Source organism: Macaca fascicularis, chromosome 6, assembly GCF_037993035.2.
Source record: "Macaca fascicularis isolate 582-1 chromosome 6, T2T-MFA8v1.1".
Classification (NCBI taxonomy): Eukaryota; Metazoa; Chordata; class Mammalia; order Primates; family Cercopithecidae; genus Macaca; species Macaca fascicularis.
In genome coordinates this window covers 57,314,747-57,458,925 of record NC_088380.1, presented here as the reverse complement: position 1 = coordinate 57,458,925, position 144,179 = coordinate 57,314,747, and the positions used below count along the sequence as shown (strand labels likewise).

General features: G+C 35.2%; 1 long non-coding RNA gene across 1 annotated transcript; it reads right to left on the bottom strand.

The window, feature by feature from the left end:
• Positions 1 to 68,841: 68,841 nt before the first annotated feature.
• LOC123573883 (uncharacterized) lies at positions 68,842 to 103,596 on the bottom strand. The gene is made up of 4 exons (XR_006698593.2): positions 103,559 to 103,596; positions 101,471 to 101,505; positions 99,698 to 99,729; positions 68,842 to 69,133 (listed from the first exon to the last, which is right to left on the bottom strand). It is a non-coding gene; the product is annotated as an uncharacterized lncRNA (long non-coding RNA).
• Positions 103,597 to 144,179: the final 40,583 nt, after the last annotated feature.

Below are 144,179 nucleotides of genomic sequence, written 5' to 3'. Positions count from 1 at the left end.
TATGGCTGCATAGTATTCAATTGTGTATATGTGCCACATATTCTTAATTCAGTATGTCACTGATGGACATTTGGGTTGATTCCAAGTCTTTGCTATTGTGAATAGTGCCACAATAAACATACGTGTGCATGTGTCTTTATAGCAGCATGGTTTATAATCCTTTGGGTATATACCCAGTAATGGGATGGCTGGGTCAAATGGTATTTCTAGTTCTAGATCCTTGAGGAATCACCATAATGTTTTCCACAATGGTTGAACTAGTTTACAATCCCACCACCAGTGTAAAAGTGTTCCTATTTCTCAACATCCTCTCCAGCACCTGTTGTTTTCTGACCTTTTAATGATTGCCATTCTAACTGGTGTGAGATGTTATCTCATTGCGGTTTTGATTTGCATTTCTCTGATGGCCAGTGATGACGAGCATTTTTTTCATGTGTCTGTTGGCTGTATGAATGTCTTCTTTTGAGAAATGTCTGTTCATATCTTTGCCCGCTTTTTGATGGGGTCGTTTGTTTTTTTCTTGTAAATTTGTTTGAGTTCCGTGTAGGTTCTGTATATTAGTCCTTTGTCAGATGAGTAGATTGCAAAAATTTTCTCCCATTCTGTAGGTTACCTATTCACTCTGATGGTAGTTTATTTTGCTGTGCAGCAGCTCTTTAGTTTAATGAGATCCCATTTGTCAATTTTGGCTTTTGTTGCCATTGCTTTGATATTTTAGACATGAAGTCCTTGCTCATGCCTATGACCTGAATGGTATTACCTAGGTTTTCTTCTAGGATTTTTATGGTTTTAGGTATAACATTTAAGTCTCTAATCCATCTTGAATTAATTTTCATATAAGGAGTAAGGAGAGGATCCAGTTTCAGCTTTCTACTTATGGCTAGCCAATTTTCCCAGCACCACTTATTAAATAGAGAATCCTTTCCCCATTTCTTGTTTTTGTCAGGTTTGTCAAAGATCAGATGTCTGTAGATGTGTGGTATTATTTCTGAGAGCTCTGTTCTGTTCCATTGGTCTATATCTGTTTTGGTACCAGTACCATGCTGTTTTGGTTACTGCAGCCTTGTAGTATAGTTTGAAGTCAGGTAGCGTGATGTCTCCAGCTTTGTTCTTTTGACTGAGGATTGACTTGGCAATGCGAGCTCTTTTGTGTTTCCATATGAAATTTAAGCAGTTTTTTCCAATTCTGTGAAGAAAGTCATTGGTAGCTTGATGGGAATGGCATTGAATCTATAAATTACCTTGCGCAGTATGGCCATTTTCACGATATTGATTCTTCCTATCCATGAGCATGGTATGATCTTCCATTTGTTTGTGTCCTCTTTTATTTCACTGAGCAGTGGTTTGTAGTTCTACTTGAAGAGGTCCTTCACAACCCTTATAAGTTGGATTCCTAGGTATTTTATTCTCTTTGAAGCAATTGTGAATGGAAGTTCATTCATGATTTGGCTCTCTGTTTGTCTGTTACTGGTGTATAAGAATGCTTGTGATTTTATCACATTAATTTTGTATACTGAGATTTGGTGAAGTTGTTTATCAGCTTAAGTAGATTTTGGACTGAGATGATGGGGTTTTCTAAATATAAAATCATGTCATCTGCTTACAAGGACAATTTGACTTCTTCTTTTCCTAACTGAATACCCTTGATTTCTTTCTCTTGCCTGATTGCCCTAGCCAGAACTTCCAACACTATGTTGAATAGGAGTGGTGAGAGAGGGCATACCTGTCTTGTGCCAGTTTTCAAAGGCAATGCTTCCAGTTTTTGCCCATTCAGTATGATATTGGCTGTGGGTTTCTCATAAATAACTCTTAGTATTTTGAGATACGATTCATCAATACCAAATTTATTGAGAGTTTTTAGCATGAAGGGCTGTTAAATTCTGTCAAAGGCATTTTCTGCATCTATTGAGATAATCATGTGGTTTTATCTTTGGTTCTGTTTATATGCTGGATTATGTTTATTGATTTCCATATGTTGAACCAGACTTGTATCCCAGGGACGAAGCCCACTTGATCATGGTGGATAAGCTTTTTGATGTGCTACTGGATTAGGTTTGTCAGTATTTTATTGAGGATTTTTGCATCGATGTTCATCAAGGATATTGGTCTAAAATTCTCTTTTTTTCTTGTGTCTCTGCCAGGCTTTGGTATCAGGATGATGTTGGCCTCATAAAATGAGTTAGGGAGGACTCCTCTTTTTCTATTGATTGGAATAGTTTCAGAAGGAGTGATGCCAGTTCCTCCTTGTACCTCTGATGGAATTTGACTGTGAATCCATCTGGTCCTGGACTTTTTTTGGTTGGTAGGCTGTTAAGTATTGCCTGAATTTCAGAGCCTGCTATTGGTCTATTGAGGGATTCAACTTCTTTCTCATTTAGTCTTGGGAGAATGTAAGTGTCCAGGAAATTATCCATTTCTTCTAGGTTTTCTAGTTTATTTACATAGAGGTATTTATAATATTCTCTGATGGTAGTTTGTATTTCTGTGGGGACAGTGATGATATCCCCTTTACCATTTTTTATTGCATCTATTTGATTATTCTCTCTTTTCTTCTATATTAGTCTTGTTAGCGGTCTATCAATTTTGTTGATCTTTAGAAAAAAATTAGCTCCTGGATTTATTGATATTTTGGAGGATTTTTTCTGTCTCTGTCTCCTTCAGTTCTGCTCTGATCTTAGTTATTTCTTGCCTACTGCTAGCTTTTAAATGTGTTTCCTCTTGCTTCTCTAGTTCTTTTAATTGTGTTGTTAGGGTGTCAATTTCAGATCTTTCCAGCTTTCTCTTGTGGGTATTTAGTGCTATATATTTCCCTCTACACATTGCTTTAAATGTGTCCCAGAGATTCTGGTATGTTGTATCTTTGTTGCCATTGGTTTCAAAGAACATCTTTATTTCTGCCTTCATTTCGTTATGTACCCAGTAGTCATTCAGGAGCAGGTTGTTCAGTTTCCATGTAGTTGAGCAGTTTTGATTGAGTTTCTTAGTCCTGAGTTCTAGTTTGATTGCACTGTGGTCTGAAAGACCATTTGTTTTAATTTCTGTTGTTTTACATTTGCTGAGGAGTGCTTTACTTCCCACTATGTGGTCAATTTTGGAATAAGTGCAATGTGATCCTGAGAAGATTGTATATTCTTTTGATTTGAGGTGGACAGTGCTGTAGATGTCTATTAGGTCCACTTGGTGCAGAGCTGAGTTCAATTCCTGGATATCCTTGCTAATTTTCTGTCTTGATGCTCTAGTGTTGACAGTGAGGTGTTAAAGTCTCCTGTTATTAGCGTATGGGAGTCTAATTCTCTTTGTAAGTCTCTAAGGACTTGCTTTATGAATCTGGGTGCTCCTATATTGGGTGCATATATATTTAGGATCATTAGCTCTTCCTGATGAATTGATCCCTTTACTGTTATCCAATGGCCTTCTTTGTCTCTTTTGATCTTTGATAGTTTAAAATCTGTTTTATCAGAGATTAGGATTGCAACCCCTGCTTTTTTTTGTTCTTCATTTGCTTGGTAAATCTTCCTCCAACTCTTTATTTTGAGCCTATGTGTGTCTCTGCATGTGAGATGGGTCTCCTGAATACAGCAAACTCATGGGTCTTGACTCTTTATCCAATTTGCCAGTCTGTGTCTTTTAATTGGACCATTTAGTCCATTTATGATTAAGGTTAATATTGTTATGTGTGAACTTTATCCTATCATTGTGATATTAGTTGGTTATTTTGCTCGTTAGTTGACGCAGTTTCCTCCTAGCATCGATGGTCTTTACATTTTGACATGTTTTTGTGATGTCTGGTACCTGTTGTTCCTTTCTATGATTAGTGCTTCCTTCAGGGTCTCTTGTAGGGCAGGCCTGGTGATGACCAAATCTCTATGCATTTGCTTGTCTGTAAAGGATTTTTTTTTTCTCCTTCACTGATGAAGCTTAGTTTGACTGGATATGAAATTCTGGGTTGAAAATGCTTTTCTTTAAGAACATTGAATATTGGCCCCCACTCTCTTTTGGCTTGGAGAGTTTCTGCTGAGAGAGCTGCTGTTAGTCTGATGGGCTTCCCTTTGTGGGTAACCCGACCTTTCTCTCTGGCTGCCCTTAACATTTTTCCCTTCATTTCAACTTTGGTGAATCTGACAATTATGTATCTTGGTGTTGCTCTTTTCGAGGAGTATATTTGTGGCATTCTCTGTATTTCCTAGATTTGAATGTTGGCTTGCCTTACTAGGTTGTGGAAGGTCTCCTGGTGATATCCTGCAGAGTGTTTTCCAACTTGGTTCCATTTTCCCCATCACTTTCAGGCACACCAATCAGACTTAGATTTGGTCTTTTCACATAATCCCATATTTCTTGGAGGCTTTGTTCATTTCTTTTTCCTCTTCTGTCTCTAGACTTCTCGCCTCATTTCATTCATTTGATCTTCAATCATTGATACTCTTTCTTCCAGTTGATCAAGTCAGTTACTGAAGCTTGTGCATTTGTCACATATTTCTCGTGTCATGGTTTTTATCTTGTCAGTTCCTTTATGGCCTTCTCTGCATTGATTATTCTAGTTATACGTTCTTCCATTCTTTTTTCAATATTTTTAGTTTCTTTCCACTGGTTACATAATTCCTCCTTTAGCTCTGAGAAGTTTGATGGACTGAAACCTTCTTCTCTCAATTCGTCAAAGTCATTCCCCATCCAGTTTTGATCCCTTGCTGGCGATGAGCTGTGTTCCTTTGGAGGGGGAGATGTGCTCTGATTTTTTGAATTTCCAGCTTTTCTGCCCTGCTTTTTTCCCATCTTTGTGGTTTTATCTGGCTTTGGTCTTTGATGATGGTGACAAACTGATGGGGTTTTGGTGTGGGTGTTCTTTCTGTTTGTTAGTTTTCCTTCTAACAGTCAGGACCCTCAGCTGTAGGTCTGCTGGATTTTGCTTGAGGTCCACTCCACAATCTGTTTGCCTGGATATCAGCAGCGGAGGCTGCAGAAGATACAATATTGCTGAACAACAAGTGTTGCTCTCTGATTCTTGCTCTGGAAGCTTTGTCTCAGGGGTGTACCTGAGTATAAATCTAACAAAAATATGCACAAGATCTACACAAGGAAAGTTACAAAATTTGAGTACAAAAAATCAAAGAACTAACCATATGAAGAGATATTGCATGTTCATGGATTGGAAGACTCAATATTGTCAAGATGCAGTTCTCCTCAACATGATCTACAGATTCAATGCAATCACAATCAAAATGTCCCCCGAAAGTATTTGTAAGTATAAATTGATGTGAAGCTTAAATATAGAGATGAAAGACCCAGAATAGCCAATACATTATTGAAGGAAAGGAACAAAGTAAGAGGACTGATTCTACCAGACTCCAAGAATTACAATAAAGCTTAATAATCAAGACACTGTGCTATTGATAAAGGAATAGACAAATAGATAAATGGAATAGAATAGAAATCCCAGAAATAGGCCCACACAAATATAGTCAACTGGTCTTTGACAAAGGAATAAAGTCAATAAAATATAGAGAAGATAGCCTTCAACAAATGGTGCTGGAAAAACTGAATATCCTTATTTCAAAACAAAATCAATCTGAAAAGATACCTTACACCGTTCACAAAATTAATTCTGAATGGATCATAGACATAAATGGAAAACTCAAAACTATAACATTTCTAGAATATAACAGGAGGAAACCTAGATGATCCTGGGCGTGGAGATGACTTTCAGACATGACGCAAAAGCACAATGCGCGAAAGAACAAATTGACAAGCTGGACGTTGTTAAAATTAAAAATCTGTGCTCTGCAAAAGACACTCTTAAGAGAATAAAAAGACAAGACACAGACTGGGAGAAAATAGTTGCAGACATATCTGATAGAGAACTGCTATCCAAAATAAACAGAGAACACTGAAATCTCAATAGTCAGAAAATGAACAACCTGATTTAAAAATAGGCAAAAGACCTGAACAGATACTTTATCAAAGAATATATAGAGATGACAAATAAACATAAGAAAAGATGTTCCACAATATATGTCCTCAGATAAATACAAATTAAAACAAGATATCAGTATTAAAATGGCCAAAATCCAGAACACTAGAAACAAAAAATGCCAGTCAGTATGCAGGAGCACTCATTTACTGCTGGTAGGATTGCAAAGTAGCACACTCGCTTCAGAAGATGCTATTGCACTTCCATACAAAAGTAAATATACTCTTACCATATGATCCAACAATCTCATTCCTTTATCCAAAGGAGCTGTAAACTATGTCCATATAAAAACCTGCACAACACAGGTGTTTACAGCAGCTTCATCAATAAGACAGAGAGAAACTAAATGCATATTACTAAGTGAAAAAACTCAAACTTAAATGGCTGCATACTGTATGATTCCAACTATATAACATTCTGGAAAAGCAAAACTATGGAGACAGTGAAAAGATGAGGGGTTCACAGGGGTTATGAGAGCAGAAAGAATAAATAGGCAGAGCACAGAGGATTTTTAGGGTACTGAAAAATAAATGATACTATAATGCTGAATACATGTCATTATGCATTTGTCCAACTCCATAGGATGTAGACCAGGCGTAAGCCCTTATGTAAAATGTGTACTCTGAGTGGTATTGATATGTCAATGTGAGTTAATCAACTGTAGTGAATATGCTACTTTGGTGGGGGATGTTGATAATGAGAGAGGCTGTGTGTGCATGGGGTCAAGGATTATGTGGAATATCTCTGTACCATCCTCTCAGTTTTGTTGTGAACCAGACACTGCTTTACAAAAAATACAGTCTAAAAGCAACATCAGCTCTCATTCTTATCATTGGGTTTATCTGTATAATATATATTTTTCCTGACCATTTCAGTGTTTTTTTTTTTCTGTGATTTTTCTAAGCTTCAATGAGATATGATTCACATATTATAAAACTAAATACATTTAAGTGTGCAATTATGTTGCTTTTATTATATTCACAGTGAGGCAATCAGTACGACTATCCAATTTTAGAATGGTTTTATCACTCCCCAAAAGAACCTCGTACCCATTAGCAGTCACTCCCATTTCACCCTAAGCCCACCAGTTAGAGTTAACCAGTAACCTACTTTCTACTTATATAGATTAGTCAGTTTCGGACATTTTACATGAAGTAAATCATAAAATGATATGATTTGTCTCTGTGTCCCCACCCAAGTATCATTTTGTAGCTCCTATAATTCCCACACAATACAATAGATTGGTACCAGTAGAGTGGGGTGCTGCTGAAAAGCTACCCAAAAATGTGTAAGCCACTTTGGAACTGGGTGACAGGCAGAGGTGGGAACAGTTTGAAGGGTTCAGAAGAAGACAGGAAAATGTGAGAAACTTTGACACTCTCTAGAGAATTGCTGAATGTCTTTGAGCAAAATGCTGATAATAATATGGACAATGAAATCTAGGATGAGGTGATCTCAGATGGAGATAAAGAACTTGTTGGGAACTGGAGCAAAACTGACTCTTGTTAATTTTTAGCATGGCTGGGGAGGCACCAGAAAACACAAACATGGCAGAAGGCAAAGAGAAGGTAAGGCACCTTCTTCACAAGGTGGTAGGAAGGAGAAGTGCCAAGCAAAGCTGAGGAAGAGCCCCTTTTAAAACCATCAGATCTCATAAGAAATCACTTACTATCAGAAGAACAGCATGGAGGAAACTGCCCCCATGACTCAATTACCTCTACCTGGTCCTGCCCTTAACACGTGGGGATTATGGGGATTACAATTAAAGATGAGATTTTTTGTGAGGACACAGGTAAACCATATCAGGGCATTTGAGTCTTTTCTCCTTTTTTTATTTTTGATAAGTCTAGGTAACGTTTTTTCAATTACATTGATCTTTCAAAGAGCCTGGGCTCAAGGGATCCACTCACCTCAACTTCCTGAAGTGCTGGGATTATAGGCATGAACTATTGTGCCAGACCTGAATTCTTTGTCTCTTCAGTCCTTTATTTTATTTCATGTATTTCGAAGCTCTATTGTTAGGCACATATATAATTGTTATAGCTTCCTAATGGATTGACCCTTTATCATACCAAAATGTTCATTTTAATCTCTAATAATATTTTTTTTTTTTACCATTTAAAGATGTTTTGTCTATAGAAACTCCAGCTCTCTTGACGTTTTATTTCAATCTTTTTTCTGTGATGTGCCTTAGTATAATTCTTTTTTTTAATTTATCTCACTTGAGACTCACTTAATTGATTGAATCTCTGAGTTACTATTTTTGAAGAAATCAGAAAAAATGGAGAAAATTTTCTTGACATTTTATTCTGCCCCATTCACTCTCTTCACCCCATTAGGAACTCTAATTAGAGGTTGTGTCATTATATTCAAATAATGATGTATTGTTTTCACTTTGCTTCAATTCACATTTCTTTTGGCATGTCTTCAATTTCACGTATCCTTTCTTCAGAGGTACCTAAAGATTTATTCTTTTAAATCAATTTGTAACATCTTCATACATGAATCTGTGAAAAACAATATAATAATGAGCCTTAAAACAAATTTTGCTGAGTCTTATCGATGTATTTCTATGAAATGTTATACTTTTCTTGTTATATATTAAATGTTCTTTATATTTTTTGGAACATCTTATATTTGTTACTGTTGGACATGACATATATATGTGTGTGTGTGTATAGTATAGACACATATTCCAATTATATTTCTAGTTGTTGATATTTTAAAGTCTTTTTAAAATTGATTTTATATACAAAAAAATTTTATACTTTCATTTTAGTTTTCACTGTTTGCATGTATATTCTTTCACAAAAATATTTTCTCCCCTCAATTTTCTGTTTTAGGGAAGATGTCAAGGACACAGCACAATAGAAGCTGTTAAGGTAGGCTTCCTTGATATTAAAGGCAAACCACAAATGATTTACAAGTAGGTATCACATTTTTTACAGCTTTTTAGTGGATACCGTATCAAATTATTGAAGTTTTTTTTTTTTAATCTCAGTTTCTTAGAGACAACAATTTCTATGCTTTTCCTGAATCTACCAAGATGGCTGTATATTTTTCTCCATTAATTTCTTAATGTAGTAAGTTAAGTAATTATTAAATTAGTAAGTATTAAAATATTGAAATATTAAAATATTTTCTGTCTTTGAATAACCTTTGCATATTGGGAGAAATTTAATTTGTTTATACTACATTAGTTTTCAAAGCCCTAATGGATTTTTAAAAATCTTAGGATTGTAAAAGCCACTTTTATAAGATATTGGCTTAAAAATGATTCAGTAATGTACATTTTTAAATTATTTTTGACATCATGATTATAATTAGTCTGAAAACTAAGTCAGCATGTGTACCAAAATGATTCTCTTTTCCAAAAAGAAGTTGTATAACATTGAAATTTAATTTGAAAATTTCATCAAAACCCACTTGTACTGCCATTTAATCATCATCACTTTTGTGAGCTTAGGTTTTTTTTTTTTTTTTTTTAATACTTTATGTTCTAGAGTACATGTGCACAACATGCAGGTTTGTTACATACGCATACATGTGCAATGTTGGTTTGCTACATCCATTAACTCATCATTTACACTAGGTATACCTACCATGCTGTTTTGGTTACTGTAGCCTTGTAGTATAGTTTGAAGTCAGGTAGCGTGATGTCTCCAGCTTTGTTCTTTTGGTTTAGGATTGTCTTGTCAATGCAGGCTCTTTTTTGGTTCCATCTGCTAAAAGGGACAATTTGACTTCCTATTTTCCTAATTGAATACCCTTTATTTCTTCCTCATGCCTGATTGCCCTGGTCAGAACTTGCAACACTATGTTGAATAGGAGTGGTGAGAGAGGGCATACCTGTCTTGTGCCAGCTTTCAGAGGGAATGTTTCCAGTTTTTGCCCATTCAGTATGATATTGGCTGTGGGTTTGTCGTAAGTAGCTCTTATTGTTTTGAGATACGTTCCATCAATACCGAATTTATTGAGAGTTTTTAGCATGAAGGGCTGTTGAATTTTGTCAAAGGCCTTTTCTGCATCTACTGAGATAATTATGTGACTTTTGTCTTTGGTTCTGTTTATATGCTAGATTATGTTTATTGATTTGCATATATGGAACTAGCCTTGCATCCCAGAGATGAAGCCCACTTGATCATGGTGGATAAGCTTTTTGATGTGCTGTTGGATTCAGTTTTTAAGTATTTTATTGAGGATTTTTGCATCGATGTTCATCAGGGATATTGGTCTAAAATTCTCTTTTTTTGTTGTGTCTCTTCCAGGCTTTGGTATCAGCATGATGTTGGCCTCTTAAATGAGTTAGGGAGGATTCCCTCTTTTTCTATCGATTGAAATAGTTTCAGAAGGAATGCTAGCAGCTCCTCCTTGTACCTCTGGTAGAATTCGGCTGTGAATCCATCTGGTCTTGGACTTTTTTTGGTTGGTAGGCTCTTAATTATTGCTGCAATTTTAGAGCCTATTACTGGTCTCTTCAGGGATTCAACTTCTTCCTGGTTTAGTCTTGGGAGAGTGTATGTGTCCCGGAATTTATCCATTTCCTCTAGGTTTCTAGTTTATTTGCGTAGAGGTGTTTATAGTACTCTCTGATGGTAGTTTGAATTTCTGTGAGTTCGATGGTGATATCCCCTTTATCATTTTTTATTGTGTCTATTTGATTCTTCTCTCTTTTCTTCTTTATTAGTCTTGTTAGCGGTCTATCAATTTTGTTGATCTTTTCATAAAACCAGCTCCTGGATTCATTGATTTTTTGGAGGGTTTTTTGTGTCTCTATCTCCTTCAGTTCTGCTCTGATCTTAGTTATTTCTTGCCTTCTCCTAGCTTTTGAATGCATTTGCTCTTGCTTCTCTAGTTCTTTTAATTGTGTTGTTAAGGTGTCAATTTTACATCTTTCCAGCTACTTTTGTGGGCATTTAGTGTTATAAATTTCCCTCTACACATTGCTTTAAATGTGTCCCAGAGATTCTGGTATGTTGTATCTTTGTTCTCATTGGTTTCCAAGAAAATCACTATTTTTGCCTTCATTTTGTTATGTATCCAGTAGTCATTCAGGTGCAGGCTGTTCAGTTTCCATGTAGTTGAGCAGTTTTGAGTGAGTTTCTTAATCCTGAGTTCTAGTTTGATTGCACTGTGATCTGAGAGACAGTTTGTTATAATTTCTGTTCTTGTACATTTGCTGAGGAGTGCTTTACTTCCAACTATGTGATCAATTTTTAATAAGTGTGATGTGGTGCTGAGAAGAATGTATATTCTTTTGATTTGGTGTGAAGAGTGCTGTAGATGTCTATTAGGTCTGCTTGGTGCAGAGTTGATTTCCATTCCTGGATATCCTTTGTCAACTTTCTGTCTCATTGATCTGTCCAATGTTGACAGTGGGGTGTTGAAGTCTCTCATTATTATTGTGTGGGAGTCTAATTCTCTTTGTAAGTCTCTAAGGACTTGTTTTATGAATCTGGATGCTCCTATATTGGGTGCATATATATTTATGTTAGTTAGCTCTTCTTGTTGAATTGATCCCTTTACCATTATGTAATGGCCTTCTTTGTCTCTTTTGATATTTGTTGGTCTAAAGTCTGTTTTATCAGAGACTAGGATTGCAACCCCTGCCCTTTTTTGTTTTCCATTTGCTTGGTAGATCTTCCTCCATCCCTTTATTTTGAGCCTATGTGTGTCTCTGCATGTGAGATGGGTCTCCTGAATACAGCACACTGATGGATCTTAACTCTTTATCTAACTTGGCAGTCTGTGTCTTTTAATTGGACCATTTAGCCCATCTACATTTAAGGTTAATACTGTTATGTGTGAACTTGATCCTGTCATTGCTATATTAGCTGGTTATTTTGCTCATTAGTTGATGCAGTTTCTTCCTATCATCGATGGTCTTCCCATTTTGGCATGTTTTTGCAATGGCTGCTACCAGTTGTTCCTTTCCATGTTTAGTGCTTCCTTCAGGGTCTCTTGTAGGGCAGGTCTGGTGGTGACAAAATCTCTAAGCATTTGCTTATCTGTAAAGGATTTTATTTCTCCTTCACTTATGAAACTTAGTTTGGCTGGTTATGAAATTCTGGGTTGAAAATTCTTTTCTTTAAGAATGTTGAATATTGGCCCCCACTCTCTTTTGGCTTGGAGAGTTTCTGCCGAGAGATCTGCTGTTAGTCTAATGGGCTTTCCTTTGTGGGTAACCCAACCTTTCTCTCTGACTGCCCTTAACACTTTTTCCTTCATTTCAACTTTGATGAAACTGACAATTATGTGTCTTGGAGTTGCTCTTCTCGAGGAGTATCTTTGTGGCATTCTCTGGATTTCCTGAATTTGAATGTTGGCCTGCCTTACTAGGTTGGGGAAGTTCTCCTGGATGATATCCTTCAGAGTGTTTTCCAACTTGGTTCCATTCTCCCCGTCATTTTCAGGAACACCAATCAGACATAGATTTGGTCTTTTCACATAATCCCATATTTCTTGGAGCATTTTTAAATTTCTTTTTACTCTTTTTTCTCCAAACTTGTCTTCTTACTTCATTTCATTCATTTGATCTTCAATCACTGATACCCTTTCTTTCAGTTGATCAAATCGGTTACTGAAGCTTGTGCATTTGTTACACAGTTCTCGTGTCATGGTTTTCAGCTCTATCAGGTCATTTAAGGACTTCTCTATGTTGGTTATTCTAGTTAGCATTTCATCAAATCTTTTTTCAAGGTTTTTAGCTTCTTTGAGATGGGTTCAAACTTCCTCCTTTAGCTCAGAGAAGTTTGATCATCTGAAGTCTTCTTCTCTCAACTTGTCAAAGTCATTCTCCGTCCAGCTTTGTTCCGTTGCTGGCAAGGAGCTGCGTTCCTTTGGAGAGGGAGAGGTGCTCTGAGTTTTAAAATTTTCAGCTTTTCTGCTCTGTTTTTTCCCCATCTTCGTGGTTTTATCTGCCTTTGGTCTTTGATGATGGTGATATACAGATGGGGTTTTGGTGTGGATGTCCTTTCTGTTTGTTAGTTTTCCTTCTGATAGTCAGGACCCTCAGCTGCAGGTCTGTTGGAATTTGATGGAGGTCCACTCCAGACCTTCTTTGCCTGGGTATCAGCAGTGTAGGCTTCAGAAGAGTGAATATTGCTCAACAGCAAACATTGCTGCCTGATCATTCTTCTGGAAGCTTCATCTCTGAGGGGTACCCAGTCGTGTGAAGTGTCAATCTGCCCCTACTCGGGGATGCCTCCCAGTTAGGCTACTCGGGGGTCAGGGACCCACTTGAGAAGACAGTCTGTCCATTCTCAGATCTCAAACTCCATGCTGGGAGAACCACTACTCTCTTCAAAGCTGTCAGACAGGATATTTAAATCTGCAGAGGTTTCTGCTGCCTTTGTTTTGGCGATTCCCTGTCCCCAGAGGCAGAGTCTAAAAGGCAGGTAGGCAGGCCTCCTTGAGCTGTGATGGGTTCCACCCAGTTTGAGCTTCCCAGTCACTTTGTTTACCTACTCAAGCCTCAGCAATGGTGAGCACCCCTCCGCCAGCCTCGCTGCCGTCTTGCACTTAGATCTCAGACTGCTGTGCTAGCAATGAGGGAGGCTCCATGGGCATGGGATCCTCCTAGCCAGGCACGAGATATAATCTCCTGGTGTGCCATTTGCTAAGACCCTTGGTAAAGCCAGTATTAGGGTGTGAGTGACCCAATTTTCCAGGTGTTGTGTGTCACAGTTTCCCTTGGCTAGGGAAGGGAATTCCCTTCTCTCCTTTCACTTCCTGGGTGAGGTGATGCCTCAGCCTGCTTCAGTTCTTGCTCAGTGGGGTGCACCCACTGTCCTGAACCCAACATCCAACACTCCCCAGTGAGATGAACCCGGTACCTCAGTTGGAAATGCAGAAATCACCCGTCTTCTCTGTTGCTCATGCTGGGAGCTGGAGGCTGGAGCTGTTCCTATTCGTCCATCTTGGACAGTCCCCAAGCTTAGGTTTTTTAAAACACAAATTCAGTTTCCCTAATGTTTATTTTTAATTCAAGTTTCTTATTACACTTTGAGAAATAATTGATGGATTTTCCTTTAACAACTTCAATTCCTTTTACTTTTCAAACGTGTTATTATATGGAATTCACAATAATGTATTTGAATTTGATTCTGTATAATATATATGTATTTCCCTCTCTACTTCTTATTATTGTGACTTACTATTGGACCATTACTCACTTTTTGTTTTTAGTCCAATGAATGTCTGTCTACCTTATTGCTCATAAAACAAACATTTGGTTTATTTTGATACTTATGTTTTTGTTTGGTTTGTTCCTATTACATTAATTTTGGTTACTATATTTTATTATTTCATTCAGTATGGAAACTAACATATTAAAGGAAGCCAGTAATTACCTTTTCAGTGAATAAATATCTGTAGTACTCAATGCAACCCAAGCCCAGGCTTGATAACAACAGTAATAAACCCAGCGATCTATGAAGGTTTTAGACTATTCTATACCATAACATAGCAAACTATATCAGCATCACTAAATGAGCATGAAAATATAATTTAGTTCCTATCAAAATATTAGTAAGAAATTTGATTGACTCATTCATATGTATTTCTATTATATTACATGTAAAAATACTATAGATTAATTTTATATAGTAAGAATAATTAGCAAGTTTTAGGAAAAATAAAGTGGCTTATGTTTTTCTTAATAGGTATTCAATATTTTTAAAAAATACTTTAAAAACAGTAATATTTATACCTGCATTGGCATAGGAAGGTAATGAAAGTTCAATGAAACAGAAAAGTTTATCCTAAAATGAATGTAGGCATATACAAGGATTTAATATGAGATAAAGTTGATGTTAATAATCAGTGGGATGAATTTTTTTAAATAAATTGTTGGGACAACTGACCCTTCATGTAGGGGTGTGTGTGTGTGTGTGTGTGTGTGTGTGTATACACACGCATATATACATACATACCTACCTACATGAAGGGTCGGTTGCCTCAACCTATATGTATGGCTGAATTTATCTCTCTTAAACCCAATTTGTAAGATTTGAATGAAAGAATATAAACATGAAAATAAAATTACAAAAGTACCAGAAAAAAATAAACGGAAATATTTTTACATTTTTTATAAATTATGTGATACAGTAAGAAATCAGAGAGCAAATTGCTAAAACATTTTACTATTATCAGAGCTACACTTTTAAAAGCTTGCATAAGAAAGCAATTTTAAACACATTTTAAGATGGGGATAAAAATTTAATATACATGGCTAGCAAATGATTATTATTCCTTGAAAATTTACAAATATTAATTCCCCATCCTGGTTTTATGTTTTAATAACACACATGTCTTAATAATTGATATATATATATATATATATATATATATATTTTACCATCTCTCTTCATTTGATAAAATGTGAGTCCTAAGAAGGCAATTATTTTTGTCTGTTTTATTTAATTATGTATTTTCAGTACCCAGAATATGGCTTGGCTCAATATAGATTTTAGTAAATGGCATCAATAAATGTGCACCTCCATAGTATAAAAATGACATAAGAAAAGATTGCCAAGGAAGAAACATAAAGTATCAATGATGTTGTGAAATATGTTCAATTTTGATATCTACAAGTTGAAGCATTTACATAATTTTCATGTAATACTGGCAAGCTTTTAATTGCTTAAACTTAGCAATTGTTTTTAAGAATATGAAGTATATAATGATATAATGTGCTGATAGTACTACACACTGAGGAGTAATATAACAATGAAAAGTATAGTTACATGGTGGTGGAGACATTTTATTTCTGGACACATTCTAAAAATACAATGAAACAACCATGCAAAAACTTTTGGTGATAAATGTGTGTGTGTGTGTATGTGTGTGTACTTTATATAAATTCTAGATACATGTTACCTATATATCAGGTAGCAATTTATATTTAAATTACACACACTTTACATATTCTTTCTGTAAAACATATTCTCATCCTTATCTCTACATACTTTTATAACTCTAAACGTATCTTGAGAAGATAGATATATGACTATAGATATAGAAGTCTGGTATAATGCTGATATGGTTTGACTGTGTCCCCAGTGAAATCTCAACTGGAATTCTGTCTTCCAGAATTCCCACCTGTTGTGGGAGGGACCTACAAGGAAGTAATTGAATCATGGGGGCCAGTCTTTCCCTTGTTATTCTCATGATAGTGAATAAGTCTCATGAGATCTGATGGGTTTATCAGGGGTTTCTGCTTTTGCTTCCTCCTCATTTTTCTCTTGCCACCACCATGTTAGAAGAGCCTTTTGCCTCCTGCCATGATTATGAGGCCTCCCAGTCATGTGGAACTGTAAGTCCAATTAAACCTCTTTTTATTCCCAGTCTTGGGTGTGTCTTTATCAGCAGCATGAAAATGGACTAATACAGTAAATTGGTATCAGTAGAGTGGGGAGTTGCTGAAAAGATACCTGAAAATGTGGAAATGACTTTGGAACAGGGTAATAGGCAGAGATTGAAACAGTTTGAAGGGCTCAGAAGAAGACAGGAAAATGTGGGAACATTTGGAACTTCCTAGAGACTTGTTGAATGGCTTTGCCCAAAATGCTGATAGCAATATGGACAATAAGTTTCAGGCTGAGGTGGTCTCGATGGAGATGAGGAACTTGTTGGGAACTTGAGTAAAGGTGACTTTTGTTGTATTTTAGCAGAGACTGGGGTCATTTTGTCCCTGCCCTAGAGGTTTGTGGAACTTTGAACTTGAGAAAAATTATTTAGGGTATCTGGCAGAAGAAATTTCTAAGTAGCAAATCATTCAAGAGGTGACTTGGGTTCTATTAAAGGCATTCAGTTTTACAAGGGAAGCTTGGCATAAAAGTTTAGAAAATATGCAGCCTGGCTATGCAATAGAAAAGAAAAACCCATTTTCTGGAAAGAAATTCAAGTTGGCTGTAGAAATTTGCATAAGTAGCAAGGAGCCTAATGTTAATCCCCAAGACCATGGGGAAAATGTCTCCAGGCCATGTCAGAGACCTTCATGGCAGCGCCTACCATCATAAGCCCAGGAGGTAAAAATGGTTTCATGAGCCGGGCCCAGGGTCCCTGTGTTGTGTACAGCCTAGGGACTTCAAGCCCTGTGTTCCAGACACTCCAGCGGTGGCTGAAAGGGGCCAAGGGTACAGCTCAGGCTGTGGCTTCAGAGGGTGGAAGCCCCACACCTTGGCAACTTCCACAATGTGTTGAGCCTGCAGGTGCACACAAGTCAAGAGAACTGAGGTTTGGAGACCTCTGCCCAGATTTCAGAGGACGTAGGGGCACACCTGGATATGTGGCGGCTGGGTCACGGCCCTCATGGAGAACCTCTGCTAGGGCAGTGCTGAAGGAAAATGTGGGGTCGGAGTCTCTACTGGGGCACTGCCTAGTGGAGCTGTGAGAAGAGGGCCACCATCCTCCAGAACCCTGAGATCCGCGATTTGAGATTGGCCAACAGCTTGCACTGTGCGCCTGGAAAAGCCGCAGACACTCAATGCCAACCCGTGAAAGCAGCTGGGAGGCAGGCTGTTCCCTGTAAAGCTGCAGGGGCGGAGCTGTCCAAGACCGTGGGAACCCAACTCTTGCATCAGCGTGACCTGGATGTGAGACCTGGAGTCCAAAGAGATCATTTTGGAGCTTTAAAGTTTGACTGTCCCACTGGATTTCTGATTTGCATGGGCCCTGTAACCCCTTTGTTTTGGCCAATTTCTCCCATTTAGAATGGCTGTATTTACCCAATACCTGTACCCCTATTGTATCTAGGAAGTAAAATGCTTGCTTTTGATTTTGCAGGCTCATAGATGGAAGTGACTTGCCTTTTGTAAGATGAAACTTTGGACTGTGGACTTTTGGGTTAATGCTGAAATGAGTTAAGATTTTGGGGGACTGCAGTGAAGGCATGATTGGCTTTGAAATATAAGGACAAGAGATTTGAGATTTTGAGGGTCCAGGGGCAGAATGATATAGTTTGGCTGTGTCCCCACCCAAATCTCAACTTGAATTATGTCTTCCAGAATTCCCATGTGTTGTTGGAGTGACCCAGGGGGAGGTAATTGAATGAATCGTGGGGGCCGGTCTTTCTCGTGCTATTCTTGTGATAGTGAATAAGTTTCATGAGATCTTATGGGTTTATCAGGGGTTTCCACTTTTGCCTCCTCCTCATTTTTCTCTTGTCATCGCGTGTAAGAAGTGCCTTTTGCTTCCCATCATGTTTCTGAGGCCTCTGCAGACATGTGGAACTGTAAGTCCAATTAAACCTGTCTTTCTTCCCAGTCTTGGGTTTGTGTTTATCAGCAGTGTGAAAACGGACTAATATAAATACTCATGCAAACTCACAGTGTTAATATTTAGAACTACTTTCTTCTTATTTTTAGCTATTTTGTTTTAAACATTTACATTGTCCAAGTTTCAAACTTCCATACTTTAAAGACAAAAGAATCAATGGCATTTTTAAGAGAACCATGAAAACTTCTGGTAAAAATATCATGCTTTATTTTTGTAAGGGAGGAGCTATGTCCTATTTACTATTGTGCTCCTGTCAGTAAGTGGAGTGCTTGGCAACTAGTAAGCAGTCAATACTGATGTACAAACGAATGAATAAATAGGAAGAGGATGCTTCTTATTTCCCATCCCTACCCTCCTTTATTATCTTCAAGGAGAAATGAACGAAGGCTCAATCTGTTATTAATGGTAAAAATTAATATTTGCTTTTTCTAACAGATTTTTAATGTATTTTTTTCTTTACTGTTGAACACAGTCTTAAGATTTTGATTCTCTATACTTGGAATACTCTCTGAGTAGTCCAAAAATTCCCTGTTGCTAATTGGAAGGTAGAAGAAACTAGGGCCAGCCAACAGTCTGTCTGAAAATAGAGACACCATCCACCTGGGGTCAGTGAGCCAGTCTATTTCATGAAGCCATCTCATTTCCACACTGAAGTGCTCTGGATCAGTGAAAATGGCAACACTGATTGGTTCAGGTAACCAAGGTCACAGAAGGGGTTCACTTTTCAATTAGATTCTCTCAGAGAAGTCTGTAAAGTATCCTGCTGAGGAGAATTAAGGCTCCAACTTGCTCATGTTCTGTCTGAGTGAACTGATTGGTAACCTATGCTGTAGCATCCTGCCTCTCTGCCTCCAGAATAGCTCAACCTATCAGAACCAAATATTCACAGATAATGTTTTTAAATGCAGAGCATAAAATAAGATGGAATCAGAATCAATTGCCTAGTTTTTTTTTTTTTTAATTTAAACATCTGGATAATAGAGGAGTCGTTTCTAAAGGAAAATTTTTGAACCTCCAAATAATAAACCTAATTTTGATTAATTTGATTAATTCAGGTTAAATATTAGTGTGAAGGTTTATTCAAACCTGTTTCTAAATATTCACTCATTTTTGATGTAGTCACATTTAACATTGACCACAGGAGACTCAACTACACACATACACATCACCTACATGCCTCACATACCTGCAAAGAAACGTCTGCAGGTATTTAATTTACTGAAAAGTAGTAGAAAGCTTGACAATGTCCACAGACTTTTAAAAGGTACATTCTGATACCAGAGAGCTGAGCTAAAACAGAATTCCCAAACTGGTTAATTTATTATCACTTCTGAAAAAAGCAATGAAACGTTTGGTTCCTTAACTTTGACACAGATTATTCTGTAAACAGCGTCACAGCCAAGAACAGAGATTCTCTGGGATAAAGCAGGAATGTAGTTAAGAAGAAAAGAGGAGGCAGAAAGAAAACAGCCTAAGCAGTGTGTATGAAACATGGTGGCAGTTTAGATGGAATTTGATAGTTACCTTTCCCAGGCTGGCACATGAAAGCATGTAACACATAGTGCATGGCTTCAACAATCACCCTCAGATCCCATCCCAAACACTCTCACCTACTTACAGGTTCCAATATCCCAATTTTAGAATTCCTATCTCCAGAGACCTTGCCTCAGTCTACTTCTAGATCATTCCCCTGACTTTTCCTTCGGGCTTCATACATGGCCTTGGACTTTTATTGTTTTATTGGAAGTACATTTTTTCTGCCTGCACTTCAGTTTCGTCATATGGTCTCTATAAGGTGAGGAGGCCTTAGGATGTAGCAAAAGAGGTTGGGTTTCAGATGGCAGATGTTTTTACGGAGACCTCCCTCTGTGAGCCTGGGTCCCTGAGAAAGTTTATTCAGCTTTTGACATTAAGCAAAATTTCGCCAACATTTTTTGAAGCATTTTTATGATGGTGAAATTGTATTCCTTTAAATTATAAAGTACACAAAACATAGTTCAAATAGACTGTGAACTCTTTACATCAAGCACCTTGTCTCAACATTTATCACAACGCTTAGTATACTAGAAGTCAATGAATACCAAATGAAAGAATTCAAGAATGAAAAGAAGCAAACAAAATGTATCTTATATATTTCTTAAATAAGTTTAAGAAATAAATTTAGGTAACATAAATTGATGAAATGTTTAGTCAGTTTTTATGCAACTTTAAAAATTTTATCTATTACCAAAGTCTTTTTCAGTAATTTTTCCCTTAGATTCAAGCAGCAGCAATGAATGGAAAATCCTATATCAAAATTGTTTCTAACATTTAAATTCAAGTTTCCAACATTCAAAAACTTTTAAAGTTATTTTAAAATTAAACTTAGTTTACTTTAATTTTTGTAAACTTGTATGAAAGTCACATTTTTATCACAGGTTTTACACTTTCTTATGACTTTTCCTTCTTTTAAGAAGTCCTTAGTACCAAAGATTTCCTGATCTATTTCAATCATTCTTGACTCTACCATATTACTGCAGATAGTTGACTTTCTTATATTTTTCTATGAAGGTATTTTTTATTTGACATTTTAGCAACAATAACCTTGAGTAAAACATAAAAATACTAAAATCTTTTCCTCTATTTTTAATATCATGGTAACCTCTCTTTATTGTGGCATTTGATTAATTGTATATGTTCAGGTAAATTAATTTTCTTTAAACTTTATCTTTCAGTTGCTTTCCAGTCTGACAATTGACAGGTAATAAAATGTTACAATTAGCACTTTTCTACAAACTTATACAAAGTTGAACTTGATGTCAAGCTCTCTCAGAATTATTTAATCACTATGATTGGAAGGGAAGATGGATTTTGATTAACACTAGCTGAACCAATCAATAAAGACCTTGAACTTACAAAAGTTACTACTGGCTATTTCAAATAACAGTGATAATCTAAAAGTAAACCTGTAAGCCATTAGCACAAAATGGCCAATGATAACTCAATAAAAGGGCCTTTTTATTTCAAGTTTTTATTCTGTGCCAGTATTCTAGAAATTCAAATTGTGCTATTCTTACTGTCACTACTGGTTTTGGTCTAGAATTTTTTCTCCAGCTTATCATTTAGATAACTTTATTCCCGAAGTTCCACTCGAAGTACTAATCAGAGAAATATCACAGAAAAAATAACCAACAGGGTACTTTTTCTGCCCACCTGTTTTGCAGATCCCAATTTTGATGTAGTAGTTGAAGTCAAAAGGTAGGTAAGGTCAAGGTGAAGGCGTGCCACTTCAAAATCCTCAAGATCCATTGGATATGAGACTTAAACAAACAAGAAATTACTTTCATTGATTAAATGCAGATTGAATTAGGAGGAAAAAATGACAGGCACTGCTAAGGTTATGTCCTCTACTCATTGTTTAACTCAGCATGACTGATTCAATCTGCTGAGCCCCAAGGAAGGCCAAAGATGTCACTCATGGACTCCACACAATGCAGAATCCTTAGAAGAGCAAAATCGAAAAGTTGCACTTTATCCACTCACAGCCTGGAGCCACTGTTCTCATTCCATCTTGTGTTAGCAGAACAATGAACTGCAGCAGGCACTGGGCTGCTCCGCATAATAATTATAGGTATCCCACAGGCAAAGCTGTTGTTGCTTTTAAGACTTGACAGAATGTGTCTTGTAGGCATGACCTAGCAGATGGGGACTTTTTCCTTTCATCTTTTCCCAAAAGCCACCTAGGTGAAATATATAAAGCGTCTTGATAAGGGATATATTTTCTCCTATAGGGGTAAGTTGATTACTATAAGCTGCTCTTCTTGTTCATTCACCTTAAAAATAATTACCACTCTGGTGGAAGAAGTCAAGTACAGCCACAGAGGCAGGGATAGACCTTTTGCTCCATCCTGCTAATTTGTGTCACCTACTGCACTGCCTTATGTATTGATGGTAGAAAAAAAAAAAAATGAAGCAGAAAATTAAGTCTGAAAGGATTTTTTGTCCTGCTGTCACTTTGTACAACATTTAGTTCAGTTGACATGACACTGTGCCTTTTGTTACATAAAACTGTCACATTGTCCCCTTCTAGTTAGCTGCAGTTGCTGGCCAAATCAATAATATCTGTCAAAACTGTCAAATAATGAAAGGATCCTATGATATGTTGGCTACAGAGAATATTTTTTTACCATCTTTTAAAAATGTTACCAAATTAGGTTCAAATGCATATTAGAAATAAAGAAAAGAGATAAGTTTTGTGAATGATATGACAAAATTGAAGATGAAGACCTCAGCTATGCACATTGCATATATGTTATTTGATATACTGCTTGTAGTTTTAATAACAATTTTTAAAGTCAATTTTAGATGGATCTTTTGTAGAATAAAAACTTTTAATGCATAAGCAAATGAATAACTTAAAAACTCTATTCATTTTTCCCTGTATGTAATGATAACATTTAGTTGGTTAGGCAGACAGAGAGAGAATTTATTCCACATTTAGTTATCTATGGAGGGACTACTAAGGTATGGTTAGATCGTGAGAGAGCGTTGTCATTTACTGTTATAGTTTTTCATCTGGGAGACTCAGATATTGCCCTGTAACATCATTTGCAAACAGGAAACGAAAACGCAGGCAGCTATCGCTAGAGCCAATGGTCTTAAATATTCCTTATCAGTCCCTGTAATTGAAAACTACTGGGGAAAGCACAACAGCTGTCTTTTTAGTTGTTTCAGGTGATTGTATATTTTAATTAAACTGACCTCAATATACCTTGTTCCACTTAGAGAAAACATCTATGTCTTTATGTTTTTAGCCTCTAGCCAAGCAAAGAGAACACATGCAAGATTATGCTACTAACAGCTACCTGAACCACCTGCTCCATGCTTTTTATTAATTTGCTTTTTTGCATTTGGTTTTGGCATGCTCTCAGCGTCCCTCTTCTTCTAACTCCTTTAATCATATTTTCCCATTCCTCAGGTTTCTCCAATTGTCAGAAATATTCAGAATGCATTTTTCTCTTTATACCTGATATGACTTAGGCTATTAGGGTTCATGATACCTAGTAGTTTAGTAGTTTCATGACACCTGATAGTTTACCTATATTCTCCAGTTCTATGGTCTATAGAAATCTAACCCTACGCCTCCATACAGAGTGCTGTGTACTTCCCCTAATGCTATCTCTACTCAGCAGTGAGTTGACTCAAATGTATGACTCAACACCTGTGAGTTCTCAAAAAAATGTACTTACATAAACATTAAGATACAGAATAGATTTTAACAAATATATTGTGGATTAAAGATGATGAGTTAACATACTGAACATCTTCCAATGAATATTTCACATATATTCTCTTTAACATTGAATTATAGCAATAAATTATTGCACATAAAGGTAATGTGAACACATTACAACATGTTATTACTTAGTTCCTAGTATTCCTAAGCTGTGCCATTTTTTAGGATTTTTAACAAAATTCTTTATAATTTTTTTTTGGTGGGGGAGGGGATGGAGTCTCTCTCTGTCACCTAGGCTGGAGTGCAGTGGTGCCATCTTGGCTCACTGCAAGCTCTGCCTCACAGGTTCATGCCATTCTTCTGCCTCAGTCTCCCGAGTAGCTAGGATTACAGGTGCCCACCACCACACCCGGCTAACTTTTTATATTTTTAGTAGACACGGGGTTTCGCCATGTTAGCCAGATCTCCTGACATTGTGATCTGCCCACTTCGGCCTCCCAAAGCGCTGGTACTACAGGTGTGAGCCACCCTGCCGGGCCAAATGTAAATCTGAAATAAAGCTGACTACTATCCTTCATATATGAATTTCAGTGATAGGTTTAAAGACAGAGAACATTTACCTCTCTCAGTAAAGCACTAAGTCACATGCCTATTCTGTACAATCCTATAAGCCCTTATAAATGCTAACCAGGAAAAAAAAAATGGTCTTAGGTACAAGAAAAAATAAATAGATAAATTTATTTAAAATAGGTTAATCCTGGAATAGGAAGAGCTCCAGCCTGCAGCTCCCAGTGTGAGCGACACAGAAGATGGGTGATTTCTGTATTTTAAACTGAGGTACCAGGTTCATCTCACTGGGGCGTGTTGGACAGTTGATGCTGGTCCGGAGGTGCAGCCCGACCAGAGAGAGCTAAAGCAGGGTGAGGCATCGCCTCACCTGGGAAGCACAAGGGGAAAGGGAATTCCTTCTGCTAGCCAAGGGAAATTGAGACATACAACACCTGGATAATCGGGTAACTCCCACCTTAATATTGCGCTTTACCAAGGGCCTTAGCAAATGGCACACCAGGAGATTATATCCCACACCTGGCCTGGAGGGTCCCATGACCACAGAGACTCCCTCGTTGCTAGCACAGCAGTATGAGATCTAACTGCAAAGTGGCAGCGAGGCTGGGGGAGGGGTGCCCACCATTGCTGAGGCTTAAGTAGATAAACAAAGCCACCAGGAAGCTCAAATTGGGTAGAGCCCACCACAGCTCAAGGAAGCCTGCCTACCTCTGTAGACTCCACCTCTGGGGACAGGACATAGCTAAACAAAAAGCAGCAGAAACCTCGGCAGATGTAAAAGTCCTTGTCTGACAGCTTTGAAGAGAGCAGTGGTTCTCCCAGCACAGAGGTTGAGATCTGGGAACGGACAGACTGCCTGCTCAAGTGGGTCCGTGACACCTGATAAGTCTAACTGGGTCATCCTCCACTAGGTGCAGACCGAGAAATCACACCTCACATGGCTGGGTACACCCTGAGACCATGCTTCCAGAGCAAGAATCATACAGGAACACTCACTGTTCACCAATATTCTATCTTCTACAGTCTCCGCTGCTGATACCCAGGCAAACAGGGTCTGGAGTGACCTCAAGCAAACTCCAACAGACCTGCAGCTGAGGGTCCTGACTGTTAGAAGGAAAACTAACAAACAGAAAGGACACTCACATCAAAACCCCGTCAGTACATCACCATCATCAAAGAACAAAGGCAGATAAAACCACAAAGATGAGGAAAAAGCAGGGCAGAAAAGCTGGAAATTCAAAAAATCAGAGCACATCTCCTCCTCCAAAGGAAAGCAGTTCATGGCCAGCAACGGAACAAAGCTGGATGGAGAATGACTTTGATGAGTTGAGAAAAGAAGGCTTCAGTCAATCAAACTTCTCAGAGCTAAAGGAGGAACTATGTAACCAGTGCAAAGAAATGAAAAACCTTAAAAAAAGAATGGATGAATGGATAACTAGAATAATCAATGCAGAGAATACCTTAAAAGGACTGACAGAGATGAAAATCAAGACACGAGAACTATGAGACAAACGCACAAGCTTCAGTAACCGACTCGATCAACTGAAAGAAAGAGTATCAGTGATTGAAGATCAAATTAGTGAAATGAAGCAAGAAGAGAAGTGTAGAGAAAAAAGAATAAAAGGAAATGAACAAAGCCTGCAAGAAATTTGGGATATGTGAAAAGACCAAATCTACGTCTGATTGGTGTGCCTGAAAGTGACAGGGAAAATGGAACCAAGTTGGAAAACACTCTGCAGGATATCATCCAGGAGAACTTCCCCAACCTAGTAAGGCAGGCCAACATTCAAATTCAGGAAACAGAGAATGCCACAAATATACTTCTCGAGAAGAGCAACACCAAGACACATAATTGTCAGATTCACCAAAGTTGAAATGAAGGGAAAAATGTTAAGGGCAGCCAGAGAGAAAGGTCGGGTTACCCACAAAGGGAAGCCCATCAGACCAACAGCAGATCTCTCGGCAGAAATTCTCCAAGCCAGAAGAGAGTGGGGGCCAATACTCAACATTCTTAAAAAAAAGAATTTTCAGCCCAGAATTTCATAACCAGCCAAACTTAGTTTCATAAGTGAAGGGAAATAAAATCCTTTACAGACAAGCAAATACTTAGAGATTTTGTCACCATCAGGCCTGCCCTACAAGAATTCTGAAGGAAGCACAAACACGGAATGGAACTACAGGTAACAGACATCACAAAAACATGTCAAAATGTAAAGACCATCAATGCTAGGAGAAAACTGCATCAACTAATGAGCAAAACAACCAGTTAATATCGTAATGACAGGATCAAGTTCACACATAACAATATTAACCTTAAATGTAGATGGACTAAATGGTTCAATCAAAAGACACAGACTGGCAAATTGGATAAAGAGTCAAGACCCATGAGTTTGCTGTATTCAGGAGACCCATCTCACATGCAGAGACACACATAGGCTCAAAATAAAGGGATAGAGGAAGATCTACCAAGCAAATGGAAAACAAAACAAAACAAAAACAGGGTTTGCAATCCTAGTCTCTGATAAAACAGACTTTAAACAATCAAAGATCAAAAGAGACAAAGAAGGCCATAGAATAATGGTAAAGGGATCAATTCATCAGGAAGAGCTAGCTATCCTAAATATATATGCACCCAATACAGGAGCACCCAGATTCATAAAGCAAGTCCTTAGAGACTTACAAAGAGAATTAGACTCCCATACGATAATAATGGGGGACTTTAACATCACACTGTCAACGTTAGACAGATCAACGAGACAGAAAATTAACAAAGATATCCAGGAATTGAACTCAACGCTGCACCAAGTGGACCTAATAGACATCTACAGCACTCTCCACACCAAATCAAAAGAATATACATTCTTCTCAGCATCACATCGCACTTATTCCAAAATTGACCACATAGTTGGAAGTAAAGCACTCCTCAACAAAAGTAAAAGAAGAGAAATTATAACAAACTGTCTCTCAGAACACAATGCAATCAAAGTAGAACTCAGGACTAAGAAACTCAATCAAAACTGCTCAACTACATGGAAACTGAACAACCTGCTCCTGAATGACTACTGGGTACATAACGAAATGAAGGCAGAAATAAAGATGTTCTTTGAAACCAATGAGAACAAAGATACAACATACTAGAATCTCTGGGACACATTTAAAGCAGTGTGTAGAGGGAAATTTATAGCACTAAATACCCACAAAAGGAAGCAGGAAAGATCTAACATTGACACCTTAAAATCACAATTAAAAGAACTAGAGAAGCAAGAGGAAACACATTCAAAAGCTAGCAGAAGGCAAGAAATAACTAAGATCAGAGCAGAACTGAAGGAGATAGAGACACAAAAAACTCTCCAAAAAATCAATGAATGCAAGAGTTGGTTTTATGAAAAGATCAACAAAATTGATATACTGCTAGCAAGACTAATAAAGAAGAAAAGAGAGAAGAGTCAAATACATGCAGTAAAAAATGATAAAGGGGATATCACCACTGACCTCACAGAAATGCAAATTACCATCAGAGAATGCTATAAACACCTCTGCACAAACAAATTAGAAAACCTAGAAGAAATGGATAATTTCCTGGACACTCACACCCTCCCAAGACTAAACCTGGGAGGTTGAAGAAGTTGAAGCCCTGAGTAGACCAATACCAGGCTCTGAAATTGAGGCAATATTTAACAGCCTACCAACAAAAAAAAGTCCAGGACCAGATGGATTCACAGCCGAATTCCAGCAGAGGTACAAGGAGGAGCTGGCACTACTCCTTCTGAAACTATTCCAATCAATAGAAAAAGAGGGAATCCTCCCTAACTCATTTTATGAGGCCAACATCATCCTGATACCAAAGCCTGGCAGAGACACAACAAAAAAAGAGAATTTTAGACCAATATCCCTGAGGAACATTGATGCAAAAATCCTCAATAAAATACTGACAAACCGAATCCAGTAGCACATCAAAAAGCTTATCCACCATGATCAAGTGGGCTTCTTCCCTGGGATGCAAGGCTAGTTCAACATATGTAAATCAATAAACATAATCCAGCAGATAAACAGAACCAAAGACAAAAACCGTACGATTATCTCAATAGATGCAGAAAAGGCCTTTGACAGAATTCAACAGCCCTTCATGCTAAAAGCTCTCAATAAATTTGGTATTGATGCAACGTATCTCAAAATAATAAGAGCTATATATGACAAACCCACAGCCAATATCATACTGAATGGGCAAAAAATGGAAGCATTGCCTTTGAAAACTGGGACAAGACAGGGATGCCCTCTCTCACCACTCCTATTCAACATAGTGTTGGAAGTTCTGGCTAGGGCAATCAGGCAAGAGAAAGAAATAAAGGGTATTCAGTTAGGAAAAGAAGAAGTCAAATTGTCCCTGTTTGCAGATGACATGATTGTATATTTAGAAAACCCCATTGTCTCAGCCCAAAATCTCCTTAAGCTGATAAGCAAACTCAGCAAAGTCTCAGGATACAAAATCAATGTGCAAAAATCACAAGCATTCTTATACACCAGTAACAGACAAACAGAGCCAAATCATGAATGAACTTCCATTCACAATAGCCTCAAAGAGAATAAAATACCTGGGAATCCAACTTACAAGGGATGTAAAGGACCTCTTCAAGGAGAACTACAAACCACTGCTCAGTGAAATAAAAGAGGACACAAACAAATGGAAGAACATACCATGCTCATGGATAGGAAGAATCAATATCGTGAAAATGGCCATACTGCCCAAGGTAATTTATAGATTCAATGCCATCCCCATTAAGCTACCAATGACTTTCTTCACAGAATTGGAAAAAACTGCATGAAAGTTCATATGGAACCAAAAAAGACCCTGCACTGCCAAGACAATCCTAAGCCAAAAGAACAAAGCTGGAGGCATCACACTACCTGACTTCAAACTATACTACAAGGCTACAGTAACCAAAACAGCATGGTACTGGCAATAAAAAAGAGATATAGACCAATGAAACAGAACAGTGTCCTCAGAAATAATACCACACATCTACAGCCATCTGATCTTCAACAAACCTGAGAAAAACAAGAAATGAGGAAAGGATTCCCTATTTAATAAATGGTGCTGGGAAAATTGGCTAGCCATAAGTAGAAAGCTGAAACTGGATCCTTTCCTTATTCCTTATAAGAAAATTATTTCAAGATGGATTAGAGACTTAAATGTTAGACCTAAAACCATAGAAACCGTAGAAGAAAACCTAGGTAATACCATTCACGACATAGGCATGGGCAAGGACTTCATGTCTAAAACACCAAAAGCAATGGTAACAAAAGCCAAAATTGACAAATGGGATCTAATTAAACTAAAGAGCTGCTACACAGCAAAAGAAACTACCATCAGAGTGAACAGGCAACCTACAGAATGGGAGAAAATTTTGCAATCTACTCATCTGACAACAGGCTAATATCCAGAACCTACAAAGAACTCAAACAAATTTACAAGAAAAAAACAAACGACCCCATCAAAACGTGGGCAAAGGATATGAACAAACACTTCTCAAAAGAAGACATTCATACAGCCAACAGACACATGAAAAAATGTTCATCATCACTCGCCATCAGATAAATGCAAATCAAAACCACAATGAGATACCATCTCACACCAATTAGAATGACAATCATTAAAAAATCAGAAAACAACAGGTGCTGGAGAGGATGTGGAGAAATAGGAACAGTTTTACACTGTTGGTGGGATTGTAAACTAGTTCAACCATTGTGGAAAACAGTGTGGCCATTCCTCAAGGATCTAGAAATAGAAATATCAGTTGACCCAGCCATCCCATTACAGGGGATATACTCAAAGGATTATTATTCATGCTGCTATAAAGACACATGCACAGGTATGTTTATTGTGTTACTATTCACAATAGTGAAGACTTGGAATCAACCCAAATGTCCATCAGTGACAGACTGCATTAAGATAATGTGGCATATATGCAACATGGAATACTATGCAGACATAAAAAGGGATGGCAATCATTAAAAAATCAGGAAACAACAGGTGCTGGAGAGGATATGGAGAAATAGGAACACTTTTACACTGTTGGTGGAACTGTAAACTAGTTCAACCATTGTGGAAAACAGTGTGGCGATTCCTCAAGGATCTAGAACTAGAAATACCATTTGACCCAGCCATCCCATTACTGGGTATATACCCAAAGGATTATAAATCGTGCTGCTATAAAGATACATGCACATGTATGTTTACTGCAGCACTATTCACGGTAGCAGAGACTTGGAATCAACCCAAATGTCCATCAGTGACAGACTGTATTAAGAAAATGTGGCACATATACACCATGGAATACTATGCAGGCATTAAAAAGATGAGTTTGTGTCCTTTATAGGGACATGGATGCAGATGGAAACCATCATTCTCAGCAAACTATCACAAGAACAGAAAACCAAACACCACATGTTCTCACTTATAGGTGGGAATTGAACAATGAGATCACTTGGACACGGGAATGGCAACATCACACACTGGGGCCCATTGTGGGGAGGGAACATGGGGGAGGGATGGCATTAGGAGATATACCTAATGTAAATGATGAGTTAATGGGTACAGCACACTAACATGGCACATGTATACATATGTAACAAACCTGCATGTTGTGCACATGTATCCTAGAACTTAAAGTATAATAATAAAAAAATAAATAAAATAAAATAAGTTAATCTTTATGATATCCATATAAGAGAATACGGTCACTTACATTGATAAATATGACAATATCTAATACAATTAAATAATTTACTTAATTTATTATAAAATAATTTTATCAACATTCTTATTTTTTAAATTCATGAGAGTCTAATTTCGTGATGTATCTAAATTTGCTGTCTTAAAAACACTCAGCAGTGGAAGTCTGAGTCTGAATCTAGAATTCGGGCATATGTAGGTCATTTTGAAGGATGCTGGATTATGTTCACTAAAACTCTATTTCATGATTAAGGACATTTCTGAGTAATGTTTATCATAAAAGTAAGGCTGAAATTGAGCCGAGGGACAATAAACCATTATCTAAAATTTTATATCATTTACAGGTTAAAACCATATCTGTTGCTGATTTCTCTCTGACTCAACTCTATAAAAATTGTGTCTAAACAGGAGCCTGTAATAAATTTGCAGGGGAAAACTAAGATTTAATCAGTACATGAGTAAGGCATTTGCAGCAGAGATGTCAGCAGCTGCAATGGTGTTTGAATAAAATGTCACCAAAAACAAAATTTTGGGGAGATAGTTTTTAATTAGGGATTAATACTGTTGTTTAAGGTTAATAAAATTAACAAATCTACAGCCGTACTGATCAAGGTGGGGAAACAAGCAAAGAATGCCATGCATTACCACTGCCACTATTTAACAAAGGGGCACCACCACAGATCCTAAAGATATTAAAATAAAAGAAACTGTTATGATTTACTTTATGTCAACATGTTTAACAATCTAGGTGAAATGGACTAATTCTTGAGAAACACAAGTTATCAAAACTGACTCTAGAATATTGAAAATCTGAACACTCCTACATCTGCTAAGCAAATTAACTTTGTAATTGAAAGCTTTCAACAAAGAAAAGTACAAGCCCACACAGTGTCACTAGTGATTCTATCAAACATTTAATACAGAAATAATACCAATAATATACAAATGCTTTGTAAAAAAAGAAGAAGTGGGAACATTTCTCAAAAATTTTTGAGCCAGAATTATTCTAACACCCAAACCAAAGATATAATAAAAAAAGAAATTACAGACCAGTGTCATTGTATGGATGTAAACAATACGATTATGTTAGCAAGTAGAAAAATATATAAAAGATGCTATTTCACATCCAAGTGGAATGTATTCCAGGAAAGCAAAACTGATATTCAAAAAGCATCAGCATAATTCAATGCATTTACAGAATAAATGAAAAAGCATATGGCCATATTCATAAAGGTAGCAAAAGAGTTCAGCATCCATTCATAATATAACTCTCAAAAATTAAAAATAGAAGAGAACCTGAAACTACATCTATAAAAACGTACAAAAACAGTGTATTTAATGGCAAAGCAAGGAATGCTTTGCTCTGAAGATTGAGAGCAAGGAAAATATTTTTATACTCCCCACTTCTGTTCAACTTTTAATCAACTTCATCTTAAACTTTTCTACCCAGTTTAATAAGGCAAGAAAAGAAAATGAAAGGCATACAAATTTGAAGGATAGAAGTAAAACTGCTTGTATTAATAGATAACATGACTGTGTATGTTGGAAATCCTAAACCATTTAATAAAATTATCTACTAGAAATAATAACTGAATTAAGCAAGTTTGATAATAACTTATATCTTCCTATTTTGAGAGAAAATTGATATGTTTTTGTTTATTTGTAAGGCAATTGGTTCATGTTTTATAGAAGCAGTAATTAATTTCTATGTTTTTCTCAATATTAAAGAAACAGAAGAAGGGTTTTGATATTAGCAGTCAAGGAATAGCCTTTAATAGATACCTGTCATTTCTATATGCTCCAACATTTTGGAACACTCCTTCAATGTTTGGAAAAATGTTTCTGCATTGCAATTCCTTCATAATTTACATAGAGTTAAGATAATTACCATATGTAATTATTTGCTGCACAGTATAGGTTTCACTTACCACATGAATCTGTATAAGAGTTTGATACAGCAATCTATTGGGTAATCAAGTTGGAAATGTGATATCCATCTTGTGGCACTGGCAACAATAGACATGTGTTTTGGTGGGAGGAGACAGAGTGGGAAGGGTAGGTTCCAGACACTGCCAAAGGCAGAATGGTTCTGATGCTGGAGGTAGTGCCACAGTCTTGGTCCTATCTAGTTCTACATGGTTTCATGATTGGGGGAAATGTCACATAAATTTACAGATGCAGTTTGAAGTATGATTCTGAAAATTATTCCTCAATCTTAATAAAACTCCTCCTTGACTTCAGCTTGCAAAAGAAGGTTCAGTGATGGGAATCTGCGAATTCTGATGGATGTAACAAGATTTATGAAATGACATATTTACATAGGCTTTTCTTATTTCCCCAGTTAAAGTGACTCTTCTCACATCTACGCTGACAGCATATTTTTTTCCTGAAATGTATTATTTGTTCTTAATGCTTGCTGTCGCCTGTACTTCTTGAATGTGATGCATGTAGGAATTACTCCCATTTCTTTCATTTGTGAAACTCCTCTAAGTCATATCAGAGTGTGCAATTAGTTTTTGTCCGGCGAATAGATCTAGACATATTTAAGTTATGTTGTGAAAAGCGTATTTACTTCAAGGTAAAAATGTACTCACAATAAAATAAAAGCTTTCTCTGCCATCAAACAAGGACTGATGTACTTTGCTAATTTGGAACCAAATTTTGGTACCTTCTTCCCTGCTTCAAACAATTGATCCTAAAGTCAGACCTGTTTTGAGATAACAATGGGAATCTGTAGAAATTAGGGACAAATCTAGGAAACAAGTGAACTTCTCAGTTATTGTCAGTGGCCTAGTCACATAAGGAAGAGAGGTGCTATGGTTTGAATGTTTGTGTCCCTCTAAAATTCATGTTGAAACTTAATCCTGAATGCAATAGTATCAAGAAGTGAGGCCTTTAGATAATTAGGAAGTGATACCACTGTGAAAATAAGCCCCCATCAGGCACCAAATCTACTGTAGCTGTGATTTTGCACTTTTTAGCATCCAGAAATGTGAGAAATAATTTTTTCTTCCTTGTAAATTACTTAGTGTAGTATTTTCATAGCAGCCCAAACAGACAAAGATAGGAGGGCTCAAAGGCAATAATCCTTGACTTGATTGCTTTTTCCAGAAAAGATATTTGGGATATAATTAATTTGCTAGTTTTACTGTACCTTGACTATGCTCACATTAATACATCAGTGTTTGCTATTACAATGGCCTCAGGAGGAGGATAAGAGAAACAGAGATGGGTAAGACAAACAAGGAACGTCCTCTGTATCCAGGTTCTGAGAACGCAGGATACAAATCAAGTATGTAACAACAGGCTTATAGATCCAGAATGCTGGTGAATCTGTGAATGAATTCCTACTGAGAGTGATGTGATGGGAATGATGACTGTTCACTAATTTCTGGCTTTTCCTTACTTTGGAAAATTTGGACCCCCATGACTTTTTAAAGTTAGGTATAAGAACGTGACTTGCTTTTGTCAATTAGTTATGATTGAAAGTGACATGTGTCACTTCCAGAAAGAAGTATTTAATGTCTGGCTCTTGACTCTCAATACCAGTTTGGATGAAACAGGGCAACTATTGAGGTGAACCCTACAAAGCCTGAATCTTTGAGTGATGGTGATGAACAGATTCCTCTGGCTGACTGATTAGTAGCTTTAGCAAGAAACAAGCCTTCATTCTTTGGATCCACTGAAATGGTATAAAGAGTAAGATATAGGGTGTTTCTTGCCAAAGCATGGTGCAGCATATTTTGACTGATGGGAGAAAAGGAAACAGTGGGAAAACGGCAGCAAAAAAAACCTCACTAAACCCAGCATGAAGTGATATCAATGACTAAGAATAACTCTGTGAAGTCATCTCAGAATCAACATATAGGGCAAAGAACAGGGAAGGACTTTTGTTCCAACATCTATTAAATAAAGCCTATTTATGGCTCCCAGTCACTGATTTATTTATACCTCTAAACCATGGAGTTTCCTGTGTAGACTTTAGCCTCATCCCACCTGCCCTATCTCTGTGGACCACAGAGGTAGGATCTGATTTCACGCTACAGACTAACATCAGGTTATGAAATGCAAAAGTTGAACCTTTTCTATTTCCCATGTGTTTTTGCTATATACCCCTGCCAAAAGAGACTAAATATACAATGTCTTGCTACTGCCCAACTCATGAACACAGGGTTCATGGAGACAAATTGGAAAAGAGAAAAATACAGTTTAAATTTCAAAATTTTATCCTGCCTATTTTCATATTTATACATTTGCTCAAATGTATGCAAATATTATACCCTTTTCTCAGCATTCATTAAATACAAATACTTTTTTTAAAAATAGCCCCCAAAACCATAAATAAATTAAAAAGAGATAAATTATACAGGGCATATTTTATGCCTACAAGATAAATAGTACAGAAATTAATTTTTCTAAACATCATTTGCTTAGTAATTTAAAAATATCAAATAACTTGTATCACAACCAAAAATAAACTGATTACAGACTCTTGAAAATCAGTAACAATGAGAACTTGAAGTTTCTATGTTGCAGGCAAAACCATATTCACTATAATAGAACATTTTCCCCATTTTGGTGGACATTCCAAGTCTCAGTTGGACATCAATTTTTCTTTTCAAGCTTTATGAAAAGCTTTCTTCTTTAAGGATATTATTCTTAATTTATATTTGTAGAAATTCTAATTCCACAAGTTTCCTGCTGTGTTCATAAAAGACCTAAATTAGAATATAATTTGGCTTTTCTGCACTACTCTTTCTGAGCTGGCCACGAACAAGCCCTGTCACTCTGCTGCTCCCAGCTGTAATTAGATTATATTGAAAGGTACATCTCCGTAATCCAGAATTTCCCTGAAGTAATCAAATTCTATATTTTTATCAGATGAACAGCCTTCCAATAGCTTCCTCATATCCTCAGACTTTCTCCTGGATAATGTTTGATCTATCTTTTATTAAAGCACAACCACAGAAGTGCTGGGAAATCATCTCTCCAGTGTTCAAAGGCAGCCCTCTAATGGGCTCTGTGAACGAATGACTATGTTCAAATGTGTATGTTTTCCAAACTCTTTTTCATCCCTTGATTATTTCTCATCCATCAGAAACTGAGCTACTTTTCAGTAAAATGATGCAGAGACTGAACTAATTTAATGGCAGACCACAGACTGTCCTTTCTGCAGATGATCAACCTATATCAACAGCCACCTTGAAGCTTTCCAGCTAGTCCTCCGTAATTCAATCAAAATTTATCAAAATGTGTTCTTGTCCTTTTCGACCTTATTATTATGGAGGTGTTATCGGTTCTGGGACCCAGGCTTGATAGCCTTTTCCTTCCTGCTACTATACGCTATAGAAACCAGTCTGGTTCTCAAATAATCATGAAAATATGTCTTCCTAATGATATCTGGCATTATAGGATAGGTAGCTTAAGGGGTCATGTAGCCAAATGGAAAGAGTAAACTTTTAGTTTTATGGGTTTTTCTCTTGAAAAAATATAAATTTTGCCTCTCTTACCTGTGTCTTAGAAACTAGTGGCCCACAAAGGGGTCATTATGAGAGATACCAGAAAAGTAAGATTGAAACCTTTTGCACTGGAGATGTTTCTCCTTGAAATCTATTTTCAATAAGATCTTCTGATGGACGCTTCAAATTTTGTGAAACAGTGCATGCACATGAATCCATCAAGACACTCTGGCCACCTTGGACATACATTGTACACTTCTTCAAGTTTTCTTCCACATCCAGTATCAGCAAGCATGACAAAAAACAAAACAAACAAACAAACAAAAAACTCTTACATAAATTCTGCATATCAAGAAAGAAAAAAATGCTCTATTAGTTCAAAGGATTAAATGAAAATAAATATTGATAATAATAATGTCTGGTGTAAACAGAAATACATAGTAGTAGAGAATTAAAAAATGAAAAAAGACAAATATATAGATTTGAATCAGAATTTACTTTTATATTAACATAATTTGAGAATATTATTACACCATTATTACTACATTAATAAAGTCTATTCATGTTACCTGCAGACCACCATTTTTATTATTTTTATTTATAATTGATACACAATAATTATACATATTTATGGGGTTCCATATAATATTTCAGTGTTTCAATGCATGTATACATTATTTAATGTCAAATCAGGGTAATTACCATATCCATCCCATTAAACATTTATCATTTCTTTTTGGTAATAGCATTGAAAGTTTTCTTTTCTAGGTATCTGGAAATATGCACTACAGTGTTATTAGCTATAGTCACCCTACTGAGTCTTAAGATACCAGAACTTGTACTTCCTGTTTAACTGTAACTTTGTGCCCATTGACCAACCTTTCCAGGTACTGCCCTCCCTTCTACTCTCCTCAACTTCTGGTAACCACTGTTCTACTCTCTTCCTCTATGAAATCAACTTTTTCAGATGCTACATGTGAGTGTGATCATTTAGTGCTTGCCTTTTTGTGCCTGCCTTATTCCACATAACATAATATCCTCCAGGTTCATCCATATTGCTGCAAATGACAGTATTTAATTGTTTTATGACTGAATGGTATTTCATTGTATATGTATACCACATTTGCAATATCCATTCATATGTAGATGAGCATTTAGGTCGATTCTATATACGGCTATTGTGAGTAGTGCTGCAGTAAACATGGGACTTTGGTATAGGTTTGCATAGACCTGCCCACCTCAAAACAATATCTCTTTGACATACTGGTTTCAAATCTTTGGATATATATTCATACATGAAATTGCTGGACTATGTGGTATTTTGAATTTTTGAGGAAACACCTTTTTCATAGTGGCTGTACTAATTTACATTCCCACAAACAATGCAGAAGAGTTTACCTTTCTCCACATTGTCACCAGCATTTGTTATTTTTTTTACAGTAGCCCTTCTTTTTGTTGTGAGGTGGTATCTTGTTGTGCTTTCAATTTGCATTTTCTTGATGATTAGTGATGTTGAATATTTTATATATGTTGTCAATTTATATGTCTTCTTTGAAGAAATGTCTATTCAAGTCTTTTGTCCACTTTTCAACAGGATTTTTTGGTTTCATGCTATTGAGTTGTTTGAATTCCTTAACATATTCTGGATATTGTCCTTTTGTCAGATGGATAGGAGACAAACAAATACCTTTTCCATCCTGTAAGTTATCACTCCACTCTATTAATTGTTTCCTTTGCTGTGAAGAAGCTGTTTAGTTTTATGCAATCCCATTTTGTCTGTTTTGCTTTTGTTTCCTGTGTTTTTGTGGTCTTATTCAAAAAATTATTGTCCAGGCAAATTTTATGAATCATTTTCTCTATGACTTTTTCTAGTGGTTTTATAGCTTTGGACCTTACATTTAAATTTTTAATTCATTTTGAGTTGATTTGTGTTTATAGTGAAAGAAAAGGGTCTAGTTTCATTCTTCGGAATGTGGATACTAAGTTTTGCCAGTATCATTTATTAAAGAGACTACCTTTTCCCGAACATGTGATCTTGGCATTTCATTAAAAATCATTTCACTGTAATATATGCTTTTATTTTTTAGTTCTCTCTTCTGTTCTATTAATCTATTTGTCTGTTTTTAGGCCAGTACTGTGCATTTTTGGTAACTATACGTTGGTAGTATATTTTTGAAATCAAGTAGCATGATACCTCCAGCTTTGTTCTTTTTTGCTCAAGATTGCTTTGGCTATCTGTGGTCTTTTGCATCTCATATGAATTTTAATTTTTTTATATTTCTGTGAAAAATGTCAACGGTATTATTACAGGAATTGCATTGACTCTGCAGATCACTTTGAGTAATAGGAACATTTTAATAATATTAATTCTTTCAATCCATAAACATGTGATGTTTTTCCATTTAATTGTGCTGTCTTCAATTTTTTTAATCAATGTTTCACTATTTTTAGGGTAGAGATCTTTTACCTTCATAGTTGACTGTATTGCCAGGTATTTTTTTTTTTTTTTTTTTGTAACTACCGTAAATGGAATTGCTTTCTTGATTTCTTTATCCAAGAGTACTGGAATATTAAAAACACTATAGATTATTGTATTTTGATGTTCTATCCTGCAACTTTACTGATTCTTTTTTTTTTTTTTTTTTTTTTTTTTTTTTTGGTGGAGTTTCAAGGGTTTCTCTCTCTATATATATGATCATATCATCAGAAAATATGGACAATCTGACTTGCTCCTTCTCAGTTTGAATGCCTTTAATTTCCTGCTCTTGGCTAACTGCTCTGGTTAGAACTTTCAGTACTATGTTGAATAAAAGTGGTGAAAGTGGGCATCCTTTTCGTGTTCCATATCTTAGAGGAAAAGGTCTCAATATTTCCTCATTTAGTATGGTGTTAGCTGTATATTTGTCATATATGGCCTTCATTGTGTTGAGATATGTTCCTAATAGACTCAATTTGTTAAGGATTTTTATCATAAAGATTACTGAATTTTATTAAATGATTTCTTAGCATGTATTAAAATGATCATATGGTTCTTGTTCTTGATTCTGTTAATGTGATGTATCACATGTATCGATTTGTGTATGCTGAACCATCCTTGCATTCCTGAAAGGAACTCACATGATCATGGTTAATGATACCTTTAATGTGTTGATGAATTCAATTTGCTGACATTTTGTTGGGGATTTTTGTATCTATGTTTATCAACATTTATTTTAAAAATTATAGAACATATTCCATTGTTTAGAAATCCTTCATTGCTAATAATTGTTTCTGTAGTCTATAACTTATACTCACCATCACGAATACTTTCTTGTTTTTTTGAAAATGGTGTTTATCTTTTTCATGTCTGATGCTTTTTGTGGGTTAAACACATAAGAGAATTGAATAGAAAATAATTTGTTTCATATTTAAGAAGCTAAAATCTCTTTTTGTAATTACAGATAGAAGCTGTCTATATGTATACTTACAACTTTCTTCTGCTGCCTACTTACAACTTCTTTTCTTAACACATTTACTTCCCCAATTATTGTTTTTTGCATACATTCTCCATGTAAATTAACACTTCTTGAGTCACATAATTTTGAAACCGTATCATACTTACCTGTTTTTGAATGTCATGCTGTGATTACTTCTGACTACCTAACTTTAACTTAACAAGTTATAATTTTCTGACTAGAAGTTCTTTTGATAATTCATTGTCACCTATTACTTTATTCACTACAAAATGTCAACTTTCTCATAACTAATTTGCTGACACTTTCAACAGATGCATTAATTTTTTGTTGACATATGTCAATCTATTTTGGTGAAAATTGTTTAAAATGTATACTTTGTGTGTTTGTCTAGTTATCTCAGTTTTATTAATTTTACTTTTTATATATTGTTAATTCTGTGGCTACATTCAGACAGATTGACTGATAGATGAATAGATAGATGATAGAGAAAATGAACTTCCCTATTATGAACATTAAAAAAGATAAGAAAGGGTACTATTACATTTAACTGTACTACTTCTAAAATCAGAACACTTGGATTGGAATCAAGACTTTACCATTTATTAGTTGTGTGATTGGGCATGCCCATTAAACCCTTGGGGGCCTCAGTTCCCATCTCTTTAAAATGGGATGAATGTAATAACAGTGTTTATCTCATAGTTTTGTTACATATATTGAAAGAGTTAATACTTAGAGCATTACCTGGGCTTACTAAGCTCTCAATAAATGGTGACAATATTATTATAGATTATTCTTCTTTGACACTTTTACAGCTTTGTACACACAATTCTATTTTTGATATAAGTACCACCAGTTTTCATCTTGTTAGCAATTGCATAGCCCATTTTTTTTTCATTTTCTTTATATTCGATATTCCATTTTGGCTTCAGGCAAGTCTCTTTTAGATAGCCCAGTTCAGAGTAATTTTGAAGTTACATCTATTTTCTAGTTCTATTATTTCTGTGGTTATCTATTGTTATCGTTGATACTTGAAATTATCTTTCTACTAGACTAAAATAAAGTTTTCTAATCTGGTAATAATCACCAGATAATTATTTGGTATTTTGGTTCTATGTTACCTTTATGTAATTAGATTATTGGGAAATAACAATGTTTTACTATGTTTCCCCTTTCCATTTCTCCTTGAGTCTGACTTCTTACTCTAATTATGTTTTGTCTGTATAATATATTCTCTGGTAAAATTTTTAGAAACAGTTCAGTAATTTTAAAGCATTCTGAGTTTTTGTTATGTCTAAAATGTTTACTTGGTTTTCATATATAACTGGGCATAGACACCTATATTCAAAATTATTTTTCTTCACAAATGTGCAAGCATTTCTCCTCTATCTTTTAGTATTTAATCCTGCTTTGAGAAGTTTGATGTTAAAAGTATCCTCATTCCTTTGCAAATAATCTAGTTTATTCCCTGGAGAAACTTTCAGTTTTCTAATTTTATTGCGATGCCCTGAAACCTCACTATAAAATGTTTCAGTGTATGAGTATTGAACACTTCTGCACCACTGTGGTAGGCTGGATTTTAAGATGGTTTCCATTGTGATCCTTTCATGGCAAGAGAGATTTTGCAGATGTAATTAAAGTTATAAATCAAGAGATTTTCAAATAGGGAAATAATCTAGGAGGATGGAAAGTCGTATATGTTAGCAGAACTAGAAGTTAGAGATTTAAAGCATGAAAGATATTTCACAATGGAGGCTCTTCATTGCTGTATTGGAAGTGACTATGTGGCAAGTCTCTGAGAGTGGATGCCAGGAGTTAAATCAACCCCCAACCAAGAGTGGGCTTCAATCCTACAAGGATAATGAGCTTAATTCTACCAAAAACTTGAATAATCTTAGAAGCAAATTCTTCCCCAGAAGCTGCAGATAAAAGCACAGCTTGATTTTGGCACCGTAAGATCCTAAGCAAAGAACCTGGTTAAGTCCATGTGTACTTCTTACCTATAGAACTATGATCTAATAAATAGGTGAGGTTTTAATTCACTGCATTTATAGTCATGTGTTATACAACAATAAGAAATAACAAATGCACAATGCAGCCTCTTGGTACATATATTGGCTATCTCTTATGCCCTATTCTCAGTCAATGCTTAGTCCTATTATTGTTGTGGCAATCAGATTTGCATAAGTATAACCTCACAGTTCCTTTTCTCAACTACTTGCCTTCCACTTTCAGAATCAGGCTACCTCTGAAAACGGTGTTGCATGCTTATGGGAATAGGCTTATTAGTCATTCATGTACAACCTGGGGGTAAAAAGGACTTATGAGGCACCCTTGATAATCGGGGGAGGAGGCAGAAGTAAAATGTTCTTCAACTTTTATTATCTAGTGATTAATCTATGACATACTACGTGGCTTATTAAAAGGTCTCTAGAGGATGGTCTCAGTTGCACAGATTTGTGACCACTCAACAATGTATCCTTTTGTTGATTCATTATCAGTTACCTAGTCCAGATCTCTGGAACCGTTGACCAAAATAAACAACCTTTAGGAACCCCCTACTTTCAGAGTCTAATTTTAGCAAATGCAGTGGGAAATGAGCAATGACTCCTTTCCATGCCTCCTTTAGCCACTGGTTTCTTTCTTTTGGGAATACAGAATAATCTCATTTTTATTATATTCATTGACATTTTGGAACTGCCATTATTTTATATATTTCAATCATAGTATTTGAGTATTTAGTATTAGAAGCTGCTAAATATTTGTCAGCTCAGATTTTTTGTACCCACATGATTTGAACAAAATAAATTACATTACAGACTTCCTGATAGCGTTTCATTTTTCTATTTTAGTATACTAAACATTCCTGAACACATAGCTTTATTTGAATAATTTTTTGCATCAGTGTGTATGCTTGTGAATATAGACAAATGCATGTTGCTAATTGTTCCCTGATCAGTCAAACTAAGTTTAGAAGTTTATATGCTATTTTTAAAAGCAGTCTTTTAGGTTCTGTGTTGATATATCTTTACATGATTATCTAAAGAGTAAAAAAAAAAAATACTATTTATATGTTCCATTGTAACTTCTCTATTTTTATCATCCTAATTGGCCAGTATCTTAGAAGCCTATAGGGTTTAACTTTATTTCAAACACCCCAATTTATGGCAGACACTGTTGGTTACCCACAAAACAGACATACCCCAGGGCCCCATCTGAGATCCAGAGGGAAAATTCTGCTTAGCCTAAATCAACAATGGAATTTTCTTTACCTTTGTGTATTAGTCTGTTCTCACGTTGCCATAAAGAGCTACCTGAGACTGGGTAATTTATGAAGAAAACTGGTTTAATTGACTCACAACTCTACAAGCTCAAAAGGAATCATGACTGATAGGCCTCAGGAGACTTATGATTATGGCAGAAGGCAAAGGGAACGTAAGCACATTTTTCCATGGTGAAGCAGGAGAGGCAGAGAGAATGGGGAGGTGCCACATACTTTTAAACTATCAGATCTCATAAGAACTCACTCAGTATCATGGGAACGACAAGGGGGAAATCTGCCCCTGTGATCCAATCAACTCCCACAAGGACTCTCCTCTGACACTTGAGGATTACGATTCAAGGTGAGATTTGAGTGGGGAAACAGAGCCAAACCATATTACCTTGCCAGGTATATAATTTGGTATTTGACACAAATTTTACCAATAGAAGATAAGAGCACATCAGCCAGGAAACTTCTAGGAAAATATCCTACTCTTGAGCTATGGACATCCCTTTTACTATTTCTTTGAGTAGGATTGTTTAAAATTTTTAATTAAGAGACTTTATTTTTTAGACTACTTTTAGATTTACACAAAAATTGAGCAGAGAGTATAGAGGATACCCATATACTCTTCTTTTCTCCTCTCCTGCATAGTTTACACTAAGGCTCACTCGTTGTGTTATACATTCTATGTGTTTTGACAAATGTATGACATATATCCACCATTATGGGATCACCCAGAATAATTTCAGGGACTGAAAAATCTCCTGTGTTCCACCTGTTTGTCACACCTTCACTCTCTTTTCCTGAGCCTCTTGCAACCACTGATGTTTCTGGTGTCTCCATAGTCTTGCCTTTCCCACCCAGAATGTCATATAATTGGAATTATATAGTACATTGCTTTTCAGGCTTAGTAATATGAATTTAAGGTTCCTTTATGTCTTTTGTGTGGCTTGATGACTCATTTCTTTTTATTACTGAATAACATTCCATTGCATAGATGTAACGCAGTTCATCCATTCACTTATTGATTGGCATCTTGGTTGCTTCCACTTTTGGCAGCTATGAATAAAACTGCTGTAAACATTGATATGAAGGTTTTTGTGTGAATATAAGTTTTCAGCTCATTTGGGTAAATCTCAAGGAACACAACTGCTACACTGTATGGTAAGTGTATGTTTCATTTTGTAAGAAACTTTCAAACTGTCTTACAATGTGATTGTACCATTTTGCATTCCCACCAGCAATGAATGAGAGTGCCTGTTGCATAACATCCTCGTCAGTGTTTTGGATTTTAGTAATTCAAATAGGAATGTCTTTTAACTTGCTCTTTCCTGGTGACATAAGATGAATATCTTTCCATATGTTTATTGTGTGTGTGTGTGTATATATATATATCATAGAAAATATATATGTATAAGGTGTCTTATATATATGGTGTCTGTTCTTATATTTAATAATATTTTAATTTGGTTGTTCATTTTCTTATTGTTGAATTTTAATAGTTCTTTGTGTATAAGTCCTTTAGCAGATGTATATTTTGCAAAAACTTTCTCTCAGTGTTCTTTTATGGAACAGGTTTTAATTTTAAAAAATTCTAACTCATAATTTTTTTTTCTTTCATGGATCATGTTTGTTATGAGAATAACTTAGAATTGTAATGTCCTCTCCTTGCCCAAAATGGGAAGGTGCTAAGAGATCAAAGAATGACTTGGACAAGTTTGGTGATGAGTAAATGAGTTTATTAGGATTTACATATAGGGCAGTCCTGGAAAATGGTAGGACAGCTCTAGACATCTATGCCACCTCCCTTCTCTAAACTGTTTTTGAGCTAATTTTCTGGCTCTTTGTTCACTGTGTTCGAACGATGAAACTGTTTTCCTTTGTAGGTTCACTCCAGGAAACTCACTTGCCTTTGTAGATACCCTCCAGGATGTTTAGGTTCTCAGAGACACCTGTCCACACCTGGGCACCATTGCCTTGGCTCACTGTATAGCCTTCAGGGTTCAGGCAGAAGACACACATCTGTAAGTAAGCTAGTCAGGGGCCCATCACACTACAGTGATTTTAGTGTTTTCTCTAAATACTCATTGCCAAACCCAAGGTCACTTAGATTTTCTCCTATGTTGTCTCCTAGGAGTCTTGAAATTAGGGAGTGCCAGTTCTCTAACTTTAATTTTCCCCTTCAACACCATGTTGCCTATTTTGGGTCTTCTGTTTTCCATATAGACTTTCAAATCAGTTTGTTGATATTCACAAAATAATTTGCTGGAATTTTAATTGGGATTGTGTTGAACCTATAGATGAAGTTTAGAAGAACTGACATTTTAACAATATTTAGCATTCTTCTATTTTTAAACATAAAATGTTGTCTATTTATTTATAATAAACCTCATTTGATTTTAAAGTAGGTTTTTAAAAATACTTTTGCAGCTCCTTACTTTGTGAGCTATGTATTATGCATGCTAAGTGCAGGAATCTGTCACCCTGGACATTCTAAATTTAGCCCAGGCTTCTGGTTCCATGACTAGGACATAGACTGAAATTTTAGTTTTATTTAATTCTTACATGTATCAGTGATATAATGGAGAGAGCTGATTGCACTAACACTTTCTACTATACTCTCTAGTCCCAAGAAATACTTCCTCTGAACGCTTCACTTGAGTGCATTCTGAGATTCATCAGGTCATTGACTGTGTTAAAATTCTTCACATTCATAGTTTTCTTGACAGTCTGATGGATTCACTTGTTCCTCACATTAGCGGTCTTTGCTATAGTGAATGAGAAAAGGAGGAAGCGATGAAGTGTGAAAGGGTAAGCTTGAGAGTGAAAGGTCTCTGGCACCTGCGTGTGGGTTGTTATTTACATTCTGAGTACACTTCTGCAAGCTTAGTAATATTCACCATTCTGCAGTGTGCCATCAAATTAACATTTTATGAGTATCCTCATTGAGATTCACAGACTTAGACCAAAAAACAAATAAACAGAACAAGAACAACAACAACAAACACTAGAGACCATCAGCAATATCCCTAATAAAATAAAATAAAAAGAGTATGTGAAGGTTGAGAATCATTCTACTCTTACACAGACATAAACTTTCTATTTCAAATAAGTAATAAATAACTTTTTAAAAAGGCAATGTTCATAATGTTTTTATGGGTTGGACTAGAATTCTATTTCATGTCAGTTCTGCTTATGAATGATGTCATTTATTGGTAAGCATTTCCAAGATATTATTACATTGACAAGGAAAACGGATCAGATATGAATTACTTTCCTTGATACTAGTAATCATGTTTGAAATATATTAAAAATTGTCTCAGTTTGAGGTTTAATTTAGGATTACTTTTCTTTCTGTGTATCAAATGGGATTATTAGTTTTCTGGAGAACAATAGATATATGTCCATATAACCAGGTGAATCTTCTGTGTTTGTTCCATGTACTACAGAAAAACAAGATCCTTGACAAACTGTGTAAAATGTTTAAACATGGACAATTTTGCCCAGTCTCAACTCCCTACTGGACCAATGAAATTATCCTGTTTGCCAACTCTATACAAGCCCTGTCTGGGCAGAATCTTCCTTAATAATCCTTGCCTGAAATTAAGTACCCCGTGGCCTAATCCTACACGACAAAACTTTCTAAAACCCAAGTATTCAAGTTACTTCAGAATTTCATGTGATTAAATTCATCTGATCGGTGGCAAGTTTCTTATGAATTCAATTTGATGTTTGATCCCTACAGATTTTCCATTGGTCTTTGAGGAGAATTTGGCATTAATTATAAATATGCCATTATATGATTTTTACACTACTTTATCTTGCAACTTCATAGTTTTAAGAGGCTTAGGAAAATTTTATTCACGGTATAAGGTTTTATGTTTTAAAATTTTACTGCTACTCGGCATTCCATAATACTACTAGTATAATTTACTGACCAATTTCCCTATGGGGTTTATCTATTCTCAGGCTAATGCCACTTTTTATAATATCTATACTTTATAAAATAGCTTGAGAACTGATAACTGTTCTACTTATTTAAAAAATTGTTTCTTCAATTTTTTCTTTTATTCTTCCGTGAAAAGCTTGTTAAATTTTAAGAAAATCTTGTCTTGATTTGGATTCAGATTGTACTGCATTATAGATAAATTTAGGAAAAAGAGTTTTTAATGTTGAATCTTCCCATCTAGTAACAAATTCATATTATCTTTATGCAATTCTACTTATGTATTTAGAGTGAGGCTTGAGAGAAAGTAAGTTATCAATACCATCAGTTTCAGTATTGAGTGAAAGATGTAGAAAATTTAAAAAATCCAGAAAATAAATAAAGATTACACAATGTATTAATTTTTAAATTAAAAACATATGTATTTACTAACAGTCTACTTGTTAAGTGTATTTTTGGATATATATAGAGAGAGATATGTGGATTTTACCAATATGTTCTTTATAGTTTATTTTTAGGTAGTGAAATTTTAGGTCATTTTAGTTTTCCTATTCATTGTTTAAATTTTTGAAATCATTGTAATTAGAATATTTTGTATAATACAGAATCATAAAACCATCTTATAATATTATACTCAATGTTAATAAATGAATAATTATTTTATATTATCAAAATGGCCACATTGCCCAAAGCACTTTACAGATCAATGCTGTTCCTATCAAACTACCCATGACATTTTTCACAGAATTAGAAAAAACTATTTTATAATTCATGGGGAACCAAAAAATAACTCGAATAGCCAAGGCAACCATAAGCAGAAAGAACAAAGCTGGAGGCATCATGTCACCCAACTTCAAACTATACTGCAAGGATACAGCAACCACAACAGCATGTTAGTGGTACAAACACACACACATAGAACAATAGAACAGAATAGAAAGCCCAGAAATAATGCCACATACCTACAACCATCTGATTTTTGACAAAGTTAACAAAAGCAATGGGGAAAGGACTCCCTATTCAATAGATGGTCCTGGGATAAGTGGCTAGCCATATGCAGAAGAGGGAAGCTGGACCCATTCCTTATACCATATATAAAAATCAATTCAACATGAGCTGATTAGACTTAAATCTAAAACCAAATACTATAAAAACCCTGGAAGATAACTTAGGAGATACCATTCTGGACATAGGACCCAGCAAAGACTTCATGACAAAGATGCCAAAAGCAATTTCAACAAAAAGCAAAAGTTCACAAATGAGACCTAGTTAAACTAAAGAACTTCTGCATAGTGAAAGAAATTATCAACAGAGTAAAGAGACAACCTACAGAATGAGAGAAAATATTTTTGAAGTATGCATCTCACAAAAGTATATTTTCCAGAATCTATGAAGAACTTAAATTTACAAGCAAAGAACAAACAACCCCATTGAAAAGTGGGCAAAGGACATGAACAGATCCTTTTCAAAAGAAGACATACACGAGGCCAACAAGCATATGCAAAAATGCTCATCATCACTAATCATTAGAGAAACGCAATTTAAAATGACAATGATGTACCATCTCACACCAGTCAGAATGGCTGTTATGAAAAAGTCAAAAAATAACAGATGCTGGAGAAGTTATGGAGAAAAGGTAATACTAATGCACTGCTGGTGGGAATGTAAACTAGTTTAGCCATTGTGGAAAGTAGTTTGGCAATTTCTCAAAGAACTTAAAACAGAACTACCATTCACCCCAGCAATCCCATTATTGGGTATATACTCAAAGGACTATAAATTATTCTACCATAAAGATGTAGGCATGCTTATATTTATCACAGCACTATTCACAATAGCAAAGGCAAGGAATCAACCTAAATTATCCATCAATGGTAGACTGAATAAAGAAAATATGATACATATACACCATACAATACTATGCAGCCATAAAATAGAATGAAATCATGAGTTTTGCAGCAAAATGGATGGAGCTGAAGGCCATTATCCTAAGCAAACTAATGCAGAAACAGAAAAACAAATACCACATGTTCTCACTTAGAAGAGGAAGCTAAATATTGAGTATATATGGACACAAAGAAGGGAACAACAGATACCAGGGCCTAGTTGAGGATGAAGGTTGGGAGCAGGGGCAGGATCGAAAAACTACCTAACAGGTACTATGCTTATTACCTAGGTGACAAAACAATTTGTACACCAAAATCCTGTGACATGCAATTTACCTATATAGAAAACCTGCACATGTACCCCTGAACCTAAAATAAAATAAAATTAAATAAAATTAAATAAAATTAAATAAAACCTAAAATAAAATAAAAATTATCCAAGTTTGTTTCATTCTGCTTGTTATTTTTTCTTCATTTATAATTTTAAATAAGGAATATTTCATTTTATTTCAATTGCATTTCAACATCAATTAAAATAATATTAAGTTGGGTGCAGTGGCTCATGCCTATAATCCCAGCACTTTGGAAGGTCAATGAGGGAGTTGATCCTGGAAGTTTCAGACCAGCCAGGGCAAAATAAGACCATGTCTCTACAAAAAAAAAAAAAAAAAAAAAAAAAAAAAAAGATAGCATGGTGTGGTGGTGCACACCTGTGGTCCCAGCTACTCTGGAGGCTGAGTTGGGAAGATTGCTTGAGCCCAAAATTTTGAGGCTCCAGTGAGGTATGATCCCACCACTGCACTCCAGCCTGGGTGACACAGCAAGACCTTGTCTCAAATAATAATAATAACAATAACAACAAATTTTATTTTATTCAAATTTTAATAACAGAAAACATTGATATATTTTTGAACATATAAGTATTCCTGTATTTCTGAGATAAAGTACCTTTGGTTATTATATTTATTATTAGTTATTAATATTTTACTTGCGTTAATATTCATAACTTGCATTACATTTCAAAATTTCATACTTACATTTTTGGATTGGTAAACAGTCAAAAAATATTTCCATCTTTTTCTTAGGATAGTAATATGGTCTGAATATTTGTGTCTTGCTAAAATTCACCTGTTGAAACTTAATTCTCAATGTGATCGTATTAAGAGATGTGGCCTTTAGGAGTGATTAAGTCTTGAGTGAGGAACCCTCATGAATGAAATTAGTATTCTCATAAAGGAAGTTTGAAGAGCCTCCTTTCTCCTTCTTATACCTCAGGATACAAAGAAGGTGCCATCTGGCAAGAATGAGTCCTCATCAGACACTATATCAGCTGGCACCTTAATCTTAAATTTTCCAGATTCTAGAACTGTGAGCAACAAATTTCTGTTGTTTATAAATTACACTGGTTGAGGCATTTTGTCTTAGCAGCCTGTGTAGACAAAGACAGATAGGTACTACTTCAATAACAAAGGAATTATCTCTTTCTTCAAAGTTTGCTAAAACTCACCTATAAAATATCCTTGTCCTGGCACCTTTTCAAGAGGCATATACTCGACTCTTCTTTCAATATCTTCAAAAAATTTAAGCCATTCACTTTTTTTTCAATTTTTTGAGGGATCTTTGATAATTTAATTTTTTGAAAAGTAGATGATTAATCCAGATTGATGGTTGTCAACTTGGGCCACCCACAAAGGATGTCTGAAAGTGTATGATGGTATTTTTGACTTTTACAATAACTAGGTAGACTCACTAGATACTAATAATGTATAGAAGGCCCAATAAACAGGATCCAATATATTGGACAGCCTTACACAAACAAACAAAATCCTCAAAATTGCACCTATGAGAAACATAAACCTAATAATGGAGATTCATTTGTGTAATGTTGTACATAATATTCTTTCATACATTGAAATAGGTATTATTTAAATGCCTTTATTATTCCTTTTCAATATCTTTTGTTTTTTTTTTGAGACGGAGTCTCGCTCTGTCACCCGGGCTGCAGTGCAGTGGCACCATCTCGGCTCACTGCAAGCTCCGCCTCCCGGGTTCACGCCATTCTCCTGCCTCAGCCTCCTGAGCAGCTGGGACTACAGGCACCCGCCGCCACCTCGCCCGGCTAGTGTTTTGTTTGTTTGTTTGTTTGTTTGTTTGTTTGTTTGTTTGTTTCAGTAGAGACGGGGTTTCACCGTGTTAGCCATGATGGTCTTACCTCCTGACCTCGTGATCCGCCCGTCTCGGCCTCCCAAACTGCTGGGATTACAGGCTTGAGCCACTGCGCCTGGCCCCTTTTCAACACCTTAATAAGACTTGCAAAGTTTTTTTTAGACCACCACTGCAGTCAAGATACAGAGCAGTTCCATCACAAGTACAGACTCCTCTATCACTCTACCACTGTTTAACCAATCATTTGACAGCCATTAAGCTGTTCTTTATCTGTATTATTTTCTCACTTCAAGATTTATATAAGTAAAACCATACAGTCCATACTTTTATATTGGCTTTATGTTTCATTCAGCATAATTCCTTTAAAATGCATTCAAATTGCTGTGTTCATTTTTTTACGTCGCCGAATACTACATTTTGTTTAATCATTCACAAGTTGAAGAGCATTAGTTGTGCATAGTTCTTGCTCTTATTAATGAAAACGCATGTAAAGATTATTGTGTTTTGTTATCTCCAGGATACCGCCATGAAAATGCATGTACAGATTATTGTGTTTTCTTATCTCTGGGATAAATGTTCAAGAGTGCAATTGCTGGATAGTATGATAAGGAAGTGTTTGGATTGTAAGAAGTCACATATTACTTTCCAGAGTGGCTGAATCATTTTACATTCCCACCAGAATTGTTTCAGTGATCTGTTTTTTTCTTCATTATTGCTAGCATTTGGCTGTGTCATTATTTTTAAAGTTATCTATATAGAAGCGCATTTATATCTCATTGTGGTTTTAATTTGCATTTATCTAATGACTAATGATGTTGAAGTCTTTTAACATATTTGTTTCTCATCTGTATATTCTCCTCAATGAAATTTCTGCTTGTATCATTTGACAAATTTTGTCATACAAATACAAATTTGTCTTTATTTTTTATACTCTAGGTACACGTCTTTTGTTGCAAATAGGTTTTTGTAAATATTTGCTCCCAGACTAAAACATGTCTTTTCAATCTATAAACAGATTATTTCACAAAGCAAAAGTTTTGAATTTGTCTGAAGTCCAGCTTACCAAGTTTTACTTTTATAAATTGTGCTTTCAGTGTTAAGCCTAAACACTACACCTAGCCCCAGATTATGAATATTGCCTTCTGTATTTCTTAAACATTTTATAATTATACACTAAGTCATTGATCCATAGGAATTAATTTTGTATAAGGTGTGAGGTTTAGATCAATGCTCATATTTTTGACCTAGGTATGCCAATCTGTCCCAGCACCGATTACTGGAAAGGCTCTTTTTTCCTCTGCTAAATTGTTTTTGTACCATTGTAAAAAAAAATTGAACATATTTTTGTGGTTCTATTTTTAAGATCTCTGTTATGTTCTATGGACCTATGTGTCTATCCCTTCACCAATACTACACTGTCTTAACTATTATATGTAGCAAATGTTAACATCAGGGAAAGCAACTTCTCCCATTCTGCTTTTAAAAATTATTTTATTTTATGCTGTATGGCTTTCCAAATTATTATAGAATAGATTTGTATAGTCCACAAAAAAACTGACATTTTGATAGACATTGCATTAAAACTAGAAAAAGAAATGAGTAATTATTATTTTTCTATGTTGAGTCTTCCAATCCATAAACGTGATATGTTTCTCCGTTTTTTTTTTAGATTTTTAAAAAATTTTCTTCAACATCATTTTGTGATTTTCAGAATGCACATTTACATGTTTTGTTAAATATTCACCTATCATTTCATATTCTGTGGAGACACTGTAAATGGCATTCAAGTTTTTATTTGATTTTCACATGTTTGTTAATATACAGAAGTATGATTGATTTTTTTGCATTGGTCCTGCATCCTGTGACCTTGATAGAGTCACTTTTTAGCTCTAGATGTATATTTAGCAGATTCCTTTGAATTTCCTATGTAGATAATCATGACATCTGTAAATATGACTGTTTTATTTCTTTTTATTATCTTTCTGCTTTTTCTTTTCCTTGCCTTTTTGCACTGGCTGAAACATCCAGTACTATGTTAAATAATAATGGTGAAATTGGACATCATTTCTTTGTTCATGCTTAGAAGGAAAGCATTTGGTCTTTCATCACTAGATATCAGGTAAGCTGTAGGTTTTTGTAGGTGCCTTTCATCAAATTGAGGAAATTATATTCTATTCTTAGTTTTTAAGAGATGTTATTGTATATGGGCAATGACAGTTAACATTTTTTGTCTCCTTTTTAACATGATTGTGTTGTATTTTTCTCTTTTTTAATCAATATGGTAAATTTTGTTGATTCTTTTTCTATGTTAAATGAATATTCATTCCTGCAACAAACCCCAGGTGGTCATGATGTAAATTATTGTCTTATTTTGCTGGACTTATGGATGTTGGTACATATTTTCATAAGACATATATCTGCTGTTTCCTGATTTTTATAGTGCTTTTATTTGGTATGGTATGAGGGTAATGCAATTTTATGACATTATTTAAGAAGTCTTCAATACCTTTCATTTTCTGAAAGAGTTCAGGTTGGACTAATTTCATTTCTTGCTAAACAGTGTGATAAAATCCACTGCTGAATATAGTCCAACATCTGGAACAAAAGTTTATTTTGTTGGAAGATTTTAGTCACAGGAATTATAATGATATTCTTTACCTCTGAACATTGATAATGTGATTTTTTTTCTTGATCAGTCTGGCTAATGTTTGATTATTGTATTGATTATTTCAAATAAACAGCTTTTGGTTTACTGTGCATTCTATAATGTTTGCTCATTTTCTATTTTATTAATGCTATGATTTTAATATGTACCCCCAGAATCGTGTGTTGGAAACTTAATTCCCAATGCAAAAGTGTTAGAAGATGTTTAGGTCATGAGCAATCCACCCTCATGAATGGATTTATGCCATTATAAAAAGGGGGCTGTGGAAGTGGGTTGGTTATCTCTTGACCTCCCTCCATGTGAAACACAGCAAAAACAAATGAACAGACAAACAAAATCCCTCATCAGATCTTGGACTTCACAGCCTTCAGAACTGTGGGAAAATAAATTTTTGCTTTGTGTAAATTATCCAGTTCCAGGTATTCTGTTGTAGGAGCACGAAATAAACTAAAACAATTTATAATCTTATTTTCAGTATTTTTTCTATTGAATTTAGGATTTTTCTCTTATATTTCTGGTGTCATCACATAGACTTAGATTTTGATTTTAGTCTATTTAATTCCAAGTGCTAGGTTAGCTACATCTCACAAAATTTATTATTTTGTGTGGTAAATTTTGTTTTAGTAGAAATATTTTCAAATTTTGATTATAATTTTATCATTCACTGTTAAGTATTTAGGGGAATATTATTTAGACTCCAAATATTTGGATATTTTTCTGGAAATTATTTGATTTTCAATGACTAATATAATTTCATTTTAGTTATTTTGCTAAGACAAGGTCCTTTGTATGAATTTTAACCTAGTAAATATATCAAAACTTGTTTTATGTACCAAAATCTTGTCCTTTTTGGTGAATACTCCTGTGCACTTTGAACGAATGTCTACTCTGCTATTTTAGGGTATAGTGTTTTAAAAATGTCAACCTGTTTAAGATGGTTAACTATGTTGTTCAAGTCCTCTAAGCACCTACTGATTTTATGTCTATTGATTCCATCAATTACTGAGATAAGAGAGTTGAAACATAAATTTCAACTCATATTTCAATTTTAAACATATTTGCTGACTGATATATTTCTCTTATTAATTTAGTCCATTTTTGCTTCAGGTATTTTGAATATCTGTTACTAAGTTCATACATATTAAGGAACACCATATCTTGTTGATGACTTTACTCTTTATTTTTTAATATTTGTTTTTTTGAGACAGAATCTTGCTCTGTTGCTCAAGCTGGAGTGCAATGGTATGAACACAGCTCACTGTATTTTCAACCTCCTGAACTCAAGTGATCCTCCTGCCTTAGCCTCCCATGCAGCTGGGACCACATATATATGATATTTCAAAGATCATATATATATGGAATATAACTGAGGAAAAAGAAAAACATATATAAATAAGGAAAATCATATATATATCACTCTGTATGTGTGTGTGTGTGTGTGTATATATATACACACACACACACACACACACACACACACATATACAGATTGATATCACTTTACAAATGAGAGTTTGGGTCATCTTACCAAGGAAAAATCCACAACCAATGGAGGTGCATGCTGAGTACAAAGGGAATACAACAAGGACAGTAGAAGATGATGATTAACAAATATCAGCTATGACAACATGACCAGCTCCAAAAATGAGGACTCTAATTGTCACCAGTTTTTCTTCCAATTTTGCTATGAACACGTTTGTGTATGTGCGTACAAGAAAATTTTTGTTTTCTCTTATTATCTTTCCATGTAACATAAGATTAATTAACTTTACATCATAGTTATTAAATTATAGGATAACAAAGGAAAGAAAGAGTGAACATCACTCAAAGATTTCACATCCTCACTTGGCTGGATTATGGTGCCTAGTTGTTTAGTCAAACATAAGTCTGGTGTTAATGTGAAGGTATTTTTCAAATGAGATTAACCTTTAAATAGCAGACTTTAAGTAAAGCAGCTTACCCTCCATAATCTGATGAATCTTTCAATCAGCAGAAGGCCTTTAGGACAAAGCCTGAGGTATCCCAAAGTAAAAAGAATTTGCCTCCAGATTGTCTTCAAACTCAAGACTACAACATCAACTCCTAGTGGAATTTCTAGCCTGCTAATTTGCTCTGTGGATTTCAGACTTGTCAGCCTTCAGGATTGCATCTGCCAGAATCATATATACAGTCATGTAATGTGCCTCATAACAACGTTTCAGTCAGTGGTGGACTACATATACAACCGTGGTCCCATAAGATTTTAATGCAGTATGTTTAAAATATTTTTTCTATGTTTAGATATGTTTAAATTCACAAATTCTTATGATTGTGTTACAATTGCCTATGGTATTTAGTAAACTAACCTGCTGTACAGATTTGTGGTCTAAGGGCAATAATCCATAACGTACATCCTAGGTGTATAAGTGGGCTCTACCATCTGAGTTTGGGTAAGTACAGGCTATAACGGTCACACAATGACAAAATCACCTAACACCGTATTTCTCAGAATATATCCCCATAGTTAAGTGATACATAACTGTTTATCCAATAGGATTTGCATCTGTGTGTGTGTGTGTGTATATATATACACACACACACATATAAAATGTATTGTATATACTACATATATATTATATATAATTTGTATATTATATAATATATATTCATTTGTAACCCCAAATTACAAAGATCATGCAAAAGTTTCTCAACGATTCGTCAACATATTTGACTAGGATAAAACCACCTGACAGGACTGTAGACTGAGCAGCTCAGAAAGAACCCAGCTGGGAAACAGGAATCTGGTTGCCATTCTTACAGTCACAATAGCGACTTTGCATGATTTTTTTTTTTGCCAGTCTCCTTGACCTTCTATCCTGGCTTAGAGGTAGTGAAAGCCTCAGAAAAGTGGTATTCTTCACAAGTGCTGTTTCTCTCAACTCTCTCTCACTCTCTAGTTAGGTGTTTGTTTATTTTAAATAGAATCCTAGTAAGTTATGTTTATTCTGAAGAAAGGAAACACTATTGAACTTAATGTATTTTAAAAAAATATTTTATTGTTTACATATATGTGTGTCCATATGCATATATTTTTCTTCAAAGTCCATGCATCCACATGTGTATTGGCTTAAAAAATCGGAAATGGTAAATGGAGCAAAATGAAGATAAAATGAGTTGCTATAATTAGAACACTAGTATGCATTGTTAATGTGGATTAATGTGGAAGGTGATATAACTACAGTCAGATGCTCCTTAACAATGGGGAAGTAGTCTAAGAAATATATCTTTAGACAATTTTGTCCTGTGAACAACATAAAGGGTACTTAAACCTATATGGTATAGCCTAGGCTATAGGTTTTAGCCTATTCCTCCTAAACTACAAATCTGTATAACGTGTCACTATATCGAATGCTGTGGGCAATTATAACATAATGGTATGTATTCATGTATTTAAACATGTCTAAAGAGAGAAAAGGTGCAGTAGAGATACAGTGTAAAATATTTAAAATGGTACACCCATATAGAGTAATTACTATGAACAAATCTTGGAGAAGTGCAAGTTGCTCTAGGTGAGTCAGTGACAGACAAGTGAATGTGAAGGCCAAGGACATAACTGTACACTGCTATATACTATAAACACCAAAAACTTATGCTACACTATCTTTCTAAAAAATAATTTTTCTCTCTTCAATAATAAACTAGCCTGAAATGATTGAACGCAGCTTAAAACACAAACACATCCTACAGATGTACAAAAATATTTTCTTTCTTTACATTCTTATCCCCGTAAGCTTTTATCTATTATAATTTTTTATAGTTTTTAAACTTTTTTGTTAAGAACTGACATAAACACAACCATTAACCTAGGTCTTTACAAAGTCAGGATCATGCATAGGGCTGTCTTCCACATCCACATCTTGTCCCATGGGAAGGTATGCAGGGGCAATAACACCCACGAAGCTGTTGTCTTCTCTGATAACAATGCCTTCTTCTGGAATATCTCTTGAAGAACCTGCCTGGGGCTGTTTTATAGATAACTGTGTTTTTTTTTTTAAATAAATAGAAGGAATGCACTCTAAAATAACAATGAAAAGCATAGTATAATAAATACATACACCAGTGACATAGTAATTGATTATCAAGTATTATGTACTCTACATAATTCTATGTGCTATACTTTTATACAACTGGCAGCACCATAGGATTGTTTACTCCAACATCACCACAGACATGTGAGCAATGCTTTGTGTTATGATGCTATCGTAGTTACTATATCACCAAGCGGTAAGAATTATTCAGCTTCATTATAATCTTATGGCACTACCATCATAATGGCAGTCTGTCATTGACTGGTCTTTGTAAGGTACACGACTGGATTTACATAGCTTATTAAAACTAAGATGATAACTGGCATTCTCATCTTTTTTCCTCATTTAATAATATATTTTGAATATAATTTTAATTTAACTAATGGACTTTTAGAATATCATTATTTTATGGCTATACTATATCCAATTGCCTAGAAGTAATGGAGTAAACGTGTTCCACATCTGTTTTAAATAAAGTATTTTGGTCATTGTTTTCAGTACATTAAAAATATATGTGAGAAAGCCTAGTTGTATCTACATTTTTTGGCATCTTTTTTTTTTTTTCTTTTTTTCTTTCTTTCTTTCTTTATTTATTATTATTATACTATAAGTTGTAGGGTACATGTGCATAACGTGCAGGTTTGTTACATATGTATACTTGTGCCATGTTGGTGTGCTGCACCCATCAACTCGTCATTTACATCAGGTATAACTCCCAATGCAATCCCTCCCCCCTCCCCCCTCCCCATGATAGGCCCCGGTGTGTGATGTTCCCCTTCCCGAGTCCAAGTGATCTCATTGTTCAGTTCCCACCTATGAGAGAGAACATGCGGTGTTTGGTTTTCTGTTCTTGTGATAGTTTGCTAAGAATGATGGTTTCCAGCTGCATCCATGTCCCTACAAAGGACATGAACTCATCCTTTTTTATGGCTGCATAGTATTCCATGGTGTATATGTGCCACATTTTCTTAATCCAATCTGTCACTGATGGACATTTGGGTTGATTCCAAGTCTTTGCTATTGTGAATAGTGCTGCAATAAACATACGTGTGCATGTGTCTTTATAGCAGCATAATTTATAATTCTTTGGGTATATACCCAGTAATGGGATGGCTGGGTCATATGGTACATCTAGTTCTAGATCCTTGAGGAATCGCCATAATGTTTTCCATAATGGTTGAACTAGTTTACAATCCCACCGACAGTGTAAAAGTGTTCCTATTTCTCCACATCCTCTCCAGCACCTGTTGTTTCCTGACTTTTTAATGATCGCCATTCTAACTGGTGTGAGATGGTATCTCATTGTGGTTTTGATTTGCATTTCTCTGATGGCCAGTGATGATGAGCATTTTTTCATGTGTCTGTTGGCTGTATGAATGTCTTCTTTTGAGAAATGTCTGTTCATATCCTTTGCCCACTTTTTGATGGGCTTGTTTGTTTTTTTCTTGTAAATTTGTTTGAGTTCTTTGTAGGTTCTGGTTATTAGCCCTTTGTCACATGAGTAGATTGCAAAAAATTTCTCCCATTCTGTAGGTTGCCTGTTCACTCTGATGGTAGTTTCTTTTGCTGTGCAGAAGCTCTTTAATTTAATGAGATCCCATTTGTCAATTTTGGCTTTTGCTGCTGTTGCTTTTGGTGTTTTAGACATGAAGTCTTTGCCCATGCCTATGTCCTGAATGGTACTACCTAGGTTTTCCTCTAGGATTTTTATGGTATTAGGTCTAACATTTAAGTCTCTAATCCATCTTGAATTAATTTTCGTATAAGGAGTAAGGAAAGGGTCCAGTTTCAGCTTTCTACTTATGGCTAGCCAATTTTCCCAGCACCATTTATTAAATAGGGAATCCTTTCCCCATTTCTTGTTTCTCTCAGGTTTGTCAAAGATCAGATGGCTGTAGATGTGTGGTATTATTTCTGAGGACTCTGTTCTGTTCCATTGGTCTATATCTCTGTTTTGGTACCAGTACCATGCTGTTTTGGTTACTGTAGCCTTGTAGTATAGTTTGAAGTCAGGTAGCGTGATGCCTCCAGCTTTGTTCTTTTGACTTAGGATTGTCTTGGAGATGCGGGCTCTTTTTTGGTTCCATATGAACTTTAAAGCAGTTTTTTCCAATTCTGTGAAGAAACTCATTGGTAGCTTGATGGGGATGGCATTGAATCTATAAATTACCTTGGGCAGTATGGCCATTTTCACGATATTGATTCTTCCTATCCATGAGCATGGTATGTTCTTCCATTTGTTTGTGTCCTCTTTTATTTCACTGAGCAGTGGTTTGTAGTTCTCCTTGAAGAGGTCCTTTACATCCCTTGTCAGTTGGATTCCTAGGTATTTTATTCTCTTTGAAGCAATTGTGAATGAAAGTTCATTCATGATTTGGCTCTGTTTGTCTGTTACTGGTGTATAAGAATGCTTGTGATTTTTGCACATTAATTTTGTATCCTGAGACTTTGCTGAAGTTGCTTATCAGCTTAAGGAGATTTTGGGCTGAGACAATGGGGTTTTCTAAATATACAATCATGTCATCTGCAAACAGGGACAATTTGACTTCTTCTTTTCCTAACTGAATACCCTTGATTTCTTTCTCTTGCCTAATTGCCCTAGCCAGAACTTCCAACACTATGTTGAATAGGAGTGCTGAGAGAGGGCATCCCTGTCTTGTGCCAGTTTTCAAAGGGAATTTTTCCAGTTTTTGCCCATTCAGTATGATATTGGCTGTGGGTTTGTCATAACTAGCTCTTATGATTTTGAGGTATGTTCCATCAATACCGAATTTATTGAGCGTTTTTAGCATGAAGGGCTGTTGAATTTTGTCAAAAGCCTTTTCTGCATCTATTGAGATAATCATGTGGTTCTTGTCTTTGGGTCTGTTTATATGCTGGATTATGTTTATTGATTTGCGAATGTTGAACCAGCCTTGCATCCCAGGGATGAAGCCCACTTGATCATGGTGGATAAGCTTTTTGATGTGTTGCTGAATCCAGTGTGCCAGTATTTTATTGAGCATTTTTGGATCGATGTTCATCAGGGATATTGGTCTAAAATTCTCTTTTTTTGTTGTGTCTCTGCCAGGCTTTGGTATCAGGATGATGTTGGCCTCATAAAATGAGTTAGGGAGGATTCCCTCTTTTTCTATTGATTGGAATAGTTTCAGAAGGAATGGTACCAGCTCCTCCTTGTACCTCTGGTAGAATTCAGCTGTGAATCCATCTGGTCCTGGACTTTTTTTGGTTGGTAGGCTATTAATTATTGCCTCAATTTCAGAGCCTGCTATTGGTCTATTCAGGGATTCAACTTCTTCCTGGTTTAGTCTTGGAAGAGTGTAAGTGTCCAGGAAATTATCCATTTCTTCTAGATTTTCCAGTTTATTTGCATAGAGGTGTTTATAGTATTCTCTGATGGTAGTTTGTATTTCTGTGGGGTCGGTGGTGATATACCCTTAATCATTTTTAATTGCGTCGATTTGATTCTTCTCTCTTTTCTTCTTTATTAGTCTTGCTAGTGGTCTGTCAATTTTGTTGATCTTTTCAAAAAACCAACTCCTGGATTCATTGATTTTTTGGAGAGTTTTTTGTGTCTCTATCCTCTTCAGTTCTGCTCTGATCTTAGTTATTTCTTGCCTTCTGCTAGCTTTCGAATGTGTTTGCTCTTGCTTCTCTAGTTCTTTTAATTGCGATGTTAGAGTGTCAATTTTAGATCTTTCCTGCTTTCTCTTGTGGGCATTTAGTGCTATCAATTTCCCTCTACACACTGCTTAAAATGTGTCCCAGAGATACTGGTATGTTGTATCTTTGTTCTCATTGGTTTCAAAGAACATTTTATTTCTGCCTTCATTTCGTTATGTACCCAGTAGTCATTCAGGAGCAGGTTGTTCAGTTTCCATGTAGTTGAGCGGTTTTGATTGAGTTTCTTAGTCCTGAGTTCTAGTTTGATTGCACTGTGGTCTGAGAGACAGTTTGTTATAATTTCTGTTCTTGTACATTTGCTGAGGAGTGCTTTACTTCCAATTACGTGATCAATTTTGGAGTAAGTACGATGTGGTGCTGAGAAGAATGTATATTCTGTTGATTTGGGGTGGAGAGTTCTATAGATGTCTATTAGGTCTGCTTGCTGCAGAGATGAGTTCAATTCCTGGATATCCTTGTTAACTTTCTGTCTCGTTGATCTGTCTAATGTTGACAGTGGGGTGTTGAAGTCTCCCATTATTATTGTATGGGAGTCTACGTCTCTTTGTAAGTCTCTAAGGACTTGCTTTATGAATCTGGGTGCTCCTGTATTGGGTGCATATATATTTAGGATAGTTAGCTCTTCCTGTTGAATTGATCCCTTTACCATTATGTAATGGCCTTCTTTGTCTCTTTTGATCTTTGATGGTTTAAAGTCTGTTTTATCAGAGACTAGTATTGCAACCCCCGCTTTTTTTTGTTCTCCATTGGCTTGGTAAATCTTCCTCCATCCCTTTATTTTGAGCCTATGTATGTCTCTGCGTGTGAGATGGGTCTCCTGAATACAGCAGACTGATGGGTCTTGACTCTTTATCCAGTTTGCCAGTCTGTGTCTTTTAATTGGACCTTTTAGTCCATTTACATTTAAGGTTAATATTGTTATGTGTGAACTTGATCCTGCCATTATGATATTAACTGGTTATTTTGCTCGTTAGTTGATGCAGTTTCTTCCTAGCCTCGATGGTCTTTACATCTTGGCATGTTTTTGCAATGGCTGGTACCGGTTGTTCCTTTCCATGTTTAGTGCTTCCTTCAGGGTCTCTTGTAAGGCAGGCCTAGTGGTGACAAAATCTCTAAGCATTTGCTTATCTGTAAAGGATTTTATTTCTCCTTCACTTATTAAACTTAGTTTGGCTGGATATGAAATTCTGGGTTTAAAATTCCTTTCTTTAAGAATGTTGAATATTGGCCCCCACTCTCTTCTGGCTTGGAGAGTTTCTGCCGAGAGATCTGCTGTTAGTCTGATGGGCTTCCCTTTGTGGGTAACCCGACCTTTCTCTCTGGCTGCCCTTAAGATTTTTTCCTTCATTTCAACTTTGGTGAATCTGGCAATTATGTGTCTTGGAGTTGCTCTTCTCGAGGAGTATCTTTGTGGCATTCTCTGTATTTCCTGGATTTGAATGTTGGCCTGCCCTACTAGGTTGGGGAAGTTCTCCTGGATGATAGATATCCTGAAGAGTGTTTTCCAACTTGGTTCCATTTTCCCCCTCACTTTCTGGCACCCCAATCAGACGTAGATTTGGTCTTTTTACATAATCCCATACTTCTTGAAGGCTTTGTTCATTTCTTTTTCTTCTTTTTTCTTTTGGTTTCTCTTCTCGCTTCATTTCATTCATTTGATCCTCAATCGCTGATACTCTTTCTTCCAGTTGATCGAGTCGGTTACTGAAGCTTGTGCATTTGTCATATATTTCTCGTGTCATGGTTTTCATCTCTTTCATTTCATTTATGACCTTCTCTGCATTAATTACTCTAGCCATCAATTCTTCCACTTTTTTTTCAAAATTTTTAGTTTCTTTGCACTGGGTACATAATTCCTCCTTTAGCTCTGAGAAATTTGATGGACTGAAGCCTTCTTCTCTCATCTCGTCAAAGTCATTCTCCGTCCAGCTTTGATCCGTTGCTGGCGATGAGCTGCGCTCCTTTGCCGGGGGAGATGCGCTCTTATTTTTTGAATTTCCAGCTTTTCTGCCCTGCTTTTTCCCCATCTTTGTGGTTTTATCTGCCTCTGGTCTTTGATGATGGTGATGTACTGATGGGGTTTTGGTGTAGGTGTCCTTCCTGTTTGATAGTTTTCCTTCTAACAGTCAGGACCCTCAGCTGTAGGTCTGTTGGAGATTGCTTGAGGTCCACTCCAGACCCTGTTTGCCTGGGTATCAGCAGCAGAGGTTACAGAAGATAGAATATTTCTGAACAGCGAGTGTACCTGTCTGATTCTTGCTTTGGAAGCTTCCTCTCAGGGGTGTACTCCTCCCTGTGAGGTGTGGGGTGTCAGACTGCCCCTAGTGGGGGATGTCTCCCAGTTACGCTACTCAGGGGTCAGGGACCCGCTTGAGCAGGGAGTCTGTCCCTTCTCAGATCTCAACCTCCGTGTTGGGAGATCCACTGCTCTCTTCAAAGCTGTCAGACAGAGTCGTTTGCGTCTGCAGAGGTTTCGGCTGCGTTTGTTATTGCCCTGTCCCCAGAAGTGGAGTCTACAGAGACAGGCAGGTTTCCTTGAGCTGCTGTGAGCTCCACCCAGTTCGAGCTTCCCAGCAGCTTTGTTTACCTACTTAAGCCTCAGCAATGGCGGGCGCCCCTCCCCCAGCCTCGCTGCTGCCTTGCCGGTAGATCACAGACTGCTGTGCTAGCAATGAGGGAGGCTCCGTGGGTGTGGGACCCTCCCGGCCAGGTGTGGGATATGATCTCCTGGTGTGCCTGTTTGCTTAAAGCACAGTATTGGGGTGGGAGTTACCCGATTTTCCAGGTGTTGTGTGTCTCAGTTCCCCTGGCTAGGAAAAGGGATTCCCTTCCCCCTTGCGCTTCCCAGGGGAGGCAATGCCTCGCCCTGCTTCAGCTCTCGCTGGTCGGGCTGCAGCAGCTGACCAGCACCGATAGTCCGGCACTCCCCAGTGAGATGTACCAAGTACCTCAGTTGAAAATGCAGAAATCACCAGTCTTCTGTGTCGCTGGCGCTGGGAGTTGGAGACTGGAGCTGTTCCTATTCGGCCATCTTGCTCCCAACCTTTTCGGCATCTTTATTGTGGTCACAGATCAATTTCACAAAAAGACAATTGCACAGTCAAATTTCATGTACATTATTCAAATTAATAAATTATGATTAATTTTGTTTTAATGATATTGCAGTTATCGTGAGCTAAGAAGATTTGGCCAGAAGACCATTAAATATATAGGCTAAAGTTACCAAAATAAAGGCAAGATACACATGATAGACCACATGATTGTTGACATGATAACTCAAGGAAAGAAAGGGAAGAGAAAGAACAGAGGAGAAGAAGGACAAAGAGAAAACTTTAGGGATTATCCACATTTAAGACAAGAAGAGGGAACTGGTAAGGTAAGTGAATGAAATGGTGTACTTTCCATAAAGTGAAAAAGAGAGTGTTTCAGGAAGGATGTGAACAATAGCCTGAATGATGTATAAACATCAAGGAACTATGAGTAGGCCACACGTTCAGTCATTGACAGTTCTATTTTTTTATTCAACAAGTATTAATTGAATGCCAATTATATATTAAGCACCTAGAGAAAAGTGCAAAGATAAACCAGAAATGCACTCTCCTTTTCAAGAAGCTTAGAGTCTAACCATTCCTATTAAAACAGGAATGCAATCAACTCTAATACTAGAGAGAAAAGTAAATGTGGCAGAATAGTGACACTACTACATACGCAAGGAATTCTCAGGTCACATAGATAAAGGAAAAATATGACAAATGGCATTAATTCTTTTGAATAAATGTTTGGTATCCACTAAGCAAAATCCTTCCACTTAACCAGTCAAACCATAGCACTGTCTCACACTTTTTATATTTCCCCAATGACAAGCTTTCCAAAATACTGTTAACTGATTTATTGATTTATTGTATTAATTTATTGTATTATCAACAAATCTAATAGTAATGCATTCACTGAACAACTTTAAATATTATTGAATTATAAAAGGTCACAAATTTACACAAAACAAAACTGAACGTATTGGTAAATGAGCCAAAAGAGGAGAAAGTCAGTGAAATAAAGTCTAAGAAAAAAATAATAGCATAATTTTAGGTTGATTTGTCTTGTGTTACATTTATTAGATGATTCCCAAATAGATTCCATATTATTTGTAGGTAGAATTTTTAATATATACATTGTATATGTATGTAAGTATGTATTGAGACAGGGTCTGCTGTGTCACCCAGGCTGGATTTCAGTGGTGAGATCATGGCTCACAGGAACCTCTGCTTCTTGGGCTGAAGCCATTCTTCCACCTCGGCCTCCCAAGTAACTGGGACTACAGGCATTCACCACCAGCTCCGGCTAATTTTTGTATTTTTTGTAGAGATGGGATTTCACCATCTTGCCCAGGCTGATCTCAAACTCCTGGGCTCGAGTGATACACTGCCTTTTTACACATCTTAAATTTTATTGTTCTTTCTGAAAGGTCTTTTCAGAGAACTATAAATATAAGTGCTCAAAAACCAATAATAAATTGAAGAAAAGTAATTTCAGAAAAATATGCACCAAATCTTCACTGTTTCTACTGTTTGGGTCAAAATAACTCTCATTTGTCAGTGTTTTTTTTTTCTTTTAATATATGAGAAAATAATAAAAATAAACGAAATAAAAACCAAACCCCTCTAAAAGCATTTGAAAATATTCCCCAATATTGGTGATTTTTACATTCACTTTTTTCTCCTGCCCTCATCATTTTAATTTATTTTTTAATAGAAATAGTTTTGCAATGATATTTTATTCTTCCAGTTACACAGACTGACAAGTACATGCTTATATTTTCATTTTTCTTAAGTTATATATTTCTGATATTACTCTACAATTCAAAGCTTTAAAAAATAAATTTTTTGAAGACAACTTATACCAATTTTTAGGATCAAATTTTTTAAAACTACTCTCGCTAATATGTTAGTTGTTTAAAACTTTACCAGTGAAGTGACTGATACACAGGACTTACTATTTAACCTGTCAGTCCTTTACTCTTGAAGAACAGTATTTATCAAATTAACAACAAAAGAAGAGGATGTTTAACATTCTGAGAATGAGAAAAATAAGAATTTTTTACAAAATGTGTCTTCTTTTTCGTAACTGTAAAATGGTTTTAGACTTAGATCCATAAACCTAATTTTGTGGTTCTTTGTTACACAATGTGTTATTTGTTATGTCAAGAAAATGATAATGCTTTGGGCTTGATTTTAAATTTTGGACATGATGTAGCTTCTATGAATACCACAGTAAAGATATTTTAACAGAATTTCTATTTCCACAACAAAACTCTTGAAGAATAATTATCAGCCAGGTGTTGACAATTTCCCTTGCCGGCCTCTTCTCTCATGCTCTTTAATGTGATAAAGAAGAAGAAAAATCAAGATACACAATGATTTCCTGAAAACTTATGTATTCTCACACAAGGCCTACTGAGAACTAAGGAGAAAGTCCATCCCCAAAAGGAATTACAGCATCCCCAAGACAATATTTACCAGGAATTGCACTCTTATAAAGTGGGGGAGGTAGAGTTTGAACCAAGCAAATCTGACTTTAGAGATGATATTATTAAGAAGAGTTCCACAAAACCCTCAGTAAAAATCTTTTTAGTTGGTTCATTTGTCCTCATTTATTCGCAAATTATTTGTAAGGTTTTGAAAATAGAGCTTGACCTTGTTTCTACACCCATCATATGCTTTAAAGTGAAGTTTTTATTTTTGCAGTCTTGGAAAATTGAGGGAAGATGTCTTAGTGAAGGACTCTTCTATTGCATGTTGTACGGGTAAATGCTACTTCAATATCTCTAATAGAGGTGTAAGTGTCGAAAAGCTCATTCCTTGATGTTTAAATATGCACTTCCATTACTCTTCTTTTGGCAGATTCTTATCCTTTATAAGCTAGATTTTATTTCTGCTATAAATTCATTTATGCTAATCTAACAGCAGGAGGGCTATCTTAAATCTTTAAGGTCAAAATATAGTTCCAAACACCTACATCTAAGCTGCCTAAGAGACTTGGTATTTTACCCCAGATATAGATATGTTTTTATATACTTAATGGCAAAGCACAAGTTTGAGAAAAAATGACCTATGTGTAATACATAGAAAAATAAAGAGGAGAAAAAATGACCTATGTGTAATACATTGAAAAATAAAGAGAATACTTGACGTGTTGGTATAATGTTCCAAGAGCCTGAATGAATTGTAGTTTCTAATATTTAAATTAAATAAACATTTTTACGTCCCCAAATTTTGATTTAGAAATATTATTGTGATTTCCTTATAAACGTGGCATTTCAGATTTGTACGGAGTGTACTTCTCTTGCCAATCAATAATGTGTTGATTATTCTGACAATGTAACACTGTTATAAACAGAAATGTGCTACACTCACTTATATCACTATATCTAATATTGTTTGTAAAATGTACATTGTGTAGGTAAACAAGGCACTATACATTGTAATAAGGGACATTTTTACCTACTTTTCACTTGGATCTTAAGTTCTAAAATCTAATTATTTGTCCAAATCACAAGTTATTTTTATAAATGTGTAATTCTTAAAGAAAAGTGTACTCTTTAAAGAACATATTTTAGACATCCATGTTAATAAGTAGAAATATATGCATATTGAATATGCATGTTTTTAAATAAAAAGGAAAGCACTCAACAAAAATATATTTTGTACAATGCTGATTTATGCTACCTAAATACATGTGGGGGAATTAGCACAATATAATCTTAAGTAATTATGTAATGGCTCACAGAATAGTTCACTTGTATTCTGGAAATATTTTGGAGAAAAGCTTTGACATTCTGCAGTAAGGTGTATAAGCTAGATTGCTGCTCAGGAATATTTAGAATATTTCAGATAGTAGAAATGGCATAGTCTTTGTGTATGGTGTGTCTTTAGTACAATTTAGACCACCATTTGTCCTCAAGTAGGTCTATTTAAAGTATAATTGACTGCCCTAGCAATTATTGTGAATAGCAGCTGTCTGCTGGTAAAAAGGCATATATGTAATGAGGGAGAAAGGATCAAATACATGCAATAGAAAAGAAAAGCATAAAGAACATATCTATATGAGGTATTTTAGTCCAGATTTTATATTTGAAAGGGACAAGGCCTATTAGCCATTTCCAATTAGGGACTATAAAAAAATGAATGAAAGTACTCATCTATTTATGAAAAGCAGCTGGGACTCCCTAAATCCCAAACTAGCAAAAGTTGATTTGTTCTAAAATTGTTGCAGCTTACAACATTTCATTTATTTTCATTAGCTATGTTAGGGCTTGAGAAAACCTTTCTTGTATCATGTACCTTCTGCAACACACAAAAACACCTTGCTTTGTTTTTCTCCTAAATAGCTACGTAATTAGGTAGATTATTTCATGTGTCTATGCCTGTGTTTGCTGAAGAGAACAAGCCAGATAAATTAGCACTTAGCAGAACTCACAATAGCACATAATATGCCCTTGTGTTTCATATAAAGCTTTATTTGTCATTCACGGCTGGTTGGCAAAACTGACTTTGCTTTTGAAAATGACAGGTGGTACTCTGGTGAGCTCTGTATGGAGAAAAAAACAACGTTCACCAAGACAGTTTCTGTCAATAGCTTCCATGATTTTGTATTCAATCTGGGCCTGTGTTTCTTCTAAAGTTCTGTTTCATTTGCATCTCTTAGGTCTGGCATCACCAAAGCTCTTTAACAATTGGGATTCTATACCACAAGGCTACAATCGCAGGCTTCCTCTCTTCTCCACAGGCCTGATTAAAAGACAGGTGAAGTTCAGTATATTTCAATAAGCCTCAACATTCCATGTCAGGAATCAATAGCCCTCCTTCTTTTTTTAGGGGTTATTAAATTGCAGCTGTAACATTAGCCTTCTTTATCTAATTGATTGTCTTTTCACAGGGCTAAGAAAATCAATAGCAGTCAATGGGACTGCCCTGTTTTTACCTAATAGATGTTTTCTCCTAATTGGCTGCCTGGGTGGCTTCACCGAGCTCAGTATGTTTTCAGAAGTCCACAGTATGTTGCAACCCTTGTAAACTATTTTACCCTGTGCAACAGTTATTGATTTTATAATGAAATCTAGAAAAATCAATAGCAATCAGGAATATAGATCAGGATTCCTAGGTACGTTATGACAAAGGGCAAACTCACTTTGCTACCACTTCAAACTGTGATTCAATTAAACTTGTCCTTAAAACATTACATTTTCCAAAGATTTTGATCAAAGTCACTTGAATAGTTGTCCAAGACCTGGCTCAAAATCTAAGAATCAAAAGATGCTAATTTTAAAAATACTATACAAGTTTTTAATGGACTATTTCCTTACAAAATGAGATAAGTCAAAATTATTAAGGGTAAATGATAAATTTTCTAGGGAAAATGTGACCTATCAAAAGTCATTGTACACAATACAGTTAACTATATTAATTCCTGAGAATTAACAATAAAATGTATAACTTTAAGAAAAAAGATAGATTTGGTTGACTTGCCAAATTCTTTACATTTATATGATCTCTGTGAGCAACACTGCCCCAATATGGGCAAAACACAGGTGTTTTCCAACTGGTCTGACATTATAGAATCTGAGTGGAATTTGCATTCCTTCTCTGAATATTATTAGATTTTTGACTCTGAATCTATTTTGAACACTTACCTGTATAAGTAAGACAATGTTATAAATCAGTCTGTGTTATAATCAGACTGCAAATTTCCTAAGAACACAACCATTTCTGTTAAAAAAAAAAAAAAGAAAAATTCACAAATTAAAACACATGAATATTAATTATGGCTTTAAAAATGTTCAGTTTCTCTCTGGAGAGAAATAAATGGTCTCTACTCCTAACAGGCAAGGAGAATTGCTAACCTGTTATATTTGTTCTTGCACATTTGCTTTGTGATTGCTGACTTCTATCGTTTGTTGCTCAGTTTTATACAACCCTGATTTTGGAATCTCAGTTTTCTTGACATCTTGAATTCTAGGCTGGATATATCTTTCAGATATATTCTTAGTATTCATTTTTATTCCCACTCTGGATAACATTTTCACGTCTATTCTTAAATCCTACTTTTTAAATTCATATTTAATAATAAACCAAAGAGTAAAAAGGCAGACATTTCTGTATAAGGCTTGCAATTTTGTGAACAATTCTCCTTTTTCTTTTGTCATAGTAATAAACTGAACATTGTCATATCTCAAACTAGAAACCTTGGTTGCAAAGCAGTTTCATAATACTTTCCAGATTAGCATGCATGTAGCTTAGTCTTTATCATTCTTCACTGACTTGACATGCCCTGCTAAAGAGTCATGCCATTTAATAGGCCTGACCATGATGGGGATGACAGTTCCATAGTCAGTGACAGTCAACCCATATCTGTGGAGCTGTCTTCTGCTCTAAAATCACACATTTATGGTATATTTCGATTTGACCTCAGTTCTACCAGTTGATCCTCCATTATCTGGAATATGAATAATTAATTAAATAAATAAATAACACCATAAACAAACACTCTTACAAGAACAGGACTTTCACTCATATATACTATTGTGAAATAATACAGAGTCAAGAAAATACCAAGTAAAAATCTTTTTATTTTATCAGGATTTATAGAAAGGGGGATAGGTATTGAGTGTGGGGGAGAGCATTGACGATAATGATACCTTTCTCAAGCTTAACAGAGACTAATGTCACAGAAAAGCACCAAAGTGTCAACCAGACGTTGTCAATACCTTCTAAATGCCTCAGAAAATAAAGCTGTTTTTTCTAGTTTAAAGAGTAATTCAGGGTCTTTCCTTGCATTGCAGCATGGACTAAATAACAATAAAAATTGGGGGAAAAAAACAAAAAACAGTTAATTTCCAGTTTCCTTTCCCCTGGCCTATGGCAGTTTGTAATACCCCTGACACTGTGCATTATGGTGTGCGTTTGCTCTCCTGTCTCCTTTTTTGTAGATTCTTGGGACAGAGCATGATAAACTAATTCATGATAAGTATGAATGTCATCTCTCCTAAGCACAGTAAGATTTAATAAAGATTATTACCTAATGCCAAAAGTTGAATCATTAATAGAAAGTTTAGATCTCTCATAGAGGTCTTGGAATTTTTCAGGCTCATTTTATATACAAACTGTTAAGTTTTCACGGCATTCTGGAAGTAAGAACACTGATGACTGTATTTAGAAGGTTACAACCAAACATAATAGAAATAAGTATACAGGAAACTAAAATATGTCAGTTTTTAATGGGAGATATATATAGATAGATATAGATATAGATATATCTATATATAGAGAGAGTTGCTGTTTTATTGATCAAAGCTACTTACAAATGTGTGCAGTGCTTTTTGCCTAAAATAATTTCTGACTTGCTTTTTGTGCTAGTCAGGGCCTTACACATCATCAAATGTGTTAAAGTTTATGAGCCAGTAAATTAACTTTAATTACCCCAATATTCCTCCTCATTTTGATCAGTAAATGGCAATGTGGACTCCTGAAGCAAAGAAAAAGCAAATCCTGCCAGATCTGTCAGTCTTTGCCATCAGAAGATTTTGGCTGGACCCTCTTTCTATTTCTTTCATTTATGCATGCGGTATTCAATAAATCAAACTCATTCCTCTTTTATCCCCAGATTGATGAGAGCCCTTTACAAACCAAAACACTATTTTAAGCCTAAATCTAAATGAATTAAACATACATGTGGATGCATTGTATATATGTATACATATATGTGTATTTAGGTATATGTATATAGATAAATATTTCACTAACTGGATGTATGCACATGTACATACATATATTCATATAATAGTTACTAAGACTATTTAGACAAGACAAATTTTAATGAAAAGTTTATTCCCCCTACATTTACACTGAAAAGTTAATAGCAAATACAAAAATGATATTATCAAGTTATAAAATAATGTTCGCACAACAGCCACTACTTCATCTCCTACCCCTACTCCATTAACACCATCACTCTCATAATTATTGTTATAAATTCAATGTGATTAAAGTTTTAATGATAAGGATGGTGATTTCATGGCTTATTTCATTGGAAGGACTGTAGCTATCTTTTTATACATTTTCTCACCTCTCAATTAACCCAATTCAAGAGACATCGTTAGATCCCAAGACATTAAATATTTGTATCAGAGAGCAGGGGTAAATGAAGGGAAACACTCATCCTTGTTCTTTTTTTCTTCTTTGAGTGCCCTTTTTAGGATTGGAAACAAGTAAACTACGTTGTAATCCAAATAATTGACAAAATTTTACTTGCTTTTTTAAAACTTCTCTACATACAAAAATGGATCATCACCCTTACACTTTTATGGAATTGCATTTTCACTTTGGAGAAGAGGAAAACAGTTTTAAACTAAGCAATTCTGCCTGTAAGCTTAAATTGAAGTCTTATATTTCAAGTCTTGTGTGTCAGATTAGAAACACTATCTATCACTCAGTCATTTTATTTGTATTTCTAAAACAGGATGCTTATTATGCTTTCACCAGAAGCATATGAATTGGTGACTGTCATGCAGTTATTCACTAGTGCCTGCCTCACCATAATCTGTAAAAGAGCAGCTTCCAGAGTAAACAAGGTCATAGGAGGTGGCTGTAAATGGACAAGGTGCACAGCCAAGGAGATGAATGAGATACCTTAAATGCAAGACCTTATTGCTCCTCCATAGAAGCTAAGTAAAAACAGTGTGTTCCATTTGGATTGTCTTTCCTCTTCTTCTGTTTTCTCCATTCATATTCTTTGCTAGATGAAAGCCATAGGTAATTTGAAGAATATAATCATTCGGAAAACATGTTTATTATGCCGAGAACTAAGAGGAAGAACCCTTAAAGAATAAATAAGAATAAGGGATTTATCTGAGATCTCTGGAAAAAAAAAAAAAAAGCTGGATAATTTAGGAACTGAGACAAAACGATGACAGTGTCATGGCTAAATTCTAACCTCTGCAAGCTGGATTGTCACAGGTTATTGAAAAGCCTGTTGGCAATAACACAGTCTGTCTTGAGTTGGAAATAGTTACTGAATACAGGTCTCTCTTTGACAACATAATGAGCCATAATTGTTACAACACTTGGACTTCACATGAAAATTAGAGTAACCTTATGCAGTATCAATCCTGAAGTGGGTGTTCATGATTTTTAAATATTTCTTAGATTTTTGCATCCAAAAGAATTATAAATCATTTGTCTAGCTGGTGTATCAAAAGAGAACATGTTGGATCATGGCCCTTAAATGAACATAGGCAAGATATTAAAATAATAAAAATAATTTTTCCAATAAATTTCTTTATAATCTGCTTGTATCACAAAGGGAGCATGATTTCAAATGAAATTTATAGTTCCATTGGGATACAAGCTGTGACAAAGACACTTTTTGACACTATGTTGATGCCGTGTATATGTTGAAAATGGAACTAATTGATGCCGTGTATATGTTGAAAATGGAACTAACACCTCCCGGAAAACTGACATTGAGAGATGTATCAGAATAACTGAAGATTAAAATCCATTCCACCTTTCATGAAAAATCATTTATTATTTTAGGGATTTGATTCCATGTACACTAGAAGGTTGGTGTGACATGTAAAGACAGAATTTGTCTTTAAATATGAAATAAAAATAAATGCTCTGTAGAAATGAAAAAGAAAAGCAAACTCTGCTTCCAACACGGAAAGTGACAGCTATGTAGGCTTAAATCCCCACAAGATCTATTATTCCTTGGATCTCTAGAGATTAAGACAAAGTGAAAAGAAGTGGAAAGTGCAGGAATAGTGCAGGGGGTCAGAGTAGGGCAGTATGATGATAGCGTAAAGTGAAATTCCAGATGTTCTCTTACTTCTGAAGGGCAATCATTCTGTCTTAAAAACCTCAACAACTTATATTTTCCAGTGTATTATTATTATTATTATTGTTTTAATATAATTATAATGTTTAATATGTGTGATGATTTGGTGAAATATTTGATGGGAGTTCACTAGCATTATGTATTCATTCATTTAATATATACTTATAGCACGCCTAAACCTCAGATACTCTTCCACATACTAGGTAAAGATCACAGTCTCCACCCTCATAAATCTTACGTTATAAAAGGTTATTTTGAAAAAGCATATTGTCATTATTAACAAAAACTCACTGTTCAATGACCATCAGCAAGTTAGTATGTCTCTTAGTCTCAGTTTTAGACTCTGTGATATGTGAACTATTTTTCTACTCTACTTCAGCACATATTATTTAAATAAGTATGTGTTAAGTATCTATGATATGTTAATATAACTCTGTCTGGTAGTCAATACCATAATCTACCACTTTGCTATAAGTCAGACCACTTTTCAGGTTGTTGTTATGGTATTAGTACTCTTCTGTAATCATACTTGCAAATCCCCAATTATTTGAAATTGCTCTCCATTTTCAATATCCATAAGTCCATCAATGAACAATAACTATTTATCTGTAAAATTATTTTTGTATTCCATTTTTATGGCAAACATCCTTTTCAAATATCGTGAATAACTTCTTCAAAAGGCTCAAATTAGTATCTTTAGAAATTTCAAATGATTTTCCAAGCAAGTTTTCTTTCATACTAAGCAAAATCTACCAAGCAATTGAGATTTGCCTGTATTCTCTACTTACCTAAATTTTGTAACATGTCTTCTTTAAATAAATGAATATATTCTGTTTTGAATTTATTGATAACAGTTATTTTTATCTAATGGATATACAGATTCAATAGAGGAAACTAGGAAAAATCCCCTGAAATCTAGCAGAATCAAAATTATCTATAAGAACACCGTGAATTATAATAAATGTTCATTTTTAGTGAATGAATTCTCAGCTTAATTTTACACTTACAAAAACGGGGATAATGACATATATATGAAATATTTAAAATGCACCATTTTAAGTAAGTAGATTGATGAATATTGAAAATTCTATACCCTTATATAACCATCATTCCAATCAATATCTGGAACATTGATACAATTTCAGGAAGCCCCCTTCCGTTATTTTTAAGTTAACACCCACTCCCACATTCTACCCAAGACAACCACTGATTTCCGTCACTAGAAAGTATGATTGCCCTTTCTAGAGTTTATATATATGAAATCATGCAATATACACTCTTCTATGTCTGGCTACTTTAGCTTATCAAAATATTTTGAGACTTATGTTGATGTGTTTATCAATAGTGTGTTCTTTTTATTGTTAATTAGTATTCTATTATATGAAGAGAACACAGTTGTTTATCCATTCACCTGTGGAAAAACATTTGCATTGAGCCAAGACTTGGTATATTTCATCTTCTAAATTTTAATTATTCTAGCATGTGTATGTTGCTAACATGCATTTTGCTGAGACCTAGTGGACTATTTGTTTGTGTTTATCGGACATTGATTCTTTTGTGAAGCACTTTTTAAAGTCTTTTGCCAATTTTTATTGCATTGTCTTATTAATTTTAAGTACTATACACATATTCTAGGAGGAAGTAATTCTTTCAGAACATATACTTTTTTTCAATTTGTGGCTTATCATTTCATCTTCTTAATAGCATCTATTGAAGAGCAAAAGTTTTTAATTTTGATGATATACAAAAATTTTCATTTTTTTATTATTAGTACTTTTTGTTTTCTAAGAAATGTTCTTCTACCTCATGGTTGTGCAGATTTTCTCCTATGTTTTCCCCTAGAAATTTTGTACTTTCTGCTTTATATTTAGTTATATGATTTATTTCAAAACAACTTACTTTTGCATATGATGTGAGGGAGGGGCTAAGGTTCATCATTTTCTTCCATACTAATATCTAGTTGTTTCAGTACAATTTGTGAAGAAGACTTTCCTCATTGATTTTAATATGTCCCTTCAACAAAAATTAATTGACAACATGTCATATCCCTTGAATTCCTTACTCTGTTCCACCAATCTGTCTGTTTGTATTTTTTTTAATAGTTGATTATTTGTGGTCTTTTGAATGTCTATATATGTTTCACAATCCACATGTCAATTTAGAAAATTTTATTTTTTTTACTTTTTTATTATACTTTAAGTCGTAGGGTACATGTGCACAACGTGAAGGTTTGTGACATATGTATACGTGCCATGTTGGTGTGCTATACCCAATAAACTTGTCATTTACATTACTTATTTCTCCTAATGTTATCCTTCCCCCTTCCCCCACCTCACAATTTAGAAAATTTTAAAAAACAACATGGGAACTTGGTTGAGATTGGTTTTATTTTGCATATCAATTTCCAGAAAATTTGTATTTTAATAATATGGGGTTTTTCTAATCCATTAATACAGTGTATTCCTCCATTTATTTAGATCTTCTTTATTTCTCCTACCAATATTTTCTATTTTTTAGTGTAGATGTTTGCACATGAATTTTCATATCAATTCCTACTTAATATTCTTAAAACTACTATAAATTTTAAAATTTATCTTCAAGGTTTTCTTTTCAAGATATAGAAATGCAATTGATTTTTTTATATTGAGCTTATATCCTTTGACATTGCCAAATACGCTTATTAAATTTAGTAGTTTTTTTAAATAGATTCCTTAAGATTTTCAACATAGACAATCATGTTATCTATAAATAGGGACAAATTAGAATGCTAGCTTTTCAAACTTTAATTGTTTGCTTTTATCATTATTTTTCAATGACACACAATATTTATATATATTTATAGGGTATAGTGTTATAGAAACATATATATAATATGCAACAATAAAATCAGGCTGATTAGCATATACATCACCTCAAACTTCTATCATTTGTTTGTGTTGGGAACATTCAAAATCTGCTCTTCTATTTGAAAATATACAATAAATTGTTAATTATAGTCACTGCTTAGTGCTATGGAAGAACTTATTCCTTCTATCTTACTGTACTTTATTATCTGTTAACCAAACTTCATCTTTCCCTCCTCCATCACTTCCCCTGCCTCTAGTAACCACTAGTCTACTCTCTACTTCCATGAGATCAACTTTTTAGCTTCCATGTATGAATGAGAACATGTGGTATTTACCTTTCTGTGCCTGGTTTATTCCACTTAGCATACTGACCACCAAGCTCATCCATGTTGCCAAGAAGGATATAATTTTATTCTTGTATGGATGAATAGTATTCCATTGTGTAAATATAATATGTTTTCTTTATCCATTCATCTGTGGATAGACACTTGGGTTGATTCCGTATCTTGGCTATTGTGAATAGTGTAGACACCACTTTGATACATTGATTTCCTTTCCTCTGGATATATACCCAGTAAAAAGATTGCAGGAATGGCAATTCTATATTTAGTTTTTAAATTTTTCTTTATTGTAATAGTTTAAACCTTCAGTACAATATGTAATGGAAATATGAAAAAACATCCTTGCCTTGTTCCCAACTACTGGGGCAAGATTTATGATTTCAATGTTAATTATGTAGTTTTCATAGATTCTTTTTATCAGTTTGAAAAAAAAATCCCTCCTTTTATTGATTTGCTGAGTTATAAATAAGTGTTCAAATTTGTCAAACAATTTTCATGCATCTTTTGAAATGAACACATTCTTTAATAAATGTGAAGATCAATATTGATTGATCTTAAATGCTAAACAAACTTTTGTAGAATAAGTCTTACTTGCTTATGATCCACCATGCTTTCCTATCTATTGTTGGATTCCATTTGCTAACGTATTCTTAAGGACTTTGTTTCTAGGATTATTAGAAGTATTGGTCTCTATTTTTTTTTTTTTTTCCTATTTTGGCTTTGCCAGATTTTGGTATCAAGGATATGGCAGAATCATAAAATTACTTTTGATTCTGATTTTCTTCTTTAATGGAAATCTCTGGTGAAGTTAGCTTAGTCTAGAGTTTTTATGGGAAGATTTGGTATTATTAATTGTATTGTTTTAATAAATATTAAAGGTTTGGTTAAATTACGTAGTTTTCTCCAGTCAATTTGGAAAATTATACTTCTCAAGGATTTTGGCCTTTTCATCTTTGTTGCAAAAGTTGTTCATAACATTTTCTTATTACTCTTTTTGTGCCTGTCAGATCTCTAATGATATTTTCTCATTTATTTTTGATATAGGTAATTTATACTTTCTCTTGTTTTTCCCTTCATTGGTCTTTCTAGGGTCTTTATCAGTTTTTGATTTGTTAATTTTACTTATTATCTGTTTTCTATTGCATTGCTTCCTGCCTTGTAATTATTTCTTTCCTTCTACTTACGTTGGGCTTAATTTGAATTTTCCTTTTTGTGACTGTCTTCTTCCTTCCCCTCTTTTTTAAAAATAATTTTCAATTGTTTCTCTGGAGCTAATCATATGCATCCCTCAGTTCTTACTTCTGACTTGACATTGCCCATTTTCCAAATGTAATAAATTTAGTGTCGGTCTAATGACAACAATTTTTTCTCAACATTTGTTCATTAAAAAACATTTTTATTTCTTTCTTATTTTTGAAAGATATTTTCCCTACTTACAAGATTTTAGGTGACATTTTTAGCATGGTTTTTAGCAGTTAGACTAAGAATTGCTTAACTACAGGTTTTTGTTTGTTTGTTTGTTTGTTTTTGGTACTTTATGTTTTAGGGTTTTGCTGAAATCTTGAGTCAATCAGTAAATATTTTCATCAAATTTGGGAAGAATTTGGACCATTACTTATTCAAAATGTTTAGCACAGTTTGTTGTTATTCTTTTCACTATTGAGACTTTTGGAAATATGTTTTGACTCTTTTTTTATCTTAACTGTCTGTTCATTTTTCTTCAATCTCTTTTATCTCTTTTTCAGATTGGAGTATTTCTATTGATCTTTTGTAAAGCTTAGTGACTCTTCCATCTGCTTTCTTCAATCTCCTGTCAAGCACTTTCAGTGATTTGTTTTTTCATTTCTGTCTTATAATTTTCAATTCTGAAATTTCCTCTTGAGTTGTTTTACACAGTGGCTGTGCTGATATTCTCTGTTCCTCACTAAGACCTTTAATTTTCTGAACACTTTATCCCTTATTTCTGTAAACATATTTATAATAGCCTCTTTAAAGACTTTCATTGCTAAATCCAATGTCTGGGCTATCTCATTGTTGACTGCTACTGAATATTGCTATGAACTTTTTATTTTTGATTCTAGGTCACATTTTCCTGTTTCTTTCCATGTGTTACTTACTTCACATTATACTTTGTTGATGACATGTTTAGAAATTCTAGTTCTATTTTGTTCGTCCGAAGGAATTTTTTGCATTTGTTGGCAAATCTACAACTGGATGATCATCTTGAACTGATTGCAGCCGAATTATGCTTTTTTAGAGCAATTCCATAGACATCTAAGTTTTCTGAAGTCCCTCCCACTTGAAGAACTAGATGTCCAGAATCCATCTCCCTAAAGGTTTTTCCAGGATTTGATTTTAGACTTAGTTAGAGAAAAGGTAGAATAGGCCTTAATTGAAGACATTGTCTTTACTCTTTAATTCATAGCCTTTCTGGTTCCTAAGCTGAATGCCCAGATTTTTCACAGCGTGTTAACCTAACCATGTCTGCACACTGCATGCACCTGAACTGCAAAGTTTCCTAGCATTATTTAATCTGTACTACCTCTGTGCTTTTCTGTTCCCAAGCCATAGGAGCCACTTTCTGTTGAGTCTTGTGTAGTTTTGCTCTGCTTTTGGCCAAGGACTCACAGAAATTTTCTGATGCTTCTCTCTGCACAGATCTCTACCACCTAGAGCCTTGCCCAGCCTCTTAAGCTACTTCAAACTGTTGGGGTGTGTTTAGACCCTACTTTGTTGTGACATGGCCAAGAAATTATTCCCTGGAGGAGTCTTGAGGATCATAGTCTTGTTCTTTTTTGTCCAATATATTGAAACACATACCTCATGTAGTTAATCAATGTTATACTTTTCAGTAGGAGAGCTAGTCCCATAATAGCTACTGTCATAGCTCAGAACAAAAGTCCATATTTACTATTTGAACATTTTCTACTTGTCAAGAGATAATGACTATTTTATCCATGGTAACATGATTTTTTAAAGTTTGCATTCTATTCTATTGCAAAGGTTTGCATTCTATTCTATTGCAATGGTGAACTCATTTATATATTTCCTCTATGTTTGGGTATGTACATTAAATCTATTAATTTTGAGTGTTTTCTAAGTGCCATGCATTGAAACAAGTGTTTTACAGACACAAAAGCATGTAATCGTCACAACAGACTTGTGAAGCAGAAGTATAATAGTATTCTTAACATTTCGGATGAGAAAACAAAAGCATGGAGAATTAAAATAATTTACTCAAAATCATCAAACTAGTAAAGTGAAGCCAAGATTTAAGCTCAATTATAATATGCAGTTTAACTCTTCTATGTTCAACTATTAAGCTCCACAACCATTTTGGTAGATAAAAATAATCTCTCACATTTATTAATTTATTAATAAGATGCTTAAAATTTTTCATAGTTTAACTGACCCTATGTGTTTCAAATTTTATGACTTAGATGTTTATCTCATTTGCTCAATGTTCCCTGGGATCTTCATGTTTTATTTGTTTCTGTAAGTTCTTTATGTGTAAAATATTCACCTACCAATCATTTCTTGTTTGCTTGTATACTATCTCTTCTTTTGGGGAAAAAAAAAGATCATATTGTGAAATTGCATAAATAGTCATCAACATGTTTTTAGGGTATTTTTATTTGTTTGATTGATTGATTTAATTTTTAATCTTTCTCCCTCCCATCCCAAATTTTTAGTTGATTTAATGTGATAACAATTGCATTTATAAACCATTTAAATATTTGTAGGTATGTTTCTAAGCTTTCTATTTTGTGTGATTGATCCAGCTATGTTAAGTCTTTAGTACATATTAGCACATTTTTAAATTTTTGTATTAATACATCTTAATATCTGAAAGTGAATGTCCCTTTTCAGTAATTTTTGTCAAATCTTTGATTCTTTTTGTCTTTTCCACATTTCATTTGAATCTGAGGATAAGTTTGTCAAAGTATCTGTATATATGTCTGGGCATTTCTTTATATTGTATTTCATGTTTACATCTCTTGTTAAAGAATTAGCCTTTTAACTTCTCAGATGAGAAAACATGCATTTCTTCATATACGGTATTCAATATGTTTTAAATTTATACACATCTGCCATTTTTTGTTAAGGTCATTCCCCAGTTTATATTTTTTATAGCTACGGTGAATGTGATTTTCTTCATTTTCACTTTTTACAGATAACTAATAGCATGATGAAAAGTTATTTCATTTAGGATTTTAGTGATATAGCTAGTCAATTTACTGAGGAATTAATTTTTCTTTTAAATTTTAAATTGACTGTCTTGGATGCAATAAAATATATAATATTCTTAAATGAAACAGATTTTATTTATAAATATATTTTTAGCAGATACTTTATTTTTCTTACAAACTTGCAGTGGCTAAAACTTAGAAACGTGTTTAATTACAGTTGTGGTAGAAGACTTGATTGTCTAATACAGTCATGTGTCATGTAACAACATTTTGGTCAAGGACAGACCCCATATACAATGATGATCCCTTAAGATTATAATGAAGCCAAAACTTCCTATTGTCTAGTTATATCTTGATGATTAACTCTGTGTAGGCCTAGGCTAATTTGTGTGTTTAAGTCTTCATTTGTTTTACGTTTAAAAAATTTGTAAAGCAGTTAAAGACTTTTATATTTAGGATATAAAGAAAAATATTATATTCGTACAGCTGACCAATGTGTTTGTTTTTTAAGCTAAATATTATTATAAAAAGTTAGAAAATTAAAAATTTTATAATATAAAAAGTTACAGTAAGCTATGATTAATTTAATATTGAAGAAAGAAAACTATTTTTATAAATTTAGTGTAGCCTAAGTATACAACATGTATGACGTCTACAGTACTATACAGTAATGCCCTTGGCCTTCACATTCACTTACCACTTACTTACTTACCCAGAGAAAGTCACAGTCCTGTAAGCTTCATTTATGGTAAATGCCCTATATAGACACATCATTTTTTAAAATCTTTTGTTGTTGTTGTTGTTGTTGTTGTTTGTTGTTGTTGTTGTTGTTAAGATGGAGTCTCACTCTGTCACCCAGGCTGGAGTGCAGTGGCACGATCTCAGCTCACTGCAACCTCTGGCTCCCAGGTTCAAGCGATTCTCCTGCCTCAGCCTCCCAGGTAGCTGGGACTACAGGCCCATGCCACCATGCCTGGCTAATTTTTTGTATTTTTTTTAGTACAGATGGGGTTTCACCATGATGGCCAAGCTGGTCTTGAACTCCTGACCTCAGGTGATCTGCCTGCCTCAGCCTCCCAAAGTGCTGGCATTACAAGCCTGAGCCACCACGCCTGGCCTTGAAAAATCTTGAGTCATATTTTTACTGTACTTTTTCTGTGTTTAAAATACTTACCATTGTATTACACTGCCTACAGTATTCAGTACAGTAACATGTTGTACAGGTTTGTAACCTAGGATCAATAAGCTGTACCATATAGTCTGGGCATGTAGTAGGTTCTACCATCTAGGCTTGTGTAATACTCTCTATGATAGTCACACAATAGCCAAATCCCATGATGAAACATTTCTCAGAGTGTATCCTTGTCATGAAGTGATGCATGACTGTATTTGATTTTCATGAGCATGTTGCTAAAGTCACATTTATAAAGATAACGTTGGCTGGTAGTTTAAAACATAGTATTTACCATGTTAAAAGTATAAACCCAAAGGATTATAAATCATTCTACTATAAAGACACATGCACACATATGCTTATTGCAGCACTATTCACAATAGCAAAGACTTGGAACCAACCCAAATGCCCATCAATGATAGACTGGATAAGAAAATGTGGCACATATACACCATGGAATACTATGCAGCCATAAAAAAGGATGAGTTCATGTCCTTTCTAGGGACAAGGATAAAGCTGGAACCATCATTCTCAGCAAACTAACACAAGAACAGAAAACTAAACACCACATGTTCTCACTCATAATTGGGAGTTGAACAATGAGAACACATGGACACAGGGAAGGGAACATCACACAGCAGGGCCTGTCAGGGGTGGGGGGTTACGGGAGGGATAGCATCAGGAGAAATACCTAATGTAGGCGATGGATTGATGGGTTCAGCAAACCACATGGCACATGTGTACCTATGTAACAAAATAGCATGTTCTGCACATGTACCACAGAACTTAAAATATAATACAAAATATATATGTATTTTTTTCTTCTATATCTAGTTTCTATCATAATGATACATGAAATTTACTCAAATTCATTTTAGCATTTATTTGGGTGGTCTCACAGATTGACATCTTTTATTTTATGGTGTGGTAAATTTTATTAAAACGTATGTTAGGCATTCTCAATGTAAACATTAAAGCTTAAAATATCCAAAAGTTTTAAACAAAAATAAAATAATTTTATTTTTATTAAACTAATGAGTGTAATATAATGAAATATTATAAAATTAAATTACCTATTGAAAAAGTTCCCTTTATATTTTAAGTATATTATATGTTGTAAGTATATTCTTTTACTCTTTGTCATTTATATTTTCTTTGTTAATGTGTGTTTTTTATTATATTAGTTGTTTTGTCTTTCACAATGTTTTACCTTTTACCAAAAGTGATATCAAAATGCATTTATCAATTTGTAGTATTGTCCTTAACCTGCTTTTTAATTCATACATCTTTTTCTCCTGCTTCATTTAGGTTTATTTTGTTGCTCCCTTTCAAAGTTCTTTAGATGGATGTTTAATTATTATTTTATTTTCTTGTATTTTTACTTGATAAAAAATCACATTTGTGTCTTACTTTGTATCTAGCTCATAGATTTTATGTGGCTTTATTAGTTTTCATGTGTATTTTTTATTTTATGAAAAAATGCTTGAAAGTAGACCTAACTATGAGTTTTCTCTTAAAATTTTTATAACTTACCATTTGTGTTCATCTTCTTTTTTTTTTTTTTTTTTTTTTTTTTTTTGAGACAGAGTCTCGCTTTGTCGCCCAGGCTGGAGTGCAGTGGCCAGATCTCAGCTCACTGCAAGCTCCGCCTCCCGGGTTTACGCCATTCTCCTGCCTCAGCCTCCCGAGTAGCTGGGACTACAGGCGCCCACCACCTCGCCCGGCTAGTTTTTTGTATTTTTTAGTAGAGACGGGGTTTCACCATATTAGCCAGGATGGTCTCGATCTCCTGACCTCGTGATCCGCCCGTCTCGGCCTCCCAAAGTGCTGGGATTACAGGCTTGAGCCACCGCGCCCGGCCTGTGTTCATCTTCTTAATTCTTAATTTTATGTAACTAGTGGCCACATAATTATCGTGTAAATCTTGCTGTTTGATTTTTGTGGCTTATTACATGCTCAATTTCTATAAATGTACTATGAGTGTTAGCAGCAAAATTATACTTTCTGCTTGAAGGACACTTCATTCAAGTCACATACCTGTTAATTAAGTTAATTAAATCTGTTATAATTGTATTTATTGTTTTACTACATGATCTGTCAATAACTAAGAGAGCTCTAATAAAGTATTGAAGTATTACTGTGTTTCTATTATTTTCTTCATTAATTTTTTCTTTGGTTTTCTATACTTTGCTGCTAGATTATTTAGGAAGACTGTATGGGAAGTATAGCTTTCTGTACCTGAATAGTACGAAATGTTATCTTCACATGGAAATCATTATATGTCTAAGAGTAAGCTTATCAGATTACAAATTTTCAGTTTGCACATAACCAATATTTGTAGTCTTCTGATTTTTGCTGTTTTAAGTAGTACTTGATTTATACATTAGGATGACAGATTATTATTGTACTTTAATGTGTTTTTCACACTGTGGAAACATTTGAATATTTCTGTGAGTATTGTAACCATATTTTCAATTTCACCTCCCTCCTCAACAATATAGACTTCAAACTGCTCTTCACCTGTGACCCTGCAGGAAAGCCCTGCATTTGTTGCTCTACTCAGAGCTGATCACAATAGCATGCAATTCCCAATGTAGCCAGTTCCTCTAAGTTGAAGTTGATCTCCCTGTTATCTGTGCAACACATCAGTGAGCAAAAAGAAGAAGAAATTTAGTGTTTCCTTTTTTTTCTTTTTTTGTTTATTTGTTATTTAACTTTTATTTTAGGTTCAGGGGTACCTGTGCACGTTTGTTATATAGGTAAATTGTGTGCACAGCGATTTGGTGTACAGATTATTTCATCATGCAAGTAATAAGCCTAGTATCTGATTTTTGATCCTGACCCTCCTACCAACTTCCACCCTCAACTAGGCCCCTGTGTCTGTTGTTCTCTTCCTTGTGTACATGTGTACTCAGTATTTAGCTCCCACTTATAAGTGAGACCATGTCGTATTTGTTTTTCAGTTCCTGTATTAGTTTGCTTAGGGTTATGGCCTCCAACTCCATCCATGTTGCTGCAATGAACAAGAGCTCATTTTTTTTTTATTGCTGTGTAATATTCCATAGTGTATATGTACCACATTTTCTTTATCCGGTCTATCATCAGTGGGCATCTTGATGAATTCCAGGACTTTGCAATTATGAGTAGTTCTGTGATTAACATAAGCATGCATGTATTTTTATGGTAGAAGAATTTATACTCCTTTGATTATATACCCAGTAATGGGATTGCTGGGGTAAATGGTAGTTCTGTTTTAAGTTCTTTGAGAAGTTGCCAAATTGCTTTCCACAATGGCTGAACTAGTTTACATTTTCATCAGCAACGCATAAGCATTCCCTTTTCTCTGCAACCTCACCAGCATCTGTAATTTTTTGACTTTTTAATGATAGCCATTCTGACAGGTGTGAGATGGGATCTCATTGTGGTTTTGATTTGCATTTCTCTAATGATTGTTGACGTTAAGCATGTTTTTATGCTTGTTGGCCATGTGTATGTCTTCTTTTAGAAAGTATCTTTTCATGTTCTTTGCACAATTTTTATGAGGTTCTTTGGTTTTTGCTATTTTGTTCAAGTTCCTTATAGATATTAGACCTTTGTCAGCTGCATAGTTTGCAATTTTTTTCCTTTTCTGTAGGTTGTCTGTGACTCTGTAGAGAGTTTCTTTGGCTGTCCAGAAACTCTTTTGTTTACCGAGGTTCCATTTGTGAATTTTTGTTGTTGTTGCAATTGCTTTTGGCATCTTCGTCATGAAACCCTTGTCAGGGCCTATGTCCAGAATAGTATTTCCTAAGTTATCTTCTAGAGATTTTATAGTTTTTGGTTTTAGATTTTAGTCTAACCCATATTGGGTTGATTTTTGTATATGGTGTAAGGAAAGTTTCCAGATTTAATCTTCTGTATTTGGCTAGCTGGTTATCCGAGGACCACTTATTGAACAGGGAGTTCTTTCCCCATTGTTTGTTTTGGTCCACTTTTTGAAGATCAAATGGTCACAGGTGTGTGGCTTTATGTATGGGCCCTCTATTCTGTTCCATTAGTCTGTGTGCCTGTTTCTGTACCAGTACCATGTTGTTTGACTTACTGTAGTCTTGTGGTATATTTTGAAGTTGGGTAATGTGATACTTACAGCTTTTCTCTTTTTGCTTAAGATTGCCTTGGCTATTTGAGCTTTTTTGTTGTTGTTGTTCCATATGAATTTTAGGTATTTTTCTAACTATGTGAAGAATGTCATTGATGATTTGACGGGAATAACATTGAATGTGTAAGTTGTGTTGGGCAGTATGACCATTTTAACAATATTGATTCTTCATATCCATGGGCATGAAATGTTTTTTCCATGTTTGTGTCATCTCTGGTTTCTTTGAGCAATGTTTTGTGATTCTCATTGTACAGGTCTTTCATTTCCTGCTTTAACTGTATTCCCAGGGATTTTATTATTTTTGTGACTATTGTGAATGGGGTTGCATTCTTGATTTGGCTCTCTGCTTAGATGTTGTTGGTGTTTAGAAATGCTGCTGATTTTTGTACAGTGATTTTTGTATCCTAACACTTTGCTGAAGTTGTTTATCGGATCTAGGAGATTTTGCACAGAAACTATGAGGTTTCCTAGGTATAGAGTCATAGTGTATGAAAGCAGAGATATTTTGACCTCCTCTCTTCCTATTTGGATAATTTTTATGTCTTTCTCTTGCCTAATTGTTCTGGCTAGGACTTTCAGTACTTTGCTGAACAGGAGTGGTGAGAATGGGCATCCTTTTCTTGTTCCATTTCTCAAGAGGAATGCTTTCAGTTTTTGCCCACTCAGTATGATATTGGCTGTGAGTTTGTCATAGATGGCTCTTGTTATTTTGAGATGTTTCTTCAGTGTCTAGTTTGTTGAGGGATTTTAAACATGAAGGGATGTTGAATTTTAGTGAAAACCTTTTCTGCATCTATTGAGATGGCCATGTGAATTTTTGTTTTAGTTCTATTTATGTGTTGAATCATATTTATTAATTTGCATACATAAACCAGTCTTGCATCCCAGGGATAAAGACCACTTGATTGTGGTAGGTTAGCTTTTTCATGTGCTACTGGATTTGGTTTACTAGTATTTTATCGAGGATTTTTTTTTCTATGTTCATTAAGGATATTGGCCCTAGACACGCACACTGTATTGATTAATTCTGTGTCATCTTGACTAGATTCAGTGATACCTAGTTAATTAGTAAAGCAGTACTTCTGATTATTTCTGTAAGAGTGTCTCCAGAAGAGACTGGCATTTGAATCAGTGGACTGAAGAAAAAAGATATCCTCTTACCCAGTGTGGGTGGCCATCATGAAACTGGCTGAGGACTCAAATAGAACAAAAGGACAGAGGAAAGACAGATTCACACTCTCTAGCGTCTTCTGGAATTAACACTCTTCTTCCCCTGCTCTTGGACATTAGAGCTCCAGGTTCTCTGGCCTTTGGACTCCGGAACTCACACCAGCAGCCCCAGTTTCTCAGACATTCAACTCAGACTGAAAGTTACACCATCAGCTTCCCTGAGTTTGAGGCCTTTGAACTTGGACAGAGTCATGCTTCCACAAAAGAGAAGTTATTGCTATCAGTTTTGTATCATTGCTCTGTAATTTCAAATATAATAGGCTGGCCATATGCAAACCATGTTTTATGGACGCTACTGAAGGTTTACTGTTTGAGCTTCATGACAAGTTTTACAAATTTTGAATGAAGATATTTCTAAAGGGAGGATTTAAAATACTTGTGGTATACTAATATTTAATCTATTTTTTCTCTTCTCTACAAATTAAATTTTCATTTATTTTCACCAAGTAGCTGAACATGAAAGATTAAGCATAATATTCAACCTGAAGTAGACAAAATAATGCCTGCCATCTCCCCACAAAAGATATCCACATCCTAATCCGTGGAACCTGACAATATGTTACCTTACATGTCAGAAAGGATATGGCTAATGTAATTAAATTGAAGACTTTAAAAAGGGAGGATTATCCTCGATTATCTGGTGGGCTCAGTATAATGATTTTAAGTCTTTAAAAGGGAAGAATCTTTCCCAGCTGTGGTCAGAGGAAGATGTGGCTATGGAAGAGTAGTTGGAGAGATACAATAATGTTGTTGGCTTTGCAGAAAGAGGAAGTAGGACACAAGCCAAAGAATGTGGGGAGCTTCTATAAATTTGCAATAGAAGGGAAATGGATTCTCCTCCAGAATTTCCAGAAACAAAGGCAGTCCTGTGCACAACTTGAACTTAGCTTAGTGAGACCTATGTTGAACTTCTGATCTGGAAAACTATAAAAAAATAAACTTGTAGTGCTTAAGCCAGTAAGTTTGGGGTAATTTGTTATAGCAGAAATGAAAACTAAATACATCACTATCAATAGAATGTTTATCACATTTATTTCATAATTGCTCAATTTATATTTCTAATATTACCACATATTAAAATACTTTAATCTCATTTCAACAGTAATTTTCTATATAAGGATAAAAGAGATTCTACATATAAAGGACCCAGTTTGGTTCAGAAACAATTCAGGTGAAAACACAGGGCATTCGGCAGAGAGTGTTTCCCTGCTTGATAAGTGCTATGGCTGAAATATTGCTGATGATGTTGATAGACATGATTCCCCGCATAATGCAATAGTAAATACTAGATGTAAAGGGAATGTTCAGTGCCTGGTAAGTAGGCACTGAGAATAATGGCTTGAAACATGCATGCAATTGCCACTTTAGTACAACCTGCTACATGGCATAGGACAAGATAGTCAAGTTAAAAAAAAAAAAAAAAAAACTAAACTAAATATAAAAATAAACCATCCATGTTTTAACCCAAATGACACCTCCATTGGAAAGCCATTCCCAATCCCTCCAACTAGATTAGGAAACCCTGTTACCATATTTCTAAATCATTTGGTATCTATTAAGCATATCTCTCAAAACTTCTAATTATTTGATTATATTTATCTTCTGTGATAGAATGTAAGTCCCATGGAGGCAAAGATAGCATTTGCCTTGCGTACAGTTGTATCCCTAGCATCTACTGTAGAATGGCATATAGAATACACTTATTAAAAGACTTTTGTCTAATAGATTGACTGAGTCAAAAGACAGGGTTTCTAGTGCTGGCTCTGTCAAAAGGTACATACATGAACTTGGGAAATACAATTGATTTTCTGAGCCAGTTTTCTGGTCAAGAAAATTACAGGGATTTGAAATGTTGAACATATTAATTCTAACATATTTTATGTATAAATACAATATGTTTATCATCTAATTATCTAATTATAATTTTAATATATAACTATGGCACTTATTTCATAAAATCAATAGTATAAAAGTAAACATATGGAGAACTCAGAAATAGTAGGGCCTGACTTTTATAATTTTTTCTAAATGCAAAGGTAATGCAGTTTGTTATAAAAATATTTACTGAATATAAAATGTGAAAATATTTCTCATTCTCCATCTTTACTTTTTAAAGATAAATATTATTAATTATAGTTTCTGTTATAGCCTTTGTGAACCATCTCTTTAGATGACATACACAGAAAAAAATACTGTAAGAAAAATCAAAAGACAATTTTTTTCCAGCAATTTAGAACTTTTTAAAAGCTATAGATCATCTACTGTAAAGATTTACGATTTATTGTGTTTTGTGGTAAACATTTGATAGTAAATTATACATTTTTTTGGTAAGCTTCCTATCACCAAATTTCTTCATAAATGTGCATAGTATATAATATTAAACATTTAAATAACTATCTTTAATTTTTCAAGATTACTGCAAGTATAATATATGCAAAGTATATTCAATCGGTGGATGAGAGCAATGCAAGGTAAATGTGGCCCTGGATGACTACCTTGATGATCAAAAATGGTGGCAGCTGAAAGCTGTCAGCTAAATTTGCTTTCTGCCGAAGGTTCTTTTGAAGGGAATTCTGAGCACGGAACGTTCATGGTTGCTTCATCCTAGGAGAATCCTTTCAGCAATATAGTGATTGGCAACATTCTGAATTGAGAATATAAACATATTTATTAACATTAACATGTAAGTTGTAAATAGTTCCTTTAAATTTCTATTTTAAGCATTTGAGTAATTTAAAACCATAATAAAGACATGACACAAAAGTTGCAAAGAACATTTAAACATTGCCAACAATCTCCAGTTTCATCTCAGGCAGAGAGCACCTTTTTCTCTCTGCCCAGCTACCAGTTCTTCTTGAGAGACTATTCTAAGTTCTATCTTTCCTTGAGTCTTCATCTGGCTACTCCATTTACCTTGAAAACACACTTCCCAGCCCTTGCACACTGACATAACCCCTCAGGGTTGCATCGCTCTCTTCTTCTTTGAGTTAGCTTTCATTATGCAAAAAGTTACTACAAATGAAAAACAAAGTCAAATTCTAATGCAATTCAAACATAAATATGAATGCAATAATGGAAAATGTTTTACTGAAACCAATTACACAAGCACTTTGCAAGGGAATATTGTCACCGCAGTTTCCTTTCATCACTATTTTATTTATTTATTTATTTATTTTTTATTTTTTTATTATTATTATACTTTAAGTTCTAGGGTACATGTGCATAACGTGCAGGTTTGTTACATATGTATACTTGTGCCATGTTTCTGTGCTGCACCCATCAACTTGTCAGCACCCATCAACTCGTCATTTACATCAGGTATAACTCCCAATGCAATCCTTCCCCCCTCCCCCCTCCCCACTCCCCATGATAGGCCCCGGTGTGTGATGTTCCCCTTCCCGAGTCCAAGTGATCTCATTGTTCAGTTCCCACCTATGAGTGAGAACATGCGGTGTTTGGTTTTCTGTTCTTGTGATGTCCATCAGTGACAGACTGGATTAAGAAAATGTGGCACATATACACCATGGAATACTATGCAGCCATAAAAAGGATAAGTTTGTGTCCTTTGTAGGGACATGGATGCAGCTGGAAACCATCATTCATCACTATTTTATAGTGAGTCCTATGTTGCTCTGATTCCTCCCGCCCCGACTTTGCTCTATTTGATTTTTTGTGAAACTTTCATTTGCAGTGTTGTGTTGTTGTTTGGCCTTAATCCCTCATGTATACCACTCATCTCAGGTCTTTACTTTAGAGCCTGTGGTTATTAAAGAGTATTGATAAATTCCTATTTGATTAAAAATGAAATTATTAACACAAACACCAACATCTGTCATAAGGTCACTAACTGAATGATCTAGATTATGTTTACATATTTTAATATTATCATTAATATTAAATAGATACAATGATTATAACTATATAAATAAAAATCTATAGCTATCTAATCATAATAATACCATTACCTTACCTACTTCCCTCATGTTTGGCCTCTGTTACCTCAACAGTAGTAGCCCCATCATCTCTTTGATTTTAGAATTTTTTGCCTGCATAGAGTAGGCAACATGTGCATGGTATCTTTTTTCCAAAGTATTACCAAAACCTATACAGTAAATGTTTCTAATTCCTAAAAGTCATAAAATCCTAAGCTTTATCCTGATTCTGTAACTTGTTTGTATTGCATTATTATTATTTGAAAAGTTTAGAGATTATAGCCATTTAATGATAAAATAACGATCTTTAAAATTATCTATTTCTGCCATCTTGTTCTGCCACTGAGAAAGGTACGATGATATGCCTTTGAAGAGTCACAGAGTCGATCATTGGCAAAGGAGAGGCCAATGTCCCTGTCTCCTATTACTCTTTTATCATACATGTGAGCCACAGTGTGCAGTGAAATAATTCAAAGGAAGTAACAAGCTTTTTATATGATTTCAGATTTTTTTTTTAAACAGGTTCTCACTCTGTTGTCCAGTTTGGAGTGCAGTGGTAACATCACTGCTCACTGCAGCCTCAGTCTTCCGGGCTCAAGCAATCCTCCTGTCTCAGCTTCCCGAAGTGCTGGGGTTATAGGCATGAGCCACTGCGCCCAGATAACTTCAGATTTTAAAATTTTTATAAAGGCCCTTTGTGGTCAAAAATGTGATGCCATTTGAGTTAATCTATTCACATTTTCTTAGTGCTTCCATTGTGATAAGAACTGCTGAGACAATACATGTCATTTAGATTCAAAACTCATTTTTAAATATTGTACTTTATACTTGGTTTTAAAATCATAATTACCGTACCCAAAAGGACCGGCATGTATAAGACACATTTTTTTTCTCAGTTTTTATCACACTTGTGTTTGGTAGAAGTGAGAGGAAAATCATGATTAAGTTACTTGAAATCTAGAATGTAAATACATAGATGATTGCAAAACTAAATTAAAAAGGAGGATACTTAAGAATGTCTTTTTGCCCTGCCAAACTCCAGATATGTACTTTTATGTAAAATATAACACCTTCAGGTTATTGCTTAACTGATAACATTTGCAGGCTGTTTTTTAATATCATGAAAAAAAATCAGATATCTGAAACCATTGAACAGCAAATAATTTATGCAAAGTTGTATCTTACTCACTCATAACATATTAATCTAGTTTCTAGAAAACTTCGTGTAACTGATAAAATCTTACTGTGCAGATTATATTTGTTATGTAATATGAATCAAGAATATCCATTTTCTCCCTCCTGTCTCTGTTTTTTTCTATAACAAGGTCAACTGTAGAAAAACAGTAAGCTGCTAGTGTGCCTGCCAACTTTTAATTGAAATGTTGTGATAAATTTCACTGCCAGGTCAGATGTTATTTTCTGGTTAAGGAGGGTCAAGTTGGTCTCTTAAAGAACCACTTTTGATTTTTATAGTGTCCAGTGATTTGTTCCTGGAAGTTGATTTACCGCAGAGTTGACCTCTGTCCTCTCAGTTGCCCTTTGCCAGCATTGTCGAGTCTCCAGTTCACCTATGGCCACTGGCAGAAAAAAGTATTTTATTAAATGAGGCTTCCCATTTTATTAGTGTGAAAATAGGCCTTTCCTAATCGATAGGACAGGAAGCATTCACTTTATTGCTTTAGACTAGAGACTAAAGGTCATTTAACACAAATAGAATGAGGCACATAACAAAAACAGCAGTAAATATTTGATAAGTCAGCATAAATAACTTGGTTAGTGTAAAAAATGCCTGCCCTCTTCAATGTATGTATTAAGTTAATAAAAAATATTTAAAATCGTTGAAATTTAGAACAACTATATTTTAGATGATAATCTTTAAAAATAGTTAATATTAAATCACAATTTTGGTTTGATTTTTGAATACATCAGTCCCAAGTTCCTGCTTAGGATTTAAATAATATCAATACTTATAAAGTAAGTAGCTTCTATTCTACAATTTCCAAGTGCTTTATTATTATAAATACTATAAAAATTTCTTAAGAAGACAGTGTATTTTGGAGAACATGAGTAAACTGTATAGTGAGAGAAACAAAGACGAAAATGGCAATAGCTTTGCATTCACTGATGAAAATATTGTGGAGGTGACATTAGAAAGCAAGGAATATGCCTTCATAATCTATGTCTTGGTGAAGTATTACTCAAGGTTGGTGGGCTGGCAGTAATCACTCAGCGTCATCTACTTCAATTTTACAGACTGGCTTTGCAAGACCTACAAGGTTCCATTGTTCTATTCCAAACATACATCTTAAGCATGTTGGCACCTTAGTAACATTTTCAACTTTTCATTAACACTTGAAAATTCACTTATTACCTGAATAACACCTTTACTTTTACCATTTTAAGACAAGTTATTTAGGTCCTCTGTTTAACATATAAATGTATATAAATACTAATATGACCATTTTAATCAAAATTTACAATGTATTAATAATATTATTTGGCACATGTTTTGTTGTAATATCACGTATGCATACACACTGTAGCAAAAACTTTCTATGGTAGAAAATACATAGAAAAGCCCCTTTTTGAATAGTGGATAGAAGTTACTGCTAAGAGATGCAGAAATTTTAAACAACTTACCTAAAGCTTGTGATTGTTCTTAAGCAAGTGATGATGGCAACTTCAGAATACACACCTTTTAGAATTTGAATTTGAATTATTACTTCTGAATTTAGAATTACATGAGCTAACATACACAAAAATATAAAGAACAATCTGTGTGTTGTTATTTTTATGATTTCTTGGTGGATTTTATTCAGGATGCTTACTTACTAAGCTAAATGTAATGGTTCTTTCATTACCCTAGAACTGCAGTGTGTGCACTTCAATGCTCTTGTTATTTATGTAAATTATTGGCAGTCATAAAAAGCTCAGAAAAGTTTACTATTCAACAGTATAGTAGTGAATAGAGTGCTGTGTCAGACTAATTCTTTTATCATGAAAGGTAAGCAAGAAATTTGACTGTATAACAAAGGAGCAGAATTTTACAGCCACTGGCATATGGTTCTTCAGAAATAATCAGTCTGTGAGGCTTCAAATATGCAAATTCAGTTTGATTAACTTCCATGAATTCCAAATTTAAAAAATAATTATGCTGGCCTACATGAGAGGACACATAAGTAACAATAATAAATTTTTCATTTTTCACCCACTAAGCATGATGTCATTACAAGCCTGAAGCATGTGGTGGGGAGCCCGTTGCTGTGAACAGGATGATCTTGGGCTCTATTCCCTTCTGAGAGTGGGCTGGGCTGGAGGCCTAGGGAAGTGGGAGTTGGGAGCCGATTTCACAAGAGCTCTTATGGACATAAGGAGTTACGGGCATGAGGAGTGTTCTAGGTCCAGATGACCAAGTGTGACAGAGAATTAAGGAGGTATTCTTTTCTCCATGTCTGCTAGAAACCCACTACAAGAACAGGACACTTGAATGGCCTTGAATGACAGACACTTGAGATCTTATAATAGCAGTGGCAACAGAGAAGCCCTTTCAAGTTACTTTGCCAAGACTTTATATAAAATAGGGTGAGCCAAAGCAGGAGGGAAAGTACATGGGGAGTGTCATGTGGTAATTGTAGTGGGCATACTGGTGACATTGTCTTGTAAGTAAACATGAAGGTAAACTCCAAAGTCTCTCAGAAAAGTACGTGGAGGATTGAGAGCATGCCACATGGTGGCATCCATGCACAGGTAGGGATTACTACTAATAATATTTACTATCACAAGTAGGTAAGGTCTCAAAAGCAGCTCAAAAATTCCTAAATAGCTGGTAATTAAAGCACATTATAGCACAGATTTCTTATGTTCCAAGCACCATTTTAAGGACTAGTGAGTTACTCATTTTTCCTAACAATCCTATAAAGTAGTTATAATATTTGTTCTCAGTGTAAGGTGAGGATGCTAAATCAGAGATATGATAAGTAACTAAGTAAATCGTGAAACTGTGAATCAAATTTAGGTAGTTCATGTTCTAAAGAGGTTAGACCTGTACATGTCACTTTTTAGGTGAAGAACATGAGTTATGAAGTTTAAGTCATCTTTCAAGGCACACAGAAATAGCAATCCACAAAGCATGGACTTGAATGTAGGTCATTCTGAAATCAAAATTCACTACTTTTAACCATCTCATTATCCTGTAAAGCACATGAGGAATGCGGTGAAGATGCTGGGCCTCAGAGATTTTGAGTGTTCTTGCCTCAGCTGATAGGGTATCTACTGGTGGAGAATATGACTTGCTTACCTGCCCATACTTACCAAATCAACTATGATTCGGCCCACTCTGTGTTTCTTAGTTGTCTTAAATAGCCAGTTGCCTCAAATGTGACTAATTTATTCCAATTGGCTACCAAAACCACTATTTACTGAAAGCCTAGTATGCCTTGGGCACTATGTTAAATGAACGTATACATTACATCTGTGACTCCTCACACCAGTGCTGAGAGAAACGTATGATTAACTTTGTTTTACATATGAAGAAATTGATTCTAGAAGTCTAACTCACCTAAGGCCATGCCCCAGGTGACAAGAAGCTAACCAGATCTATCTGATGGTGCCATTAATGCTACATCACTCTCCCAAAGACACCCAAATCCACTTGATTAACTGCATGTCCTGCAATTGTATGGACATAGGATTCTATGACACAATCTCATCTGAGCTTGACATAATGGTGTCTGCCACTCCACTCCATTTAACTACTTTTTTGTTGTTGATTTTCATGCATAATCAATGAAAATTGTAATGACAAAATATAAAAACAAAATGAAAATACATATACACATATCATATATGAAATATAAATATCAATGTATAAATAATATTCTTATTAAAATATTTCTTTTGTGCTATTATATTCCAAGGTAGGTCACAAAAGCCAATGATTATTTTGAGAAATATATCTCATATTTTATTTAGTTCCTATTTATTTAATAAGGGACCTAAATAATGTCCTTCCATATTTTTCACCTGCTTTCATGTACTTTGTCCTCTGGCTTATCAATTAATAAATTTCCATTTGAGAGCATGTCTTTTTCTCTTCTATTTGATGTTTAGCAGATGCCACCTGTTTCCAGAGGACAGGTTGTTTGTTGTTAGTAGAGCACAATAGTGAGTACAGAGCGTATAAACACAGTTGTTGGAGTATAATTACTTGAGCTCTTTATGGAGGTGGATCATCTCACAGTACAATGCTCAACAGGACAAAGTAAGGCCAACTGTCTTTTACAGCATCAGCTGCCACACTGAGTTTGGTGTTTTGCCACGACACCAAGTCTTTTTTGTTTATCAGGTAATTAACAGTAATGATGTCTTGCTGCTTGGCTTTGTTTCAGAACCAAAGCTCCTTCTCAGCAGATTTGGGTAGACTCTTAGGCTCAGGCCCATGGCCTGACTGTCATAAGCACCAGCAGGCAATTCTAGGTTTAATTACTTCCCTGTTTTGTTCTTTACATTGGGCAATAAACATCCAGTCTAAAGGCAATTTGTAGGAGAGAGGGGAGAGGAAAGGGAGGGGGTGACTCCTCTCACAGCAATGCATCCATCAAATAAACTAACTTAAAAACTGTTTTGACCTTGAGTTCTTAAACATTATTGTAATTCCCCATCTTATAAGGAAAAGCATTTTAAAGAAAGTTATTGAAATAAAACACAACCCTACAGATAGGCAGTCTGTTTATGAAATATGAGGGAATTCAATTACCCATGAATGGATGAATGGCTTTTTTTTTCCCTCTCTTTGTCTGGTCATCATTGTTACTGTGGATTTCTTTAACAAAAGATATCAAAATAAACAGAAATGTCTCCGATGAACTGTGAGCCTACAGTTAAGTGGTGTATGTATGGGAGAGTGCCTCTTTTGGATGTATTTAGTATAAGTATTATTTTTTTAATGGTACATTATTGAATTTTGAGCAAAGTCACACTAAAAAAAAATAAATTACTACATAAGAATGAGCAAAGCTCTAGAAAAATACAACATGTAGATATTAATTTTTTCTTACACAAAGCAGGAACACATTTCATTAGAAGAAATATAAAATTTTAGATAATTTTGGTTAAATGTTGATTATAGATAAATTTATATGGAAATGATATACATTTGTTTTAGTACTTGTAATTTTTGAACCTCATCGAGTACTGATTTATAGCTTTTGTGTTATGGAAATTGTATTTTTAAATATTCTTTAATATGCAGTATTTGTAAGTAATTTTCAGTGCTTGTTAGTGATACTTGGCACATTTCAAATGCCCAAATCCTAAAATTGTTCATGTAATTGTATTTATTATATAATATTCTGACTCATATTATTTTTGCTAGATAAATCGATCTCTTTTGGATAAAACGATCAAATATTTAAAATGAATTTGTCTATTCTGTATTTACAAAGCATTTAATTATTCAACAAAGTATTCCATATTTTGGTCTCTTTTCTGCTTAATAAAGTATCTGAGTTACAAATACCAAACCAAAAGGTCCAATACGTAGTTCAAATAGCAATAGTAATTTGAAGTATGTATTGGACCTTTATGATAATAATTTTTCATTACAGTTGAATTTTAAACAAACCGTATGGAAGGTTTCATATGTAAAGGATGGGCGCGGAAAGTAAGGAAAAGAAAAGGATGGGTATAAAAAGGTGATTTTTATGTTTTCTAAAGAAATTTTGTATTAAATATATTCAGTGTTGTGAAATTCCTCCAGCATGGTTTTTTGGAAGTGTTCCCACTTCTTACAAACGTTCCTCAGATTTTTATGGATAGGATGTTCCATAGAGATGATGCACGGCCTTCTCTACAATATAAAAGCAAAGAAACTACTGCTTCCCTTGGCATTCAAGTAGTCTTTTCCATTTCTAAGTACATTTTGAAAAAATACATTTTACATGCTCTACTAATTGTATTCCATTTTTACATGTGGATTGAAAAGCAAATATTTAAAAACGTTAACAGCACTCAATTTGTTAAATACAAAATATCAGAAATACCAGATTTTCACTGTATCTATAATTTACCAGGTTATAGTAAGACCACTGGGAACATTTATATTTAAAAAGGGTTTAAATTGTTTTTCCACTAAATTTGCTCATTACTGGTTTAGCATGTTTAAAATTGATTTTACTGAGAGAAGAAATGAATAGATTGATTGTTCAAGTGGAATAGTATGAGGAAATATATAGTATATAGTAGTAGTGATTTTGAGAATTCCCATAAATGTGACAGGATATTGATAATCTACCAGAATTTGTCCACAGAACTCTTAAAATATAATAGTTCTCTTTCTCTTTTAATGTGAAAATTTTTCTAGCCTCAAAGTTCGTAAAAGAACCAACAAGCCCTTCACACCATTTTTTCATGTTTCTCATGCATGTAACAAAGGGCTCAGATTAAACTGGCATTTAATAAATTATAGCTATTTTATTATTAATAGCACAATGATTATTATGTATTATTAGTTTCTTTGGGGAAAAAGAAGCATTATAATAATTATCATTGAAACCATATTTCCAACTGGATAAAACAGTTTACATCTAAGAAGAATAGTTGTGACTTTTACCTCTTGGAAATAGCATCGACATCATTGTGGGTCTGGATGAAGATTGGAAAGAGAAAAATGTAACTGTCCTTTTCCTAGGACCTATCAACTATTATATCAATTGACATGATTCGAGCAGAGTTTTTTTTTTTTCACTCTAAAGCACAAAACAATACTAGGAATGGTAAAGGATGTGATAATTTTTAAACTAAGAACTTATAATACACTCTGTAAATGCAAGAAAGGGGTCCCTAAACTCACTTCTACCTTAAGCCACTTTTTCTGAGCAACAAAATGTCTTGGCAATTAAATAATTCATTGAAACAATAACAGCAGTCTAGTCAGATGATATTTCTTTGTTTAACCCAATTTTGCAGGATGAAACTATTTAGATGTGGACTTAGTGACTTCATTTGAACCTTCGTAGGTTCATGCTTTGTTGAATTGGACAGTAAGAGGAGATTCATACGCACCAAAGCCCATATTCACACTCTTAGTTCAAAACTTTTTAACTGGAATTTAATTTTAAACTTGAATAGAAGTATGAGACAATTCACATGTGGTCAAGGTGAACATAAAATTACCTAACTTGATGAAGACTGTACAAATTCTTCATAATCAGCAAATATTAAGCAGAAAATTTGAGCATTGTTTTGGGTATTTTTTGTTTTGTTTTTGCATTTCAACACCAAATTCCTTTTACATTTTTTTCACAAATCATGGAAAGAAGAGGAAGTAATAGTAATGATGGCGATGATCCATTTTGACCATCTTATTATTTTCACCTTATTCATCTGGGAGCTACAGTGCAGTCTTAAGCATCCCATAAATACTGATCTAGCAAAAGGAAACAGACTGTATTTTTCCTCGACTCTCTGCATTGATATATTGAAATAGCAGGGAAGAAAAAAAAAAGGCCCATAATGCTTCATTAGTTAATTGTGCAGAGTACAGCTCTTTAGGGGTAAACAAGTGAAGGACATTTGCTGAATGGCCCCTCCTCGTCACGCATATTATGGCCTAATGATGCTAGTAATGGTAGGAGTCTCCTGGAGAGTCATCTGTCAAATTAGCACATTGAATTATTTATTGCCTCAGGATAAAATTGTTGAAAGGTAGCAGCTGAGACATGGTTTTTATAAATCTAAAATTCAGAAAAAAATACTAAAAAACTCATACAGCTGCTTTGAGGGTACATTCGTTTTTTAACACTTGCATTTATGAACACAATAGTCTTTACTGAGTAAACAGACTGAGCTTATTTCTACCATTAAATCTGATTTTTTGTGTGTTTGTGTGTGTGTATGAAATCCTGAGTATTTTATGTCATTAGTGATATTGTAATAACCTAAAATTCAAATTAATTGTTAAGTCTTCATAACTCATTTCATCTATATCACCAATGATAACCGTAAGACAAAATGCCAATTTTTACTAGGCTTTGTGCCCAGAAACTAACATGGAGAGTATTGTTCTTGACTTCCACTTCTCAACTGTTCATGTTTTTGTTCCAGCACAGTGTTGTCTAAGATAGAAAATCTGCCCTCCTGGGACTTACGGAAAAAGGTAAACCCATGCTAAACTCTAAAAACAAAACAAAACAAAACAAAACAAAAAAACACGAAAGAGTAAATATGATAAGAAACATAAACTCAGAGGAATCTAAACATTAAAAAGTCTAATACAGTCAAGGTCTTTCAAAACATATTATTTGTTCAGTATTTACTTAGTGGATACGTGCAGAAAATGCTTTTTCTATTCATAAATATTACATACAGAAATAAATTCACTTACCAATTTCTTCCACTGGCCAATGACGAGTCACTGTTCTGAAATAAATTAAAACAAAACAAAACAAAACAGTTAACCAATTCTATGTGGTCCCTGTTACCTCTTTATTTATTTATTTATTTATTTTAATTCCTGCTCTAAATAGGTAACTAACTTGGGAAGACTTAACATCTCGATTATAAAATAGATCGCTAATTTCAAACAAGCAGAGTTACACTATGTATTATTTGGCCTCAAAGGAGCAATGTAATGAATTTCTTAACATTAAATCACTATGAGTAATCGAGAATGTATATGTGTGTGTATATGTATCCATTTAGTCAGAAACAACTCCAGTTAATTCTAGTAATGTTCTGAGTGGTAGAAGAAACTGGCATCTGGCAACTTCTGTTTGGCTGACCTGCTACTGGGGAAGTGATCATAGAGAAAATAGCATCAAATCAGGGTATTGAAATATGAATGAGCTTTCAATACACAGGGAGAAAGACATAACCAGTTATCTTGGAGAAAAAAACAGTTTGGACCAGGATATTGAAAAGATATAAAGAAAATTAATCTAAAAACCAAGTTGTATAAGATCATGGAAGGTCTTGGCCGGGCGCGGTGGCTCAAGCCTGTAATCCCAGCACTTTGGGAGGCCGAGACGGGCGGATCACGAGGTCAGGAGATCGAGACCATCCTGGCTATCCCGGTGAAACCCCGTCTCTACTTAAAAATACAAAAAAACTGGCCGGGCGCGGTGGCGGGCGCCTGTAGTCCCAGCTACTCGGGAGGCTGAGGCAGGAGAATGGCGTGAACCCGGGAGGCGGAGCTTGCAGTGAGCTGAGATCCGGCCATTGCACTCCAGCCTGGGCGGCAGAGCGAGACTCCGTCTCAAAAAAAAAAAAAAAAAAAAAAAAAAAAAAAAAAAAAGATAATGGAAGGTCTTGACATGTTAAGAAGCATATAATTTATTTTAAGGAAAAAAATTCAAACAGATGTAGAGAAATATATTCAGCAGAAGAATCTTTAGGAAAAGTTTAAATAATGTTGGATAAATTCTAAAATAATATATACATTCTAGTTTTCATCATTATCGCCACCATAAATATACCACACGGGAAAGGTGAAGAGACAGAAAGAGGAAAAGTAGAAGTACTAAATTAAGTGGCCACTGTCCTGGGAGAATGGTGATGCTAATTATCAAGTAAAAGAATCAGGGAGAAAGAGTCAAGTTTAATAATGAAAATAACAATATTTTATTATTGACATTCAGATTTGAAGATTTTGGTGAAGTATTTAAACTGAAATGTCCAGAAAGTTGTTGAAAAGTCAAAGTGTAGCTCAAAGATAGGTAAGTTAAAAATTTACAGCTGATAAATGGAAATTACTTTCACGTGGATAGAAAGTCATGCGAATAGCTAAATTGGTTACTTGATGTGATTTGGTCAACGCAAATGTTGTCTGCCTGCATATTTTACTTTCTTTTGATAGTATGGGCATCATGTAGAATAATTACTGTTTTTATTACCCCATCAATTTTCTCATCAAGATCTGATTTTTCTTATTGCTATTGCCATTTTAATTCTTTTCATCTCAGCTCTTCTTTCCGAAGTTCTTTTGTATTGACCTTTCTTTTCATCTTTATTAATTTTGTATTTTTCTTTTAAACTTGTTATTGAAATGAGAAATGTCTACTCTATCTTCCAAGAGCTTCCGTGTTTCATAGATACTCTTTAACTTAATAGAAGTAAAAGTATGGGGAAACTGTTATTCCCAGCTTGTAGCAGTTGAAGCAGACCTGCTGATGACCCAGGTCTATGCAATTCCGAAGTTTTGATTTTGCTCTTTTGTTCTTTCTATATCACATTGCTTCCTCCATAGACAATATCTCAGCTTTTTACCTTAATTTCTAATAGCTATCCTTAATCCCCTACTCCTATCTCATTTTCTCTTATCAGTCACCTCTCTTATTGCAGATCTACTCCTCCAGTTAGTACTCTTCCTCATGCTGCTGTTCGGTGTCTTTAAATCCTCTTCTCATACTTCCTTATGCTCATCTGCTCAAACCATTAAGTTTTATCAACCCAATAACATTTACAACAATTTTACCTTTAAAATTGATGATGGAGTGGTCTCAAACCCACCCTCCCTTCAATACCCAAAAGATGGCATTGAAATCCCTTGCTATGTTAGAAAGTCCACACTGTGACAACAGAATGGAAAGTATAATTTTGACTGTATGTCATTTGCTTAGACAAATCACCAACAGTTTTTCTGCTTATATGAATACGTTTTAAATTGTAGTATTATTTTTCTTGTTCACAAACTTGTAATATGTGGTCAAAAATATATTTCAAAGGTGAACATTTTTTAGACAGTAGAACTGCTCTAAGCAGTCAAATTTTTTAATTATCATGCTTTTTTTTGTTTGTTTGTTTCTTTAGAATGGTTATCTATTAGGTAATAGCTGGGTTCGACTGAAGCAGGATATCAACTGATGCCTACCTGGCAATTAAGAAAACCAGAATTTCATCTATCATTCTCCCAAAGAACTGTAGGACTGATACCTGGAACAGGGAGTAGTAGCAGCTGACTGTTGGAGCAGGTTATATTGAGCTTACTTTGGAGGAAAAATACACTAATTTCATATCTAGGAGTTTGTGTTAAAATAAATGTGGGAAGGTATGTTATTTTAAAGGAGCCATACTTACATCGACCATAAAACCTGAGGGAATGGTGCTGGTGTTCCAGTAGGTGGCAATCTTCCCCCAGAATATGCAGCTAACCAAGGTCCTAGTGCAGGTTTGGGATGTGCTGCTTGCCTAAATTAACACCAAGGATTCTGTCTCTAAAAGTTCAAAACTTCAACAAAAGAACAAACCTCTTTGTATATTAGAACACTTTCCACGCTCTTAGTAGACTAAATCTTAGTGGCTTTATCTTGCATCACCAAACTAAATCAGGTATTCTTTGGGCCTTATCTTTTCTGTTCATGAGTTATGTATGTACAGCCATATAAGTATACCATCTCCATCATCCTTCTCAAATTATTCATGTATATTAGAAACTGCTCTTTGCCAGACATCAATTTATAACATTATGAAGACAGTTAATGAGAACCTGTAAAATGTCATTACCCTTGCAATATGTTTAAGGCAGAAAATTTAAATAATTCTGTGGACTACAAGTGACTCTCCACTATATTTATCTCATCAATTAAGGAATTGGAAGTTGAAGGTTTTGTAAAGGCTTTTGCAAAATAACAAGTGTTTCTCAGTGCGAAGTTTGAAAAATAGATTTTATGGGGAAATGCAAAGCAATCAGAATGCCTTATCTGTGGAGAGAAAGTTTACAGGAATATTTGCCATGCTGTGATACTAGATATTTGTAGTAAAATCTTCTAGTGATGTGTAATACAATGGTTACTGCTGTCATTTGGGGATTTTAATGCCATTCTTCCAAACAATCACAGCACAGGCTAGGTGCAATCTTTAGTCTTCTCATGTTTTTTGTTTGTTTGTTTTGTTTTTAAATAAATCTATTACTTTAAGTAATTATTTTCTAATTTGGCATATAGTCTCATAAATATGGGCTAATATGGTAGCATTACTACTCTTCAGTAACATTAGGTCCTTCTTAACTTCTGAGTAAAAGAGAAATGTGTGCTTCCCTGTTCCCTTGATGTCATATGTGTGTGCGACTTACTTTAGCAAAGAAACGAGTGTGGGAGTGATCTATGTCACTTCCAAGCAGAAACATGGAATTGTCAAAATGATAGTTTCCACGCTGTGGCTTCTTCATCAGCCTCAATCATTTAATGAAGTCAAAGTGGAAGAAAATCCCTAGTTTACCAGAAAAGATATGTAGCATGGTCCAAAAATAGATCTTTATTGTTTCAGGCCACTGAGATTTTGTATTTGTATGACAGCTTAATATAACTTAATCAATCCTAACGATATAAAAAGGAATTAAACTTAGTACTATAAAATAGATGATAAGTACTATTAAGTCATATATTCTGCTCAACTCTACTCTGTTAGGACAGTAAATAAATGTAATGCATGTATAGACAAAATATACTATGGAAGTATATACCTAGGAACTAAAATTATCTCAAACTAATAAAATGTTTTCCTAATATGGAGCCAGCAATTGCTCCTACATTCTCCTCCTCTAGGTGAAAGCTGGACTCCTCTATAATTGAGAATCTCCTAGTAAATCATTTTCTAGATCAATATTAGAAAATCAAAGGTTTAACTGAAAGTGTAGACAAGTTAAACTTCAGGACTTACTAAGGTAAAAAATGATTATAATTGATATGTAGCTAATACATATGCTTTTCAGATCACTACCAAGCTGTATCTCAACTGCAAGACTTTTCAGATACTTCAACATTCATTGTGAATTTCCAAGAATGAAAGATAACATTACTGGCAAAGTCAAAGGCCTAATAAATTCCAGGAAACATAATGTCACTCTGTCTTGTACTTAAACAAAAATATTTCCTTATTTAAAAAACAGTAGTGCATTTAACCATTATAGAGACAATTTCCTTCATAATCGTTTCCTTTTAGAAGCATGGCCTCTGAAGGAACTACAAAAAAATTAGAAATGATTTTCTTATTTTTAAAATATATTTTCATGGTTATTTCTAAAGATCGTAACTCTTACTCACCTGCATTGTGGTATGTTTCCTGATTAGAAGGGGTAAAAGGGAAGAGTTGGGTTTAGTACCACGCCATCCTAGGTACACTCTTGCTCTTTGTTGAGTACCTAAATCCCATCCTTCATTCACCAGGACGTTAATCAAAGGTTTAAACCTACTTTGTTGGAGCATGGCTTCACAGCTCTCATTGATTTCTATATTTGGTTAACAGTTCGTGGTCTAATTTACTCATTTACTCAACAATCCATTATTTCATTCCTAAAAAAGACCAGGTTCTGTGTTATGCACCCGAGATACAAAGTTAAAAGTAACACGAGCTCCATTCTGAAAAAGGTCATTATTTATCAGAGAATAAAAGTTATTTGAATGTACTATAAATGTCAAAAATAATATATTTTCAAATACTTTGAATACCAAAGCGATAGAGCAATTAATGACATACCAGGAAATATAAGCAGAATGATCAGAAGCACATTGTCAAAGTTTATGTCCTATTTGGAGAACTATGTGTGATCTGCTATATATAGTTCAAATGACCCAGGGGCATTTGGAATACAGGACTTAAAAAACAGTATTTATTTATGTAAAATAGTCAAATGTATACTTTGCTTAAGATGAGACACTGTAAGCAATTAAAGGTAGAAAATAAGGATATTTGAAACTCATCAAGTAATATGTCTTGTAAAATACTGACCTCAAATGGTCCAAATAAGAGACAGATTTAAAAAGTAAGGTGGAAGGAAGGGGACATAGTGGAGATGAGGTAGAGAAATAAACATTTATTGATCGCCTAAATTTTCTAGACATTTTGGTGGTAGTTTTCACATATCATCACATATCTTATTCACACCCAGCCAGTCAAGTAGGCATTACAATTCTTACTTCATGGACACTCTTAAAAGCTCTTGGACACAAAAATGAAAAAAAAAAAAATATTTTTCTTAAACTATGAATAAAGTCCTTTTTCATAAATTGTATATTAGTTAAATAATCTCCTTTTTTACTTATGATTCTTACACAGTGATAATCTGATGTAACTAGGGTATTGAACAATTTCAATGAAAAAAAGTTAGCACTATATATTTTCATAGCAATGATGAAAAATATATGTATCTCATATTTATGTTTCATTTAGTTAACCATATCTAAGAAATCCTCTGGCCTTAAATCAATCTAAACAAACTTTTAAGGGCAGAAATAGCAGTTACCTTTTTAGAAGTGGAAAGGTGTGATACCTTTCATCACCCATCATAAGGGTCATAACTGACACTCCTATGACAAAAGACTACTAAGAGAAGAGTGTAACAAATGTATTTATTCAAAGTTTTACATGACATGGGAGGCTTCAGAAAGGAAAGGCCCAAAGACTCAAAGAAAAACTGTCCTTTGTTATGCTTAAGTTCAATGAAAAATGGATAGTCATGTAGAAATGTGATTGGACAAAAGGAAATAATCGAATGGTAACAGACTGAGGGGGGAACCAGGAAAGGCCTGGCTATTCAGATTCTTCTTGGCCTGTCTGTATAGCATTCCTTCCCCCCACATATGGTATGGAGCAAGGGTCTTCTGGAACAAGGGTCTTCAAGGGAGAAGAAAGAAGGGAGGGAGTGACCTTTCTAGGTTTTAGGTATTGCTTTTAGGAAAAAGACTTCTAGTTTCTATGATCCCCCTAAGGGAAGAGGAATTCTGGTTTCCATGACTCTCTTCGGATGGGAAAGAGAGACAGGAGACAAGAGGTCAGGAGAAGGTCAGAGAGAACTTGCTTCTGAGGCCTTCTAATCTCTCTTAGTTCAAAGTACTCAGCATGCCAAGACAACATACTTTGGGGTATCATGTTCTGAGCCCCACCACCTTCTTAGACATACTCCTTAACCCAAGATATATTTTTTCATAAAAATCACTCAACTCTATGTTTTAATACATTCTATTTTTTTTTTTCTGTTTAATATGTCTTGTTATCACAGTCATTGAAGCAGAAGAAATTACTGTTACCTATCTTACATGTTTTGATCCAATGTAAAAATGGTTCCCTAATAAATATCTACCACCAAACTTCTGTTCAGGTTTTAGACATAAACTTTTATATATAAACCTTTAGATATAAACACATAGATATAAACCTTTCAGATATCAGACTAAGACTTTTAAGCTCTCGGGCTTTTAGACTTTAAAATTGGTAGATGGAAAACTTTTCCTCCATGTCTTATTCCCATTTTCTTCTATTCTCATTCACTGACTCCAATTCCAACCTGAAGCATGAACACCTCCTGTATGTAGGCAACACATTCCTCATAGTCACGCAATCAATCCTCGTTTCACTGAGACGTCTTACCTTTGGTTAATGTATCACTAAAGCTGTCTTACCACAACTTGCACACACTGAACAAAACCTCATGATATGTATGAATATAAAGTAATACCACTGGCTGATAGAACAGCCTACAGAAGAGGTAGTATCAAATGTTGGTTATGACTATTGACTGCCTCCACCATAAAATATGGCTTTATAGCAAAGCTGATAATAGAATTCAATAGTTCAGTTGGAGTAGCACCCTCCATACATAATCCATACACTGCCAAAGCAGTCCAGCTCAGGTGGGAAGAGGTAACTATTTCTCAAGTGTTGCCTCTATGACAGTGAACACCCTAAACAGTCAATGAGCTTCTGGAGTCCAGATTCAGCCTCTATCTAGCTTCAGAGAAGATGCAACAAGATATTCCACCTCAGGAACAGGTACTTATAACCCTTAAAATTAAAACAAACAAACAAACAACAACAACAACAAAAACCCAGCCCTTAAAAATCTGTTTGAGATTGCTGGAAGGTTTTGCTTGCACCAGTAAATGTTTTTGCAGGTGATATATAGGTGTTTGCGGTACCTAATGAATCACTGGAGAATGATGTCAGCCCATTTTGTGTGCAGACATATGAAAAGAGAACAAAGGAGATTCATATAGACATTAAAATCATGCAATAAAAATACAAATTAAAAACCTGATAATTAAATAATTCCCCCTGATTTATTCTTTCACTGCAAATTTAACACTGATAATGATTACACAAACTCTCTCCCTTCAAATTAAAAAATAAACAGCAACCAAAAAATAATTTCATAAATGACATCCAAATATCTAAATAAGTTATTGATAATAAGTACAAATTTGAATACTTCATTCAAATAAATTGAAAACAATTCAAGGAAATGATCAAATACAAGAATCTATGGCCTTGGGGGGCACTGCAGGCCCTAAAACAGGTTTCATAATATTGCTCTAAGAGATCTTGATTTCATGTGCTATATCATGCATTCCTCTGCGTTACTCAACTCTGCAAAACCAAATTACAAACTCTGGTGGAAAATAAATGCATAAACTGATTTATTTGTGTAAGAAGGAAAATGTAAACAAAGTAAAAATTGCTGATCTTAGAACATTTAATCACCATTTACATTTTTTAAAATAAACATTATCAATTGCATAAAATTGAGAATTTCTAATCACCAATATGCTGCAATGGCAAATTTAATTTCTACTTATTTTTAATAATCAAAAATATACAGTTAAACTATTCACTAGGGTTTATAGAATGGGTATGTCTATAACCCCATTTTAGCAATCAGCTACATTAGCCCAATGTACTATAAGAGTGTAAAGAGGACAGTGCGATTATACTGTAATAGGCAATTCTCAGCATGTTTTCAACAAATGTATTTTGAGTCCTTATTAAATACCAGCTTCAAAGGGACCTAATTAACATGGACTAGTCCTCATTGGAAGCAGAGAATTATAGTTCAAATGGATATGAAATAAGTTTGATAAAGCTTATATTTGAGATTATAAACTGGCAGCCCACAGGCTACAATGGAGACTACAGATATTCGGCAGGGAGGAGGGGCCTATAAGGTTTTCAAACATTTGAATGAAATTTGAATAATGAATGATTTCACATGCTAATCTGACTTTCTGGCTTCTTTTGAAATAACGTAAGATGATCACAAATAGGTGGATCTGAATAGCAGGCCATGTGCTTTCCAGTTTTCCAGTCTCTACTTCTTGCCAACAACGAGCTGACTTCATTCCTTTATATCACAGGCCTGGCCCCCTGAGACACTAGAGTTTTAGTTCCTTGTCTTACATAGATTCTTTCATAAAAGATGGAATGAGTTACGCACCAAATATGTGTGGTCTTCCTCTCAGGCATCTACTTCTGAAGTAATATTTCTATCTCTCCTCCTATCCCAATTCTTGTTCAAATATTCCCTAGATAAGAATCAATATATCTGTTAACAATATATTCAAAAGTCTTCATGTGTTATTTTATAACTAAAATGAATTAAAGGTATTATCTAGTAATTAGTTTAATATATGTTAGAAACAAAATTCAAAATAATCTAAAAGTTTCAAGAATTCAAACTGATTTATTTATCACTTTCATTTTTCTGGGCAATCTCTCCCCAGAATATGCAGCTAACCAAAGTCCTAGTGCAGGTTTGGGATGCACTAGGCTTGCTTAAATTAACATCAAAGATTTTGTCTCTAAAAGTTCAAAACTTCAACAAAATTAAAAAGTGATATTTTTATCTCCATAAATCTTTTGGTGTAAAGATTTAATAATTAGTTAAGAGTTGGATCAGGTTAAATTGTTTGCTGTATTGTCTAAAAATTTATCACTGCTGTCTTTTTCCTGCTTGTGCCCAGAGCTGATCCCAGAAGCAGAGGCTGCAACTTAAATCCTACAATATCAGTAGCAGTGGCAAGGTTGCAATTTCTCCTGAAATGCCCATTCACAACCTTATTTTACACCTAAACCTTTACAAACATAACTTCATGTGTAACATTTACCAAAAGCACAGATATTTTTTGTGTGTGCCAAAAGCTAAATGCATAGTAAGTTGTTAGAGTGACTTGTGATCAACAATAGAGAGAAGCAGCAAGAAAGACTCAGAGAGTGGACTTTGTTCTGGACACAAAGCTAATAGAGAAACTTTAAAAAACATATATATTTGTCATTATACAGACAAGTCTAGTCAGATGAGTAGGTAGAGCTATATACAAACAAAGTAATGGAATACAGATGTACTTGCTCAACAAAAAGGAAAAAAGGTAACCAGGTGAGGTGGCTCATGCCTATAATCCCAGCACTTTGGGAGGCCAAGATGGGCTGATCACTTGAGTCCTGGAGGTCAATACAGAAATTTTCTAGGCACAGTGGCACACACCTGTAGTCCCAGCTACTTGGGAAGCTGAGGTGGAAGGACCACTTCAGCCCAGGAGGTCAAGGCTGCAGTGAGCCATGATCGTGCTACTGCACTCCAGCTTGGGTGACACAGTGAGACCTTGTCTCTAAGAAAAAGAAAAAGAGAGAAAAGAAAAGGAAAAAGAAAAAGAACACAAGAAAGAAAGAAAAAAGCAAATGACAATGACCAATGACCAACAAAAAAACTCAAAAAACTGAATGTTAGAACAAGTGAACCGGGTGTTGCACATCTGTGACAACAAAGAATAGTGAGATTAACAACTGAAGGGGAAATTAGTTATGCAGTCCAGGCTGATAAGCTTTTAATAAATGGAAGGAACAGCCAAATAGGATACTCAAAAAGCAATAGGAACTGCAGGTATTCAGATCACAGACACCACAATACAGAGATTCACAAAAGGTGGAGTTGAGTCCAAGGAAGCTGTGTAAGCAAAAGGGATTGTTGGATTTGAACACTATTTGGTATGCGCTTTATTCAATCTAACGAAATAGCAAAGTTACCACAACATCTGCCTATGTTCCTCTTCTTAACTTCTAGGTCAGCACAATGGATTTACTCCTGTGGAGCTCAAATAGCGACTTCCATTTGAAATTCATGGTAGGTCTTCCAGATGCCAGAGCAAGGAAAGCAAAGAGTCTTCATTTTATCAGAGGGTAATGATTACAACAGGGACACTGAGTATTAGGTTAACAGGGCTTTTATAATCACTCATTGATGTCTATTATGAGTTTGGGACAGTTTCATGAGACACAAATGTCTGCTGTTTCAATACTAAATGATATTTCTTCCCCATTTGGAAATGATGACTCCAATCTGTAGAAAATGGAATTACAGTCTTTTAGGAGAAGTGTAACAAAATATTTTGAATCTCAACAATTATTCCTGCAGGATAGAACTGTTCATCTGATTCTTCCCTAGGAGCCTAGGAATGGGCTTTATTGACCCAGAAAGTCTGAGTATCTGGAGGTAACCTGGGAATGAACTCTTTGAGTGGAGAACAGCATACAATAGGGAAGACTTGGGACATGGAACTTTTGCTCCCCCTACTTCAGGCTCACCTGTCACTGAAAGCACAAAAAGAAACATTGAGTCTGTCACCATATGTCTCCAGTTTTTAAGATTTTACCAGTTGTATGTAGTTCTCTTTTGATACAGTGTAACCTTTTATCAGGAAAAATACTTACAGGAAAAACCTTTAAATTTAACATAAAATCTAATTTTTTTGCTCCTATTGAAGCTTGGAAGACTGGATCCTTATTAGAGTGCATTTCTACAAAGAGATAAACATTTTAAAAAAATAAGTATGAATGGAATCCAGGATAAAATGCATCCATTTGTGCAGGAAAATAGCTTTTACTGAAGAAAATGGCACAAATTCATCATATGGAAAAAAATGTCATTTCAAAGCCTATTTCCAAGATCAAAATGCAGAACTTTTAATACACTATATTAGCTTTTTTCTTGCTCTAAATTTACAAATTTTTAAAGCCAAAGGGTTTTTAAAATCTTTTGAAAACATCAGCAAGTAATTATCCCTATTAATAGAGATTTGTCAAAACCAGTCTAAAACTGGTCAGGAATGTCACCAAAAATGGGGTCTTGAACATTGTTGCATACCATGGAGCCTTCGTTGAACAATAGTTTCATCAATATATTTTAATTAATCTCTGTATATACCTTAGTACTAAATGCAAATTGCTAACTCTATGAAACAAACTCTCATGTCTGTCCTGCTAGTTATTATCTCACTCATGTTGAATCCCATTCAACATGCCATGACATATAGCTAATAAAAGGGCAACTGTGACAAGGGACTAAGTACCAAAATCAACAATTTGCATAGTGAACAAGCTTTATATTGTGGTGACTCATGTAGCCTTGTACTAAACAATAGGATGAACACTCCCTTATGGCCTCTAGTAAGTACTAGACATGTGGCCTTAGAAAAAGAAATCCCCTCTCATCCCACTTTTTCCCAGTGGTGCTTTGTTAGATCACAGCAAGGGTTTGACTTCATGCCCTGGTCTCTGTCTGAGAGGAAGTCCAGCTCAATTCAATTTGCATCCCTCTGCCTTTTAGTAATGAAACAGCATCCATTTGAGCAGGCCCCATGATAATGCAGAGCAGATGGGCAGAGTTTTGTCTAATTAGATTGTGGGCAGCCTGTTTGCAATAGTAAATGTGCGTGTATTTGCTTATTTCACACTTATTTCAGTAACAACAGGTTAGTGGAGACAAGACAGAAATAAATATAGGTAGATAGCCTCACTAAACAGATTCTTAATACAAATCAATAATTTTAATTCAATTACTCCTTGCTCTACTCTAATGAGTAGGCTGATTGCAGGCTTTTTAATTTTTACTATTTTTTAGATTGCAGGCTTTTCATTTTTATTTTATAAAATGTTTATATTATATTTATAAATTATTTAGAAATTCATTATTTATAAAATAATAAATTATTTTATGCTTTTCTCCTTCCTTACTTTCTTCCTTCCTTCCTTCCTTCTTTCCCTCTCTCCTTTCTTGCTTTTTCTTTCTTTTTGGTCCAAAGATTATTTGTAAGGTATTTGGATCTGCAACGTGTATAGTTAATTTTAAAATCCAATTAAATTATCTATTTTTAAAAATCTAATACCAAAAGAGCCATCCTGTTCTTTCTACTTTTAGATTTCTCAAAAGACATGTGTGGATATTACAAAGTATACCTACAGACTTATATTTTATGCATCTATCCAACTGATACTTATCATCATCCCCACAATCATCACTTTCAGTTTCCCTCTGGTGTACCCATTCACTGTCCTGTCCGGTGAGAGAATCATCAAAGAGTGAACATTCACGTTGTGACAGTTTCAGGGATTTATGGTTTTAGAAACAGGATTTTCAAACTCCTGTTCTTGACCTTTTCTCATTAACCTTGCTGCTTTTTTATATTTCCTAAACTCTTTATGCACAAACACACACACACAAAGTCTGGAGACTCAGACTGAGAGATAATAGAAATAATGAGACAGAAACAAAGTTTATATTTGGGAGGTTGTAGTCTTATTCTTACTCCAATTATCTCCCCTGATTCAACGTCCCCTCAGGTACCCATGGCCTAAGGACTTTGTCCCTCCACCTTCTCAATCAATTACATCGTAATGTAAATTTAAATCGGTATCTTAAAGGTAGAAAATTAAAGACTGCATCCTTGTATTGTATAACAAAAGTTCACACCTAAAACAATTTTATGCTTTAAAAGGGTCATATGTAAAGGTTTTAAGAAGAGAATCTTCTGGATAAAATCTTACCACATAGTAATGACTTGATATGTCTATGAAGAAATGACACACAGATTCAAAAATACACATTGGAGAAGCCAGATGTTTAATTTGGATTATGGCTATTGAATCACAGGAGAAGATCTATTTTCTGAATACCTGAGGGCCTACAATACAAGTATGATCCTTCTGAGTTGCTTATCTGTGAATATTCTCAAAGCCACTGAGCTGACAACATTAACCAGATCCTGAATTTCAAATGCTCAGCTCACCTCTCCTCCCTGTGGGCTCTTTCAACAGAGAACTGTTAATAACTAGCTCAATTCTAACAACACCACCGAAAGAACAATCAGTAGCACAAAAATGTACAAGATTAGTTCAGGAATCCAAATATTCCTTATGTAAATAAAAAAGATGAAGGGCTCTAAAGCAATTAAATTGCACTACTGACCCTGTTAAAACCTAAAGGAATCATTCCCATACTGCATCTTTGGATGCAGAGAAAAGTATAGACTAATTGCCTTTCTTTCATCAAGTTGAAGATGCAGAGCAGCCATGTCTCTGGAAATGTTCTATAGAACTCAAAGTAAAGTGCTGTTTGCAACTCATTTTTAACATACACCAACATGAATTTATTGTCTGCCCCTCTTCCACCTGAGACCTCCTTCTCTTCCAGTCTTTCATACCTTCCCAAATGACACATCCATTTCATGTCACACAAACCAGAAACCTTCCAGTCTTCCTTGATAGCTTACATTCCCTCTCACTTTCTCCCTCTATCACATCACTTCTTTCTGGTGATTTAACCTCTTAAACAGCTCCAAAATCTGTTCCTGTTTCTCCATATCCTCAGCCAGCCCCAGAGGAGGTCCTCATCATCTCAGTCTCTCATCAGAAGATGGCAAGATTCTAGGCAGCCTTCTCACCCCTTCACTCTCAGATCCTACCACAAAATTAACCTTTCTAGAATGTAAATATAATCCTGTTATTCCCCAGCTCTACAACTTTCACTGCCCCCCATTGCCTATGGAACAAAATCTGAAGTTCATACTATCTTCAGCATCTTCCCTCATCTTCTTCCTCTCCAATAGCTCCTTGGTACAGGGATCCCTGGATCTAAGGTCACCAAATTTTTCATCATGACTCAGAATACTCTCTACTTTTGGTTTTCTCATGGCTGCAAACACTGCTATGTGGCCTTTCAAATGTTTTCGGGAATTTCTGGCATGGTGAGCTCCTTTATTTATTTATTTATTTATTTGTTTATTTATTTATTGAGACAGAGTCTCGCTCTGTTGCCCAGGCTGGAGTGCAGTGGCGAGATCTCAGTTCACTGCAAGCTTCGCCCCCCGGGGTTCACGCCATTCTCCTGCCTCAGCCTCCCGAGTAGCTGGGACTACAGGCACCTGCCACCACGCCTGGCTAATTTTTTGTATTTTTAGTAGAGATGCGGTTTCACAATGTTAGCCAGGATGGTCTCAATCTCCTGACCTCGTGATCCACCCACCTCGGCCTCCCAAAGTGCTGGGATTACAGGCGTGAGCCACCGCACCCGGCCAGTGATGTCTCCTTTCTAAAGTTTTCTTTCTTTGTTAATATTGTCACCATATTATGAGTCAGCCTAGCAGAGAATCATGCAGTTGTTTTGTGGAGGAACATTTTCTTCATGCCCCACATCTTTGCTGTCTCTCTTTTATCATCTTAAATATTCTTTCTGACATCCAAGGCTGTCCACACTTCTGAATCAGCCACATTTAATGATTTCCTCAAACTTCCACTTAAATTCAACTTTCTTCTCCATTTTTACTGCCCCTGAGTTGATAAAAGGGCATTATTGCCTCTTGCTGGAATCACTCAATGGTCTGCCATAGCAAATCATCTGCTGCAGATGCTGGAATTTCACTGGTACTTAGGCAGGGTCCTCACCATTCGTGTTCATCAAATAGCACACTGAGTTCTTTCTTTGATGTGTTAGATATTTTTAAACTTATTTTTTTCTATATCATTTTTCTGCTAAAATATAGTCATTGCCTTCTTTTGCCTGTCATGGAAACTACTTACCAAAAATACTTTCTCTTTCTATTTGCCTATCTATATTTTAATGCAAACTTAGCTTTCCTGGGCAAACATTCTCAGGAAATGCTCCAGTCCTTGTCCTTTTCTTTTCTGAAATATATGTGCAAAAAATTTATAACTTAATTGTCCATTGTTCCATATGCAAATTCTTATAAATAATAATATATTCAGGACCAGAGAAATTCTGCAATATGTAATGGACACCCTTGGATATCAGAGGACAATTTGCTGTGCCAGCTGGCCATTGATCCCAGCTAGAGACAATGATGCCCTATGATCAGTTATCTTTGGTTGTGCTCTGTCTCTATCCTCTCTAAAGTCTTCCACAGATAAAATAAACTTACTTCTTTTCATCATTAAGGGGAATTTGCCCACCCAGCACATGAATTGAAATAGTGCTTGTCCCATGGATGCTTTCCACTTACTCTCAGATTTTTGTTTGTTTGTTTGTTTGTTTTGAGACAAAGTCTTGCTCTGTCGCCCAGGCTGGAGTGCAGTGGCGTGATCTCAGCCAACTGTAACCTCTGTCTGTGTTCGAGTGATTCTCCTGCCTCAGCTGCCTGAGTAGCTTGGACTACAGATGCGCGCCACCACACCAGGCCAATTTGTGTATTTTTAGTAGAGATGGGCTTTCACCATTTTGGCCAGGATGGTCTCGATATCCTGACCTCGTGATCCACCCGCCTTGGCCTCCCAAAGTGCTGGGATTACAGGCATGAGCCACTGCGCCTGGCCTGCTCTAAGACTTATTGTAGCCTCTAGTCCCTTTAAAAATTTAACTAAATTCCTAACTCTCAGTAAGACTAAACTTCCTCATTCTTCATTAGTTTGTGTTTCTGTTATTTTTTTTAATTTAAAAAGACTTTGTTAAAATTATTAGCAAAACTTCAAGAAGAATCATAATTGACATCTAATAACATTTCTGGAGTAAAGGATAAAATTCCTCTTTTTATACTTACAAAAAGATATAGACTTCATTTTATTTGGTATCAATGATAAAGACCAGGAGACATTTTCTTCTGGTCAGAGGGAAATTCTTGGCTCAGGGAAGCTGTTTCTCTGAGTCATTTCTGATTCTTTAGCCTACTATCTTGACCCTCTCCACACATTACCTCAACCATCAGGTGTGACACTTTCTTATCTTTCAGAGCAACTGCTGTTTATTGTGAGTAGCTGATATGCTCCTTCCAGCTTTTTCTCTTTCCAATTTAGATTAAAATAGCACTACTACCAAATTAATTTGACTGCTTAATATCAACAAATAAATGCCAAACTCCTTAGCCTGTCCTGTGGAAGCACTCCCTGGTCTTTCCTTTATTTGACATTTTAGCACTACCATTTTATCTCTGTCTGTCTATCTGTCTGCCTATCTATCTACCTGTCTACCTCTCTATCTGCATAGCCATCCAAAACTACAATCAACAAGATTACTTACCCTGTTCCAAATATATCCGATTTCTCTTCAGTTTCCCACCTTTGTTTATACTATCCACTCACTTAACCTGTGTGCCCTCTTGTATCCTATTTTTTAAATTGCTATATAATTCACACACTATAAAATTAAACCTTTTAAATGTACAATTAAGTGGTTATTAGCATATTCATAAAGTTGTGCGACCATCATCACTATCACCTCAAAAAGAAATCCTATACCCATTAGCAGTCACTCCCCACTTTTCCTTCCCCCTAGTCTATGGAAACTACACATCTACTTCATCTACTTTCTTCTCTTTTTTTTTTTTTAATTTATTTCTTGAGACAGGGTCTCACTGTCTCCCAGCCTGGAGTACAGTGGTGTGATCTGGGCTCACTGAAAACTCCACCTCCCAGGTTCAAATGATCCTCCCATCTTAGCCTCCCAAGTAGCTGGGACCACAGGTGCACACCACACCTTGCTAATTGTTGTATTTTTTGGTTAGACAGGGTTTCTCCGTGTTGTCCAGAGTTGTCTTGAACTCCCGGGCTCAAGTGATCTGCCTGCCTTAGCCTCCCAAAGTGCTGGAATTACAGGTGTGAGCCACCACACCTGACTCTTTTCTGTTTCTATGGATTTCTCAACTCTAGATCATTCAAATAAATGAGATCATACAACATAGGGCCTTTGTGTGTGGCTTCTTTCATTCAGCATAACATTTTTAAGGTTCATGCATGTTATAGCATGTATCAGTACCTCATTTCTATTTATGGTTGAATAATATTTCACTGTGTGGATATTGTACATTTTGTTTATCCGTTCATCACTTCATGGACATTGGGGTTATTTCTACTTTGAGGATATTTTAAATAATGCTAATATAAACATTTATGTGCAAGTTTTTGTGTGGGCAAATGTTTTCAATTCTCTTGTGCATATGCTTAGGAGTGAAATGCTGGGTCCTATGTTACTCTATATTAAACTTCTCGAGGAACTGAAAAGCTGTTTTCCAAAGTGGCTACACCATTTGGTATTCCAGAAGCAATTTCCTCATATCCACACCAATGCTTTTCATTGTCTGCCTTTTTTTTATTTTAGCCATCACAATGGCTAAAATGTGGTACCTCATTGTGGTTTTTATTTGCATTTACCAAATTACTAAGATGATAAGTGTCTTCGTATGTGCTTGCTGGTCATTTGTGTATATTCTTTTAGATATACGAAGCCTTATTAGATAGAGATTTTGTAAACAGTTTTCTCTATTCTTTGGATTGTCTTTTTATATTCCTGATAGAATCCTTTGAAGAACAAAACCTCCCAAATACCATGCAATTAAAATTCTGCTTATCATTCAAGACTATTTCTAAACACCACATATTTCTTGATAGACTTTTTAGTTCTCACAAGTTAATGCTCTCTCTATATTTTTGAATGGGCAAATACTTGATTAGTACCTGCTATTATATTTATAAAATATTAACTTCTAGGTATGTTCATTTTCTTTATATTTGGATGCTCAAGATCAGCATTCTTCATGGTATCTTTGCTTATAACAAGAGTCTCACAACAAATTTTGTTTATTTATTAAAGAAGCAAGAGCCAGTAGAGCTAAGACAGGTAGTCTACATATGGTGATATAAAGTTCATATAGGTCTGGGGAGCATGTTTAAACAGATGTCTCCACATGAATGAACTTTTATGAAAACTGCTTCTAGGGTGGGGACGTTAAGGGGAGAAAATTACATTTACATACTCTAAACAAAAATGCCACCAGGAATTGTCCTACCTGACATTATTTAGTTTATTTCTCAGCTAGACATTTTTTTTTTTTTTTTTAAGTAAACACAGTTAAGAATGTTCTATTTATCAGCACACAACACAAACTGCTCTTGGCATGTTTCTAATCACATGTTCCTATAATTGAATTTTCTTTTACTATTCACAACTAGAAATTTGCCTTCTTTAAACGTGTGTTTTTAAAACCACGAGTTCTTGATTGCTCACTTCTCGAGGCTAAATTACCATTGGTCTTCTTTCCCTTATGACTACGTATTACTGTACTAATGAAAAACAGGGCCTCTTTATTTATAATGGCCTTGGGGTCAATTATCAATTTATCATCATGTCCTGCAGATTTAAAATAAAATATGCTGTGCAGTATAACCATTGTACAAAATTGACATTAAGTAGATTCTCTGGGTTTGGACTTAATAAAAAATACAAAGAGTGCTGCCTAAAAGGTTTCTCCAACTATAAATTCTATTAGGTAGCTTTTAATACAAGACAGTAGGAAACTGAACAACTAAATTAGAGGGATTTTTTTCACTGCTGTTTTGTGTCTCATGCATTTGAACAATCATAGGAGGATAGTTGGCTAATTCACAGAAACAATATTTCATATCTACATAACAGTAATTCAAAAGCTGCCTACATTTTTACTTATGTCAATTCTGTATGTCTTAAAATATTTATATCCAGTGTCAACTTATTTGCAAAAGACATTTGGTTAACCATAATAAATATGTGCATGAAATATGAGGAACAATCATTTTTTGTGTGTCAAAAATGACCTAATTCCTTTACATTTACGAGTTAATCCATGAACACTAGCCTCAGATCACTTTGAGACTAGCCACCTGGAAGGTGGTAAGATAACATAAAAGTTTCTATTTTAACTCCTATTGTAGATAACACTAATTTCTGCATAGCTATGTTACTACCCATGCTGAGACAAAGGTCTTGTTTATGGGTCATGAAGATCAATGTATGCTCTCCATGCATGTGTCACTTAAAGTCACAGACTCAATGAGAATGTAAAGAAAGGCACACACAGACTTTAAGGTTAATTGTACGTTTGAGAGTCTAAGACTTTTTTTCCAATTTCAAGGAAAGAATCAACCTGCTAAGTCCTACCTAGTGAAGACTGAGGGTATTCTAGGTACTATGTGTCCGTCCCTCAGTAGCATTCATCCATTTCAAGTGCTCAGAAGGCACATATGGGTCTATTGGTTCCAGCATTAGACAGCAGAGTTATATAACACTTTCATCTTCACAGAAAGTTATATTGGACAGTGCTGATCTGGAAAGCAAGGGATCAATTCCTTATACCTTAGGATCCAGGATTCTTTAGTGGTCTTACTTTGGAGAGTGACTTAGTCTGGAACTGGAATTGTTAATTCTACCAATTTTATGTTCCTGCTTGTACCTTGCAGTTAATGCTCTTTGGGGGTAAGAGAAGAAGTGAAATGTAAAAAAGAAACAGAAGGAAAATGAAGGGCAAGATATATTCAATATGTTAGCGATGCTGACGGACTCTGAACCTTGGTAATTTTTTGTTTTTTTACGAAAAAAAAAAAAAAAAAACCTCACTGAGCCCCAAGAGATCCAACTTAGAAGTAAAAAAAATACATTGAATTATTGTGTTTGTTAGTTTTAAATGTCTGCCAAGGCAGACATTATATATTCTCTCAATAACTAGTTTCTTGTTAATTCTTCTTAATTTTCACATTAATTTAAATGATAAAATACAAAGCATAAGCAAATAAGTAGATACCTGTGTATATAGCCCTGCCATAGGAATATAAATAAAGTATCAGGTTTCCACACTGATATCTTATTTAATTGGAAACACTGAAAATATGTTAACATAATTTGGTTTTAGATTTTTTTTAGAATTCAATTTCTAATAAGCCAAATTTTTTAAGTTTAGTAACACTGGAGCAAAACCAAGGCCTCTCCAGACCCAAATAAATAAATAAATAATAAATAAATAAATAAATAAATAAATAAATAAATAAATTATTGCAAAGAACCACTTCCAAAAATTCATATATCTTAATGAACATCTAGAATTTGTGAGGAATTGTCTAGAAAATGGGTTTAAATGTTAACTACACAGTTAAAGCTCTACCCCTCACTTTTCCAAAAGCAGCCTAGTTAGGAACTAGTTTTGGTTATAAATGTCTATTGCTTTTGAATGTCTTGTTTCACCACGACTTTCAAAGTAAGTCTTTTAAAAATTATCATAACAATGTCTAACCTTCCCCAAAAGAAAGGCTTTATAGATTAATGGGGGTAGGAATTGGGAGGGGTCTTTCCTTGAAGGAAATACCCATTAATCAGTTTCAGTTGCCTTCTGGGTTCAAACTTTGGGTGTCGTTTTGCAAAGAGTACCAACAGGTTGTCCAGACAAGGAAGGTTTTCTAGTAGCACCTTCTGCTGGGCCCGTCCACATCAAGGGACGCCCCAGCTCCTGTCCACACGATTGATGAATGTACTTCAGGCAGGGCTAGGACACAGCTCAGTACAGTTCTCTAAACGGTGATAAATGACCACCTTTGTGTGAAATGGGTTAGGTGGGAGGGCCACCCTTTGACAAGGCAAAAGATGAAATGATTACTATTGGATTCTATTGACCTGTCTGGTTAGAACAGTTGTGCCTCTTCGTAGAGGTTAATTGGACTTGAACTCAAGAAATTAAGAGGTCAGCTGGGGTCACAGTGACAGCAGGCCCACTTTTAACTTGCTGCTAATAACATTTGGCAGAAGAAGGATGCATCTGGGAATTTTAGCCTAGATACAGTTCATTCTCTTTAAGAGTAATGGTTTATACAAATTATTAAGCAAACCTTAACTTAGTATCACATATAAAAATACAATGTGTTTTCAATTCCTATCAAGACCTCTTAAATTACTATGAATCTTCTTGAAATATAAATATTAGAATACATATTGTCTTGGTTTACTTAAATATGCACACACATTTAGACTAGATGTAGTGAAGACTCCATGAAAAAATTAAGAAATTTGGATTTAGAAAAGAGAGATACAGAAAGGCTTGAAAATAACATTCTAACTTACAAATGTAAGAAAAACAGAGAGAATTAATATTTTACAATATATACAGTAAGGCATATCCTAATACTGTATAAACTCTCTGATTTCACAAGTACATTTGCAAGCTTCATACATTTTGAGAATTTAGTAAAACAATTGAATTGTTACTGCTTCCTGAGAAGATATCTAAATTTAGTGACACAAGACTTAACTTCAGCTTCGCTGTTCTTATCTTGGTTACTGGACACTTCACAGTCTTTTCTGGACAAGGACCCTGGCACTTTCCCTTGTGCCACCTGCTCAACCACTGAACCCCACAATGAGCTCCAGTGTGGGCAAGATCACAGAGCACTTTGCAGGGATTGAGGGCATAGTACACAATGCCAGGAAGGAGAGTCACAAGGGAGACTCGGGCTGGGACTGGGCCGTGACATCCAGATGGTGGGGAACAAGGGACATCACCTAATTAGTGGTGCTGTTCCAGCAGCTGTGTAACTAGGGCAACAGAAGGGAGGGAAGGAGGAACACTTGGAAATCCGCAGCCTTGAAACTGCTCTCCAGTCCTCCAGCTTTTTGGAGATCAGTTTATGCCCATCAGCTACCTGTAGCTTGTACCTAAGAAAGTTGGGCACAACAGAGAAATGGTTTTGCTTCTTTGTGCCAGGATCAACCCCAAAGAATAACACAGCATTGAAGATCATGTACACAGCCCCCTTTTCTATTAAAATCATTTATTTTCTCTTTTATCTTAGGGTTGTCAAATAAGAGAAGTACCATCAATAAAGCTCTAGGAATACTATCATCTCAAAGGAGCATGGTATGGTAACCAGACTCTTTTAACCACTTGACACTAAATCTCATTACTAGTTAACTTAATAAATTACAAAATACCTAAAACAATCATAGAAAATATGCCAGGTTTTGATTTATTTAGTGGAGGGGAAAGTGCTCTGGGCTAGGAATCAGTAAGCTCCTGTTCCAGCACCATCTCTGCCACTTACTAAAAATGATCCCAGACAAATCATTACACTATGCTGGTCCTCATCCCCAGCTGTAAAATGTGGGCATTGGTTTAGCTGATTACTAAAAGCTCTGACAGATTTGAAAGTCTGAGGGACTATGGCAGTGGGGCGCAACCTTGCCTGCACATTAGAATCACCTGGGGAGCTTTAAATTGAATTAATATCCGGGAGTGGGCCTGGGCATTGGCATGTCTTAAAAGTTCCCCCGGTGATTCTAATGTGCAGGCAGCATTGTGACCCACGGCTGTATGATATCACCAAATCCAGGCCCCATGCCTATTATACTACTCACATTTATAGAGCACTTAGCACAGGCACTGTGCTTATCATCAATTATCTAAATTATGTAGGCATTGCAACCAGCTATGGATTGGGTAATATTGGCCCTGCTTTACCCCATTTTACAAATAAAAAAACTGAGGCTTATATAGATGAAATAAACCATCAAGAATGTCCAGCTAGAGTCTGGGAGATCTTGTCTGAATCCAAGTCTGCTTCAGACAACAGAGCCTGTGCTCTTAACCACTGCACTTTACAGTCTAGGAATATTTCTAATCTGTTTCTCTACTACTTAGTATTGGAGAATCTGCAACTGAAAGTACAAATGTCTATGACTGGTGTCTTACATTTCTCCATGCTGGTATCTCCAAAGGCAACCTCCATCCTTTACTTAAACCACCAACCTTCACAGCACCCCATTTGAGCAAGAGGATTTTAGAAGCTGCACAAATGAACTATGAGATTAAGGGGCTTTCCTCTGCAAAGGGATGTCATCCTGGTAAAATCCTTAGGATCCCTGGTTACAGGGCTGGAGATACCTAGTGATGCTGTATTCCTGATTCTAACTGCCCACAATGGCAGGCTATTAAGCATCTAATTAACTTTTTAATTTCCTATTTAAAGCAGAAATGCATCAGATATAGTTGGGGTGAATCTTAAATAATTGTAAAAACTCCACATTTTCATCATGCCTATTCAGACATAGCTTCTGAAAATTAGATTACATTAAATTAAAACGTACAAATATAGGCACATTTTGCATTTAGAGGCCCAGTAGTCCAGTGAATGTAGCAATTAAATTCACATCACTGAAATACATTACTTGAAAAAATTTCCAAAATTTTCTGAAAAACATATAATTAAATCACCCAATCCCTCTTTAGTAAGAATGTTTTGATGTCCCAGAAGCAGTTTGAGACTTTTAAAAAATGTCTTTAAAGTTTTTTGCTTAAACAGAAAAGTGAAATTATATCAAGAGTAAACAAACCTGAACTCACTATTTGCTAACTTGTTCTCCAGGTATCACATGGAAGGAATGCTTGGAAATGTTCTTGCTGGCTGTTAAATAACATCAATCCTCCTCAGCTGTGTTGTTGTTCTTTGTGCCAGAGGGTAACCCAACTGCTTTACTAAATCCTGACTCACTTTAGGGAGAACTGCGGGCTTGCCATCTACTCAGCTGGATGCAATTCAGAAAGAAAAGCACCAACTCATATTTGAAGTTAGGCCCAGGTGGGGACAAAGAGCTGTCGACACCCTTGCAAGGTGCAGATCTTCCACAAAGGAAAGTGCAGGTAGATTCCTTTCCTTTGAACCATAATTCCTCTACTTTATACTGTGGCCTATCAACAAAGCATTAACATGTATTTTACCAGAAGGCCTGTTTGAAGGTAAGACAGAAGGCTACAGCTGCCATATATACATACACACACACACACACACAAAATATATAGATAGATAGATAGATAGATAGATAGATGTAGTATGTATATGTATACACACATACATATATATACATATATACATACACACACATATGTATACACGGTCAAAAGCCACATAATGATGTCTCAGTCAATGATACATGATGGTAGTTCCATGAGAACATAATGGAGCTGAAAAATTCCTAACAATATGATGTTGCAGACATTGTAAGATCTTTCTGTGACATGTTTGTGATAATGCTGGTGTAAACAAGCCTACTTTGCCTCTAGCCGTATAGCACATGCAAGTATATACAGTACATAATATTTGATAAAAAATGGCTTTTATGGTTTATATATTTACTATTCTGAACTTTCTATTTTTTTTTTGGAGTATACTCCTTCATATTAAAAAAAAAAAAAAAAGTTAACTGTAAAACAACTTCAGGCAGATGCTTCAGGGGATGTTCCTGAAGAAGGCACTGTTATCATAGGAGATGACAGCTCCATGCGTGTTATTGCTCCCGCAGACCTTCCAGTAGGATGAGATGTGGAGGGAGAAGACAGTGATGTTGATGATCCTGACCCTGTAGTGACTAGGATAATGTATGTATGTGTCTTAGTTCTTAACAAAAGAGTTTAAAAACTAAAAGATAAATTTAAAATTTAAAAAAATAGTAAAAAACTTATAGACTAAGGATACAAAGAAAATACTTTTGTACATCTGTACAATGTGTTTTAAGCTGTTATGACAAAAGAGTCAAAAAGTTAAAAAAAATAGAAGTTTATAAGGTAAAAAAATTACAGTAAGCTAAGATTATTAATAAACATTTAAAAATAAATTTAGTGTAGACTAAGTATACAGTGTTTAATAGATCTACAGGAGTATACAGTAATGTCTGAGGCCTTTGCATTCATTTTCTCCTCACTCACTGACTTGCCCAGAATAACTTGGTTTTGCAAGCTCTATTCGTGATAAGTGCACTATTAAGGTGTAGCATTTTAAATCTTTTTACCATATTTTCATGGTACCTTTTCTGTGTTTAGATACACAAATACTTACCATTGTGTTACAATTACCTATAGTGCTCTCTACAGGAACATGTTGTACAGTTATGTACCTAGGAGCAACATAGGCTCAACCAGCTAGGTTTATGTAAGTACACTGTATGATGTTCCCACAAGGATGAAATTGCCTAACAATGCATTTCTCAGATCATATGTGATGTATAACTGTATATAGAAACCTTAACTTTTTAAAAAATACAATTTACCACAATATAATGAATGCATACCTTCAGGGATTAGAATCACTCTTTAAGTGAAAAAAATGAATTCATTCCACAACTGTTTTAATACCTACTATGTGCCTATTGCTCTGCTAGGCACTGGGATAATTGCAAAATTAAAATGAAATCCAATGAAAAAATTCAGTCTGGTTAACTTAAATGTGCATTCATAATATTTGGCCACTGTACCAGTGATGTCTAGACTTCTATGCTTTGCATATTTATAGTGCTGTTCTGAGAATTATACTCTTCTCTCATTGTGCCATCAAACCTTGGAAAATGAGAATGTTCTGGCAATAATACTTGTATACTTAAACTGGGAAATTTAATTATAATGCCTTTTTGTACTTTAAGGAGCTGAATGCAACAGAAAAAATTACTATTTACTATGTATTCATTTATACTCTACAAAGAAAGTGGTAACTAACAATGGAAGGCTATCTTTCCTTCTGTTTCCCTCCTTTCCATTTCTTCCCCACCAGTTAAGAACTTGGAATGCAAGTTCAGAATTATTAGCTGGAGAATGTTGGGAAGAAAAGATTGGGGTGTCATAGTGCAGTATGAGAGTCAGAGTTACAGCAAGAAAGAAAAAAGAAGGAAATGGAGAGAGAAATTGGAATAACGAAGAGTTACAGACTGAATTGTGCCCCTCCATCCTAATTTATATGTTGAAATTCTAACCTTTTATGTGACTATATTTGGAAATAGGGCCTTTAATGAAGTAAATAAGGTTAAATGAGCTCACAAAGGTGGACCCTTAACACAATAGGACATCAAACCAATTGGAAAAAAGAAGAGACAACAGAGAGCTCTGTCTCTGCATATGTACAAAGGAAAGGCCTTTTGATGACACAGTGAAAAGGCACCTGTTTGCTAGGCAGGAAGAAAAGATTCACCAGAAACTAACCAGGCTGGCAGTTCATTCTTGGTTTCTGGTTTGAAGAACTATGAGAAAATAAATTTCTGTTGTTTAAGCCACTAGTCTGTAGTATCTTTTATGGAAGCCTGTGGTGACTAATAGAGAGAAGGCTAAGTGTATATGGATGAATGAAAAAATCAGTGCTGCAGGATGATGTGAGGTTCAACATGACTGTTCTGAAAGGTGGTCTTTTGTGTGATGTACTATGAGATTCCTCCTTTCAACTCGCACATCTTCAGTAGAACCTGCTATGCTTACAGATGTTCATCACTTACTCTTAATTTTGTTCCTGGCAATAAAATTTACCATTTTATTTTATTTGATACAGCATAGACGAAGAGGAGGTTGTGGCCATCTGATGCCCATGAGAATACAAGACTGAGGGTGAAGGGCCAGCTTTTGCAGAGATTTGAGGAATAGATTTAGACTTCTAGAGAGCATAAAATCTAAACTTTTAGGTAAAGTTATCTAGCCCAAGAGATATCTCTGCTAAAATAGAGGTTGAATGTTATTAGAAACCTCTGAAGTCATCTCTATCTTTCAATTTAAAGGTGAAGGAATTGGGGCCTTTTGAGGTGAGGACTAAGGTATTCTTGCACTATATTCTTGTCCAGATGGCAAGGGGAACAGGTTTTAGAACTCAAAATCCGTGCTCTTTAAATTCCTTTGTTAACTATAATAATAGTTTTCACTTGCTTTGGACCAGTTAATAATTTTTTTTTAAAACCCTAGCCCTGTTCCATCTCTTTTTGAGATAGGATCTTGCTCTGTTGCTCAGGCTAGAGTGCAATGGTCTGATTATGGCTCACTGCAGCCTCAACTTCCTGTGCTCAAGCAATCCTCCCATTTCTCAGCCTCTTGAGTAGCTGGCACTATAGGTATAAGCCAACACGCCTGGCTAATTTGTGTATTTTTTGTAGAGATGGAGTTTTCCCATGTTACCCAGGCTAGTCTTGAACTCCTGGGCTCAAGCAATCTGCCCACCTGGTCTCTCAGAGTATTACAGGCATGAGTTGTAATGCCCAGCCTGTTCCTTCTCTTTAAGCTACCCTGTCTTTGGGTCATAATTTGCTTTAGGAATTCATATAATAATTATACCCAGCTTTGTTTTGAAAAACAAATAGCTGATGACAAAGTGCCTTCCACACTGTAAAGTTCTATAAAATATAGAGTGTTATTACCTATTACTCAACTGTGTAACAAATTAATAGATCTTTTTTTCACCAGATGAGAAAAAATAGATTTTATTTTAAATTTAGACACTGCTCAGACTACTTCTAACTAGTACTCACATTATTGCCGATCATTGTCAAAACACACATATGCATTCCTCAGCCAACTGCTGAGGCAGGAAACTGAAAGGATACTGATTCTGTAGTTAACAGGCCAAAGTTAAAATTCTGGTTACTCCATTAAGTAGTTGCTTATCCTGGAAGAAATTCCTGAAGGTCTCCATACCTCAGCTTCCCCCAGTGAAATGGGACTGATGCCTTTTTCTTGGGGTTGCTGTGGCGGAAAAGGAGATTAAAACAGGTAAAGTGTGGTTTCACAGATACCATGTATAGAAATGCATATTTATTCAATGCTTGTAAACATGATTCATGAATGAAACACGAATGGCAGACCATCAACATCACAGAACTGATGAGAAGAAAGGAGAGGACTCGTATAGCAAACATTAATGCTTTTCTGTCTTCTTTAAACCCAACCTTAGGTAGACTTTAATTCTGTGAAGTGAAAGCTCTTTTTTTTTTTTTTTTTTACATTCACAATTAAATTAAGACTTGAGTTCCTTTATGTTATTTAAAAAATAACAGATATAAGAGATAAATGAAGTAGGGTAATATATACAAATATATATTACTATATATATATATACACACACACACACACACAGACACACACACACAATACATATTTATTTTGTCAAATGGGTTTCCAGTCAGCCCCTAAAGCTGTTTACTTCAGGAAAGAACTGGCTTACAATTGATCTGATTTTCTGTCAGGGGGATCGTGTTAATGTTAACACAGCTCCACAGGGTCTGGCACATGAAAGTGTGGCCTCGAAGGGTAAAGGCAGTTACTGAAAGGGAAAGAATAGAAGGGCTTTTAAACTCTCCAGTTTCTAGTACATGTGAGATCATATTGGATGTGGTACAGACATTGCTTTGCCCTGAACAGTGGGGTAATTCAAAGACTCATATTTTTGCATCACAAGTACCAAAGAAAATATTTACATTTTAATCTATTGCATTTTTAAGCTTTTTAGTGGACATTTAGAATATGGCAATTATGTCTCAGCTTGAGTTAATATAAAGACAAAAAATGTTAAAGGTAAACATTTATTTCAATAAATGTTTTTATTTCATCAGAGATTTAAACAAGAATATCCACAAGTGAGTGGAAAGGTAAACCAACTTTAAAACTGAAATAGTAAGAAAACAGAATTATAACAAAAGTATTTTGTTTCATATATTAATTGATGCTTAGAGCAATTTACTGCTTGACAAGCTTTTAGATATGTAGAAATTCCCTTCCCTGTATGCTATTCAGCATTTGATAAGGATTCTGACACTTTGGACATAGTTTTTAATTGAGTATGATAAAGAGATTTTAAAGTACCCTAAATGTTTTGGCTGAAAATAAATATTAAATTTTTCAGTATACATATAAGATTGGAATGACTTTAAGACACAAAAGGTCTGTAGTAATCTAACTAAAATTATGTAATTTTTTTTAACTTTTATTTTAGGTTCGGGGGTACACATGCAGATATGTTACATAGGTAAACTAGTGTCACAGGAATTTAATGTACAGATTATTTCATTATTTCCTTTTATCAGTATGACAATGAAAATGCTACTTTACTCACTAAAGTACCAGTGTGGAAAATAATATTGCTATATTTATTCCAAAGGGATTTTGAATTAAAAGCCAAAGCAAGAAAACTCAAATGCGTTATTTACCCACTTAATATTAGGAAAATACATCTTGTATCCCCAATATAACTCTAGCTGTTAGCCAAGAAATTAATTAAAAACACTTTAATAAAGTGTTAAATATGCTACTGTTTGGGATACCCCCAAATTTTTTTAAAATCAAAGACCAATAAAGTAAAATGAGGAATCTCTTGAGGCCAAATATATTCTAAGAAATAGCAAAGCCACAGTTAGGACTCATAATAATAAATGGTTCTCAATTGTATCTAGCCCCCAAATCCCGAGATCTCCCTTGTTACTCCAATGCACACAATATTCCAATAATTCACTAACTAACTAACTAAATCTATCCATCAATCAATATAGGCTAGACTAAGTAACTGTATGTAGGAATAGACATAATTGTAATATTGTCCCTGAAGGGGATATTAATTCCTTCTATTAAAGTTATTACAAGGTTGGCTAAGTCTAGGCTTTCAGGACAGAAGGGAATTCTTCATTCCATAATATAAACTATGAAGGGTACAATGTGCTCTTCAATTGAAGCTTTTTATCCTGGAAAAAATAAATGGAATCTTATTATTGAAAGTGTTATTTAAGCTAACAGCAATATGTTGGTAGAGGTTCAGGAAAGAAGACCATCTGACCTGAAATTTTAATCGATCTTTGACTAGTCACCATGGTGGCTATGTATTGCTTTTAATTTACCTAGGACCAGTGAATGACTCAAACACAATCAAATGGATTCTCTCTCAAGGGCTGAGGAATACAGAGACCAGAGAGTGGAAAAATGGCTGTCATTTGTTTCTTCATTTAAGCTATAGATGAATCCCTACTTCTGAGTCTTCAGGAGCTACCTGGTGCCTCAGTATCCCTTTGATATTCTGAATGACCCCATATTCTTACAGCAATTTTCCTTTTGGCCAAGAGTAGATTTTTGGTTTTAGCTAGGAACTAAAGAGCCATAAACACCAAGAGTCAACAATGTCATTCACCTAATTCTTCTCAATCCTTTATCCTCCCAGGCCAGCCATACATATAGGTAAGTTAAGGCACAGGCCAAGAGCTAATTTTGGCACAGAAGTAATCAAATATCACTCAGTTTCTAGTACATATGAGATCATATGGCATATGATACAGACATTGTTTCGTCCTATTATATACTGAGTGTTTATCATGTTTCAGGCACTATGATGAGGACTGGACATGAATTATCTAATTTAGTTCTTATAACAAATGCATAGGGTGGTTTCTATTATAGTGACCATTTTACATTTGTAGAAATTGATCAATTTCTAGTCTCACAGGTATCAAGTGGCAGATCTAGATGATATAACCACCCCAAAGAGGCACTAAAATATATATATATAAAATCAATGTGGCAAGACATATGGATAAATTTCCCTTCAGAGTTTTCTCCTCTACTGTTAGTAGGATAAATGTTTATCCCCCATTCTTGCCATTTATTTCCATGAAGATGGATTCTTCTCTGCACCTCAATTTGTTACCTGGCTGGTTAATGACAACCCGTGGTCTAGATTTCTCAACTGAATGGATCTAATTCATCAAACATCTACCTTGAGTGATTTAGTCTTTTACTCCTTAATTTTTTCTTGAGTAATCATCTATTCTAAAGAACAGATTTACCAGAAAAAAAAAAAAAAGTAGTAAATTCCTTTTGGTGTTTATTCTAAGTATATAGTTCATTCCACATTTTATGAACACTCAAGACATTTTTTGATGATCTGATCTACAGACACACCAGTATTATTTTTTAATTAGTTCTGAATATAGGTGAGAGAGAAGTACAATTTGATGCATCACTTCAAGATCATACATTTTATCATCTTCCAGTATCCCATTCTTTACATAAGTTAGAAGATTTTACTATTTAATATTAACTGTGATTAGAAGAATAAGATTGTAGTATTTAATATTAATTGTGATGAGAAGAATGGCAGGTAAAAAAGCAATTCTCACACTCCTCAACTTTACAGAGAGGATACCATTGGATCCACTGCCATTCTCAGCATTCAGGTTTCCAAAATTATAAATGATCAACTTGCCAATTTTTTACATAGGAGAAAAAAAAAAGCAGAAATCATATAGGAAGATTATATGTTTAAATATCCCTAAAAAGAGGAGAAATCATATACGAGTATTATGTGTTTAAATATCCGTGAAGTTGACAGAAATGAGAGTGACTATCTTTTTTTCCTTGACAGTCCATGCATATGTTAAATAATTCTGATATCTAAGTCTCATGTGAACATGCAATATTACATATGTGAGAAAAAGTAAGCCCATATCAGGATAATTTAGGAGCTCATTGGGGAATGGTCCAAGGGAAAAATCTTAGTCATTGAAAGGTACATTGAAAGATTCTTCCAAGTCATTAGAAAAGAAAAAAAAAAAACGGAAGAAATTTTCAACCTAAACGATTTATTATAAGGCACTGCTCCTGTAGCCTATAAACTGTACTCAACTGTTCCAAGGTAGACTGTGCTTAGTTCCTAGAAACAGAGAAATCTATAGATTTCTGAGCCAGGCCAATTGCATGCACTAGAAATCGTTTGCAGTTTAATTTTCTCAAAGACTACTACTATGAGAAGTGGTTTCAAATATTGAAAGGAGCACTCTCAATTTTACATTTAGAAAGTTGTTGATAGTATTCTTCACTTCCTTTTTGAAAACAGGAAACGGATCACCTAAAACTAGCATCAGCTGAATGATATTTCCCGAGGTGCTAGAGAGGATCCAGGTCACCTTCTGGAGTTGAAATGACTTTTCCTTTCCCCTGTGTTCTGATGAACTACATGAGTCTAGATCACCAAATAAAGAATATATTGCAGCACTATTCACAATAGCAAAGACTTGGAATCAACCCAAATGTCCATCAGTGACAGATTGGATTAAGAAAATGTGGCACATATACACCATGGAATACTATGCAGCCATAAAAAAGGATGAGTTTGAGTCCTTTGTAGGGACTTGGATGCAGCTGGAAACCATCATTCTTAGCAAACTATCACAAGAACAGAAAACCAAACACCACATGTTCTCACTCATAGGTGGGAACTGAACAATGAGATCACTCGGACTCAGGAAGGGGAACATCACACACCGGGGCCTAGCATGGGGAGGGGGGAGGGGGGAGGGATTGCATTGGGAGTTATACCTGATGTAAATGACGAGTTGATGGGTGCAGCACAGCAACATGGCACAAGTATACATATGTAACAAACCTGCACGTTATGCACATGTACCCTACAACTTAAAGTATAATAATAAATAAATTAAAAAAAAAAAAGAATATAAATTACTAAGGGATGTCAGGATAGTATCAGGACAAGTTGACATATTTTTTTTTAAAGTATTGTTCAAAACAGCTTTCATTCTAGCCAACTAATTCCTAACTGTATAACATGTCAAGGGACCCACATAAGCTACTCATTGAGAACATCTTCTTTTGACTTTTGTGTACAATTGTAGAGTAACTTGGGAATTAGTAAATTAAAATCAGACTCCTATAAATGTAATGGTGTGAGTCACTGTCCCGGGGAAATACCTGTGGTCATGTCAATCTATCAGAAAGACTAGTATCACCTAATGCATCATCATGTTAGGGGCAGTATATGGAGACTTTTTCTATAAGTATAACTTCTTAGACACTCTCTTCTGACTATCTGAATTTTATTGGTACGATATGTCCAAAAATCTAGTGATACTAATAACAGGATGGTTTATTATACAGGATACATTGTTCAACATATTTTCCTTAGAATTCTCACTCTGACTTGCCAGTTAAGGAATATATTGTTTTAATTTTTCCATTGGTAAAATGGGAATGCAATACTTATTAAATACATTGAATGAAAGCATTTGTATCCAATACTCAATAAACTATAACTAGAATTATATCACTATTTGCAATATCAGGAAGATGAGTTTTAGAAAGCTTATATAAGGATTCTGAGTTTTCAGTAGAACTGCAGAGATTTTATCCTTATGAAAGATTAAGGTATGTGTCTCCTGTGTATCCTAAGCACAAGATTAAATAAATTTTATTTCTTCATCACAGTTCCATTAAAACTAATGTTTTAGAAGTACATTTATTACCATGGAAAGATGTTTCTAATTTGCTGTTAAATGAGAAATTAGGTAATATAAAATATATTTTATTAATAAAAATTAGCTTATTTTTCCTCTTTCCTCTTAACTTTCTCATATAAATTTTGCAATTTCTGCATTTAAAGTATACTTTGACATTAATTTTATCATATTTATAATTAATCTTTTTTAATAATCTTGTTTTATATTTTATTATTGCTCCTTAAAATACTTATTCTAAATAAAAAGGAATGATAAAATCAGGCAAATTCATGCAAAAATATCTAAAATAGAAAGTGACCCATCATGCAATGTTAGCTACTGTCAAAAAGAAAAATTTGGCATTTTATCACAGAAATAAAACATGTCAAAGTAAATTAAAACTCAATAGAAAATAGAAATAGGATTCACTCCTTTTTCTTACCAAATATAGATCTCAACCATAAGTCTTTGCTGTGTTCAATGAATTAATACTCCACGTGTTTCTTCTAGAGCTTATAAATTCCAAAAGAAAAACCCTATGTTTTCCATAATGGAACAATAATATTATAATATAATTATATTCATCTCAATATAAAAAAACTATTAAATACTTCATACTTTCTAGTAGCATAAAATCATATTGCAGTGTCTCTTGATTGATAAGAAGTTGGTCTCACAGAAAAGAAGCTCAAACACATTAAAGATGATTTTGTTCTTTAAAACAAATTTTGTCTCTCTTTTTTTAACGATAGGAGAGTGTATGCTCTGGAGAACAAAATACAATCACGATTTAGAAACAATAAGAGGATTTGGGCCGGGCGCGGTGGCTCACGCCTGTAATCCCAGCACTTTGGGAGGCCGAGGCGGGCGGATGACAAGGTCAAGGGATCCAGACCATCCTGGCTAACACGGTGAAACCCTGTCTCTACTAAAAATACAAAAACATTAGCCGGGCCTAGTGGCGGGCGCCTGTAGTCCCAGCTACTCTGGAGGCTGAGGCGGGAGAATGGCGTGAACCCGGGAGAAGAGCTTGCAGTGAGCCGAGATCAAGCCACAGCACTCTGTAGCCTAGGCGACGGAGCAAGACTACGCCTCAAAAAAAAAAAAAAAAAAAGAAAAGAAAAAGAAAAAGAAAAGAAATAATATGAGGATTTTAGGAAACCACATTAAAACAGGATTTTTTCTATTAATTTAATAATTTCATGATACTGATAAATATTTATAAAATGAAAGGTCAAATTAAAAATACATCAGTTAAAAGGCTAAACTTGGTAATTAGCTATTTTCTATATATTTGTGGATGATAAAGAGCTTCTCTATTTACCTTTATTAAATAGACTCTAAGCCGTAGTGTCAAATTGCCATAGCCTTGTCCCAGCGTCATCACTCATGCCTGTAATCCCAGCACTTCGGGAAGCTGAGGTGAGAAGATCGCTTGAGGCCAGCTGGTGGAGACCAACCTGGACAACACAGCCAGACTCTGTCACTGAAAATAAAATAAAACGCAGAAAACAACAACAACAACAAAAATGATCACACAGGTAAATAATATTTAAAAATATATAAAATAATAAAATAAAATAGTTGTAGCCTTAGCTGGCTAAAGTTGCTGGCTTCTACAACATTGATAAAAATGATATTTTAAAACTTTTTTGTCATTCAATAGCAGAAAACACATGATTGTTATTTTAATAGTTAATATTTTGGGTGTGATATTTGTGTTTGCAGGAGAACAAGGCTCCAGATAGCCTTGGACAGCCCAACTCTTCCCCTTCTTGCTTTTTTAGGCAGAATATACCGAGGTTGCAACATCCTAAAATAATGAAGAAATATCTGAAACAATCTAGACCATGTCCTTATTCCTCCTAGAATGTAGATATTCTGCAATGCTTGAGTTCAGTGAGCCAGGTGGAGCTCAAAAGATATAAAACCAGGGCAGATTGCTTTCGAGGTCTCTCAGGTGTGGTACAACATGGGCACATGCACAGGAGACTGTCTGCCCTGGGCAATCTCCAGATTCTTAGGAGAAGAGCTTGCCACAGTTGCCTGGCTTCAATTTATCCTTGCGGCCTATCTGAAAGTAATAAGGTAATACATCTGCTTTGCTTGACTTGTTACGCAAGAGTTCTATCTCACCAGACTCACTCAATTGCCATAGCACTTTTGCAGTATTCATTCAAATAATATTCTTACTGAATGCAGAAGTACAATATCGAAGATTCAGAAATATTAACATGGCAGCAAGAGAAGGAAAAATAGATTTTTATGGTTATTATTACCAGCATTAAAATTTTCTCATAATAGACATTTACTTCTTTAAACATGTATCTCACGCTTTTTCACCTGATTCTTTTTTTCTGTGGTTTTACTACCACAGTATTCAATGAGTAGAAAACCAGAATTTAACATAACGAATGCTCTGGAAATGTTTCTACATAATCTGAAAAGAAATCCTGAGAAGAATAAATGTGATTTTTTATACCTATTATCTCACTGAAATATTCACATCTCAAAATAGTTGCTGTAAAATGCCTACATTGGTATGAAAATAAAATGTGCCCCCTATTCCCTGTGAATAATTGCAAAATAAGCTAATAACGAAATTGTATGAAACTGTTGTTTCAGGGAGAAGATTCTGATTCCTCACATTCTTTTGTAAGTAGGTTGTGTGAAGGGAGGTTTTTGCTATCATTCTCTTCTATTTTTAAGAGTTGGAGAAAAACTGTTACTGCTTAAGGTGACCAGTGAAGTCTGTTTGGGTCATGTAAGAAATGTGATCCTGTGGTTCTAAGAACAACAGTAGAAGCAGAGAATGAATGCCCTTTGGAAACAAGATCCATTGTTTTGCCAATGGAGATTAAACTAACTTGGTGTAAAGGTAAGAATCGTTCTTTAAAAACAAACAAACAAACAAACAAACAACACCACACAAAAAAAACCTCTCCTTAAATACATACATGGGCTATTCAGAAGCTTTTTCCTCTAAGAAATCATTCAATTTTTCACTCAACCCACTTATTAGATGTTAAGCTCTGTGCTAAATACTGAAAATGTAAATATAACTAAGACGTGGTCACCATCTTTGTAGAATCTCACAAAGGTAGGAGAGGCAGACAGCTAAGTGAATGTTGGGTAGTACCTTTTGATAAGTGACAGAAAAAAAAAAGGCAAGGAAAATGTACAAAAGAGGAGCAATGGACTGAGAGAGATCCTTTTTTCAGGTGAAGGTTCAGTCAAATCTGTTCAAAAAAGCAACAGAACTTATTTTGCAGGATAAATTGGATTTTGCCTAGCTCATATGTATGGAAATATTATAATAAACCAAGCAGAGAAGAACATACACAAAAACGACATATAAAACACCAGAGAACCTTTGGTACTCCAGTGTGGATGGAACACAACACAGTGTGGTAGACTGACTTTAAGGTCTCTCCCTCCCATGATCTCTACCTGCTGGTCTTCATACCAGCATGTAATCCTCTCTCCTTGACTATGGGCAGGAACTGTGATTTGCTTTTAACCAATAGAATATGACCAAGGTGTTCTCCCCTGAACTCTAATCCCAGACATTCAACTGACTAGCTGGCAATTCCACATGGGAAATCAAGCCTAATTCCTACACTTAATAGTTCTACAGAGTATTACTTGGTTTAACAGCCTGCTGGGTAATTCATTATCCCAGTTGAGTCTCATGTTCTTCATCTCTTAAAGGGAGTGACAATAATACCCAGTTCATACAAGTGTTTTAAGGAGTAAGTGAGATGATACATGTGAAGCACTGGTAGTTGCATCTCACAAATTAGTCTCAATTAATGCAAAGATGGTATGGAAATATAATGATGTTGTCCCAAAAACACTTCTAACAAAATATATCCAAACCTAAACTGTGTTCCTCCATATCTTCACTCATTCCATGGCCGCCTTCTAAAATACCCTTCTTTTTTGCCCTGTCCGCTTCAGATGGAATATCATCTCAGTATTCAATGAATTAACCTCTCAACACCCATGGATTACTTGATTCTGAACCACTAGACTTACTAATACAAATGTGCATTTCTGAACCCCACAAGCTTCGATACCCTGTGCTCTAGACTAGGGATTCAATGCTCAATTTTATATGAAGGCATTTCAGACTTGCAGAGAGGCACCCCTCAACATAAACCTTGCAGAGACATGCTTTTTGATCAACACAAACCTTTAGGACAAAACAAGCCTTGCAGAGACACGCTTTTTGATGAAAAGATGATCCACCCTAACTTTTTTTTTTTTTTTTTTTTTTTTTGAAACGGAGTCTCGCTCGCTCTGTCGCCCAGGCTGGAGTGCAGCAGCGCGATCTCAACTCACTGCAAGCTCCGCCTCCCGAGTAGCTGGGACTACAGGCACCTGCCACTGCGTCCGGCTAATTTTTTGTGTGTTTTTTAGTAGAGACGGGGTTTCACCATGTTAGCCAGGATGGTCTCCATCTTCTGACCTCGTGATCCGCCCGCCTTGGCCTCCCAAAGTGCTGGGACTACAGGCGTGAGCCACCGCGCCCGGCCCCTAATTTTTTTTTTTTTTTTTTTTTTTTTTTTTTAATTTACACCAAAAAGTACTATCACCAGAGTAAGAAGGCCACACAGAGAATGGGAGGAAACATTTGCAAATCATATATCTGATAAAGAACTAACTTTCAGAATATATAGAAAATGCCTAAAATTCAACAACAAAAACAAAACAATCCAATTCAAAAATGGGCAAAGGAGTTGAAAAGACATTTCTCCAATGATGATATATAAATGACCAATAAGCACATGAAAAGATACACAATATCACCAACCAATAGGGAAATGCAAATCAAAACTACCATGAGATAGCACCCGACTATGATTAAAAAAATACAGAAAACAAGTGTTAATAAGGATATGAAGAAATAAGAACTCTTGTTTACTGTGACTGGGAATATAAAATGGTACAATCATTGTGGGAAAATAATGTCAGTTCTTCAATAAAGTAAAAGAAATAGTATTACCATATGATCCAGCAAGTTCACTTCTAGATATACCATATACCCCCCAAAATTAAAAGAAGATTCTCAAAAACATATCTGTACACCTATGTTCATGGCAGCATTATTCATAATAACAAAAACATAGGAGCAACACGAACGTCAATTGCATCAGCAGATGAATGGATAAGCAAAATGTTGCATATACTTATAACAGAATATTATTAAGCCTTAAAAAGGAAGAAAATTCTGGCATATGCTACAACATAGATGGAACTTGATGACATTATGCTAAGCGAAGTCAGTCAGTCACAAAAAGAAAACATTATGATTCCACAAATATGAATTATTTAGAGTAGCCAAAATCTTAGAGACAGAAAATAGAATTGTTATTTCCAGGGGCTGGATGAAGCAAGTAATGGAGAGTTATTGTTTAATGGTTATAGAGTTTCAGTTTTATGAGATGAAAAGAGTTTTGGAGATGGACAGTGGTGATAGTTGTACAACATTATAAATGTATTTAAAACTACTGGAGGAAAAAAAAAGAAATATGGCCAAGGTGATGGATTGTCTCTATTTTGAATTCATTCTATTACATAAGACTACATTTTTTCTAGCAGACATGCTAGACTTTTTCTACTGACTTAAGTAAGAAACCATTTTACAAAAGGCCACATTTGCAAAGCATCATGAGAAGCATCTAAGAGTTGCAGAATTTCTCCAGCCAACACTAGAGAGAAGCTAGAATCCTTCAGTCCTGCAAATAAATTCTGCCAACAGCTTGAGTGACTTTGAAAGTGGATCCCTTCCCTGTGTAGTTTTGAAATGAGAACCTATCTCTGGCCAATACCTTGATTGCAGCTTTATGAGATCCTGAGGAGAGGATGTAACTACTCCAGGCCAGGCTCCTGACTCATAGAAACTGAAATTTAAAATTTCTCTTATTTTTCAACTGCTACATTTGTGGCAATTTGTTATGCCACAATTGATAACTAATAAATGGTTAGGAGGAAGTAGAGAGAAAGACAAGGATATAAAGTATAGAGAGCCTTACATGCCATGCTAATGATGGATTGGACAATGTTTTAGTAGAATCAGTAATACCAGATAAGGTCCTATTGCACAGCCTAGTAAAGAAAGGCTAACGCCTGAAGAGACATACCTTTCAGAATGATGGTTGGGGAAGAAAAAGGAAGACTTTAAATATATTGCCCCCACACATACAGAATACCTATTTATACTAAAAACATAGAATAATTAAACAATCATTCATTTAAACTATGATATGGCTTGGCTGATGTCCCCACCCAAATCTCATCCTCAATTGTACTCCCATAATTCTCACACATTGTAGGAGAGGGACGCAGTAGGAGATAATTTGAATCATAGGGGCGGTTTCCCCCATACTGTTCTTATGGTAGTGAATAAGTCTCATGAGATCTAATGGTTTTATCAGGGTTTCCACTTTTGCATCTTCCTCATTTCATCTTGCTGCCAACATGTAAGAAGTGCAGGTGGGGTGCTGTGGCTCACGCCTGTAATCCCAGCACTTTGGGAGGCCGAGAGGGACAGATCACTAGGTAAGATGATAGAGACCATCCTGGCCAATATTTTCTACCAAAAATACAAAAATTGGCTGGGCGTGGTGGAGGGCACCTGTAATCCCAGCTACTTGGGAGGCTGAGGCAGGATAATCACTTGAACCCAGGAGGCGGAGGTTTCAGCCCAGATCTCACCACTGCTACTCCAGCCTGGCGACAGAGCGAGACTCCGTCTCAAAGAAAAATAAATAAATAAAGAAGAAGAAGTGCCTTTTGCCTGCCGCCATGATTCTAAGACCTCCCCAGCCATGTGGAACTGTAAGTCCAATTAAACCTCTTTTTCTTCCCAGTCTCAGGTATGTCTTTATCAGCAACATGAAAACGGACTAATACAACCTATATTTGTTAAATGTTTACTACATTATAAATACTATATTTTTAACTACCTGGAAGTGGTAAGGAAAATGACTAATACCTTTTTTTAAAAAAACACGTTTATGGCTGGGCACGGTGGCTCACGCCTGTAATCCCACCACTTTGGGAGGCCGAGGTGGGCGGATCACGAGGTCAGGAGATCGTGACCATCCTGGCTAACACGGTGAAACCCCCTCTCTACTAAAAATACAAAAAATTAGCCAGGCGTGGTAGTGGGCACATGTAGTCCCAGCTACTTGGGAGGCTGAGGCAGGAGAATGGCGTGAACCCGGGAGGCGGAGCTTGCAGTGAGCGGAAATCCAGCCACTTCACTCCAGTCTGGGAGACAGCGAGACTCCGTCTCAAAAAAAAAAAAAAAAAAAAAAACAACGTTTATACAAGTCTGGATTTAATGAAAAATTTAGAAATTTCACCATGTGGTTGATCAAGTCTATTTTCTCTGGCACTGGCTCCAAGGGGCACCCTGTGTGAATGTTTCTGGGATCCACTAGTTTTCATTAATAAATTACTATATTAATGATATGAAAAGGACTCAATAAAAGATATCAAGGAACTATTTTCACCCAGGAAGAGGGTAGATTCATTATACTAAACCCAGTGAAGAGTTGCTATCTCGAAAATATAAGGGAAGCAACATTAATTAAAGAAGCTAAAAGGATATCAAGAGTGAAAAGAAAATTACAGCTTTAATTTTCTCCAGGGATGCTGTTTCCTCCTTTTAATTCTAGATTCCAGGTTAATTGATATGTGCTTAGACAACTTGCTTCCTTTCTTTTTTATGATAATTAAGTTGTTTGATTACATTTAGAAGATATATATGTGTGTATATATATATCTTTGGTTTGTAGATTATCACCTCTTAGATATGAGCTTCCTGATTTTATTCCCCACTGGTCAAGCAGAAGTAGTTACCAGATTTCAGTAATAGTCCCAACCATTCAGGGGTCAGTTTCTTCGAATTTAGCAGATAGAAGCAAGCGGTAAATAAATTTAAGAAAATAATTGTCCCAATGTATAGTCAATATAAAATGGGTTATTTTTTTCTTTGGTTTCACACAATTTTGGAGGCCAGGCTCATTTAATCATAAAGATTGCCACATTATCTAATATTAGAACAGGCTGCTTTGTTTTTGACAACCTAACTCGACAATATCAACTCTGTTTAATAAAGATAGAAATGTATTTTTCATCTCCTTCCTGCACACTGATAATACAGATATTTACCAAGATTTGTTTTCAAAGTTTCCGATTCATGGTACATGTGTTACTATCGATTAGCCCTCTATTCTATGAGCTCCTTAAAACTATAAAACAAGTTTTTTGTGATAGCTAATCTTCAAAGATCCTCCCAATACTCCATGCCTTCCAGTGTTTGTGCCTTGAGTAGTCCCCTCTCCTGAGATCTGCCTGATGCAGTTGAAACCATGTCTATAAACTTTATAATATTAATCAGAAAGAAGATGGGAAGCAATGAAAATAAACCAAGCTTGCAGCATGTTCAGCATTCATCACTGGGTCAGCTTGTCCCGTAACCTGCTTCCTCATAGTTGTTTGCTGTCTATTGTCCTAGAGTTTCACAGACTTTAAACTGTAGTTTCCCTTTACTGTTCTATGGATAACAACTTGAACATAAGGGAATATAATTTGCCCTTTGGGATTTGCCTTCAATTCCTGCATGCTGTTGAAACTACTGACTCAGCTGTTCTGAAGGACCCCACCGATGCCAGCAGATCTAAAGGACCCCACGAGGAGCTGATTTGCCAAAGAGTACAGTTTCTGCATTCTGATGATTTCATCTCCCTTATCCTGAACCAGTCAACAACGCCAGTTTTTCAGCCCTCACCCTCCATGGTTCCCTTAGAAACCCCAGACCAGAACTCCTTGGGGAGATGGATTTGAGGGTTTCCTCCCATCTCTTACTTTGGCACAACAATTAAAACCGTCTCTGTGGCAAACCTTGCTTTCTCAATGTACTTGGTCTGGTACTGTGACAAGTTTACAGCCAATTCAATTTAACAGAAATTAATTCCGTGTGATGGTCAAGGCTACAATAGAAGAAACCTTGCAATTTGGGCCTTGGTGTCATGGGATACTTGTGTGGAAGGCCAGCTACCATGTAAGATGTTGTAACACCATGAGACCACCAGATCGTAAGGAAATATAAGTTGTCGATGTAGAGGCCATGTGGAAAGATAGATCCCCAGCCAACTCTGAACTCTTCCAGCCAAACCAGCCCGACTGCCAGACTTGGGAGTGAAGAAGACACATTAGTCATCTAGCAAGATTCATC